This window comes from Urocampus carinirostris, chromosome 3 (assembly GCF_059441175.1).
Source record: "Urocampus carinirostris isolate Australia breed hairy pipefish chromosome 3, RoL_Ucar_1.0, whole genome shotgun sequence".
NCBI lineage: Eukaryota > Metazoa > Chordata > Actinopteri > Syngnathiformes > Syngnathidae > Urocampus > Urocampus carinirostris.
Genome location: NC_142351.1, coordinates 39,704,187 through 39,848,365, shown reverse-complemented (window position 1 = coordinate 39,848,365; position 144,179 = coordinate 39,704,187). Strand labels below are relative to the sequence as shown.

The window sequence follows — 144,179 nt, the reverse complement described above, 5'->3', positions numbered from 1 at the left end:
GTCCCCTGACCACTGCCCGCAGATAGCTGGGATAGGCTCCAGCACCCCGGCGGCCCTACTGAGGATAAGCGGTACAGATAATGGATGGATGGATGTTTTTAAGGGTACAAAACAAGACATTGAGGCTGTGTGTTGGAGGTACACACAACAACTCAAACTAAAAATAAGGCTGCAGCGATCAATTATTTGTGTGTTCAAACATCTGAAAATGTGTTTCATATAAAAATATATAGTCTGTAGAAAATCAATTGCACACAAACCAGGAAAAAAGTGAATGCAAGTTGGTTTTATTTCTATTTTGTCATTGAAATTCAAACGTGGCTTCTGTTGAATTAAACAAAGTACCATAAAACCACAGAAGATATTTAGCAAGTGTTAACTATAGGAGCACTCGTGTACTTTCCAAATAAATATTCACCCTTTATACATTTTGATCGGACCCTTTTCTACGACTTACATTTATAATTTATTTTTATTTTGTTACATATCTATTTTATTTAACATATTCAGGTCCAGTCACATTTATTTCTGTAGCCCTTAATCACTAAATGCCTCAAAGGACCTTACAGGTTACAATTACACCATCTGCTGATCTTACACAAAAAACGTAAAAACCTCAGCATGAGGAAAATAAGAAACCTTGAGAAGGGGCCTCACAAGTGGTTATCCCCCTTTCAGGATGACCAAGGCGCAATAGATTTAGCATTCGGTAATAATACACAAAGCATCAATAAAAAAAATAAAATAAAAAAACATTGGTTGTATGTAGAAATTGGTCAAGAAAGTGGATGATAGCAGAGACACATTAAGCCTGTAAATTGTCCAAAAAGTCCATGACAGCAACGACATAGCTTTCTATCTCTGCTGGCTGGTCGATCCAAACGTTGACATGCTTCAGGTCCAGATGCAGGTCCACTGACTCATCTCGATTTATCTTTCTCCCGCATATCACCACCGTGAAGCCGGAAAGGACAGAAAAAGACAAGTATGAGGTGGGCATCAATCATAAGCTATTAAATAAAAGTGGGTCTTAAGTCTAGATTTAAAACCTTCGACTGAGGTGGCAGATCTTTTCTCCATTCTACAGCACGGGGGCCCAGATGGAGAATGCTCTCAAGCCTGCTCACTTCATCTTGGCTCTTGGAGTTACAATGAGACCAGCATTTTCCGCATGCAGGCTCCGTGTTGGAACATAGGGGGAAATCAAATCGGAGAGATAAGAGGAGGCAAGTTTATGCAAAAATTTGTATGAGAGCAGGAGAACCTTAAAGTGGCATCTAAAGCGGACTGGGAGCCAGTGCAAGTTAGCTAATATAGAAGTGATATGGTAAAACTTTCTTGTCTTGGTCAAACTTTTGATGCTAGACATAGGATACCAGAAATATATGCATTACACTAATCAGGCCAAAAAGTAATAAACGCATGAATTATGATCTCAGCATTTGATTTCAACAGCATCTGGCGAATCATTTCAATATAACTATGGTGGAAAAAAGCCATTTTTTTTCTTATGGAACTGAAACGACAGATTAGAATGAAATATAACAGCTAGATTTTTGACTTAGCCAATATGGGTGATATTACATTTACCAGGGTTCATAGCAGTGTTTGAGAACAAATCACGACAATACTCTTGTTGAAAACCAATCCCATAGCTTCAGCTCTGCGACACAAAATAGGCTAGCATCTTAAGCTAAGCTAGCACCGCTAAATGTTGTGTATGGTGATGCTTGGCAGAGGTTGGTCAGATCCCCTCTGAAAGGAAATTGGACAAGCTGGCTGGAGGAGATGGAAAACTTCAATGGCTTGACTCAAGTGGCTTGAAAATATATTTTTTTCCACTCAGAATGATGCTGGAGACAACAGATGATTGTCCTTTCCTGCCAGGAAAGGGATGAGAAGTGACAGAGGGGCTTTCACCTGTGCGTCAGACGGGGGAATGAGGGCCGCCAAGGATCCTTGTCCTTCCCTGCCAGAACAGGAACAAGAGGCTACTAAGGGACCTTCTACTTACTGCCGGGACAGGGAACGGGTGCAGCAGACAGTCCTTCGCCACCGGAACAGGCGAAGGAGGCGGCCAACGGTCTTTGTCTTACCCTGCTGGAACAGGGACCAAAACAGGCCGAAGCTTCATCTCTCTGCTGGCGGGACTGTGAATGGGTGCGGTAGACGCCGATAGAACAGGCGAAGGGTGCAGCCAAGGGTCATTTTCTTCCCCATTGAAACAGGGGGCGGAAGCGGCCGAAGGACAGGGACCTTTTCCTCATTGCCGGGACAGGGCCTGACAATATTAATTGATCGATGAAACATTTTTCGGAATGAAGCTGAGTTGCCACAGCTTGAGATGTAAAAACGTACTTAATGATCTTTGAAGGATTATACCAGTTTTGTCATCATGGGGTACAACAATCAAAATTCTAGTTAAATTGTGATTCTTTGCACAGCCATAATACGAATGTTTACATTTTTTATATGTGGAATGAGATCTAGTAGGCTAATAATAGATAGCGTAAAAAGGTTCCGCAAGGTTACAGCAATTCCCCACAAGTATGAGGAGTTTGACTTGTTTGGTGCCAAATAGGCTCAGTGGAATGGAAAGGGAAAGAGGGGAGGGTAGCAATGGATTACGGGGGGCAGTTGGACAAAACAAGCTGCAGGAAATTGAAGCGGCTTTGAGTGACAAGCGAGGTGAGAGAGGTGTGACGGAAACAGCATTCAGGTCATATTGCAAACCTAGCCTGCAGACAGAGGAGCGTCACAAAAGACCAGTTGGCTATTGTGACATCATGCCCTGAAAATCCCCAGATTGCCATAAGGAACCTCAAATGTGTTTTTTCATGGAGCTTTTTGCTTTGAATGATCTGTCAACTCAAAATGCTCTTCATACCTAGTGTGTGGTCCCACTTGTGAAAATAAATCTGATTAATGTATTGTTGTGTAATCAATACATTGCTAAGTGATTAATAATTAATTTATATATATATAGAGCCCTGCTGGCAACCAGGATCCTTGCTAAGCCCACCCCCCAATGTGGATTCTTGCCCTGCTGGCAACCAGTTCAGGGTGTCCCCTGCCTAATGCCTGGAGATAGCTGAGATGGGCTCCAGCACCTCCAGCACTCCCGCGACCCTACTGAGGATATATATATATATATATATATATATATATATATATATATATGTATATATATATATATATATGTATGTATATATATATATATGTATGTATATATATCCATATCCATCCATCCATCCATTATATGTAACGCTTATCCTCAGTAGGGTCGCGGGGGTTAGATATTGGAAGTAGGGTTAGATAGATACAATCAACCACCAAAATCACAATGAACCAGCACTGGTGAGCTATTTTCAAAATTGGTTCACGGGCTTCTCAGCTGCCCTATATATACATATATATATTCACACCTTTTTACGCTATCTATTATTAGCCTACTAGATCTCATTCCACATATAAAAAATGTAAACATTCGTATTATGGCTGTGCAAAGAATCACAATTTAACTAGAATTTTGATTGTTGTACCCCATGATGACAAAACTGGTATAATCCTTCAAATATATATATATATATATAGGGCAGAAGATATATATATATATATGCGCAGTGGTTAGCGCGTGTGCGGCACAGTTCTAAGGTCTTGGGGACCTCCTGTGTGGGTTCAAATCCAGCTACCGGACTTCCTGTGCGGAGTATGTCCTCCCCGTACTTGCGTAGGTTTCCTCCACGCACTCCGGTTTCCTCCTAGGTGTGAGGGCAGCTGAGAAGCCCGTGAACCAATTTTGAAAATAGCTCACCAGTGCTGGTTCATTGTGATTTTGGTGGTTGACTGTGTCTATCTAACCCTACTTCCAATATTTGACCTTCAAATATCATAGTAACAACGTTGTATTTACATGATAAATTGTTATTTTACAAATGCATATCAAACTGGTTGCCGTTTGCGCTAAATAGTAACAAAATGTAGCGGTCACCATAAAGGAAATTGGACACCCCTAGTATAGACTGTTACAATTTGTCATTATATCATGCTTTGACAGGGGGACCCAAATGCAGGTAAGCGGTACCAAAGGCTGGGATGCATAAAAAATGGTATTTAATAACAAAATTAGGAACAAAGTGACTTACCAGTGGTCAGAAACAATTATTAAAGAATCCGAACCAAATCCTGCACTTCCAGATTTGTCCCTCTGCTGAAGCCAGTACTCATCCAGGCCCGAGAATGTGGTCAGAAAAAACAAAAACTGATCTTTTTGGTTGAAACACAGGTTCACATGTTTCCAGGGGAAAGAATACTGAACTGTATCTGATGAGCACCATACCCACTGTGAATCATGGGGGTGGAAACATGCTTTGGGGCTTTTTTCTGTAACGGGACCAGGACAACTGATCCGTGTAAATAAAGGAACAAATGAGGCCATGTATGGAGAGATTCTGAGTGAAAATCTCTTTCCATAAGCAAGGGCATTTAAGATGAGACGTGCCTGAGTCTTTCAGCATGACAATGATCCCAAGCCAGGGCAACAAGGAGTGGCTTTGTAAGGGGCCGGTCACACAGCCGTTTGCGGCTGAATCGCGGCCAGAAATTTCTGCCTGTGAGGCGGACGCTATTGGACGCTTTGAGATCGCCATACAGACGAGTTACAGCAGTGCTTTACTCGCGGTTGGAAATTCACACGCGGTTGGCCGCGCGAAAAAGTTTTGAGCTGCTCAAAACTTTGAGCACGTGTTAATCGCGGGCGGCACACAAGGTAATGACGCGGAAATGACGCGGAATGACGTGCTCTGCCCGCGGCCAGGGCGTGGTTACACATGGGTAGGACGGGAAGTTTCAGCGGGTAATCGTGGGTGGAGCATGGTAATAGCATGTTCTGCGCCTGTATCGCGGTGTTATTACGTGAAATTAGCGTGTTACGCGTGTGACGGTCAAACGCCTTTCTCCGCGTATATACAGCGCGATTTGCCGAGCACATGTCAGTTGTGCTAAGGGGTGGACATGGATCCCCGTCACCGTAATGACCTCGTCTTAATCCATTTTTATTTCTTGACATTTCTTTTCATTTCATAACAAGATAATAAAATGAAAAACTATTACAATAATAACATATTGGCTTCTTCGGTGCCATAGCTTGAAATCTTAATCTTCACGGGACAGTGTCTTGAGCGGTTATGATTTCTACAGCCCGGTGTTATGCCGAGAAATACATCCCTGCCGAGATTTGCATCCCCTCGCTACTGCAACCACTTTTACCTCGTTTTATCTCACTTTTATATCACTTTTAGGGAATGTAATGGCGAACATATAACCACAACCACTTCGTCTTGCATTTGTTGGGAATGTAATACAACTTAAACCATTCTGTCTTTGTTTTTGTTGTGAACGTAATCGAACGGTAATGCACCGTATATAAAATCCTCCCCCCCTCGCGTGAACGCGCATTCTGCTGCGCTTCCAACAAAAGCGATCGTATTCTATATAAAACGCTTATTAAAACAATAAAGCGAGCTAATTATAACAATTGGTAGATCCTAGTCTATATAACGCGTTTATTTAAACAATAAAGTGCGATCGTATTCTACAAAATGCGTTTACGCGGATGAAAAAGTCACCAACGTCAATGCACGCTTCCAACAAAAGCGATCGCAGCAGAATGCGCGTTCACGCGAGGTGGGGGGGGGGGGGGGGGGGTTGGGTCGCGTAGGAGTCGGATTTGGGCACAACACCGGCTCGGGAGCTTTTATACCCGTGGTCCACATAAGAAAATGACGCGGAAATGACGCAATGAGGAAGCGGAACAGTCGCCGGCGTCTGTTTTGCGGGCATACCACCGATGAACAGCGGGTTGGCCAATTTTGCGCATTTTCCATCACGGGCAACCACGGGCAAAAAAAAAACGCAAAATTGTGTGACCGGCCCCTAAGAAACATTTCAAGGTCCTGGAGTGGCTCAGCCAGTTTCCAGATATCAACCCCATAGAACGTCTGTGGAGGGAGTAGAAACAACAGCCCCAAAAGATCACTGCTCTAGAGATCTGCATGGAGGAATGGGCCAAAATAACAGCAACTGTGTGTGAAAAGCACACAAAACATCTTGCCCTTGTTATTGCCAGCAAAGGGTACATAACAAAGTATTGAGATGAACTTTTGGTTGACCAAAAACTTATTTTCCACCAATTAGCTCTATTCAGTTGTAGTTTGTATGTAGATATAAACATGCCCGCCCTTTAAAAGATGTTGCTGGTGGATCTGGGATTGTACATTGTGTGACAACTTTGTAATGCATTAGTCCCAACACTGTATTTATTTATTTATTTATTTATGTATTTATAGATTGATTTCAGAAGTAAAAGAGCCCGTCCTCCTTCAAAGTTTTTTCAATGAAAGAGTAATCAATCCAAAAAGAATGCTACAACACATCCAGAGCCCCCATTTTTTAGCTGGCGCTCGCCGATACTTTTTGTGTTTGCCGTCTCCCACGCTGCCATATCTGCCTTCATCCATCACAGGTTGGCCGCTGTCATCAAGATGGATTGACTCACTTTACTTCAACCCTTTGAGGAATGATACCTTCCATTGTACCAGCAATAAAGCCATCCACGAGGCTGGCGTCCAAATGAGGCTCTGAGGCCGAGTGTTATTGGGGAAGGGCAGGCAAAATGGAAATTTTGGTATTGATCCGATCCATGTAAATACACAATAGGACTGAACGAAACTGATACTCTTTTTGCTTATAAATGTAATGATCATTGAATAGCTAAAACCTTCCACACTTGAGTTGATTTATATTTTTGATATAAACAGCATAAATATTTTAGGCTCCAAAATATGTATTTTTTTCTATAAAACTATATTGCAAAGTTTAAAAGTAGTAAAAAATAATTAAAATACTTCAATTACAACTGTTTTGGGACAAAAGCCAAAAGAGTCAAAAAACAAAAAGTCATAATGTACCAAAAATACAAACACTTTATAACAATGTCAAATACACAACTAAAGCACTTTCCATTGCATAATATTTTGAAAAATAAAGTCAGCAGTGCAAATAAAGTATCAAATGTCTCTCACTGGCTCTGTTGACAAAGTGACAACAAATTTACTATTTTTTGTTCAGTTATAGTAACATTTTACAGTTTTGGTTGTAGCTTGTTGCTCTCTACAGGGTGAGCTTTTTCCAGTTGTTTATGTCAATTTCTAGTGTTGCCACAGTAGCAGGTTACTTCACCTCACAAATGACACCTGGCATTGTGCTTTTCTGTAGTTGGGGTAAAAGGTCACACTGTGCTTCCTCTTTGCTTCTGTCATTTTTAGCTTCAGGTAGGTGTGGTCGCATAGTTTTGGTCCCATTTTATCCTGGCAGGCATGATGCAACAGCCGGCCAGGTAGGGAGAGGTGTTAAAAGTGTGCTTGACATTATATTCTCAGGCATTAACTTAAAATGTGGCCGAGGGCACTGGGTGAGATAGAAGGTGGTAGCTCTCTTCTTAGAGATACTTTGAGGTAATTGATGTAGGAGGGAAGTATCGATCCCACACAATAGTATTAGTCCGACCTAAAGACCAGGTCGTAATGTCGTATCGATAATATCAATATTTGGATCCCTCCGTCCACCCTAGGGTAAAGAAGAAGAAATACTCGAAGGCTCTACATTCTGACTAAGTGCCATTTTTCTTTTCTGCCCGATGTGGTGCGTTTCATCGAGCGGCAGGTGGTCGGGTTAATTGCCCTTTGGCGCTTAAGCATCTCGCTGAGCGTTCCAGCGCCTTGGAGGAGCTCGGTGTTCGTCATTCAATCAGAGGCGCTCGGATCGGCTCGCCTATTGTTCGCCTAAACTGGCTCACTTCCCTGGGGGATTTTCACCCCCTTCTTTCTCATTTCTTTTTCTCTCTGTTCGCTAACTGTTTCACACACCTGCGTCTTTTCCCCTCTTCAATACAAGTGAGTTCTTTGTCCTGAACTCTCCTCAATTCCGTCAATGATTTCCGTTTGCCACCCTGACGATTACCTTCATCCTGTCTCCGCAGAGCCCTCTCTTCCCCTTGTCCCAAAGCTTTGCCTTCTCTTTCAAATCTCTCTTTTGGCGATGTCGATGTGATGTGAGGCCAACAAGCTACGGTTCCAAACGATCTACAAGCGGTCCTCCATTGTTACGTCCGACATTATGAATGGACTTCTTCTCCAAAAGGCTTATCGCGCGAGTCAGGCCAGCGTCCGTCCGGGAATTACCAATTGAAGGATTGAGTTAGTATATTGAGTTATTCACAACTTTACTTGACAAGAATGCCATGCAATATACATCTGAAAGCTCAATATTCATCTCAGATGGAGAATTCAACATCAAGGTTTACCACAAAGTGATCCTGGGTAACGGATCGTGGCCACAGATGTGCGTTTCATTTTCAGTGGGCCAGAACAAATTGCTGCCTTAACAAAGTGCCTTCTGCCGGTCCCGCTTGCATTAATATGGGATTGGTAAAAATGGATTGCGGCCACACGAGTGCAGTTCATTTTAGGCAGGAATACAGTAACGGCAAAAAGACTTTCCAGAAAAGACAAAAGTGTGCTTTGCTTCTCCCCACATGAAGAAATGTGTGATCTAAGTTCATGGATGGTGGCTACAACAGTGCATTTCAATTTAGGCAAGCAAGAATGGCAGACTTCCTGAAAAGTGCCTTCTGCCAGTCTCTACTTGCATCAATAAGGGATTGGGGATAATGGTACAGTTGATTTCAGGCAAAACTACAGAAAAAAAACAAAAAATAATGGACAAAAATGTGTTTGCCAATATCTGCTCGCAGCAAAATGTAATCAAGGATAATGGATCATGGCGACACATATGAAGTTCCCTTTTGGGTTGACAGAAAGCTACACTCCTGTTATTATTCCTCATCTTCAAGTTAATAACCTCTCCTTTGCCTCTTTTCTTTTACTTGTCTCGCTGCGCCCACTAAGGGGTAAGGGGTAAATTTGAAGGGAAGGGGGAGTAATCAGACAAAGCTTTAGTATAGCCCTTAATCACAGAACAGTCTCAAAGATCTAGGCCACAATAGGCTCACAGAGCCCGATTTAAAATGGTCTGCCATCTTGTGGTCTAATCCGAAACGGTTCTATCTGTAACCGTAACAAATGATTGTGAAAACTATATAGTTCATCAGCTTTAGCTATTATTAGAATATTTTTTGTGAAAACTGCAAGTTCAACCTTATGTCAAGATGTTCAACAATCTCATGACCACAGAGATGCGGGGATGAACTCTCAAAATGAATGATAAACCGGATTTTGTGCAATATGTAAATACCCTGAACTGTCGAATTGTCTGATAACAGTTGTGCAAACAATGGTCAAAATTAAAAACTGCGGCTCCATTTTCATGTGGACTTTTGCAACGCCTCGAAATGTCACTGTCATGCAATTGTCGGATTGTAGACTTCTCTATATCACAATGGCGTCCAGAATTTTCTTCCTTGAAAAAACTTTGAGAGAAAGTTCATCTACACCTTTGATTTTACATTCTCATCACCCGAAATTCAACAAACACGCAAAGGACAAGAGATGAAAACTACCGTCCTTCAAGAAATGCTAAGGAGGCCAACCCATTTCGGTGATAAGGAGACTGCGGCAAGTCTCTTTTGTCCAGCCATTGACCATAAAGTCTCCGCCTGTTCCAGACCGGCCGGTAGTATCTGCACAGTGGCATTTCTTGGCGTGGCATTTGAATGCTGTCTTTTTGATGTCTCGGCTTATGCTATCTGGCGTTTCCCTGTAACCTTTTGCTTCAAAGTGGCCTCAAGGCGCATGTCATGCCTGACGATCAAAAACCTTTCAAATTCTGTTGTGCTGTTGTCACTTTGGCTTTCTCACTCAGACATGCCAGACAGACTCGTGAGAGTGGCTGACAATCCGTACAGAGGCTTTGCCATGCCAGCTAGCGGCGGCTCATTTCAAAATCTGTGTTGGAAAGTCACATTTTTCATTGAGCAGTTTATCGGTTGGGAATGCAGCAGCTAGTGTCAAAGGCAAAAGCAAACTATAGCATGAACATTCATGTTTTAAATTGCTTGCGCGTTAAAAAAATTATAATTTTATTACATTGCTTGAGACACCTCTTCCAGAGCTTGACTTGTGTTTTGCTGTGTATGCCATTATGACAACCTTTGAAGTTAGCTCGTCCCAGCGGCGCTGTTTGCACAGTTTGTGATCGTCGCGGAGACCCATAATTTAATTAACGTCACTTGTAATCTCCTATTTACTCTTGCAATATTTTGGGTGCCTTTTTCACTCACTTGCCATTCACATTAGCCACTTCACTGTGGTCTCACCGGTAATCACTGTTGTTATCTTTAGCTGCGCCAAATATTTAAAAAAAACAACTCGCTGAGCACATCATTTGGGATATTGCCGCTTGGAAATTCCTAGTGAGCTCTCATCAGGGTGAACTTACTTTTTTAGGTGTTTTCCTCCAGCTGTTCACGTGTCACTGCCTGTTGTCATGTTTTTATACTTTTTCTTTTTTTTTTCATCATTTCAGCTACTCATAAACAGTCAGGGTAAAGGGTCTCTAGTACATCAAGGAGACACAATCGTAGAGGTGTGTGAACGCACATTACTGAGTGCCAGCATGGAGGTGGAAGATGACATTAAGCAAAGACTAGCTCACGTACGTGTTGACAACATACAATCAATTTCCTTTGGCAAAGGTTGAGTGGCTTGAGCAACGGTGAGATGACCGCAAAAATGTTTCTTTGCTCAAACTCAATAAGATTGGGAAATAGGGTTGTCAATTTTGCAAAGCTCCCAGTCCACTTAAAACCTTTTTCTGCTGTAAAAAGCAGCGACCTCTAGTGGTGAATTGTTACAACCTTTTTTGTTGAATTGGCCGTCTCCAAAACTACAATTTTGTCCTTCGTTGGCCTATGAACAAGTCCGAAAAATTCAAGAAACATTAGTTTACAGTATAAAGATAATTAGTGGTAACGAGTCGAAATATGGGCAGCACGGCGGCGCAGTGGTTAGCGCATGTGTGGCACAGTTCATGTCTTGGGAACCTCCTGCGTGGGTTCAAATCCAGCTCCAGACTTCCTGTGCGGGGTTTGTATGTTCTCCCCGTGCTTGCGTGGGTTTCCTCCGGGCATTCCGGTTTCCTCCCACATTCCAAAAACATGCATTTCAGGTGAATTGGCCGGTCCAAATTGTCCCTAGGTGTGAATGAGCGAGTGAATTGTCTGTCCTCTTGTGCCCTGCGATTGGCTGGCAACCAGTTCAGGGTGTCCCCTGCCCACTGCCCGATGATTGCTGGGATGGGCTCCAGCACCCCCGCGACCCTACTGAGAATAAGCAGTGTAGCTGATGAGACGATGATGAGTCAAAAAAATTTTACCCCCCCAAACTAGTGTCTTTGCTCAGACATTAACTGTATTTTCCGAATTTAACACAATAAGAAATATATAAGATTTAGAAATATATTTTTTATCAATTTTAACAGTGAAAATGTTTTAATTTGACAGAATCTAAAGTATTTATCAGTCTTCTGTTATGGAGGAGGGTGCTCTATCGTGAAACTGAAATTCTGAGGATTTTGAGAATGTTTTATTAAAAATACATTTATAACCAAGGGATAAATTCTATTAAAAAAGAATTGGTGATTAATTCAATGATCAATGAATCACTGATTAATTAAATATTAGTTGCACATATGTCTTAGATTTTACCCAAAAAAAACACTGAAATCATATATAGCAAAACCGAGGCCCGCGGGCCTCATCTGACCCCCGCAAGGTTTTAATCGGCCCCTGGGATGATCTTAATTAATTATTGTATTAAGCGCAAGGAATCGTTATGTATTTGTTTTCCAATGTGCTCCTCGTCCTTGCCTTTCATTGTATTGTTGTTTAGTGAATAATTTAGCCGGGGTGAAGGATATGACATTAGAGCATACCAGGTAAACTGCTGAATTTAAACCTACTAAGGCAGGATTCGTACGGGTGCTTGAAATCCTTGAAAATGCTTCAACCTTAATATTAAGACAAAAAAGTGCTTGAATTTTGAGTTAAGTGCTTATAAATTCATGAAGTTGTTGCAATGTTACTCAAAAAGTCTGCTTAAAAATTATGCAGATACTGCTCTTGCCTCTTCCCTCTTTGTTAACTGCAGCTGGCATTAGTTTGCATGGCATTGTCCTATGAAGCGTCAACGCCCATGCTCTGCGAAGAACTTCCTGCAACTGAAAATGCGAGCTACATGGTACCGTCATTTTATTCAACACTTGGAAAGAGATTTGCCAGATTTACTCAACAACAAATATATTCACAATTTACTTAAGATTTGACAATCCTATATCTTGATAAAAGATTCTAAACTTTATTTACTTCATGTTGAGGTTTTTGAGTTTTTCCTTGGCCTCATGTAGGTTTTCATGGGACAGTGTCATATTATTCTGTGGTTTGCAATAATCCGTGGTATGTGCAGCCCTTTGAGACTCTTTGTGATTAAGGGCTATACAAATAAACGTGACTTGACTTGACTTGAATAAATGATAGTAAATTGCTGTTATTTTTTCTTTGAGGGGATTTTAGCCCAATTTTGTTAGACTACATATGGTGCCTGAATAATACAAGTTGTAAAATTTAGTGCCTCCTAGTGGTACCAAAAACATTTATATTCACTAAAATAACATCAACATTGATTTGAATATTAGGTTAAAAAAATCCATTAACAATTATACCAACGTCAATTTCTGTAAAAAAAAAAAAAAAAAAAAATCATAGAGAAATGTATTGTCTTTTTACATGGTGGAATCCATATCTAAGGTTCCACCATGTTTGCCTGCTGTCTTGCTGCTTGCTGTGGCACTGGTTTTGACTTTACAATAGACAACAGTGCCATCGAGTTGTTAAATATTACACGCTGGGTCTTTACTTTTTAGTAGGTTAAACTAGGTTCACTGGACTATATAAGTCAATAAAAGAATGTTCAACATTTGATCAGTCAGTCCCTCCGCATGAAGCTAAACATTTTATTTGGCGTTCTTCTGTTTGACTTTGACACCCCTGCACCAAAGGGATGCAAATGTATTGATGGAATATATTTTTTGTACTTTAGCCTCAGTCCCGTCACAACCATCTGACTGATAAGTAACCTGTTTACGAAAAAGACATTGGAAAGGCCAAGGAAGGCATTTAGCCTAGTCAAGTCAAGTCACATATATTTACGGTAAGACCTCGGTCATCTCATCTCATTATCTGCACCGCTTATCCTTATTAGGGTCGCAAGGGGGCTGGAGCCCATCCCAGCCATCTCCTGGCAGTGGGGGGGGACACCCAGAACTGGTTGCCAGCCAATCGCAGCAGCAAATCACATTAGTTCTCGCAGCTAGCTGCGTTCTTCATCGACGCACGAGCCGAGTGATCCACCGCTAAGAGTCGTACAGCTGGGCGATTTTCCGTCCGCCCAGGACGATCGGAGACAAATTCACGACAGGGTTTTTATATGCGCTGCACCTTGGGTGCCGTTCGGTCGCTCTCGCGAGCGAGCCCCTAACCCGCGGTGCGGGTGCCTTCGGGCGCATTATGCATGACACCGACACAGTTATTGGGGTCCCGCGCACGTCCGCCGCCTTTCGCCCGCTGCGCGCGGACGGCCGCCTGTTGCCGCGCTACTGGGGTCGTCGGACGAGCAGGCTCCCCCCAGTTACGGGGGTAACCCGATCACGCCCGCCGCCTTTTCTCGCGTCGCCCCGTGTGGCGCCGCGTCTGCCGAACTCGCTCCGTCGCACAGGCTGGGGGTGACTCCCGCCCCCGGGCCCGTCCCATCCAGCCGGCCGCCTTATCCCATGTCCGCTGACGTTCCGCTGTCGTGCATGACAGCAACGACGTCCCCAGCCTGTAAACTAGTCCAGAAAGTCTATGACGGCCACGATGCAGCTTCCCATCTCTGCCAGCTGGTCAATGTAGGCTTTGACATGCTTCAAGTCAAACTCTGGTCCGGTGACTCAGCTCAAATCGTCCTTCTCCTTCGTAACACCACCAGGCAGCAGTCAGACAATACAGAATATGAGGTGGGCATCAATCATAAGCTTTGGAATAGAAGTGTGTCTTAAGCCTTGATTTAAAAACTTCCATTGATGTTGCAGATCTTATCTCCGGAGGCAGGCCATTCCATAGCACCGGGGCCCGGATGGAGAATGCTCTCAAGCCTGCAGACTTCTTGGCTCTCGGAGTCACAAGTAGACTGGCATTTTCCGAGCGGAGACTCCGTGTAGGCACATAGGGGGAAATCAAATCTGAGAGATAAGAGGGTGCAAGTCCATGCAAACATTTGTATGTTAATAAAAGAACCTTAAAGTCACATCTTAAGTGGACTGGGAGCCAGTGCAAGTTGGCCAATACAGGAGTAATATGCTCAAACTTTTTGGTCTTAGTCAAAAGTCTAGCTGCCGCATTCTGAGCCAGCTGCAAAATTTTGATGCTAGACATCGGGAGACCAGAAAGCAATACATTACAGTAATCAAGCCGAGAAGTAATAAACACATGAATTAAAACCTCTGCATCTGATTGGGAATGCATCATACAAATCTTCGCAATATTAAGGAGGTGGTAGAAAGCTATTCTAGTAATATTTTTCACGTGTGACTGAAACGACAGATTAGGATCAAATATAACACCTAGATTTTTGACCGAGTCACTATGGGTGATATTAAATTTGTCTAGGTTCAGGGCAGTGTTTGAAAACAACTCACGACAGTGAGCTGGATCAATAATCAACATTTCAGTTTCTGAAACTAATATTATACTTGCGGATAATGTCACCAAGCGGAATCATATAAATACTAAAAAGAAGGGGGCAGAGTACAGAGCCCTGTGGAACACCACAGGGGACACTAGAGTGTTTAGAGGTCAGATTGCCATATTTAACACATTGCATCCTGTCTGACAGGTAGGACCTTAACCACGAGAGTACAGTTCCTGAGATACCAATGCATTCTAGACGAACAAGTAATATGTTGCGGTCTACGGTATCAAAAGCAGCACTGACATCCAGCAGCAGTAACATTGATGAGGCACCGGAATCTATTGCTAAAAGGAGATCATTGGTTACTTTAGCCAGGGCTGTCTCAATAGAGTAATTTGCCCTAAATGCTGATTGGACAGTTTCAAAGAGGTTATTTTCTGACATGAAGTCATTTAGCTGCTGTGCAATGAACTTTCCAAGTAGTCAAGTCAAGTCAAGTCATTTTTATTTGTATAGCCCTAAATCACGAAGAGTCTGTCCTAGTTAAAAGCCTCGCTGCGGCATTTTGTACCAGCTGAAGAGACTTGATTCTAGACTTTGGGAGACCAGAGAATAGAATAGAATAGAATAGAATATACCTTTATTGTCATTGTTACAAATGGGCTAACATATTGTGACAACGAAATTGGGCATGACACTCCAGTTTTACACATAGTGAGGGTATGAGCAAGAAGATAAAGGAACAGAGAAGATAATGTTATAAAACAAGGGGAATAAGGCTATAGTTATAATTTACATGGTATTTACACAACAATGTCAGCATGTGGGATGTTACATACAGGGTTGTCGTGATAACGTTGTATCATAACGGTTGTGCAATATTGCATTTGGTGCAAAGTCATCATGGTGCAAAAATAGTCCGCATATACATTGGTGCAAGCATAGACATCATAGTGCAAAAAAAGGAAATGGTCAGACATTGTGCAATTTCAGCATTAAACGTAGTGCAGTCGACATGTGCAAGAACAAGACTTGAGTAACATTATATTTGTATGAGGTAGTGTTGGCACGAGTTTTCAGTTTTTGTGCGGTGTCTGTTGAGCAGTGAAAAAACATAGTGCAGACAGCATGTACGTGAGTACCATTTTACATACGTGTGAGGTATTTTTTTTTTTTTTTTTTTTTTTTTTTTTTTTTTTTGCAACAGTTTTCAGTTGTTTGTGCGGTGTCTGTTTAGGGTGGTAATGGCTGTGGGGAAGAAACTGTCTCTGAGTCTGTTCGTTTTTGCTTTGTGTGACCTGTAGCGCTTGCCGGAAGGCAGCAGGTCGAAGAGATGGTGGCCGGGGTGAGAAAAGTCCTTGACGATGTTTTCTGCTCTGCTGAGGTAGCGAGAGCAGGCAATGTCCTCCAGACTGGGCAGAGAGCAGCCGACGATTCTCTGGGCTGTTTTTATGATCCTCTGGAGCTTTTTCCTGTCTGCTGCTGTGCACCCCGCATACCACACCGTGATGCAGTATGTTAGGATGCTCTCCACTGTGGCTTTGTAGAAAGACACCTGCAGCTGCTGTTTTAGGTTATTTTTCCTGAGCAATCTCAGGAAGTGCAGTCGCTGCTGGGCCTTCCCTACCACCGCTCTGGTGTTTGCAGACCAGGAGAGGTCGTCGGATATGTGCACGCCCAGAAATTTGAACGAGTGGACTCTCTCTACGCAGTCTCCTTTTATGATGAGTGGTGCTGGATTCCTTCCATTCCTTCTGAAATCCAGAATCAGTTCTTTTGTTTTTGTTGTGTTCAATATGAGGTGGTTTTCCGAGCACCACGTTGAAAGTGACTCAACCTCATCCCTGTATGCCGCCTCGTCCCCTTCAGAGATGAGGCCGATCAAGGTGGTATCGTCAGCAAACTTAATAATAGTGTTTGTGGGGTGGGTCGGTGAGCAGTCGGAGCTGTAGAGGGTGAAAAGCAGGGGGCTCAGTGCACAACCTTGGGGGGAGCCAGTGTTCAGTGTTAGGGTGGGAGAGACGTGGGTACCGAGTTTCACTGACTGTGGGCGGTTGGAGAGGAAGTCCATTATCCAGTAGTGCATTACAGTAATTTTGTAAAAAATGGCAGATTTGACACTGGCCTATAATTACCTAGGCTTTCTGGGTCAAGGTTAGGTGGCTTAAGCGTGGGTTTAATGAAGGCAGACTTGAAGGCTACAGGAACAATACCCGAGGATAGCGATATATTAATAATATTTAAAACTGATGGTCCTTAGATCCCAAACAGATCCTTCACCAGTGAAGCTGGAAACGGATCAGGCAGGTAAGTAGTTTGTTTGGCCCTACTGACCATCTGTGTTAGACTATCAAGGGACAAATCATTTAAATTGGAAAATGTTTCTGAACAACCGCCGACACAGTCCTTACCTAACACCTCCAAATCTTTGATGTAGGAGGAGGTTACAGAGCGTTCATTTAAAATTTTATTCCTGATTAGTTGTATCTTTTTATTTAAAAAATCCACAAAGTCATTAGCAGAATAAGTAGAACTATTTGGGTTAAGTTGTTGTCTGGTAAGTTTCACCATTGTGTCAAATAAAAATTTTGGATTATTCTTATATTTAACAATGATCTTAGAGAAAAACGATGCTTTAGCTGAGGCAAGAGCTACTTTATATTTCAGCAAGCTGTCACACCAGGCCAGTCGGAAGACCTCGAGCTTTGTAGTGCGCCATTTTCGTTCAAGTTTCCTGAAACCTTGTTTGAGTGACCTGGTTTCTTTAGTAAACCAAGGTGTATGCTTCTTAGGTCAAAATGTATGCCTTGGGGGCACCACAGAATCAAGAACATTAACCAAAGCAGTACTAAAGTTGTTTGTAAGAGAGTCAACAGACTCTGTGTACGAAGGGAAGCCTGCAGTTACCGTAGGTAATAGTTCTTTTAAAGCTAATGCCATTGTAGGGAGGATATTGCAACTGCTAAAGCCTACATTTTCCTTATCACAATAAACATTAAACAGCACCTCACACTTAACAAGATAGTGATCGGAGATGGCATTAGGATACGGTAACACTGTAACATTTGAGGCTACTACGCCACGGGTCAGAAGAAGATCTAGAGTGTTCCCATCTTTATGAGTGGGCACATTAACTATTTGATTTAAACCAAATATATCAATCAGTGACTTAAAAGCAATTGCAAGTGAATTGGATGGGGAGTTTTTGTGAACATTAAAATCACAAATAATTAGAACATTGTCCGCATAAGTTACTAGGTCTGTTAACAGTTCAGAAAATTCATCCAAAAAATTTAAGTATGGTCCGGGTGGGCGATACACAGCAACTAAATAAATTCGTGTTGACATTAAGGACCTCATAACAAGTGCTTCAAACGTTTTAAAAACAGTAGGGGTACCAGGAGTTAATTTCAACTTACCTTCCGATATAAGAGCAACGCCTCCACCTTTTTTTGCATGGTCGTGCCAAGTGCAAACTCACAAAGTTAGGGGGAGAAGACTCATTTAACACTACAAACTCATTTGGTTTTAACCAGGTCTCACAAAGGCCAATAAGGTTAAGATTGTGTTCATTAATAAGGTAATTGACAATTAAAGCTTTGGAGGCTAGTGATCTAATATTCGGAAGGCCAAGCTTCAGCACTATGGAATGAGCTGAACACTTTCCCGAGTTTTGAACCTTAATGTCAACCTTAGTGGTTCCCTCCACAGGATTATACTGCCACTCCCGGGTCTTGTGCCTTGCATGACGCCAGATGCGGCCCGAATTCCATACCACAGGAATATTGTTGACAGGTGGAGTAGCAAGATGACTAGTGGTAGAAAATAATGTTATTTCTTCTCCCTCCTCACCTAACAAGGGAGAATCAGAGGTGAAAAGCACAGAAGAAGATGCTATAGAAGAGTACAGATCAGGGGTGTGTGGTGCAGGCAATGGAACGCTCTAAACTACAAAAACTATATGAATTGCATGAATCTAGCATAGCGCTAGTTAGCTCTAGCAATACAGACTCCACACTCGTGGTTACAGGTTCACTTATCACCTGTGACCTGGCCTGCACTAGTGTACCCTGTCATGGAGGGCTTCCGTTCCCTTTTAAAGTGAGGTTCGTCATTCTTCAGTACTCTGTATTTTTAGAAAGAGCGAGAGCACCTTGCCAGTTAGGGTGAAGGCCGTCTCTCCTCAGCAGGTCAGGTTGGCCCCAGAAAGCAGGCCAGTTATCCACATACCTAAATCCCTGCTGACTACAGAAACTTGCCAGCCACTGATTTAGCGAGACTAGTCTGCTAAACCTCTCATCATTGCCTCTCGCAGGCAAGGGGCCAGAGTCTTCTTTCTGGCGAGATTAGAGGTCCTAGCAATATTTTTCTTTGTAATCGCAGATTGCCTCATTTTAGTATCTTTAGAGCTGACGTGAATGACTATATCGGTGTTGCTAGCCCTGTCCTGGTGTCTAGATTTGAATGTCAGCTCCCTCAAATTAGCCTCAATGTCGGGTGCTCTGGCCCCAGAAATACATAATCGTGGCTGGGGTGCTAGGCTTTATGTTACGGGTGATGGAGTCACCTATAACTAGGGTGCGGGAGCCAGTAGACCGGGGTGGAGTGGGACTAGCTATGGGGCTGAACTTATTATGTGTCTGGATTGACTCACCGCAATTAGCATGCCGTTTAGGGATAATGCTAACCGGACTAGCAGGTTCGCTACAACCCACGCTAGCAGTGGTGTCCGCGGCACCTAACATTTTCCTTTTAAACTGCTCTAGCTCACGGACACGCCCCTCTAGAAGTGCTACTTGCCTACGGAAGCGGGAGTAACCTTTACAACAACCCATACCCACTTGTGAGCAGTCGGAAGCCGAACAGCGTCTTAGCAGCCGTGGGAGGGGTTGCCCTTCACCAGCGATCGGCAACAGCGCGACTGTAAAACAATTGTGCGCGGCACTTACCCTACGCCAATCGTCCGAGATAATTACCTGAAACTTTTCAGCTGTTCAAGATAAAAAATCTCAGTCCAGAACTCTGCAAAAGCAGGAATCTGAATCGATCGCGTAGTCGCGACGACATGAGCAACCCAAAAACTCCCGCCCCTCGATAACCCGAGAAAACTTACATCCAGCAGACAAACCTGACAGAGAGTCTGAGTATCTGTAATGGTGGCAGTTTCAAGATGCGCTTGAAAGGTTGTGCGATTGACTTTTGCTCGCTGGCGACTGACCGAACTTTCAGCTTTGGTGTCGGGGACAGAGATGGATTTTGCAGGTCTTCCTACAGGTAAGAACACACTTCTCCGACAAAAATTAAAGCATGCTAGCATGGGAATTCTGCTGGTAGGTTGTTAGCTTTGATGACTACTGATGGTTATTCCCATGAATGAGAAATATCAGTGTAATCCATCTGCATGGTAGACCCGCCGCGCAATAATATATGCAGCGTGACCAGACGGGCTCCGATAATGCAATGAATATCAATACGCTTTTTATCAGAATCATAATTATGTCTTCCCGACCCGTCGCGTCACCTGAGATAGGAGTGCCTTACATTTCAATGAGATCAACTGGTTCTCCGCATGAGTTGTCGGCCTTTGTGACCACGGTGTGCAGCAGCAGGGATCCAGATGTGCTGAAGCGCATACTAAGACTTTCTGGAAAAAATATCGGGCTTTGAATGATAGAGCTGAATTCCTTCACTGATTTCATCCCTCGTTTATCTCTCCCGGTATCTGAGAGAGCAGTCAATGGCATTGCCGCCTGTCCACGGACCGTTACCCCCATTGGTCAATGAGCCATCTGCATGAAGGGAGCCTCATTGATTTGCTTTTACTGCCGGAAAACATACACGCAGACATGAATTCATTGACATGATCAGCGCACAAAATCACAGAACCAGCAGTTATCATGTTGAGATTTGACAGGCAATCTGCTCAGATCATGCAAAGGTCAGAGTTTGATGGTGCAGTTGCCCTGGGCTGTTCTGATTAGCTTCCGTTTCTACAACATAGATGTAACCCGAGTTTGCCTGACACAGTGGAGGGTTTACTATGGGTGAATGGATTGATGGATAGGAGAAAAAATATAAAAAGGAGCAATGGAGTCAGGCGTAAGGTAGGCCATAGATTGTGGGAGCGAAGGAAAAGGGAGAGATGATGAGAGATAACAATAGAAAAATTATTACCAAGAGAGGGGGGATAGAGAGAGGCAGAGAGAGAAAGAGAAGGTGAGAGAGAGAGAGAGAGAGAGAGAGAGAGAGAGATTACGAGAGAAGAAGAAATGATTAAGAGAAGAGAGTGCAAGAGAAGAAGAAAGAGAGAGAATCAGAGACAGCAAGAGAAGAAGGGAGGGCAAAATAAGAGGAAAGAGCAAGAAAAGAAGGAGGGAAGAGAGAAAGAGCTAGAAAGATAATGGAATTGATGAGCGAGAGGAAAGGAAAAAAATCAAAAAGAGACAAAAAGAAAAGAAGCGAGGGAACGAGGGAGAGAGGCAGGTGGAGGGTAGGCAAGGGATAACGAAATGTTATGAAACAAATAAAACAATTAAAGAGAAGGAAATGGTAAAAGGGAGAGAGCAAGAGAAAGAAAGAAAAAGAGAGCAAAGGGGAGAGAGAGATAAAAAATGAGAGAAATAGCAGGGTGAAAATACAAGAAGGAAAGGAGGGAGCAGTAAAGCTAGAGAAAATAAAATTGTTGATCGGGGATAGAGATTGCAGCAACACAAGTAGCCTTCACTTAAGGTGGGAAGAACAGAAATAAAGAGCCGCCATGAATGACACAAATTTGCTTTTTCACACCTGTCTCAGCAATAGTCGACTGGTGATTATGGATTGCGGCCACCACAGTGCAGTTTATTTAAGGCATGTCACGCTTCAGGCAGAAAAAAAGTGCTCGACTAACCACTGCAGCAATAGTTGGCTGGGAATATTGCGTTGTGGACACGACCATGCATTTCATTTTATGCGGTTCAGAACAGCGCAACTCCTAAAAAGTGTATTCTGCCGGGTACTGCTCGCTGCAATACGTTAACGGTTATGATGGATCTCTGCCGAAAAGGTGCAGTTCATTTTAGACGGAAATACAGCAAAGGCAAAGAAAGAGATACTATGCCCGACAAAAGTGCACTCTGATGGTACTAGTTTGCAGCAATATGCGATCTGGGATAATGGATCACAGAATATTTTATGCACTGAGGTCACAAAGAACAGACTGCAAATTAGTGAAGGATATAACGTATTGCATCATTCTTTTTGGTTCATTTTGTTTTTAATATTAGACAATGGCAAAGGAAAATTTCATAGGATGCCAGTTTGTTATTTTGACTATCATGGTGCACTGTTGTTAATTGTTTTGACTATTACATCATTGTTGCTTTCGGCCAATCATGTTGCCATATTTTGATAACCACACCCTTTAGTGTGGATCTGCTATTGTAAGGTAGAATATGTCATAAAAAGAAAGGTCTCAAGGTAGGGACTCAGAACAGGTTGAAGCTCCTTTTGGAATGGTTTCCCTCACGGTACTCCTTGCATGATCAAGATCCATTTATGTCTTCTCTCTTTATTTTGAGTGTCCGCTTAAGTTTAAACCTAAAGTTAAACTTTAATAAGATAACAATAGTTATACTTGGTTTTGATTTTGTGTTTATGTATGTATTGACGGGCGGCTGGAAATCAGAAAATGCATTGTGGAAAACAATTTATTTCTCCCCATTCAAAAGCTGAAAATGTCACAAACTTTCAGCTGTGATCCTGAGCAAGTACCGTATTTTCCGCACTATAAGCCGCACCTAAAAGTCTTAATTTTTTTCAAAAGCTGACCATGCGCCTTATAATACAGTGCGCCTTATTTATGGATCAATATTAAATCGCAAACTCTTCAAACTAACTTCCAGCCGCCGACTAGATTTTCCCCCGAATGCCAAGTAGTCAGCGGTGTATGCTGGGATTTATTTACCGGCGTTTCATTGGCTAACCAATGTGTCAATCATCATTTGAATCGATCACTATTGGCTAAAGTTATTTGGAGGTCAAGGGGCGGATCCTTTTTAATCATTTACAGGCTGGCATTGGCTTAAACTGTAAAACAAAGCCTGCAATTGGCCGAAAAAGATGTGTCAATCATCAGTTGAATCGATCACTATCGGCTAAAGTTATTCGGAGGTCAAGGGGCGGATCCTTTTTATCATTTACAGGCTGGCATTGGCTGAAGCGGCAAAACAAAGCCTGCAATTGGCGGAAAAAGATGAATGCGTATAGCACGTGGTTTGACGGCATACAGAAAGCATTTTTTTACTATTCTGTATTTGTAAATATTTTATTCTCCTAGATTTACTAAACTCACGGATATAAGATGACCATGGCTGCACATTATTATTGGCTATATATTTTCCCAGTATCTTGTTTCAGACTGAACTCGATGTTTCTGTGATAAGCGGTGCAGATAATGGATGGAATGGAGTGTCTATTTTTAAATTAAACTCAATTCCAAGTGTTTATTGTCATATGCACAGTAAAGTTGCAAGCGAAAAAGAAAATAGTAACTAAGAATTGGTTGGCATTTCTTGAATCCCAAGACTTTAACCTTCCGAATGATATTTGAAACGATGCATTTGAGTGACATCGTACGGACACCGCATTCGCACGTGTCTATGACACGTATTTGCTTCTTTGCAAGATTTGGGAATGTTAAGGGGGTAATCAGTCTGACTGAATCATCTGACTGTTTTGTCGACGTTCCCATTGTAGCACCTTATAATCCGGTGCGCCTTATCTATGGAAGATATAGGACAAAAAAACTATTTTTGGGGGGTGCGCCCTATAACCCGGTGCGCCCTATAGTGCGGAAAATACGGTACCTTGACTGTATTTATAGAATGATCCATTATTAATGTAGTCAAGTGACAAGCTTCTATACTTCATCCAATTTAATGCACCCGCCTTCGAAATTCTGGCTTGGCAATGACAATTTTTGATTGATTTTTCCTGTACTTGTCACTCCCTTTCAATCACTTGTCTCTGTCTTTGACTCTCTACACTTCTAAGTCTGCTTTCGAGAACTACGATTTCTGACGGCCCCTGAAGTTGCCATCTGCACCCTGACAAAGCAAGTGATTTCATTTCTTAAGACTTGCAAATCAAACTTGGCTTTGTGACAACTAACCCCAATGCCCCCATGCACCCACCCCCCACCACCACCACCACCCCAAAGCTGCGGAACATCCACTAATTACATTTTCCATCTGTCTGTGCCCGCCATGTGTTGCACATCTGCATTGCAATAATTGCTTGGGATCCCAGTGTGCAAGTGCACGAGAGGGCCTTAAAGTGATGTTTGATGAGGCGGGGCCAATGATTGTTTGGTAGAAAGTGCTCTATGTCACATCCCCTCGGGTTTTAATTCTCTCTCTGTTTTTTTTCTGCCCAGAATAACAAAGTAGTATTATTCTCCCAGACTGGAAGAGCCAGTGTCGAGTGTTTCATCCTTTACAGCACAGAACAATGCAATTTTTTAAAAATGTTTACAATCCTTATATCAGGTCTGTTGAATTTATCTATCTATCTATCTATCTATCTATCTATCTATCTATCTATCTATCTATCTATCTATCTATCTATCTATCTATCTATCTATCTATCTATCTATCCATATATCTCTCTCGCTCTCTCTCTCTCTTTCTCTCTTTCTCTCTTTCTCTCTCTATCTATCTATCTATCTATCTACCTTGGTCATATCCCTCAAGAGGGGTGACCGACAGCAAGACAAACACATACAATAACAAGGAAAATAAAAGTGAAAAAAACAGCAAAAAAAAACACACACACACACACAAAAAAATTTTGGGACCATGGCCAACCCAATTGCCCAAACACCCAAACAAGTTAGGCACCTTGGCACCTAAGTTGGTCATCTTTTCGCCCCTCCAGATGAAATGAGACACCAGAAATGAATTCATCTCATCTCATCAGCCGTACCGCTTATCCTCATTAGGGTCGCGGGGGGGCTGGAGCCCATCCCAGCCATCTCCGGGCAGTGGGCAGGGGACACCCTGAACTGGTTGCCAGCCAATCGCAGGGCACACAGGGACAGACAACTCATTCGCTCATTCTCACCTAGGCACAATTTGGACCGGCCAATTCACCTGAAATGCATGTTTTTGGAACGTAGGAGGAAACCGGAGTGCCCGGAGGAAACCCACGCAAGCACGGGGAGAACATACAAACTCCGCACAGGAAGTCTGGAGCTGGATTTGAACCCACGACAGGTTCCCATGACATGAACTGTGCCGCACAAGCGCTAACCACTGCGCCGCCGTGCTGCCCCAGAAATGAATTAATTTACTTTACTTTCTGTATATTAAGGACAAGTCCAATTTTTTTAAAGTCAACAAAACAATTAAACGGAAAGGAAAAAGAGAAAGAAAAAGAGAAATAGTGAAAAGACAAATACAAAACAAGACCAAGACATATAAAGACAGAGAAAGAGATTGTAAGAGATAATAAGAAAGAAAATGCTAAAAAATGAAAGAAAGCAAGAAACACGTAAAAGAGAAAGATCAAGATAGTTAGACAGAAAGAAAACAGGACAAAAAGATATGTATACACTCATACACAAGGAAAATTTCGAGTAACCAATTAACCTGCCATGCATGTTTTTGAAATGTGGCAGGACACTGGAGGAAACCCACAGAGGCACAGCGAGAACATACAAACTCAGCACAGGAAGGCTGGTAGCTGGATTTGAACTCTTGACCTCAGAAATGTGCCACCACTCAGCTGCCGTGCCGCCGTTTGGCAAATTTGTTGTAACTTTTTACCTCGTTTTACCTATGTTTCTCTTAACTTTTTAAAAGTAAAATAGATAATCACCATATTTTCTATCCCCTACTATACGGCAATTCTACCTTACGGCCCCTTCTCAGAACAGATTATTGTTTTATTCCTGTTGTGTACTCTACTTTAAATGTCTGCACAAGGCCTGTTACCGGTCCACTAATAATGACAATAAAGACTCATTGAATGAAGAAGACACTCCAGAGAACCGAACAAAATAAGTGGTCGGTCAAGAGTTTGACGTGTTTAGCGGGTTCTGTGCAGGTACTCAAGCCTGCTACGAACTCCAGACAACAAATGCAGCTGCCAGCCACACCATCGGGGACTCATAATGGCCCCCATCATGTTGAGCCATTTCCACGGGCTGCCTCCTCCTATTACACTCCACGCTCGCTATAATAGAGTTGGCCCTGGCACACTCACAATAGAGGCGCCGGCCAATCTTCCAGCTATTCCCTCAGAGAAGGTCACGGGTCAACAAGGAAAATCACGTTGCCTACGTGGGACCCCCGTTGGGCCCCGTCGGGCCCCTGCCGACACCCGGAAAACACCAGCGCCCGACCAAGCGAGGACGCGTGTCAAGTGTCAACAACCTCCTCATGCTTCTTGCAGGGGTCACTAACTTGGGGCATCCCGGTGGAGGCATGTTCTGCTGGGCTGAGTTTTGATTGGGATTTGTCAACAAGAGCATGGAGGTGCTATCAAAAACAGAGTGAGGTTTACTTTGTGCTTTTTGATGGAAATCAGTTGTTGGGTTCTGGCGTGCATGCGTCCACCGGAGGGTGCCTAATCAGTTTGCAATTGTGACAGGTGTAGCCAATCACCCCACAACGGTCTCTAATTAGGATATTTTGGACAGTACTCGGCGTTGAGTAATTTGATTTGCGGTGGACCCAAATGCGGGAAGAAAGGAACATGGCAAGGTGCTAAAAAAATGCTGGTATTTAATCACACACTCATCCACAAAGGAACAAACAAATGGTAAAAACAACAGTGAAATAAAGGTGGAAGATGAAAAATCACCCAATGTTGAGTGCTGTCCAATATATCCTTATGAAGGGTAGGGACCGGTGAGGGATGATTGGACACACCTGTCCCAATTACAAAACGATTTGGCGTCCTCTGATGGACCGAGGCGCCTTAGACCCTAACCCTTGTGGACATGAAGGCATGAAATTGAAAAATATTTGCGCATACGTAGGTTCAAAAAGCTGTTTATGTACACCCTAGACAGAAGGGGGCGGGGCGACTGTTTAGCCAATCCGAATGCAGAATACAATGCACGATGAAAATCTAACCTAACTATGACACAGCAAGTAATACTATTGTAGCTCTATCAATAAGACACCGAGTTAAACCACCAAAAGAAAGGGACATGTTACCGAGGCTTTTATTTCCTTCTTCAGATTGTGAAAACTGCAACAATAAGATATATTGTGATGAGAACATGAGCTAATATGTTCGTGAAAATAGAGTGCATCAACTTTGCATCCCTCTGAACTAACACAAACTATAGTTGCCCCAACATCAGATAAATACTGTTCACAAAATATGGCATTGCCTTGTTAATACTTCAACATGGATGGAGACAGATTTGGCATCTAACCATCAGGCAAGCCATAACGTGCGTCTTGTTTACATGAAAACACCTCTACCAGAAGAAGTATTATTTTGCTTTATGTTTTAACCAAAAGCTCAAACAAATTGTTACTGAACTATTTATGTAAAACTACTTTGTAATTAAATTACAGCTGTTTTTAGCCCTGTGCAATATTTTAAAGTTGTGATATTAATCATTAAAGAAAAATAATTGTCTCATGAGCAACAGAGCTATTTGTTTTTATACATTCCTACACGTTTCAAAATAGCCAAAAAATTATTAAAATGTTTACCGAAACAACCAAAAATACCCAAAATATTAATGAAGCATGGGCAAAGATAACGATGACTATTTAAACGTGTACATCAGTGTTTTTTCAAGCAGTGTGCCGGGGCCCACTGGTGTGCCTTGAAACCTTTAAGTGTGCCGCAGGAAATTCCCCAATTTTAGGGAAAGAAATTGCTATTAGTCAGTAAATTTGCTTTCTTTCGGTGATCAGTCCGGTAACTGTAACATTCATCTTTATCAGTAGGTGGCAGCATATTTTTTATATTGTATTAGATAGATAGATAGATAGATAGATATATAGATATATAGATATATAGATAGATAGATAGATAGATAGATAGATAGATAGATAGATAGATAGATAGATAGATAGATAGATAGATAGATAGATAGATAGATAGATAGATAGATAGATAGATAGATAGATAGATAGATAGATAGATAGATAGATAGATAGATAGATAGATAGATAGATAGATAGATAGATAGATAGATAGATAGATAGATAGATAGATAGATAGATAGATAGATAGATAGATAGATAGATAGATAGATAGATAGATGGATGGATGGATGGATGGATGGATGGATGGATGGATGGATGGATGGATGGATGGATGGATGGATGGATGGATAGATAGATAGATAGATAGATAGATAGATAGATAGATAGATAGATAGATAGATAGATAGATAGATAGATAGATAGATAGATAGATAGATAGATAGATAGATAGATATACCTTATTCATCCCCGTAAGGAAATTCACACTTCCAGCAGTCTCCCTTGTTGTTTATTAACAGATTAACAGGATGCCCTCGGGGTGCTTTGTTGTAGTTTAGCCACAGCGGAGTGAATGACACTAGTCCAAAAGTTCGATGTCCCTGCGGCAGATGGAAGTCTTTGTGCTCGGGGATACACCACCTCGTGTTAGCGAGTCCTCCTCCTCTCCGCTTCCCGCAGGCTTTCGTGTCTCCTTCTAACAGCGCTGAAGCCGGGCCGCTTCGGATAGCTCCGGTCCGGGTAACTCCGGGTGGCTCCACGTTAGCGTTCGGGATGCTAGATAATAGTATTTATTAGTATTTTATTTAAAAAAAAACAATACATACACAATTATTTTTCTTGTTTAACTAAAATCTAGTTAAATTTCAGTGCAGTATTGGAATTTGTTTATCATGATTTTTATTTATATGCTAGGATTCATGGTCTACGGTTCACGGATCACAGATCCCTTAACCGCATGGGTCGTCAAGGCAACAATGAGAACGCAACTCTGGACAGCTTTCTCCATTGTTGACGGTCCCTGAATTGTTCTTGGGTAGCGGCGATGTTGGCACCAATCCATTCCTTAATGTTGTCGGGCCATGTTATTTATGGGTCTCCTCCTGCCCCCTTGGACAGGGCCCTGGAGAATTATCTTGGCCAGTCCTGATGATCTTGTGATGTGACCATACCACTAAAGTTTTCGTCAGGTATGAGCTATCTGGGTCATGATTTCTGGTACTGAGCCCTCTTCTGATATGACAGCTTCGAGTAGTTTGAATTTAGTGACAGGTTCTACCTCTCTATGATTGATGGTGATGTTTGTGGTGATACTTTAAGGATTGGTCATTGCTTTTGTTTTTTCTGTGCTCATTTCCATCCCGTACTGGGTTGATGCTTTGTCCAGGCGATCGACCACATCTCTGAGTTTCTGTTCGTCTCCTGCCAATCCGACAATATCATCAGCAAAACGAAAGTTAGTGATGTTGTGTCCCTCAATACTTACTGTACCAGCTATGCTAAGACATGATTTATGATTTAGTTTACGCATTGTCTTTTTTTTCAAAAGGTAATACTCATTGTATAACTGTCAATGTTTTTTTTAGTTTTACCAATATAATTATTTCAATGTGTGGATTGTTTTGTGACTTTTTTGGGAGCATCTTTTTGGTGTTCTGGAACAAAATTTGGCCTTCTTTGTTCTTATGAATCGAGTGGAAAAACGTCCATAAAAAAAGACGTGCCTTTGTCGGAAAAGGCACTAAATAAGGGGAGTCGTCCCTCGAATGTGTCCCACTCGAATGGGCTCAGTGAACACATCGTGTGTGGTCAAGTGTGGTTGCTTAGCAACCACCACTTTATTCTATTTAAATGCTCTCCGATTTAAAAAAAAAATGGTCGCAGCATCCTTTCAGAGAGTTTGGGGACCCGCAGCTTCGTCTTCAGAATTCAAATAAAACAATTTACTCTCACCCGGGCAGCGCCGAGCTTCCTGAGTCGGGAGCTAATTAAAGATTTAACCTCGTAAACATTTCTTATTCCCTCCCGTGCTGCTTCTTTTCCTTGAGTAGCCATTGCTTGGGAGTTCCAGCAGGGGGTGCTGAAATACTTTCAGGGTTTTTTTTACCCATTTAATTATTTTTTTATTTTTTCTTCTTAACTTTGGTGCTATTAATCAGTGCATTTCAATCTTTTATGCGCTAAAGCACTTTTTGCATTGCAATAACATAAAGGCACACTGCCCATTTAAAATCTTAAAAAAAATAATTAAAAAATGAATTCTATGTACAGCAGAGCCCCTGGATACAGCGATCCCTCCTTAAGACTCTTCCACTCTACAGTGCGGAATTGAATATTAGTTACGGCTTTTTCCCCACTATAGTGGTACCCCTACTTACGAATGTCTCTACATACGAAAGTTTTAGTTTATGAAGTACTTGAACGGGAAAATGTTGCCTCTAGTGACAAAGGCGTTTCAGAATCCAAAGTCAAAAATATAGAACAGCACGCGCTGCTATAAGCTGCTCCCAAAGTTTCCACGAACATAAACAAACTGGCTATTGCTTAAAATCTGCCTGTGCGCATGCGTTATCCCAACATGCTCTTTGTGTCACCGTCAGAGTTTTGAGAAAACGACGAGGAGTGGTTCCTGCAGGATGGTGGGGAGGAGGACGCAGCCCAAATTAAAATTATAGACATTTTAGCAAAATTCTATGAAGTCCTGGAATTTGTGGAAAGGAAATTATCGGGAATTCGTTTTTTTGACAAGTGAGGCTATAGCTCATTATGATGACGTCTGCCCCACACATCTGTCTCATGTTCTGAGGCTCTTTTATGATTTATTCCAAGAATATCATACTATAATTTTGAGGGGCTTGGAACAGATTAGCACATTTACATTCAAAATGTGTCCCTACTTACGAAGGTTTCAGGTTACGGGGCTACACCCAGAACGGATTAAATTTGTAAGTAGAGGTACCACTGTATATATTATCAACATCATGTTCCAGATTAGCTTCATTCAGTAGACCTTGTACAGTGACCCCAACTTACAACATTTTCACTTTACAGTGTGAAATAAGCAGGTTTGGGTAGTAACGGACTACATGTAACGCTGTTACGAAATTAGAATAAAAAAGTAATTGTATTCCGTTACATTTAAGAAAAAAAATGTAATCAAATTACAGGTATATTTAAAAGGATTACAATTTGATTTTAAATTATATTTACAAATACATAATACACCGATAGAGTATCCATCCATCCATTTTCCGCGCCAATTATCCTACTAGGGTTGCGGGGTGCTGGAGCCCATTCCACCCATCTTCGGGCACTCCCTGAACTGGTTGCAGGCCAGTCACAGAGCACCCAGACAGACAGCACACTCACTCATTCACATGAATTTGGACTGGACAATTTACCTGACATGCAGTTTTGCTTGTGGAAAGAACCAGGTGTGCCCGGAGGCACAGTAGACTCTGGCATACGGTTACCCTGCCTTACAATATTTACACTTGCAGCCCTTTGGACTCTGTTACTCTATGGGGGTGGTATTTTGGAGCACAGTACAAATGACCTGCTTTGTCTTAGGAGAGTTCCCACAAAATATTTTTGGGGAGAAACCTTTGACCGGGGCGTATCATTTATTGCATTGACTCAAGCATCAAAAGAAGCCTTATATCATCTCTAGCCAGCGTGCCTAATTTCCATCTAGAGGGATTCTGACCAAGTGTTTCCATGCATCACAAACCAGTAAAACACATTGAATGAATGAATGGAAACTTTATACGAACATTAAAATAAAAAAAGAACAAAAACAATAACTCAACAACAAAATAATATTACATAATATGTTCGAAAAGGGGTAGTCAGAAGCAAATGCTTATATTCCCTACCCCTTCATCTTCCCTATCAAACACACCAATTATATAACAACAATTGTAATACTATTAATAATAACTGTTATGGTATAACAACAGCACAAAAACACAAAAGTAATCATAGTTCTAGATGTACTCGTATCACTCATACCCGATTTTCTTCATCCCTGTATTCCGCCAGGAATGTTTTTTGTATTTAAATTTGAACATCGTTTGATCTTGTCTTGCAAACCGTTCCAGAGCTTGGCTCCACACACAGACACACACATACTTCTCCTGGTGGGTCTTACCTTTGGGGTCATAAATTCACTACAGCCCCTTAAGTTATAATTTCCAGCTTTTCGAATGAATAATTTATGGATGTTTTCTGGCACTATGTTTTTGTTGACCTTAAATAGCAGTTGTGCAGTGAAAAATGTTACTAAATCATCTAATTTAAATAATTTGGACTGCAGGAATAAAATATTAGTATGATCTCAAAATCCTACCCTGTGTATAGTTCTAATTGCACGTTTTTGGAGGGTAAAAAGGGGATGTAGTGAACTTTTGTAATTATTGCCACAGACTTCTGCACAATATGTTAAGTATGGCAGAACTAGAGAACAATATAATAAATACAATGCATTATAGTTTAAAATGAATTTGGCATCATAAATTATTGAAATGCTTTTAGATACTTTAGTTTGTATGTGTCTGATGTGTGTTTTCCAGCTTAATTTATTGTCTATTATAACCCCTAAAAACTTCATTTCTGATACAGCTTCGATTGCAGCACCATCCATTTTTACTTCTAAATCTTGATTTGCCTTGCGATTACCAAATAATATTACTTTGGTTTTATTCAAATTTAAAGATGATTTATTTATATCCATCCATACTTTTAGGTAAATTAATTCACGATTAATACAGGTTACCAAATCAATATAGTTATCATTTGGATAGAAAATATTAGTGTCGTCTGCAAATATTACGATTTTCAAATGTTTTGAAACATTAAAGATATCGTTAATATATAAATTAAATTACTTTGGACCCAAGATTCAACTGAACTCACTTAAAACCAAATTGAATAAGCAAAATCTTCAGCCAATGGGGTAATATTTATATATATGTATGTTCATGCAATCCGTGTAATTTGATTTTGCTAACTAGCTAAAAGTTAAATGTTTATATAAGTTTGAAAAGAAAAAGGTTTGACATCCCTTGTTCAAATCAAAATACAACCAATAAGATGTTGTGCGTTAATTACTTGAGAGCAGAAGTTTGCAAAAAGTTTTGCAGGCAGCCAAAAATAAAGCAAAACTTTGGGCGCTAACGAGTGTGTCACTTCCGAGATCCTTCTGCTGTCCCAAAATGGCAAACAACGCGGAATTCCAACACCTCGACACAAGCTTGGCGGCAGCTTGCCAATTAATAAGAATAGCATTTTTTGCCACGGTCAATAACAACAAAGAAGCTTATTCCCAAGAACACATCATGCTGTGTGTGAACATTAGCAGCAAGCATGTCACCTCTAGTCAAGTCAAGTCAAATTTATTCGTATAGCCCTTAAAAACAAAAATGTCTCAACAGACTGCACAAGATTACAATGACATCATCGCCTGATCTTAAACCAACATGCGGGCAAAGAAAAACTCAAAACCTTAGCGTGAGGAAAAAAGAAACCTTGAGAAGGTGCCTCGCAAGTGATAATCCCCCTTCCAGGATGACCAAGGTGGAATTGATTTAGCATTGGGTCACAGTACACAAACATGATAAACATGAGAACACAGCATGTTTATATCTGTTTGCAGCTGATCACGCACTGCATCTATTTTTAATGAGGTGGCATTAGGATGTTAAGACAATTTTATGGCAGAGAGAGAGTATTTGTAGAAAAAAAAAATGTTTCCAGATACAGTACAAAATACTTTGATTCGTTAAAACTGGACTGGCAACCCAAAATATTGAAGGAGCCCAAATTGAACAAAAAAACACAAAACAAAAATCAAATTTGTCTTGAGCCGCAAAAAAATTACAAGCATTCTAAAAGCTTTATAATGAATGCAACACATGCTGTATTTATTTGTTTTAGTGATATTATTATAGTAAATTTCGGCGATCAATAAATTATTTTGAACAAATAATCGTCTATCAAATTAAAGACTGGAGTTAAAATTTTTCAAACTCATCTCGTCTTTTTAGAGCACTACATCGGTTTTTAGATAATTTTATCAGGAAAACGATGAAAAAGCATTTAGTTCATGTGAAGGATGGCTACACAACAGGTTAAAGTGAATTACTTTCAGCTAACTATCAAAATGAATACGTTGAATCAGCGCATTCAGTGAAGAATGACTGAATCACGATACCTCCTCAAGTTTAACTTTATTTCATATTAATGAATTACAGTATGTTTCATTGCTTTGATAAACTTTAAGAAATACCATACATAAATCGTTTTTTTTTCTTTTAAAAAAAATAAACAACTTAATGGGCAACAAACTTGCAATAAAATGCAACATGCATTAATAAAAAAGAAATAGCAGACGTTTGAAAAGGGAAAATAAATAAGATCAAAACATTTCAAGTTTGATTTCTGTGTAAATATCAAACAAGTCAGTGCACCGGTAAAACTCGGCAGCCTCCTCTTCTCTCTCTTCGAATACCAAATCAACGCAGCCACCCGTTGCTGAGCAAAAAAACACAAATAATATCCCTAAGTTTTAAAAATACATACTGACAAAAATCAGAAACCACTTAATAAAAAGAGCTACTTTGTTACTGAAATAGGGCATATGACAAGATTTCGTTTAATGTGACTTTGGTGTTTGAATTAGGAGTATGGGTTACATAGTCGGTGCCACTTTAAAAGGGGCGCAGCCTAGGCCCTGCATAGCTCGGCTCTAAGACAGGAAACACGGGAGAGAAGGAAAAACTAGCATTGGAGAAATGCACCATAGTAGTTGAAATATAATATTTCTTCTACATGTTTTTACAGCATTGGCTACATTGAAAGTTTTTGTCATGCTTTTCCTCCGACAGAAACCATATTAATAGAAAGATGCATATTTCCCTTACCCATCAACTATCAATGTGTCAATATTTTAGGAAAAGCGCCTGGAGCGGCTCCTGTGCTGCGGGTTGACTAACCTCCCCTAAACGAATGAACAGACCTGTAAAAAGGGGTTGTTATTTTTAATGTATACAAAAGTATCTCATTGTTTAAGTATCTTTAAAAAAGTTTTCTCCTTCACTTATTTCATCTATGATATTTATTTTTGAAATGTAACCCCAGGAATAAACGAGGATTCACTGTGTATATTGATAGGGACCAGAACCCAAGCGATATGCAAAATTTAGTGAAGTAGTGCCCCGTTTTTAACAGGTGCTATGCTGGCACAGCTCGCTGTATTAGTAAACATGGGATAATGGATCGCAGCCGCATGAATGCAGCTTATTTAAGGTGGAAAGAATGTAAAAGAGCTGCCACGCATGACACAAATTTTCTGTCTTGCCCCCCCGGTGCCTCAGCAAAGGTCGACTGGGGATAATGGGTTGTGACCAAAAATTGTATTTAATTTTAGGTGGGTCACAATGGCACACTTCAGAAGCCTGACCTGGGAAAAAGCACTCTCCCCTGCTCAGCAATGATCCACCTGGGGATAATGGATCATGGCTATATTACAGCATGCCAGAAAAGCACACTTGCCGATAAAAATTCCTCTGCCAGCCCCTGCTTAAAACAATATGGGCTTTGGGCTAATGGATCACGCCACGCGATTGTAGTTCATTTTAGGCAGAAGTACAGTAATGGGAAAAAAGAGCTGCCAGGCCCAAGAAAATTAAGTTCTGCCGGTCCCAGCTTGCAGCAATATGCGATCAGGTATAATGGATTGCAGCCACATGATTGCAGTTAAATTGTTGGTGGACAGAATTGCAAAAGAGAGCCGCCTGGCCCAACAAAATTGATTCTGCCAGACACTGCTCACAGGATTAGGTCACACCTGGGATAATAAATCATGGCCACAACCACGCATTTCATTTTAGCCCGGCCAAAATGGCATGCCTCCTGACAAAAGTGCATTCTGCCGGGCCGTGCTTGAAGCAATATGGATAATGGATCATGGCTGAAGGATCGCAGTTAATTTCAGATGGAAACATAGTAACAAAAAAATAAGAGTCGCCAGGCCCGAGAAAAGTGCGCTTTCCCAGTACCAGCTTGCAGTTAAAAGCAATCGAGGATAACGGATTACAGCCGCACGAACACAGCTCACCTTTTGGTGGACAGAACAGCAAATAAAAACACTAAGGCTCGACAAAAAAGTGCTTTGCCGGCGCCAGCTCGCAGCAAAATGTGATCGGGGATAATTGATTGTGGAATATCTTTTAACCCACGACTCACTCAGGCTGCGGAGTAGCGAAAGTAGCGAGGGATTAACCACTAAAACTTATTAACATGTACAAATCTTAGGCTAAGTTTAAAAAATATATATGGGTCTGGCCTTGATGCGGCGAGAGGGGGCTTGCGTGTTCCAGTGACCCTGGAGAGCGATACCGTCGGGAGCTTGCTCCTGGTAGGGTCACCCATGGCGGGCCGGTCTCCAGGGTAGGTTCCAGACAAACAAAGACCCCAGCGTGTCGGTACACTGTGAGGTGGCAGCCCCACCAACCGACTATCCTGCGGAGGGCTAACAACTCACCCAGGAGAAACCCACTTTGTTATGAAACTGACCAGAGAAAGAAGCCGGACTGACCAACACGGTAACGGACCCCAGCCTGCCCCCGACCAACGAGTACGGATCGATCTTCGTCATAAGACCCGTGTCGCCACCTGGAATGTCCAGACACTCCTTCGCCCCGGAGCTGCCACCCTGCTGTCCCGAGAGCTCTGTCGCTATAACATCACCATGGCAGGGCTCTGTGAAGTACGATGGCAAGGCAATGGTGAAACAACAGCTGGCAACCATTGCTACATCTGGAGTGGCCCCGAGAGTCGGACCGGCCTTTATGGTGTGGCTCTTGCCATTCCAAAAGCCCTCCGGAGGTCCCTCATCAGCTGGACACCAATAAGCGACAGACTACTGTCTGCTCGATTACTCCACCATCACGGCAAGATAACAGTGATCGTCGCCTACGCCCCCACCGATGTCGCTGATGAGGATGCGAAGGACGCGTTCTTTGACCAACTCCACCAAGCTGTCAACCAAGCCCCACCACACGACGTCACCATCATCCTCACTGATGCCAACGCCACTCTATCCAGCAATGATCGGTCCCCCGGCTCACCTGTCGGCACCACCTTCGTTGACAGCACAACAAACGACAATGGCAACCGCCTCCTCCTCCTCTGCCACCAAAACAACCTTTGTGTTGCTGACACCTGGTTTCCCCGGAAATGCATCCATCATTGGACGTGGTACAGCCCAGATGGCAGAACCAGGAAGGCATTGGACCACATCCTGATATCACGACGCTGGAAGTCGTTTGTAACCAACTGCCGGGTGTTCAGAGGAGCACAGCTTGGCAACACAGACCATCGTCTGCTGGTGGCCCAGCTCAAGCTAAAGCTCCGAGCCAACCAGCACAAGACTCTGCCTCGCCCCGACTCCTCCCGACTCAGCGACCCCAACATCGCCAGAGACTTCAGTTGCTCCATCCGCCGGTCTCTTGATACCCTGGCTCCTTACAAGCTGACAGACTGGGCGGCCTTCAAGGAAAGTGTCCTCCAGTCTGCTCACAATGTCCTCGGACGCCCGCGATCCTCCCCGAGAAAGCCCTGGATATCAGAGAGGACACTAAACATCATAGACCAGCGGCGTGAGGCCCGACTCCGAGGCGACCTCACGGAGTATCGGAGACTGAATCGCCTGCGCAATGTGGCCATTGCTGAAGATAGGGAGAGGTTTTGGCAGGCAGAAGCCCAACAGCTTGAGTCCGCGGCCAACAACAACAACATGAGCCGCGTATTCAGTCTACTACGCCAAGCCCGTAGCGGCCCACACATAAAGACAGCCCTGGTAAAGGACTCAGACGGCAACCTCATCATGACAGAAGCCAACTGCCTCGAGCGCTGGAAGGAGCACTTTAGCCTCCTCTTGCAGCACAGCACCATCCCGGCTGATCCCACCCTCCTAGGGGCTGCGAGCACAGCACCTCCTAACGACACCTGCTGCACAGACCCTGTAACACCCGAGGAAGTGAGAGCTGCTCTGAAGAAGCTGAACACCAAGAAAGCCCCCGGCATCTGTGCCATTACCGGCGAGATGCTCAAGGCCGGCGGTGATGGCATGGTGGAGTGGCTAACCTGCCTATTCAACCAGGTGTGGGAATCGGAGCAGCTGCCCACCGACTGGACCAGAGGAGTCATCATGCCCTTCTGGAAATGCAAGGGCGACAGGCTTGTCTGTGGAAACCACAGAGGCATAACCTTACTCTCCATCCCGGGCAAGGTCTTTACCAGGATCTTGCTCAGCCGTGCCCTTCCAGCAATCAGAAGCTGCCGCCGTCCCCAGCAGGCTGGCTTTATGCCCAACCACTCCACAACGGACCACATCTCTGCCGTCCGTTTGCTGATAGAAAAGACCCGTGAATTCCGTAAAGATCGCCATCTATATATCGGATTCATTGATCTGAAGGCCGCCTTTGACACCGTCTGCCACTCTTCACTGTGGAACATCCTCCAAGCTCTCAGAGCACCACCCAAGATCATAGCCCTGTTCAAGCTGCTCTACAGCAACGCAGAGAGCTGTGTCCGTATCAACGGCATTGACTCCGACTGGTTTGCTATTTCCAGCGGCGTTCGCCAAGGCTGCATGGCTGCTCCCGACCTTTTTAATTGCATCATTGACCATCTGATGTTCAGGGTTAGTGAGCGCATCCCAGGAGTGTCTTTCGGCAACTACCACCTGACTGACCTGGAGTATGCTGATGACACCATCATTCTCAGCACTTCCTACAGCCAGCTGAGAGACGCTCTGGGCATTTACAGCGAAGAGGCAGCGCGGCTTGGCCTGCAAGTGAGTTGGACGAAAACCAAGTTCATGTATGTCGGTGATGGACCAGATCCACCTCCCATCCAAATTGGTAGCGACATCGTAGAGCCTGTCAAGAGCTTTGTATATCTGGGGTCCATGGTGACAGACAATGGGGACCTAAAACCAGAGATTCTCCGCAGAAGAGCCCTGGCAGCATCTGCTCTGCAGTCTCTCTGGAAACCACTCTGGCGGCACCAGACCATCGCACGCAAGACGAAGCTCCGCATTTACAACCTCGCCGTACTCCCTATCCTGCTTTATGGCTCAGAAACATGGCCCCTGAACGACACCCTGGCCACAAGAATCGACGGTTTTGATAGCAGGGCTCTCAGAACCATCGAGAACATCAGGTGGCCCCAGCGAGTCTCCAATAAAGAGCTCAGAGCCCGCACGTGCCAGCCCCAAGCATCTTCCTTGGTCGCACAACGCCGCACCCGCTGGTTTGGCCATGTCCTTCGTCTACCACCAGACCATCCGACACGAGCCATTCTCCAGTTTGACCCAAAGGCCGCAGGCTGGAGACGACCACGAGGGAAACCCCGCACTCGATGGCTCGACGTCGTTGCGGGCGACCTCCAACAACACGGAGTTGCTGTAGAGGATGCAGAACAGCTGGCACAAGACCGCCAGCATTGGAAAAACCTGGTTCATCTGGTCGGCTCAACGCACAGGGACGGGACCCCCCGACCTTCGCTGGAGCAATAAGTAAGTAAGTATATATATATATATGTGTGTGCTTTAAATACATAATTTAAAGCAAGGGTACGCAAAGTTTTTTTGCCGCATGAAGTTGAAAAATTTCGAGCTGGGCGAAAAAGGATGAACTAGTTGATTTTTTTTAATCTGCCAACAGTCTCGAATCCATCAATATCCATCCATTATCCATTATCTGCACCACTTATCCTCAGAAGGGTCGCAGGGATGCTGGAGCCCATCCCAGCTATCTTCGGGCAGTGGGCAGGGGACACTCTGAACTGGCAGTGGGCAGGGCACACAGTGACAGACAACTCACTAATTCCTCCACACATACAGTAGGGACAATTTGGACCGGCCAATTAACCTGACATGCATGTTTTTTGGAATGTGAGAAGAAACTGGAGTTCCCGGACGAAACCCACATAGGCACGGGGAGAACATGCAAACTCCGCACAGGAAGGCTGGTAGCTGGATTTGAACCCATGATATCAGAACTTTACCGCGGACGCGCTAACCGCTCAGCTGCCGTAGCGGCTATTCCATCAATACATGAAGACAAAAACATTTTGTAGAACTATCCAATTTTTATCATTTGTATTTATAAATAAATATTCACACAAACATTTAGATATACATGTTATATTTCATTTATAATTTTTTTATTATTAGATGAATCTCATCAAACGAGTTCTGAAACACAGAATTAAAGCAAAAGCACAGTTTTGCACGAAAGCAACAATGTTGTATTAGTAGTACTTTATTTATTTTACATTTATTTATTTATATATATATATCTATATATATATAGATATATATATACATACATACGAGCCAGATTTAAGAGCCTGCGTTGCCCAGCCCTGATTTAAATACTTTAATCTTGTCATTAATTTATCACACTATTTAGGAATCAAGTTTCCTAGACAATCTCAGTGATCTATTTTTAGAGCTGGTCTGCGGGCGACTGAAGTGTTCTTAAGGAGCTACCTGCGGGCACCAGGATGTTATTCCAAGTCGTAAGACATATAAATCCTTCATTTTTGACAAGAGTGGTTCCACATCTGGAGTCACTGTCTTTTTTCCTCACTGATTCCAAATCTCGTCTCATCATATCTTCCCCTGCCGGCAGTTGTGAAGTTATTAGTCCTCGGACGAGCAGAATGTGGGAGCTTCTGTTGATATTTCTGCGCTCACAGGGATTGTTTTTTTGAGATCAAGAAGCAATTTCCATGCAAATGCTATGACCCGATTTCAAGTAAGCTGACTGCCTTTGCTGCCTGCGTAGAAATGGAAACAAGGTAAAACGTCACAGATGCTCAAAATTCCTGTCTGGTGTCAAGTGAGTTCAGCCAGGAGCGCCGTCATCGTGGGCCAAGGGGGGGTGCCGATATCAAATGACCTCAAACATTTCTTTATTATACACAATAGGGTTATTCAATCAGAGTGTCACTGCACACCCGTTTACCTTGTTTAGTGTGCCCAGCAACAAAATTGTCCAATTTTACCCGAGTAATGACGACAAATTGATAATAATTGGGAAACAATGCCCTCCATTGTCGAGTATTAGTACAAATTACACATCATCAGCTTGTACCCCCTTCTCACTAGGAGCCTGATATGTTTCTTTGTGGGTAATAATGATTAATTAATTAACGTTAACTTGATTCTAGGGACCAAGCCCAAAGTAAACATTTTCATTTTTTTTTTATTTATGTATTTTTTGGTATCCATCTGTCGTTTTTTTTTTGTTTTGTTTTGTTTTTGTGAAGGGCGCAGGCTTGCTGGAGTGAGAGGGAGAGAGGAGGGGAATCCATTGTGCAGTTCCCCCAAGGTCACTGAAAACCTCCCTCATCCTGTGCACGGTGTCCCCTGCCCACTGCCCGAAGATAGCTGGGATGGGCCCCAGCACCCCAGCAAAACCGCAAATTAGTTATTTAGTGAGGGTGTACGGCGCTGAAAATGGATGGCTGCACTTAACAATGTACTTCACACTTACCTAATCACACAGACACTAAGAGGAGCCAAGAATAAAAAAGCAACAAAAAAAACAATAGTGGGTGGATCAAAAAAAATAAAGAAAAAAATGCAGCTAGAGAGATGCCCAGCCTGAACCTTGATGTAATGATTGAAATTTTAGGCCAGATTCGGCCCGAATTTTGAGTTGGGCTTGGAGTTAAGATCTCGCCTCGTCTGTGGGCTCTCTGCAGTCTCCCTGATGGTTTTAATAATGAAATAAGATCATATCATGGGCTGTAGACAACTTTCTCGTGGGACTTTGACATACACCACCCTTCAAAAGTTACAAATGTCATTATTTTTTATGGAAAAGCACAGTGTTTTTTTCAATTAATATAATGTTAAACTAATCATAAACACAGCCCATTGTAAACATAGTACATTTCTATTTTAGTTGCAAATTTCGGTTTTTAATGCAATATTTTCAGGGTGTCACTCATAGGCCCCACTCATGGTTTGAGACCACAATGCAGATATGGATTAAAGCAGTGGTCTTTATTTCGGACAAGGTTAGGCACACGTGGAGGCAGGTGTTGAGACAACAGATCTACAACACTAGAGGCAGAAGTCGTGGCCCAAAAGGCAGGCGAGGGGTCGGTGATTAAGCAGGCAGTTTAGGTGGCAGTCCAAGAATTCAGCAGCCGGTAATCGAGATCCAGACGGACAAGCAAAGGTTCGGTACACTGTGATAAACAAGACTGTAACAAGAAGGCTTAGGACGATACAATATAGCCAACGAACTAGCACCGAGCCAAGGAAACAGCGTTTAAATAGCGAAGAGATGTGAGATTGGTCGGTAATTTAGACAAGTGACACCAAGTGTGGGGTGAAATTTACAGCCATGAAGTGAGTGACCAAATAAGGTAAGGGCGATTGAGAGGAAGAGATAAAGGAAACCAGGACTATGATAGGACATAGCGAGGCCCATTTACAGCAACTGGCACTCCTTTGTTCTCATTGTACATAGTCGTTGCTCTTTGTGATCATAGGCTAATAGCACAGCTGACAACCGTTTAGCTGGTTAGTAAATATATAAAATTAACCTTCCTTTGAATTAGTCAAGTATCTGGAGCATCCCATTTGTGGGTGTGATTAAACTTTCAGAAAGTCCAAGAAAAGAGTACTTACGTGTGAAACTCGACAGTCTTTAGTTGTTTTAAGAAATGAAAGCAATTCCATGCAATAAAAAGGAAGATCTTCTACAACAGTGCGTACTACTCCCTTCAGAAAACAGCTCAAACCAGTTATAACGGAATAGAAAGAGAAGTGGGAGGTTCAATTTCACATCCAAACAAGACAGGTACATTAGAGTCTGTACTTCTAGAAATCAACGCCTAACAGGTCCTCAACTGGCATCTTTGTAAAACACCTGTTACAGATCTACAGTGAGAGGGATGTTTGGCTTTGCGCCAAAGTAACAAAGAAAAAGCCATATCTGAGACTGGCCAAAAAAGAAAGAGGTTCATATTGGCAAACGAACACAGACATTGAACAACTCATTTGTTTAACAAAATGTGACTTTTTTGACACAAAATTGTCTGGGTGACCCAAAACTTTTGAACGGTCATGTATGTGTTGTGAGATATATAAATAAAACCAAAAGGATGACTCATTCAAGCAACAGTTTCACAATGCAAAGGCCTTGCCGTTCTCACCTCCGGTCAACCGGGACTCTGGTTACCATGTGACGCTCCCCCGACCGGGACTCCAGTTACCCCGTGACCCTCCCCCGACAGGCCAATCTGTGGAACTAAAATAAGGAACGAGTTTGTAGAGCACGCAGGTCACGGCGCCGTTCTCTCGCAATCGCAAGATGAAGCGAGTCTATTCCGTGGTGTCCTCCTCGACCTCTTGACGGCACCTCGGGGATCCGCAGGATTAACCGCCGCCTCTCGGGTAAGCTGATTCATAATAAATAGCCGTTTGGATCAGAAAACAGCCGTGAGAACACATTAGCATTGAAATGAGGCGGAGATTTTGTCGAGGGGGGGGGACTTGGAGGTCAAACAGAGACAAGAGATTAATCTAGCTGCTGAGCGGGGTGGAGGGGTTGCCGGGGGGCTTGCTAATGTTAACAGAGTTCAAGTTCTTTGAGTCAAGAGCCACACAAAAACAGTCGAGTGAACCCCAGAGATAGGATGTCAGAGTGGAATAAGATTATTTTCTACCCTTCTTTATGGTATTTCCCCCCACCATACGTGTAGCACTTGTATTTACATTTATCCCTTGTGTTTCGCGGAGGGTCGCGTTCTAAAAAGGACCCGTGATAGTTAAAAAACGCATTTATCTATTACTTTATTATACATTAAAACCATAAAACAAATCCTATTTAAGGGCTCACACATTTGTTCAACAATATAAGTTTTGAGCTGTTTTTGTTTTAGAATTTATGTACCATCAAATTAAAATTTCAAAAATAGTATTAATACTGTGTTGCAGTATTAATTGGGGGAGGCAGTGTCTCACGAGGTAGAACGCTCGTCTTGGGATCAAGAGATCGCAGTTCGAATCCCGGCTCCTTCGTGTTACATGTTGAAGTGTCCTTGGGTAAGACACTGAACCCCTAATGCCCCCAATAAGCAGGTTAGCGCCTTACATGGCTGCACGGCCGCTATTGGGAAATGTGAAGCACACTGTAAAGCGCTTTGGGAAGTCTTGACTTGAAAAGCGCTATAAAAATGCAAATAATTTCATTTCATATTGCACTACCGTGTTGAACATGATTTTAGGATACTATCCTTTATATGATATTTTGTCACCATCACATGGATGTTGTAGAGAAAAATATGTAAAAATACTTTTATCTTCCTTTGGCATGTAGAGAAGCTTTGTTGGTGATAGAAAGCATCCTCCTCTGCCTTTTGGTGCTCGTCTCGGCCCGGCGCGTACAAAATGTAGATACATCTATGACGGCAATGATATTGACGCACAGGTAGACACAGGCAGAAAAGAGGCGGGTCGCCTGATTAGCCAATCAGAATTCCAAACAAAACAATAAAAATCCGCAAAACAGTAAAACTTACAAAAGTAAACCAGGATGCAGCGAGGGATTACTGTATTAGGAAAAAGGATTTCCATGAGCTGACTGCAGTTACTGCAGATTTCTGAAAGAAGGCGCCAACTATTCACTCTGTAAAATTAACGATCAGTCTCATAATTTTGAAGAGGATACAGTTTTTGTTTTCATGGATTTGACAACAAATTTGATTAAAGCTCACAGGCACACACACACACACACACACACACTCACACATTCACACACTCACACACACACTAATTGATAAAAACATTTTAAGAAACACCAGCATTTAATCAAAACTAGCAAAAAAGGCACCACTCTCCATACAATATCAAAATCTTATTAACTAGCATGCCCAAAGATTAAATAAATTAAAACTTTGTTATGTTCATTCTATGTAGGGTTAGGGCTTTAACTTGTGAGTCTGCTATTAGTTGACATATCGTAAAATTTTGGTCTGCTATTGTTTAGTGTCACAGAATCATGAAATGCAGATATTCTATCACATGAACTATTTCCCACAATGCCCCCCCTCTCTCTTTCTCTTCATTTGGTTCAGAATCCTGTGCTTTGTAAAAAGGCTTTCATGAGTTGGCAATACAATAATGTATATTTTGTACTGTATTTATTCACTATGTGGCCCAAGGCAATGATACTAAAGGAGAATAGAAAACATGAAAACCATGGAAACAAAGTTTGGGATTATCAAGAAATACAAATAATGATTAGTTACCCTTGCTAAATTGCAAGGCCCTTACCAATCGAAGCTCATGTATATTATTTTAAATAAGGAGCCAATTCAAGCAACGTCTTCTAAGGACATGACAATCATCGAAAGTTAGTATTCTTCCTTGTGGATTTTTAACACTTGGTTTAAATTGCACGATACAAGTCAGCGCCCAGTTGTCAAATTAAACATTGTCCCTTCAAATTGTCAGTCTTGTTATGTTTTTGTAACCTTGCATAAGAAGTGTCAATTTGTTTTAGGATTTTTGATCAGTTAAAATGTTAAAATTTCTTTCCAGGATCGTTATTTCTCGCAGTGTTATTTTGAATGAAATCCTTGTATCACCATTTTTTGATTTTTTTTATAAATGTGTCCAATTTCTGTATTCTAATTTCGTTATTTTGTTTTTCAATGTTTATGGATCAAAATGAATATGATAAAATAAAATAAAAAAATGTTCGTCATGCACAACCAAAACGTTTCGTAGTCCCATTATTTCTCCACAGGTGGTTTCATAAACATTAAGTTTAAAATCGAAAAACACAGAATGGATTACAAATGCATTACTCTTACCTTTTCATATGTACAGTTCATGTATAGTTATATTTAAGAAGCTTTTGCACAAAAAAAGCGTCTTGAGTGTTTGTAAGGTTCATTGAGACATTTTAGACGAAAAGTACCAAAAAGAAGAAGAAGGCACAGACACTTAATTATTTTCCAGCTGGGAGAAAGCTGGGACAACTGAAACTGGGAGCTTGCTCGTCAGCTTTCCATGTCCTTCAATTTTCCAAAAGATTGTATTTCACTCTGAAGGCCCCTAGTTACATCTGTGTCTCCTAGATAAGGCAGGGTACTAAAGCAGAGACACAGTTAACTTGTCTTATCTCGGCTAACATGAGAAGACTGTTTACAAAACAACCCTACTTTATTATTAGACCTTAATGTAACATACATGTATAAGATGTTTTATGAATGTATATAATAAGTAAATGTGGGATGATACGGGTCAGGTGTATCGACATTTCGTTCTGTGTACATTGTTACAAAGAATGACAATACAAGTAAATTATTTATTTTTATTTATTATTAAATGATAATTATTCTTTTTTTTTTTTTAATCACGACGAAGCAGAACAGACGAGCAGCAGTACTTCCCTTTGACCACGAAGAGGCGCCAAAGTAAGATAAACTTGTTGACAGAATTTGCACCCGTTGCACTGTAGATCATACGCAATCTCATAATAAACTCTTACTCTAACGCACGTATAATGAAACAAAGTTGAAAGTGTGAATCTTTTTTGAAAATCAGACTGTTGATTGTTGAAACGTGATTGGTCTTAATTGAGAGTTCAAAATGTTGGAACAAGACCAGCAAATGCTTAGCAACAGAAAATTAAATCTGCAAAACATCTAAATGAGCTTAATAATTATTTTTTATAAAAAATATACAGTGTAAGAACGTCAACAAAGTAGTTCTCTAAAACAGCCACAAGATGGAAGCAACTTCAGACAATGGATTAAAAATAAAACTTACGTCATCACGTTCGTGATGACGCATGACGTACCCGGAAGTAAACATGGAAGTGTTTGACGAACATCCCAACGAGTCAGACTTCGTTAAAAGCCCTAAGAGATTTAAAACGCTGACGATTTATTCAAATGGCGAACAAATGGGCTTTTAGTTAGTCATGTCTGCAACTTACCCCACGCCGCTTTACGATCACGCCGCTCGAGGAGATTTCAGCGAAGTTTACGAGCCATCGGAGGATTCTTTCTTGCTCATTGACGCGCTGGAAAAGGATGCTCAAGAGCTCCAGAAAATGAGGTAAGGTGTAATTTACTATGAGGTGACATGCAAAACCGTATTTGAGTTAGGCAGCAAACTCTGGTACTCGACCTTAATCCGTTTGGGATTGGTACTTGGAACACCAAATTCTTCATGTACCAAAACATGTTTTCCAGTCTAAGGTAATACTATACGTTCGCTTCTCGGCCTTTTGGCTAAGATCAAGTGTAGTAAACCCCATCTGTTCTTAATACCATGAGTGGTTAAGTGGTTGCACTCTACTGGTGGTCACCGTTGGACGCATCAGGTTAGCGCTGATTAATGCTAGCTCAGCCTTGATTTTTGCATTCCGGAGATGGAATAAGAGCTTGCTCTGTCCACACCACGCATCGGCCCGGTATTGCAGTACCTCCGGGAACGGTGCATTCGCAATGATCGCAACAAGGCTTTAGGGCTAGGACCTTAGCTTAGCCGTTTGGCTGAGAGTAAGTGTCCCGGCTCCTAGGCTTTGTAGCATAAAATGAACTGACCGATAATGGATAATGAATAACGAAGATAGATCAATAACCCTTAACCCCCCCCCCCCCCTTTCAAAATACCGAACCTCAAAATATTAATGAAACGTGTACCACGATTACCTCATTTATTGCCCATGATCCACTGTCTTATCTGTTTTGTACAGCAAAACACCGATTTTTTTAAGTTGTTATAAACATAAAATCAAATTTAAACATTTTTTAAACATTCTTTATTTTTGTACAGTTTTTTTTTCTTTTTTTTGACAAACGACAGAATTTTATTTTTTAAATTTTTACTTTTATCCAAAAAAGACACCAGTCTGAATTATTTCAACCCAGTATTTGGGGTTTGAAATAAATAACGTTTTTTTTCTTAAGGTCTAAAGGTTTTCGGGTGTCATTTTGCATGAAACAAGCACTTTTTGCTTTTAATTTGAAAATGTCAACTTAATGAATCAAGGTGGTTTGTAACAAAGTGACAAACCCATGTAACGTGAAAAGTCTTATCCCTTCACAATACATGGGTCTTATCTTACCCAAAGTTGTTTTTATCTTTCTCATATAAAGTGATAGATACCTCAGTACTTGACCCTAATCCGTTGGGGAGCGGTCTTCAAACACAGAATTGTTCGAGTACCAAAACATTTTTTCCCATAAAAAGTAATCCTATTTTTTTTCTCAATATGTATCTACGTATTCCCAAAATACTAACAAAATCTGTACCTAAAATATTTCAAATATTAATAACATTTGTACCAAACAACAGGAATTATCGCAGGTTGAATCTTTATGATCTACAACTTAATACAGTGATACCTTAATTTACGAATTTAATTTATTCTGGAAGTAGATTTGTAAACTGAAACATTTGTATGTAGAGATGCCTTTTGAATGCAAATGCACTAATCTGTTTCAAGCCCCGCAAAAGTATGGGATTTTTTTTAATCAATCAAAAAATAGTACCAGAACATTAAACAAATACATGTTAAAGTTAGATTAGCACACAATAAACATAAAACGAAAAGCACATGATGTTAAAAAAATAGTAATAATAAAGGAAATGATCAAAATATTCATGTATATTTTAACTTTAACTGGGGAACACACCGAGTTGCCTGGTGTAAAAAGACCACAAAGGGGACACAAAGAGCATGTTGGGATTCACGCATATGCACCGTGTTGCTAGATAGAACTCTGGGAGTGGCAAATGGCAGTACATACTGTACTGTATTGTTCATTTTGTATCCTGAAACGGCTTTGTAACCAGAGGCAATATTTTCCCGTCCAGGTACTTTGTAACCTGAAACTCTGTTTGTAGAGATATTTGTAAGTAGGGGTACCACTGTAGGGATAAAGATATTGAAAATAGGTTGCCCGACTGGCCATAGGTCTGGGGACAACACTTTGGGATCGCGTCGTATGAGCTGGATCAAGTGACTGGGAATAGGGAGGTCTGGGCGAATACCAATTTATTCGAATACAGAGTCCTTCGAGTGCCGAGGTTTGACTGTATAACAAATCACTGCTCTTTGAGCAGGCCTTGTGTGTGCGTGGAGGTCGGGAGTGGTTCTGGAGTGGTCTCAGCATTCCTGGCATCCCTGCTAGGACCTTCCACGATGCATTTGTGAGTTGATCATCATCTTCATCTCTTCCGAACGCCTCCTTTCGAATCAAAATTGTGCTTAAACAGTTGCACGGACGTGAACTCTGCAGCGGCTTTGTGCACCGCCGAGACGGCATCACGCAACAGCGTGTCGCTTGAGCCCATCGTCACCGATCTGGTTAGCATTTACTGCTTTTCAAGGGATAGTTATTTAGCGCATTCCAGTGTTTAAAATCACCTTAAAAAAGCAATGTTGATTTGAATACTGAGCAAAAATATATGAACTATATCATCCATTATCTGCACCGCTTTCCTCAGTAGGGTCGCCAGGGGGCTGGAGCCTATCTCAGTTGGCTTCGGGAAGTGGGCAGGGGACACCCTGAACTGGTTGCCAGCAGGGCACACCGAGACAGACAACTCACTCGCTTATTCACACCTAGGGACAAATGGGACTGGCCAATTAACCTGACATGAATGTTTTTCGAGTGTGGGAGAAAACTGGAGTCCCCAGAGAAACCAATGCAAGCATAGGGAGAACAAGCAAATTCCGCACAGGAAGGCTGGTAGCTGGATTATAACCCATGACCTCAGAACTGTGGCACGGACGCACTAATCACTCAGCTGGCGTGCCACCCGAACTATCATATACACATTTTCTAAAATACTCATAGGTCGAGAAATTTTGTACTTAGTTCGAATACCGTAAGTTCCACCTAAAATACGCTGCTATAACTGTCACCAAAAATCTCACTAAGTCTGGGCAAAAAAATAATAATTAAGTTTTGGTCTCAGTGAGTCTCCATAGTTTGTATTCTTCCTTGTACTCGTTTTTGTTTGTACTACCTCAGAAGTGGACTTACTGCAGTATGCGGGCCACATGTCTTTTGAATCCAGCCTGCCAAATGTTGAAAATGTCAAGTCAAGTCACATTTATTTATATAGCCCTTAATCACAAAAATGTCTCTAAGGACTGCACAGGATTACAATTTCAAAATTGCACAATTACCTGATCCTAAACCCGCATGCGGGCAAGGAACAACTCAAAAACCTCAGTGTGAGGAAAAAAGCGAAACCTTGAGAAAGGACCTCACACGTGGTAATCCCCCTTCCAGGATGAATTACAATTAGCATTACTGTACACAGAATGGTAAACGTTAGGTAAGATGGAACAATAATATGTATGAAAAGTTGAAAAAAACAAGTATTTCCAATGAAAATGTGTTGATTTGGTGCCATTCTTATCCCCAGTTTCCCCAACGTCAAAAAAGGACATATTTCTTGCTTGTTTTCATCATGTATTTTATTTTCAAGATATTTATCACATTTAATGAAAACAACAACAAAAACACAGCGCAAACTGTGTTGCATTTGGAGTTTTTCAAAGCATAGTACCAAATTTAGTGCTTTAAAAAGCGACATAGTATATCATTTTGTTTTTAAGAGACATTTGAATAAATGGTCTATTTAAAGACAAACAAGCACTAAATTAAGAAAAAAAAAAGAAAAAAAAAAAAAATATATATATATATATATATATATATATATATATATATATATATAATGCACTTGTAAATGTGTGCATGTTTGTTTATTCATAAATTCATTTTTAATTGATTTTTGCACGAGAGGGTTTCTTCTTCGGAGAGGGGACGTGATAGAAAATAATTGAGAAGCACTGCAATACATCCATTGGTCAAATAATACACACTGTTCCTTTAAATTTCACTCATGGGTTGCCCTTTTTTACCTCCCTTTCTTTAACAGGTGCAAAGCCTTCTGAACAGGCTGAGAGGACAAGTGGACGTTCTTCTGTTCAACCCTCCGTATGTGGTTACGCCATCCAGTGAGGTATTAAAGCCTCTTCAGTTCAAAGATAATCCAGGTAGGGGAGAACCTGAGTGTTTATTTTTTGTCAAGGTGGGAAGCACTGGAATCGAAGCTGCCTGGGCCGGCGGGAAGCGAGGCCGTGAGGTGACGGATAGATTTCTTCCCATTGTATCTCAGTTGCTGTCCAGTGGCGGATTGTTCTATTTAGTCACTATTGTGGAGAACAATCCAGGTTGGTTGGATTTGAAATACATTTAAAATGATTTATTTGATGGCTACAGTGTTTTTGTTTTTCAAGCCAAGCCACACTGGGTAGGTTTACAGGCAGGGAATAATCACCTTGCGTGATACATATTTGCTCCCCGCAATGGTCGATTGGGAATAAAGGATCGGGACCAAAACAGTGCTGTTCATTTTAGGCGGGTAACATTGGAATGCCTTAGCGGCGGGAACCACAAAAAAAAAAAATGTGTTTTACCAGCCACTTCTCTTGGCAATAGTCGACAATGGATCTCAGCTTCAACTATGAATTTAATTTCAGGAAGGCCAGAACAGCACTCCTCTCAACAAAATTGCTTTCTGCTGGTCCCTGCTCGCAGCAATATGAGATTGGGGATAATGGATCACAGCCACATTAGTGCAGTTAAGTTTTTGGTGTACAGAATGTCAAAAAAGGCCACCAGACTCAACAAAAATGCACTTTGCAGCAATATGTGATCGGATATAGTGGATCGCAGATTATTTTTTAACCTGCTATGCCCTCAGGCCACGAAATACAAAGTGAGAAGTAGCTACAGATTACTGTATTTCTTTTGGTCTGTCTTTATACGAGTGAGATTAAACTGTAATTTGGTAATCACTAATTATAGTACAAACATTTCATTGAACATGTCTAGTCAATCATTTGAAATCCCAAATTTCATTGTTTCTCTTTCTCCCCCCAGAGGAAATCATCCATGTATTGAGCGAATATGGCCTCCAGGGGAAAGTACACCTGTCCACCAGAGCTGGAAATGAGAGGCTGACGGTCCTGCGCTTCCATCGGCACAAAAATACGTGAACTTGCTTGGTCAACCTGAAAACTGCATCTTTGGATTCATTATGACAAGAGAACACAAGAAAGAAACTTTCTGTTCATCCAAACACATACAAAAACATTCCATTCAAAGGGGCCTTTACCATGAAGAAATATTATTGTTATGGCCAGAACTTTGTTGTCTAAGTAATTCCAATATTGAATCAGTTTGCAAATTCAAAAAGTGTGTACTTTCAACCCTAAAAACTCAAAATTTTAAAATAACAAGTTTTGATAAAAATTAATAGACTGATCCAAGACTTGGGTTGACCCAACGTCCTGTGTTTTGTGTCATGTTTTTTTGTGTAGGAGCTTTTATTTCCACTGTAAAATATTTCTACTTTTAGAGTGTTATAACTTAAAAGGGTAAAAAAAAAATGGAGGAGGCAATCGAAGTACCCGCTTAAGGGATTCCCGAATTCTAAAACATACAAAATGTGAGAAAATAGTACACGTTTTTTTGCTTATCTATATATGTCGTTTGATATATTTCAATTATTCTCCAAGATAATGCATTTTGAAGACAGTCTGTCTCGTCTTTTATTTCCTGAGCTCTGACGTCATGTGAAGTACATCAGCTAAAGTACAGGGAGGCTGGTAGCTGAATTTGATCCCATGGCCTCAGAACTGTGCCGCAGACTCGCTAACAACTCCACCAACGGGCTGCCCGCTACAGGGAGTGCAGAATTATTAGGCAAGTTGTATTTTTGAGGATTAATTTTATTATTGAACAACAACCATGTTCTTAATGAACCCAAAAGTCTCATTAATATCAAAGCTGAATATTTTGGAAGTTGGAGTGGGGCTTTTTTAGTTTTAGCTATTTTAGGAGGATATCTGTGTGTGCAGGTGACTATTACTGTGCATAATTATTAGGCAACTTAACAAAAAACAAATGTATACCCATTTCAATTATTTATTTTCATCAGGGAAACCAATATAACAGCTCAACATTCACAAATATAAATTTCTGACATTCAAAAACAAAACAAAAACAAATCAGTGACCAATATAGCCACCTTTCTTTGCAAGGACACTCAAAAGCCTGCCATCCATGGATTCTGTCAGTGCTTTGATCTGTTCACGATCAACATTGCGTGCAGCAGCAACCACAGCCTCCCAGACACTGTTCAGAGAGGTGTACTGTTTTCCCTCCTTGTAAATCTCACATTTGATGAGGGACCACAGGTTCTCTATGGGGTTCGGATCAGGTGAACAAGGAGGCCATGTCATTAGTTTTTCTTCTTTTAGACCCTTTCTTGCCAGCCACGCTGTGGAGTACTTGGATGCGTGTGATGGAGCGTTGTCCTGCATGAAAATCATGTTTTTCTTGAAGGATGCGGACTTCTTCCTGTACCACTGCTTGAAGAAGGTGTCTTCCAGAAACTGGCAGTAGGACTGGGAGTTGAGCTTGAGTCCATCCTCAACCCGAAAAGGCCCCACAAGCTCATCTTTGATGATACCAGCCCATATCAGTACCCCACCTCCACCTTGCTGGCGTCTGAGGCGGACTGGAGCTCTCTGCCCTTTACCGATCCAGCCACGGGCCCATGCATCTGGCCCATCAAGACTCACTCTCATTTCATCAGTCCATAAAACCTTAGAAAAATCCGTCTTGAGATTTTTCTTGGCCCAGTCTTGACGTTTCAGCTTGTGTGTCTTGTTCAGTGGTGGTCGTTTTTCAGCCTTTCTTGCCTTGGCCATGTCTCTGAGTATTGCACACCTTGTGCTTTTGGGCACTCCAGTGATGTTGCAGCTCTGAAATATGGCAAAACTGGTGGCATCTTGGCAGCTGTACGCTTGACTTTTCTCAGTTCACGGGCAGTTATTTTGCGCCTTGGTTTTTCTACACGCTTCTTGCGACCCTGTTGACTATTTTGAATGTAACGCTTGATTGTTCGATGATCACGCTTCAGAAGCTTGGCAATTTTAAGAGTGCTGCATCCCTCTGCAAGATATCTCACTATTTTTGACTTTTCAGAGCCTGTCAAGTCCCTCTTCTGACCCATTTTGCCAAAGGAAAGGAAGTTGCCTAATAATTATGCACACCTGATATAGGGTGTTGATGTCATTAGACCACACCCCTTCTCATTACAGAGATGCACATCACCTGATATGCTTAATTGGTAGTAGGCTTTCGAGCCTATACAGCTTGGAGTAAGACAACATGCATAAAGAGGATGATGTGGTCAAAATACTCATTTGCCTAATAATTCTGCACTCCCTGTATTTGGACAATATTATATTAATTGCAAGACAAGTTGCTGAAAAACAGAGGAAATGTCACAATCACATACCTAAAATGAGGCAAAGTAAAAAAAAAAGGGGGGGGGGGAACGCAAGCTGTACACGACAGCAGGTAAACTTACGCTTTGACGATCAACTTAAAACCTCCAGAAGTCCCCCAGCGAGGAGCACTACTTGTTCTGTGCCTAATTGGGGGGAAAAAAAAAATTTACACTCCCCTTAAGCTACTGGTAATGTGCTTTTATCAGATGGGTACATAGTTGTAGAATTTTGCCTTTCGCCGTTGTTGTAGGGTTAGAGTTTTGTTGGATTAGGGTATTAGGGTTCTGGTTGCTTTGACAAAAACCTCTAAAGATTTGTCTCTGAATCGAATCTAGAATCTCATGAGTATAATACAGGCATTTTAGCATTGAAGCTAGCTACTAATCAGCAAGGAACCTACTCTCCCCACAGTGTTGTTCATTTTAGGATTACGGTTTAGGTTGAATTCACACTTAGGGTTATGGCTGATACAATGTATATGTATCAGTACAGGTAGCTCGAACAGTAAGGTAAATGTATTACATTTACAGAGTTGTAGGTTCAATCCCCAATTAAGACCATACAAATTATAGGATTAGGGTTTTTGTTGGAGAAACTAGCGCCAACGAAAAGAAAAACATTAGAATTTGTACTGCCTTATCTAGGGATTCAACACAATCCAATGAGTGTGACTCAGACATTTAAGAAACTAACACTAACCCTAGCTTCAACCAAAACAACTTTAGAATCCTATGTGTGGAAGACATGCATTTTACCTGTTGAGATACCTGTGGTCCTCGTTGCTCAAAACCTTAACCATAGCTCCTCCAGCCAGATAAACAGGAATTTGAAAAATGTACACGAGAAGCCGCTTGTCAAATATTTCATTGATCCCTTTTAGAATCTCAAAAGTAGCAATAATATATTCATCAAAGCGCTCATGACCATTTGACAAACATTGCCATAGTGATAGAACACATGGCCTGAGAGCCATACATTTTTTACATGAATTGTTATAAAAAGACTTAAAATAAAATTACAATATAGCCTAGATTTTGAATTTTAATTCAAGATAAATAAAATAATGCAAAACATCCAAAGAATTGATTAAAAAAAAAACATTAATTTTTCAAATTATAGACAGTAAAGGGGAAGGTGTAACACTGGGAATAATATTAGCCTGGTTCAGGAGCAGGCTAGCTGTAGGGAATACATCACAGTAACCAAGCCAGGCTACATTTAACCAGCTTTCATGCAACCAAAGTGAGGCTAGATTCAGGAAAAATAAACAAATCTAGGCTTAATGCCTTGTCTTACTTTTGTGCAATACACCCAAAGCGTTAGGTCATGCAACCAAATATTAGATTGCCATATCCTACTTTTTGTAGGAAATACAAAAGTTTTAGGTTCATACAGTCAACACAGGACATTGATTTTTTTTTAACACAACCCTGAACTATTTGACCAATTGCACAGCTTTTTGAGCGTGACTGTTATGAATACTGGGTCTTGCTTGTTTGCGGAGAATCTACTGCATCTACTGGTAACTTGTTTGGCATGTAACAATAAGAAAATCAAAAAACCCGAGATATTCTGATAAGTCACATTTTACTGCTTTTATTTTGAACAACACTGTGGTATTTGTGTGACTGTGAATGAAAACAGAGAATTTTCCAAAAAGAAATGTTTAATATTCTTGATTTACATCTGGTCAGATTAAGTTCAACTTTCATGCAAATTAATGTTTACATTTTATTCAAAGACGCTGCTTTGCTACAGTATCAAACTACATGTTTCCTTGCTCTACTATATTACGATAATGTACTACAGCTGAGGACTGGATTTCAGAACAACACGTCCGTCATCCCCCAGATGGACGGCCCCACTGGCCACCAGCTCCATAGCAGCGGGATAGGCCCTGTGCTCGGCCTCCAGGATTCTTCGGGACAGACTTTCCTCCGTGTCGCCGTTCAACACGGGGACTGCCTCCTGCACAATGATTGCCCCCGCGTCTACCTCCTCCTGGTAAAACAATGGATACATTTAACATGCAGGCAATAATCCGATTGGAAACGGACTATCGCCAGTATTCCAATTGTGTCTTAAATCTGAAAAGGCTCTGCAAACTCGCTTATAAAATAGCTGTGTGTATTTCTCCAGGACATTTCGATTTCATTTTCTGTGAAAATACCACAAATATCTATAAAGTGGATGCTAAAATTGTATCTGTCCTCATAGAGTGTAAGTCTATGCTTCTGACAAGATGCACCAATAAAAAAAACACGTTTGGAGTGCAGAAGCTAGGTACTGTTATATTATTGAAATGTGTCACTGCCTATAATTAGTTGTGATATCAGCCTGTTCTTTCTGATTTGAGAGGTCAATAAAACATCAATCGATTGCATAGTCATTTTTAACTTCTCAATGTCCTTAGTTGTAATTAAATAACTTCATACCTCAGTTGTGATTCAAATGTATCCATTATTTTAATCATCCTCTCATTTGTGGCCAGAATTGGCCTTGAGCATTATGTCAGTAGATGCTGTATCCTGTTTGGATGAAGGCTTCCTGTGCACGTTGTTTTGTTTCATTTTGTGAGAAATTTCATCTTCTGTTTCCCTTTTAGTCTGTGCTAATTGGAACTATAAGCCGCAACTTTTCTCCCTAGCTTTAAACCCTGTGGCTTATGCAAAAAATGTAACTGATCTATGCATTTTTTCTAACGGCCGCCAGGGGAGCCCAAGCAGTAAAGGGAAGAAGCACTACAGTACTGTCCTGTACTCGGGAGAAAAAGGTGCACACAATACAAAATCAAACTTACAGCATTGTCCGGATATTTTTTGACGTCCCGAAAAAAAAATTCGTGTCCACCGTTTTGCCGTAACTCAAAAGTTTGTAAGTAGGGGAGCGTCTGTATTACCGATCGAATTATTGCCTGCATGATAACGTAGTCGATGGCAAGTTCATGTTTTGTCTCGGTTTTGGTCGCCCTATTACCAAAAACGACCCACTTACTGCCACAAAATGAACGGTGCATCCGCTGACCCGCACGCCAGCCTGTAGAGCTTGCTTTTGGGCGTTCACGCCTTTGAAAGACGGCAGCAGGGAAGGATGGATGTTCAAAAGCTTACCTAAAATAAAACCACGATTAAAAGTTTGAAAACCTTCAAGATGGTGATGAACTAAACATCATCCTACTATTCCACTTCTTGACAAAATATCCTGTGAGGATGCGCATGAAGCCAGCCAGGCACACCAACTCTACGCCAAATTCTTCCAGAACGCGGTCAATGGTGCCGTCGAACTCTGCTCGGCTCCCGTACAGTTTGTGATCCACAACCTGGTTGAAATCGGGCACGATACAAATCTCAAATGTTAAACAATGGCTGATTTCATTAAAAATTAGGACCTATGTCATCTGTTCTTTTTGTATGTTACAGTAGACTTCTAGGATATGGCGATCCCACCTAACATTGTTTGTACATTACGGTGTGAAATAAAATGTATTTTTGGCCCCTCTTTACAGCAAAACCCCAACAATTAGGACACCAACAACAAATTATTTTCCGGGTCCAAAAACGCACCAAATTCAAACTTTGCAGTGTTTGTGCGTATGACGAGTGACATCATTTTGTGCCTGTCTGCTATTTACTACTGGTTTGTGTTCCAACATCACTAAAATGCCATTATGCTATTGGCAAAACTACCTCTACATTGCCTTTTTCATGTGCTCCGAAAATAATTTGAGTTACTTAAATACTGTATTTTTTTAGCTGTATTTATTTGCTATGGGTACAAGGTGATGATAAAAAGAAAAGCAAAAACATGATAACGAGAAATTTGCGAGTATCAAGGAACAGGAGGAAGGCAAACACTGTTACTCCAATTAAAGCAAGGAAATCTTCTAAGGGCATGACAATCCTTGCAAGTGGACATTTTAATATCAGTTTCATTTTAAATTTGCTGTGCGCTCCACCCCTCTGCATCTACCCGCTACTCCACTAGATCAGCTCAATTCAGGTCACCACAAAGTTAAACAAATCGTCATTGTTCTTTTACATCTATGTTTATAATAGTATATTTATCATATGCACACATAGGAAGTAATAACTATGTACAATTTTGCGGTTTTAATTGAAGCTAATAACCAGATTTTTATCCCCCGCTATACGGCAATTTCACCTTGTGATCTCCACTTCAGAAGGGAGTCTACTGTATTTCTTTTTCATTTTAGTACCTTTTGAATCTGTATACAGGCTTTAATGTTGGGTAATTTGACAATACGTTCACAAAGTTGTTTTTATTGTTTTTAGGTGAAGTCATTAGCAATGGTAATTAATGTTATTTTGCATCCTACTATATATTCCTTTGTTTTACTACCTACTTTGTTTCCCCAATTAGAACAATAAAAATGATACTTGAAATTAGCTGAAGTTAAATGAAATGTCATCTTTCCTATCCATGTATATTATGTTATTTTAGCACATGCAGGCGTTGCACGCTCAAGTATTACTTACTAGATGCTATTAAGTTATCTTAATGTTTTTTTCAGGGTAGGGAGATTTCAGAAGGCATTAGCTAATTACCATAGGTATCTATCCCCCGGCTATACAGTAATTTCACTTTGTGATCCGCACCTAAGAGAGGATTAATATTGCATACCGGGAGCTACAGTAATTGTAATCATTTCGTCAGAGAATTACCCGTGTCTGGATGCCCGCCAACGCAGCTCTCTTGAGACCCTGGACGCCAGGCTTGTTGGAGATGACAACCACGATCTCCGCGCAACTTGATGGGCGCTTGGCCTGCTCGATCAGTGCCTGGAGGTTGGTACCTGGTTCGAAATCAGAACAATGATTTGTCACCTTTATAAACCAAGTTTGTGAAAAAAAATATCCAAACCTGATCCAGAGATGAGAACCCCAACTTTGGTCCGTCTGTGAGGTAAGGTGCTGTCGCCGAGGCCATTTTTAGAGGCTGGACCGGTGTTGAGAAGGCTGTGTTTGAGGTTGCGGACCAGAACGGATTCAGCGCCTGCAGGGCCCGATTTCGGTTTTAGCCTATGATGCAAGCGAGGTTGCAGACGTTCGCCTACTCACCAGGCGTCTTGTGTGCAAGTGCTCCAACGATCCAGGCCTCCTCGTGGGCTTGGACCTGACGCAGGACCCTCTGAGCGTCCACTGGGGCCACCACCAGAACCGCGCCCAGGCCACAATTGAAGGTGCGGCTCATTTCCAGGTCGCTCAGGCCTCCCTCTTTTTGCAGCCAGGAAAATACAGGGGGGATGCTCCAGCGAGACGCATCTGAGACGGGAATGCAGCAAACTCCTTTTTCAGTGTCAATTTTGTTTTGGGAATCGGGAAATGCATAAAGAAAGGTCTGTTCTTTCATTGAAATACATTTTTCTGACCCAATCCATGTTTTGGTAATCATGAGTTGGTTTGGGTGAAATTAGATCCATTTCACTGCCAAAGGGTCTCCCTGCCAATCAAATTTTGAATTTTCAAAGAATGCTATTTTCCAAACTTGTAAATTGTACATGATTTTGATGTAACTAGTATGCACGTCATATTTAGAAGGACAGTGGGCATTATTTGACCACTAAATGCTGCTGTATTGTGTTGTGCAACTGAAAAACGAGTGCTAAAAACCAAAGGAAAGAATACTAACACCTAACCACACAATTTTCCCATTTTTTTCCCCCAGCCTTTTTTAAGTTATATCAGCTCATGTTATGTAAAATAAATGCTAATAACCTAAAATAGAATAAATAAATAAAAAATACGCCTCAAAAAGTCTGATGACTAGAGTTCTCGTCTAAGAGCAAATATTACAAGACGGGAATTTACGTCAGTGGTAAAGAAAAAGCTCATCATATTTTACTTCAGTGGATAAATTGTGGGCCTCACCTAAATCGACAGCGAGCTCCTGTGGCAGAACCCGAGGGATGTTTTCTAGAAGTCCTCCCCCAGTGATGTGAGCGTATGCTTTGACAGCGCCGCTACGCAGAATTGGAAGCAGCAGACGACTGTAGATTTTGGTCGGTGTTAGCAAAACCTCACCTGAAGACAACCACCAAGTCCTGAGAGTTAGATTCGAGCCATTGAATGCACTTGTATTCAAAAAGACTAAAGCTTTGGTTTTCATGAGCAAACCATCTCAACCTTCAATGGGGTGGCAGTTTTGTGTTAAAGTTGTTTTTTTTTTTGCATTTTTCTTGGCCAAATATTCTCTACGGATGCATATTCTGCAGTGCACCTATAGGCCTCCAGGGGCGTCACAGGACACTTCAGGACATCATATTTACAGTATTTATCAAGGATAATTAATATATATTTGAGTTTGAAATATGACTTATTGCATGTAAAGGCTACAAAACCACATAAAAACAGTAGACTCCCCAGGGCAGGGATTAGTAGGTATTCCAAACCTATATAGAATAGAATAGAATAGAATAGAATATGCGTTTATTGTCATTGTTACAACATGGGATATGCTGTGACAACGAAATTGGATGACTCCAGGTCCACATTTACAGTGAGGATAAGGAAATAAAGAGATAAAGGAACAAAGAACTAACTAACTGTCTATAAAAAAAGTATTATGTATAAGATAGATAGACAGATACTTTATTCATCCCCACAGGGAAATTTACACTTCCAGCAGCATCCCTGCGCTGGAGAACAAAACAATAAAAAGCAAAAAGAATACAATACACAAATAACAAAAGTGACGTGTTGATACCCAATGTAGGGTGTTATATAAAGTATCTAGATAGTGCTACACAGAATACACACTGCAATAAAAATACGGTAATATGCAATGTGGGGGTGTGGTTTAATGTGGGCCTTTAGTCTGCCGGGTGGAGTTAAAGATCCTCATGGCATGAGGAAGAAAAGATCTCCTCAGTCTGTCGGTGGTACAAGACTGACAGCAGTGTCACTGAAAAATATAATATAATGTATATATATATATATATAACTGCCCTGCGATTGGCCGGCAACCAGTTCAGGGTGTCCCCTGCCCACTGCCCGATGATTGCTGGGATGGGCTCCAGTACCCCGCGACCCTACTGAAGATAAGCAGTGTAGCTAATGAGATGAGGTGTATATATAATATAAATAAACAAACGTGTAAAGGAAAGTCCAATTTTATTCATCTATGGTGTGACGTGAAAAAACTGGTCATGTGGAGTAGCGGGTGCATGCAGATGGAAGACTAAAAAGGAAACCGATTTTGAAACTTCACTTGCGATGATTGGAAGGCTCTTAAAGGAATTCCTAGTTTTAATCGCTTCCTTATTTTTATCCAGAGTCTCAATCATTGATGGGTTACAGCAATGAAACTTAGCGAGGGTAGCCATTTGTGTGCCTTATTTGCATTCATTGATGATTGCAAGCTTTGTTTTTATGGTTATGTTTTTCTTGCTCCCTCCGGCATCAATGCAAATCTTGGGACCCATACGGAATCAAGACAATACAAAAAACATGGGTACAAGGTGATGATAAAGAGAAAAGCAAAAATACAAATCGTAACCCTAAGCGGACGAGATTCTGCACTGACTAGAGAGAGAAAAGAATAGTGGGAAGTAGTTCAGTTCATATATCTGTATTTTCATAATGCCGGGGAGCAATCCAATAGCAGAACAGCATTTTATTTGCATTGACCAATACCAAATAAGCCTATTGTAGACGTAATTAACTGCAAGATTGAATTTGTTAAGTTGTTGGGCACGCAAAATAATTTGTTCTTGATGTCATAAAGTGGGGAATAAGGCTGTAAAGAAGGGCCGAAATAGCATAATTCCACGCCCTAAAGTGAAAATGTTACAAAGCAAAGTCACTGGGGGTGTACTGTGCTAAATGTATCCATCCATTTATTTAATGTTGACAATGAGATTAGACAATATATATATATATATATATATATATATATGTTATATAAAATCATTTACCAAGGGTCTGCCCAGGATTCCCAAAAGGCGCCTGGGAGCTGTAGCTAAGGCCAGCTCGCCCCAAGACCTTGCGGACCAGGCTGAAGCCGTTGCTATGGATACCAGAAGACGCCACGCCAATCAACAGGTCTCCCTCGGTGATGTCCGCCAGGCGAGGGAGCATTGCCCCCCGCTCCACGGCTCCCACGCAGAAACCAGCCAGGTCGTAGTCCCCCGCCGCGTACACGCCAGGCATTTCTGCCGTCTCACCGCCTGGGGAAGGAAGACAGTAAAATACAGCAGCACATTTCCTAAAACTTTTTGGCTTGCTTACCGAGCAGAGCGCAGCCTGCCATTTGGCAAGCTTTGGCGATACCCGCCACCACCGTGGAGGCCACGTCCACGTCTAGTCGACCGCATGCGAAATAGTCGAGGAAGAAGAGTGGCTCGGCGCCCTGAGCTAGCACGTCGTTCACACACATGGCCACCAGGTCTTGACCAAGGCTGCCGTGCTGCCCGCACGCCTGAGCAATCTAGAGGAGGCGGAGACGGGTAATTCGATCAAATGTATCGCATATTTATCATATAAGATAAATCAATCAAAATCTCCACAAACCTTCTTTTCCAGACTACAAAACCCCACATTGTCCAGGAATTAAAAACTGTGCCTTATAAACCGGAGCGCCGTATATGTGAATGAAATTGGAAAGTTTATTAAATCATGCTGCTTACGTTAACAGTTCTGCCTTTGACAAAAGGTCTTTCGAGTGCCCTCTGGTTAACATGTTACAGGAGATGTGCGGAATTTATTTGCAATTGCCTTCATCTGGCTTGTAACATCAATGCAGTCTCTGTCAAGCTCCTTCATAATGCAGGTGCAAGGGCATTCATTTCTCAGACCTGCTCGAATAGAAAAATGTTTTCAACGTTCTAGGAGTTTGGGTTTACGTTGAGACTGTAATTGAAGAAGGCCTCTTCTTACTTTCAACATTTTCAATGCACGCTAAGACAGCATCACTATGCGAAAAACACAATGGAACAGTACTATAGCAATGGCTATACAGGCGATAAGAAATGTGGCACACCAGCCAACAAAAGCAAAATGCTGATTGTCAGTAGCAATGCTCGCCGATGGTGTCAGGTGTGCACAGGGATTGAGATGGGCAAGCTTACTGTCATTGATAGTTATGTGTGAATTAAACTATGTTCTGCATAACACACATACCCATTCATATACGTTGTTATCCGGATTGTAATGTGTACTCAAAAACTTTTAAAAATGCACCTTTATAATGCATTGCGCCTTATATACAGGAAAATAGGACACTAAAGTTAGAAAGACAAACACAATGGATTTCTACTACATAGAGCAGGGGTCAGCAACCTTTTCGGGGCAGAGTGCCACTTTCAAATTTCCTTGTAAATCAGTGTGCCACACCAAGATTAATGACTCGTACAACATTTTTTTAATATCCAACAGAGCAGTCATTTTACACTAGTCCAAATATACAACATGGATAGACATTTTTTCAACCCTTTTTGAACCAAGGTACACTTTTATTTATAAAAAATTTCCGTGGCACACCGTCCGTCAAAAATGTTTGAAAATGAAGTTATGTCAAATATTTCACTGCACTACCTCATAAGCAGATAATTAGTATACAAAAAGAAAATAATACTTAATATAAAAAATAATGATGTGCTTCATGTTTTTATTTTTTACAGTACAATCTTAAACCGCTTTGTTAAACAAATTAAGTTATTAATTGTACTGTGCTACCTCAAGAGCAGGTAATTAGTACATAAAAAGTATATAAAAATCTACTGCCACCTACTGATATGGGTGACTATTACAGTTCCTTTCTAAAGAGTGCAAAAATACTGAATAATGGCCTACATTTTTGGAAAAATAAAATTCCAGCGGCACACTGGTATAACTGACCTATTTATCTTCCACTATTCTTGTTCATCAATTAACTAAAATATGAGTGTGAACAACATGTGGAAAGGCCTGTATCCATTCTGACTTCAACTTTTTACCACAAGAATTAACCACAATCAACCATTCTTCATCAACAATGAACTACAATCAAAAAACAAGTGCTATGGACAGCTAACATACCATTTCACCAATGATATCTTGTTGCAGAAAATATCCAAACTTGAAATAACAGCAGCAATGCAGAAGGCACGCACGCGCGCGCACACACACACACGCTTCTTTAAAATATTCGCCATCAGTAAATGGTTTTCCGTGATTTGCTATTCAGTGAGCAATTGGTTAGATAGCTTCAGTGGTGGTGTTTTAAGCAGCGACAAAGGTTTTTAGTGTCTATGTTTGCCGTATCTGGATACAGCGCGTTTTAATGTCTCCGCTTTGAATTCATGTTCCGTCTTGTAATGGGCATAATGCACAAAACAGCACGGTCATTTTTTTGCACAAACCCCTAGTCATCTGTCCACGCTGGCTGGAGAGAGCGCGATCTTTTCGATCGAGGAGCAGTCATGATTCGTTCGTTGGCTGTCTCACTCTCGCGCACGCTCTCTCTCGCGCGCTCGCGCTCTCTCTCTTCCCCCCCAGGTGCCACTGCTGGCACACGTGCCACAGGTTGCCGACCCCTGACATAGAGCAACTATGAAATAATCATTTGATTTTAGTGGTGATGCCATCTTTCATAAAAATCATGGTACAAGTTTTTTTTCCCATTCCTTTCAGTACAACCCTAGCGCTTACATTAGTTTTAAATTCATGTGCCTTATATATTTAAAAATATCTCGACGAATACAATGTTGGATGGTGCGCCTTATTCTTCAGATCTTCAATACAGTACACATTGAACGCCAACACTTTCTCACGGTGTTCTCTGCCTTACAACACTCCCAAAAGGCACAATGCACTAACATGTTTATGTGCACTCTACAGTTGTGAGAATACTAAATCCCACCTTAAGTTTGGTCCCAACTCCATCTGTTCCAGAAACCAGAATGGGGTCAATAAACCCTGCAGCTTTAAGGTCAAAGAGTCCAGCAAAACCTCCAAGCTCAGCGTTGCATCCTGACGAGCAGAAGACATTCTAAATTTCACGCAAATGCTTTCTTCTCAGATGCTAAAATTACCGGGACGGGAAGTTGCTCTGGCCAGAGGCTTAATCAAATCCACAAGTTTGTTGCCGGCAGCAATATCCACACCACTGTCTTTATAAGTCAGGCCTCTGTCAGACACATGCTTATATCACTGTTGTTGTTTGTTATTACAGAAACAAGTTTAACAAATACAAATTAATAAAAAATGAAACAGACACAGGAATTTCCTCCAAAGTATGTTTATTTAAAAAACAGATGAGTTATGAAAATGGAATGGAAGCGCTTTCAAACACACCTGCGTTGCTTGAAATGTGCAATGGCCTTGTGGCCGATATCGCGGCGGTATACAGCGCCGGGAAAGCCGACGCCCGCCACGCCCTGATTGGCCGCCTGCAGCGCCGCCTCCAGAGACGGACGGACCGCCGTGACGGTCAGGACTCGGCCTCCGCTGGAGACAACTTGCTTGTCCTTCAGCGCTGTACCGGCATGGAACACCTGGATGCCCGTCTCCTCCACCTGGGACAGACCTGCAAAAACATTTAGCAGAAACAAATAAAGGGAATGTACTAGGCCTATTGAAATATTTACATATTTGTACATTTCCTTTTGGTTTTCCTCTTTCGAGCTTCCTTATGCCACTTACCATTCTCGTAAAATTCACTTAAATTCGCAATCCAAGATGTACCCAAAGTAAATTGAATGCGGTTCTTGAAACGTTTGAAGAATACGGATGGTTTTGGTCTCTTTAGAAAGGCAACACTCTGAAGTTATTTATTGATAGTGCTACTAACATTGAGTAATCGAAGAAGAATAGAAGGTTTTTAATCCGGCATGAATTTTTTTGCAAATAAAACGCCGCAGATGAGCGTAGGATGGGCATCTTAGCTGGACAACAGGTGGGGCAATAGCTTGAAGCCTTACTTGTCAAATTAGATCACAATCTGAAAAACTAAAAACTGTATTTTAGACATTTTTCTAACGGTAAGACTAGGCCAGGCATGTCTAAAGTCCGGCATGGGGGCCGATTTAGGCCGTGATCAAATTTTTACTGGCCCAAGGAGTCAGTCATAAAATTAATAATATGTGGCCCCGCCTCCGTTAGCCGCAGTATAAAATAGGTTTGTACAAAAAGTATATGTATATAACCACTGATGATGGCAGTAGCCCTTTGACCACCATGCCCTTGGCTTTCTGTGAGAATTTTAGCTCACCCCATTTACACCATTAAGTTGACAGGCAGGGCAGCCGCTTCCAGGACAAGTGGAAATTGGAGTATTTTTCACCGAAAGCTGAAGCAACTGTGTCCGTCTAATTTGAGACTGTGGCTGTTTTAAAAAAAAATAATCAAGATGCACTGACAGACAAAACATGCAGTCTACAAAAAGCTAACTGGAAAGAGACGTCGTGAAAAGACAAAGAAACTGGAAGCTCTTTTAACGGCACAACACCGCTTTATCACAAAAATGCTATCAAGACAAACTACAGAGTTACGACGCTCATCGCCAAGCACAGCAAACCTTTCGTGGAAGGCAAATTTAATAAAGGCTGTTTAAAGAATGCCAGGCTGAATAGTCAGCCCACGCACATTTTCAGCTTACCAAATCTGTCTCGCTTTCTAAAAAGTTTCGACACCCCTGGACTAAGCATTTCCAAAAGTGGCCATTTAGAGACGGCCAGATGACAGCCCTAAAAACTTTGCATTCTTGTAATTTACTTTTGCCAAATTTTAGACATTGTGAAAAAGTTGTAAATGTTTGACTTTATTCCCGAAGTATACAATCGTGCATAAAAACGGATCACGGGTTGCATTTGCTCACGATTATCACTGATTTGATAACAGCTGGCAAACTTGCGTAAAATTATGTTCGGTATTTTATTGGCTAAAAAATGTGTCAATCCGAATTTAATCTGTCACTATTTGCTAGATATTATTAAATATTATTATGACCTTTTTTTTCCCTTAGTACAGGCCCTCATGGGTTGTCACAAAAGTTCAGAGGCTAATGTATGTGTTAATCCAGATATATATGTCCATCCATTATCTGCACCGCTTATCCTCAGTAGGGTCGCGGGGGTGCTGGATCCCATCCAGCTATCTTCGGGCAGTGGGCAGGGGACACCCTGAACTGGTTGCCAGCGAGTCGCAGGTCACATAGAGACAGACAACTCACTCGCTCATTCACACCTAGGGACAATTTGAACCGGCCAATTAACCTAACATGCATGTTTTTGGAATGTGGAAGGAAACTGGAGTACCCGGAAGAAACCCACCCAAAAAACACGCGCACACGCACACACACGTATGTATAACTGCCCCCAGCCACTTACCAGTGAGGACAACTCCTTTGCTGTAGGCGCCAGGGTAACCTGCGCTCGCCATCACCACGGTGACGGCAGATTTGTCATGGTGCCACTCAGGGGTGATGGAGGCCAGTTTGCTCTTCATGGTGTTCAAAATGACCTCATACAAGTCGCTCTTCAGCAAGGGGAGCAAGACCTGGCACTCAGGGTCTCCGAAGCGACAGTTGAACTCCAGAACTTTGAGTCCTTGTGGGGTCAACATCAGCCCAGCGTACAGAACTCCTGCAGAATCACGAGAAAATGATGTCCGTGTCCACAAACTGGTAAGAAAACAGTCACCCACCGACATAAGGAGTTCCCTCTTGCTTCATCCCGTCTACGGTCTTCTGAAGGACAGATTCTCGGATCTGCACCATGAGTTCATCACTCACCTGCGCCGCAGGATGGATTATTGCAGAAAAAAAGTCAAGTTCCATTTTAAACACATCTTAGGTTAATAAAGTTTCACATTTGGGAAATGTCAAATTTACTGTAATCCCACGCTACTCAACGCTTTGCTGCCTCAGTCCATCGTGGGTTACAACATATTCCGCGCTCGATTATCCTCGATCGTTTAATGCAGCAGGGCACACTGTGGTTGATGTTTTTGGCTGTGATTTCACTCTAAAATGAACATCACCCACAAGGCCGCAATCCATTATGCCCTGTCAGCTATTGCTAAGCGCAGGAGACCAGCAGCTAGCTCTTTTTTTGCCGCCGTTTCGGCCTAAAGTGAACAGCACCCGTGCGGCTGCAATCCATTAACCCTGGTCTATTCTTGCTGTGAACGGGCACCGGCTGAGTATGTAAAAAATGTAGGGGCTATTATGCGGATTTTTGCAAGGGGTTTGGCCGCCTATTAACTGCGATAAACAGTAAAGTTTATCAAACATTTAGAATAACAAAATTGTCTCATATTTTTAGTTAGTAATTAGATATAACATAATTTTAGGAGGAGCGGTACGGCAGCTGAATGGCTAGCGCGTCCGCGGCACAGTTCAGAGGTCAAGGGTCCAAATCCAGGTTCAGAGTTTTGAATGTTCTTTCCGTGCTTGCGTGGGTTTCATACGCCACACCGGTTTCCAAAGACATGCATGTCAGGTTAATTGGCCGGTACAAATTGTCCCTTGGTGTGAATGAGTGGATGAAATGTTTGTCTCTGTGTGCCCTGCAACTGGCTGGCAACCAGTTCAGGGTGTCCCCTTCCCACTGCCTAAAGAGTGCTGGGGATGGGCTCCAGCACATAATGAGGATAAATGGTGCAGATGATAGATGGATGGATAATTTTAGGATAGGCAATTAAGTAAATTGAGATTATTTTTTCTAAGGAGCATATTAGTCCTTTCTTACAGGACCTCTAACACATGCCAGAGGTCAGATGCACCCAACATACCACACTATGATGTCAGATACCAGCAGCATGTGGGTTTGTTTCAAATCAAATGACCCAGTCTTGTTTGGTATATATCTCTAATTTGGGAGGGTCGTTTTAACTAAATGACAAACCTTTGGTGGTGTTGAAATATTGGCGAGTCATTTCCCACTCATTGATCCATGTGCTCATTTTATTTAATATTTTTTGTATTTGAGGGCTGCGATTGGGCATTTTGTGTGTCGTCTATGCAACATTGTCTTACAAATGACCCAATTAATGTACAGTGGGGCAAATAAGTATTTGGTCAACAACTGATTGTGCAAGTTCCCCAACTTGAAAATATTTGAGAGGCCCAAAATTGTCAACAAGGGTAAACCTCAACCGTGAGAGAATGTGGAAAATAACAGAAACACACATTGTTTGATTTCTAAAGAATGCATTTGCAAATCATGGTGGGAAACAAGTTATGTTCAATAGCAAAAGTTCCTCTCATTACTTTGTTATGAATTTGTTAGCAATAGCAGAGGCCGAACTTTTTCTGTAACTCTTCACACGCTTTTCACACACTGTTGCTGGTATTTTGGCCCATTCCTACATGCTCATCTCCTCTACAGCAGTGATGGTTTGGGGCTGTTGTTGGACAACACGGACTTTCAACTCCCTACACAGATTTTCTATGAGGTTAAGACCTGGAGACTGGCTAGGCCACTCCAGGACCTTGAAATGCTTTTTACAAAGCCATTCCTGTGTTGCCTTAAGTGTGTCTGGCATCATTGTCATGCTGGAAGACTCAGCCACGTCTTATCTTCAATGCCTGTGCTGATGGATTTTTACTCATTCTTTCCTTTACACATATCAGTCGACCTGGACCCTTTGCAGAAAAACAGCCACACCCGATGCTTCACAGTGGGTAATGTGTTCTTCAGTATTCTTTCTCTTCCAAACATGAGAACCTGTGTTTCTAGCTTAACGTTCTGTTTTGGATTCATCTCCCCATTAAACATTCTCATAGTCCTCTTCTGGATCATTTAAATCTTCTCTAGCGAACCACAGACGGGCCTGGACATGTACTGGCTTTAGCATTGGGGGGACATGACAGGATTTGAGTCCCCGGCTGAGCATTGTGTTACTGATAGAAGCCTTTGTTACTGTGTGCTCCCAGCTCTAGGTAGGTCATTCACTAGATACTCTTGTGTGGTTCTAGGATTTTTGCTCACGGTTATAGTTATTATTTTGACCCCACGGGTAAGATCTTGCATAGAGCCCTATATTGAGGGAGATTTTCAGTTGTCTTGTTTGTCTTTACCTTTTATTAACAATTGCTTCCACAGTTGATTAATTTACATGATTGTTTTACCTATTGCAGATTCCGTTTCCCTAGCCTGGTGCAGGTATACAATTTTGTCTCTGGTGTCTTGACAGCTCTTTGATCTTGGCCATAGTGGAGTTTGGAGTTGTCTTGTATACCGATAAGGGGTTAAAACAGGTGCCATTAATACAGGTGATGAGTGGCGCCTCAATAGAAGAAGTTAGACCTCTGACAGCCAGAATTCTTGCTTATTTGTAGGTGACCAAATACTGATCTTCCGCTCTAATTTGGAAATAAATTCCTTAAAAATCAAACAAAAGGAGTGTGTTTTTCCCCACATTCTGTCTCTCATGGTTGAGGTTTATCACATTGACAAATACAAGTCTCTCGAATTTGAAGTAGAAGAACCTGCACAATTTGTGGGTGACTAAATACTTATTACATACTGTATCAGTTCACTCCTGACCAAAATAGTGTGTATAGGGCTTTTTACGTGGGAAAATCACATATTGGGGGATTTGGAAATGCTTAGGTTTACAATATACAAGTGACAAAAATGAAAGATCATAAATACCTGAGGGGTAGGGCAGTAAGCTCCCATGCCACCTGTGTTTGGCCCCCGATCACCATCTTGCAGACGTTTATGATCCTGTGCCGGCGGCATCGGTGACACATAGGAACCGTCGGTAAAGCACAGACACTGCAAAGAAAGAGGGGGAAATCGCTTCAAATACACATTTTGGGGAAAGAGGATGGCGTTGTTACTCTTGGTCAGAGTTTGAAATTATTAAATCTTGAAACCAAGTAAAATCTGCAAAGTAAAAAACGTTCCAATCTGTCCTTTTAATGTTTTAACATTTTAAGTAAGACACAAGGCACAAAACAAAGGTAAAAAAACTTATATCAACAGAAAAAGAGAAATGAAAATATATGGAATTTTTGCACCACAAATAAGAACCAGAGCCAACATAAAACATTTTATCTACCAGAAAGGCCTAAAACTAGCAACAACAAAATGAAAATCAATGTATTTGTTCGTGATATAAGCAATATATCCATTTAATGCAGGTGAATAAAATAATGCTTGAAAATGACCAATTGCGCAAAACCTTTGAGGACTGCTGCTTCTTTCTACTTTAGTGTCCAAAAACTCACAGATACTTCCTCTCCTTGGAGAAGCTCCTCCACCACCACCGTGTCACCAGCAGCCCCAAATGCTCGGTCCTAAGATGCATTCAAAGTCAAAATAAGGATAAAATCGAATCAAAGTTTCTCCTGGCAACTCACTTTCATGATGTCCATCACAGCCCGACAGGCTTCTTCTTGGTCTTGGGCCACGATAACTCCTTTGCCTGCTGCCAGGCCACTTGCTTTCACAACCAGAGCTGGAAAGTCAGCCCTGGGACACCCAAATAGATAAATGAATGATGTAAGGAATGGGTACGAAAATAATCTGAACCAACGTTCGTATGTAGCGGCAGGCCTCCTCTGCATCGGTGAAGGATTGATAGCGAGCTGTGGGGATGCCGTGGCGCTCCATGAAGGCCTTGGAAAAGCTCTTGCTGGCCTCGAGCTGGGCCGCTTTGGCTGAAGGGCCGAAACACGACACTCCCGCCGCCGTCAGGTCGTCCACGATCCCTGAGTGGGTAGGACGGTGAGTTTAAGAGGACAAAGGACGCAGAAAGGGGAGGGGACCAGAGGTAAGATCAGGCCTAAAACATCCAGCCTGACCCAGGCCCGCAGGTATCAAAGCCCAACCCATGCCCAAACCCGAGCAATTTACTTGATTTGCAAGGCCGAGCCTGAAGAAAACCAGAAAGTTGGTATTTTACTTGTGGTGATTCGGGTGGAGAAGTGATTAATAATAACGAATTAAAGCCAGTCTTTTGTAACAAAATATAAGTTAAACAAGACCCTTTGTATTTCTGTTTTCATTATTGACAGATTTTTTTGTGAGAGTTGACAGGAACATTTCAAGTCCGTCCGTCATTTTGATGGGTTGAAATATGGTCCGTAAACAACAGTAGCAGTACGTTCTTAATAATCGAGCACAGCACTTTAAGAGAAAGGGGCAGAGACAGAAGAACAATGATGGGTGGATAATAGAGCCCAGTCCACTTTTTAGGTCCAATCCAGGGCGAAAATCAAGTCGGGCTTGGACTTGGGTTTCAGAGCTTACCTTTAGAAGGGATTTACCTGCTGCCAGCGGAACCTCAGGTCCGACCACTACCAGACCCACGTGATGGTCTTTGCAATATTGAGCCAAGATGGCATGGTTGTTGATCGACACTTCTGCGGTGAGAAAAAGCTTCCCGTAAGTTGCAATTACAGCAGACAGAAAAAAATTCAGTGTCATCAGAAAAGCCTAGAAAACCATCAGCTGGTCTCTGTCCAGTTCAAGGGACATTGTCGGATTGGAATACCGCACCAGAGCGAAAAAAATCTTAAAGCACTCTGTTCAACCGGGCCACTACCTCCTTTACCTGCTGCCATTTTCTTCTCCAAGGGCATCACCACCCTAAACAAGCGCACAAAACTGTGAAATTAAAAAAAAAATCTATTAAACATATTTTATATTAAACATATTTTATATTAAATATATATATATATATATATATATATATATATATATATAAGTTTGTATTTTACTTGTGACGACTCGGGTGGTGGTGAAGTGAAAATCTATTAAACATATTTTATATTAAACATATTTTATATTAATAATAATAATAATAATAATTTCCTTGTATTGTCATTCTGTGTAACAATGTACACAGAACGAAATGTCGATTGCATCTGACCCGTTGCCGATGCAGCCGCAGCCAACAGAGGGCGCCGCCGACCACTTTTTAAGTCTTAGGAATGACTCGGCCGGGGCGCGAACCACCGACCTCCCAGTCTCAAAGCGGGCGCCTTACCATCTGGGCTATATATATATATATATATATACCGTATTTTCCGCACTATAAGGCGCACCGGGTTATAGGGCGCACCCCGAAAAAATAGTTTTTGGTCCTATTTTTGACATGTATAAGACGCACCGGATTATAAGGCGCTACAATGGGAACGTGGACAAAACAGTCAGATAGTTCAGTCCAACTTATTACCCCCTTAACATTCCGAAAGCTTGCAAAGACGCAAATACGTGTCGAGAACACGTGCGAATGCGGTGTCCGTAAGATGTCACTCAAATGCATCGTTCCATGATTCGAAGGTTAAAGTCTTGGGATTCAAGAAATGATAACCATTCCTTCGTATCTATTTTCTTTTTCGCTCGCAACTTTACTGTGCATATGACAATAAACACTTGGAATTGAGTTTAATTTAAAAATAGACACTCCATTCCATCCATTATCTGCACCGCTTATCACAGAAACATCGAGTTCAGTCTGAAACAAGACAATATAAAACCGGGAATAGCTCACCGAAGTCATTGTGTTCATAATAATGTGCAGGCAATGTCCTCTTATATCCGTGAGGGTAGTAAATCCAGGAGAATACAATATTTACAAATACAGAATAGAAAAAAATGCTTTCTCTATGCCATCGGCCACATGCTATACGCATTCATCTTTTTCGGCCAATTGCAGGCTTTGTTTCGCTGTTCAAGCCAATGGCAGCCTACACATTATAAAAAGGATCCGCCTCTTGACCTCCGAATAACTTTAGCCAATAGTGATCGATTCAACTGATGATTGACACATCTTTTTCGGCCAATTGCAGGCTTTGTTTGCCGTTTGAGCCAATGGCAGTCTGTAAATGATAAAAAGGATCCGCCTCTTGACCTCCGAATAACTTTAGCCAATAGTGATCGATTCAACTGATGATTGACACATCTTTTTCGGCCAATTGCAGGCTTTGTTTGCCGTTTGAGCCAATGGCAGTCTGTAAATGATAAGAAGGATCCGCCTCTTGACCTCCGAATAACTTTAGCCAATAGTGATCGATTCAACTGATGATTGACACATTGGTTAGCCAATGAAACGCCGGTAAATAAATCCTACCATCCACCGCGTACTACTTGGCGTTCGGGGGAAAATCGAGTCGGCGGCTGCAAGTTAGTTGGAAAACTTAATGTTGATCCATAAATAAGGCGCATTGTATTATAAGGCGCATGGTCAGCTTTTGAAAAAAATAAATGCTTTTAGGTGCGCCTTATAGTGCGGAAAATACGGTATATATATTTATATATATAAGTTTGTATTTTACTTGTGACGACTCGGGTGGTGGTGAAGTGATGCGCAACCTTTAAGTGGTGGGAAGTAGTTATTTTTTTTAGCGAATCGCCTCATTCAGCTCGGCTCCCAAACGGCACTCAAGATTTTTTTTGTTGCTTTCACGGATATACTATTAATAAAAATGTATTGTTATGCATAAAATGAGGCAGCACGGCGGCGCAGTGGTTAGCGCGTGTGCGGCATAGTTCTGAGGTCGTGGGAACCTCCTGAGTGGGTTCAAATCCAGCTCCCGGCCTTACTGTGCGGAGTTTGTATGTTCTCCCCGTGCTTGCGTGGGTTTCCTCCGGGCACTCCGGTTCCTCCCACATTCCAAAAACATGCATTTCAGGTGAATTGGCCGTTCCAAATTGTCCCTAGGTGTGACTGAGCGAGTGAGTTGTCTGTCCCCTGTGCCCTGTGATTGGCTGGCAACCAGTCCAGGGTGTCCCCTGCCCACTGCCCGATGATTGTTGGGATGGGCTCCAGCATCCCCGCGACCCTACTGAGGATAAGCGGTGCAGCTGATGAGATGAGATGCATGAAATGAATTATACTACTATATTATACTAGCCTTTATTTTTTCACACTACAGTGAACTGTTAACTAATTTTAACTTTTTTTATATTGTGCATCTTTAAAGTCAAGCAACACAGAATCCCTGAAAAACAGACTACACAACCGAATAAAATTAGAAATATTAAGACTTGGCAGCACAACAGCGAAGCGGTTAGCGCGTGTGCGGCACAGTTCTGAGGTCATGAGATCGAACCTCCTGTGTAGAGTTTGCATGTTCTCCCCGTGCTTGTGTGGGTTTTCTCCGGGCACTCCGGTTTCCTCCCGGCACTCCGGTTTCCTCCCACATTCCAAAAAGATGCATGTTAGGTTTATTGGCCGGTCAAAATTGTCCCTAGGTGTGAATGAGCGAGTGAATTGTCTGTCCCTGTGTAACCTGCGACTGGCTGGCAACCGGTTCAGGGTGTCCCCTGCCCACTGCCCGGAGATGGCTGGGATGGGCTCCAGCACCCCCGCGACCCTATGGGGGATAAGCAGTGCAGATAATGGATGGATGGATATTAACACTTAAATGCTATGAAAAAGAACATTTGCAAGAACACACGTACAATACAGGAACTTTAAACTACAATTCAATTTAACTTCTAACTAATGTTGACTGAAAAAACACAGAAAATCTGAAAAAGATGCAGAAATATAAATTAAAATATGATTTAGATTTTTTTGTCAGTGATAGACCATACAGTATGTTTCGGAGCCATTAATATAACTAATATTAGTCCAAATAAAGATCGTTTTCCCACTTTGCCTTTTTAAAATGTTCTTTTTGTCCTCCGTATTGGAATTCTATCTTTCTGTGCTCAAAGTGTTCCTGCTGAACTACCTCCCACAGTGTCTTTCTCTTCATTCAGTTAATCATCTACTATTCTTCAAAAAAACTTTGCGACCAAGTAATACAAGGCTGTATTTTATGTACTGTAGCGATTCCCTGAGGGCCTAAGGTTTGAAGTGATGCTATAGGGAGAAGCAAAATGAAAACCATGTAAACATCATTCCATCCATTAACTGCGCTTATCCTCACTAGGGTCACGAGGGGTGCTGGAGCCTACCCCAGCTGTCTTCAGGCAGGCGACATCCCGAACTGGTTGAGACAGACGAGTTACACGCTCATTCACACCTAGGGACAATTTGGACTGGCCAATTAACGTGGCATGGATGGTTTTGGAATGAGGGACGAAACTTGAGTGCCCGGAGGAAACCCAAGCAAGGACGAACATGCAAACTCCACATCGTGGGCTGCGCACTAACCACCCAGCCGCCGTGCCGACCACCATGGAAACAAAAAAATCTAGGGGCATGACAATCCCAGCAACGGAAGTTTAAAATTCCATTTTTATTCTAACCCGGTGTTTTCTCTGACCGCTGAACTCACCTGTTACTCCACTGGACCAGCTCAATGCACGTCACAACAAAGGTAAATACAATTTTATTTTTGCTTTCCATGAGTATTTATTTATACTTCTATTAAATCATGTACTTATATATTCCACATACTTTTTGTAATTTATATGTTTTTATTTGAGGTAAGGAATGCATTAGCCACCATTTAGCATAGGTGTCTACCCTCCACTTAACCGCAATTTCAATTTGCGATCCGCAATCCAAGACGGATTAATGACGTATCCTGGGGGTCGACTATATAACACAACGCATGACGAACGTGAAGCAAAACCCTTTTTACCTGAATTGCAAATTTTTCCGCAGCTGACGGTCCCGGCGTTTCCGGGCGCCACCAGGACCTGCTGGACATGCGGCGACTGGGCTAGCTTCCACGCCAGGGCGTGCTCGCGCCCTCCTCCGCCCACCACCAGCACCCGTTCAGCCATGGCTCCTGACAAATGGAAAAAAGGACCTTTATCAACTCTGAGACGTCTCATTGAACTAAATGTCGAGCGGAGACAAAGCGCTGACCTTTTCATATAATTGCCTTCTTATATTATGTTGCATTGACTATGGTTCCGATTAGGCAGATTAAATCAGAAACAAAGCTTCCCCTCGTTGGGATTTCAACGACTAGTTGACGTTTGAGAAAACTCGATAATAACAATAGTAATTGCCACCAGACACGTTTTCTCTCACAGATTGAAGTCTCCAAAATGGTGCAACCTAAGGACAACTGAGGTGCTTGCAGACCTGTTGTAGAAACAGCTCACCAGTACTAGGTCATTGTAATTTTTTTTTAATAAAATTATTTTGTTGGGGTTGAATGAGTCTATTCAACCCTATTTACAATATTTAACCCGGTAATAACACAATAACGACATGGTAATAAAATAATTATTTTAGAAATATTTATAACTTGACGCCCTTTGTGATAATTAGAGATAGAAGTTTTCATTCATTCATTCATTCAAAAAAAAAAAAAAAAAAAAAAAAAAAAAAAACAGCTCCCATCTTGAAAAATGTTGGAGACTAACATGATTACCATATTTTTCTGACTATAAGTCACAGATTTTTTCATAGTTTGACCGAGGGTACGACTCGTGTAAAATTATTAACACATCATTTCATGTTATTTTCAAAGGCTCGAGTTGATAAATTACCGACAATTTTGAATTTATCTATAAAAAAAAAAAAAAAAAAAAAAAAAAGCGGAAAAGAACAAAAAATGGCTCAGAAAAGAAACCGATATTGTGCCGATTACAAGCTGCAAAACGTGAAATACACACCCAAAAACGGTAATTGATGCAGGAGTGACGATTAGTTTGACGTAAGCAATGTGGAAGAGGAAGTGGCGCATCGCCTATCTCCAGAGTTGGGAGAGTTGTTCAAAAATGACACAGTGGATGAAGATTTTATTGGATTTTGAGATGTGGAGGGAAACTTGGTACGCATAACTCTTAACCCCTTAACAATCCTGTAAAGTTCACCTTAAATCCCAATCAAGACGTAGCCAGAGTAAATAGAATTCTGAACTTGAACCGTTTGGAGAATATGGACGGTCTCTTTTGAAAGGTAACACATTGAAATTTTGACCCAAACTGAAATAATCACTGCAAGGGCAACTAACATTGAGTAATCTTTACGAGAGAACGTGATTAACCCTTTTCTGTGCTGATTTGATTGATCGAACTTTTATTTTATTAGGCGATTACACAAAATTGGTGAGGACAAAACAATAATTGCAAGATATTGGTGGTAGACGTCACCTCCATCCATGGAAAATCTCTGCTTTTCGGCACATTTTGCTGAAAAAAAGTCAAGCGTGATTGGTGTGTGATTTCTTGAAGTGACAGCTTAATTTATTTGGCTTGGTGCTGTCTGCTGCCAACATTTTTAACATAGCAAGCACGCCAGTGTTGTGCCAAAAAAATGCACCCTCACGTGAGTGAGTGCAGTAAAGCCTACGTGCACTTCACCAAACTTCCTCGTCTTAGCTTTGAAGTTTAGGAGAAAACCGCTCGTTTATCTCTTTACCCAGTTTCTCTCAGCCTGTCACCTCATCAGTGTTAAATATTTTTCATGGGGTCACTTGAGGGTCCGCTCTACATTGTGTCAACATATACTCAATGCTCTTAGCACTGTCTGAAACTCATGACAAAAAGTTACCGGATACCAGGGCAGACAACTCTGAAAAGTTGCCATCCCAGTCATAAAATTGCCTGCCCCATTTTTCACAACTTGAAACACAATAAGACGACTAATCGCAAAAAAACCTGTTGTTGCAAAGTATTAAGGAATGATAATCAGAATATAAAACAGAACACTTCAAAATTAAGTTTATACTTATAACATTCATTGCATGTATATGACATCGCTGTTTTCTATCTGCCATTAGTATGTACCTGTATTTACTAATCTTCATCCATGCAATGTTTGCGTTGCGTCGCATGCTTTTAATGTACATTTACGTTTTGTAGCATCATAAATTTTGTGAGCTTCTTCTGGGGATGAGGTTTTGGCTTGATTCCTAACCACTTATCCATTTTTCTTGTGTTCTCTGTGCGTCTACTTCTGAAAATGATATGCAAAAGCGCGACCTTATAACGCTTGGGAAAGTCCGGAAGCACAGTTATATTGCAGGCTTATGATTGGCTGCCGAGTATGCAAATTGCCAAAGGAACAGAAATCCTGAAATTTCCATAACCGAACGAAGACATCAAAATCGGAATAAAGCAAACGTTTGATTTAAAACAAATTAAAAAATAAAAATATTTTTTATTTATTGAAAAGGTTGTCAACCACCCGGGCAGAGACGTGTAAGTTGTACGCCCGACGCAAAAGATGCACGCACAGGGCGTCTGGGCAGACGTTATTTCAGACACTGCTCTTAGTCTGTGCAATATGCTATATGGAGGTGAAATGTAGACTAAACTCTCTGCCAAAAGAGAGACACTACTCCCCTAGTGTAGTGGAGGTGCAATAGCACTTGATTCTGGGGAAAAAAAAGGTCCCCGATGTCAGACACGCCCGCCTTGATGGAAACTTGCCCCCCCCCCTTAGTTAAGAACCACTGTATTACAGGAATAAAAAATGTTACATTGATTATGTAATCGCTAGTCTCTAAAAATTAACTGTTTTGTTTAAAGATATAGGTCTCTACTTGACAGAGCCTTATTGGTTTTAGGTAGGGCATTTTTGTTTACTTTCTGTACAATCTGCATTACGCTCAATGAAATGTAGTATTATTGTACCAGTTCTATTGTGTTTGATATCGTCATTTGCCAAAATAATTAACCGATTATCCCACCAATTGCTTCAATAGTCGCTGGCTAGTCGACTTAAAATAGTCTTCAGTGACAGCTTTACTTGTCAGCATGCATACCTAACATTTTACTTTTTTTTGCGTCCATGCGCCGATCATTTGGTAAAGAACAAAGGGCCACCAGTCACAAAGATCAGGACCCTCGTGACATTTGCTCGCCACCATGTGATCTCATCAACAGAACGCTCCGATTAGGCTGATGCAATTTGTCTTTCTTGTCTCGTGTGCGCCGGTCATACGTGTATAGTGTGCCAACGTGGCCCAATTAACATGAAAATAAATTTAAGAAATGGCGAGGTTGAAGTTTAAAAGGTCTACGGCTCATGCAGTCAAAAGTTTGTTTTTCCTGCCAATGTAGATGGCAAAACTCAAAATGTTGTTTTTTTGTCAATTGTTTAGCTGTTGAGAGGAACTGATTGAAATCTTAAATTTCCGCAAGAATGTAACAGAGTTCAGTCCTGTACAAATTACAATATACGGGATTGTCTCAGAAAAGAAGAATATTGTGATAAAGTTTTTCCGTAAACCAATTAAAAAATGCATTCACAACAGATCAAATGAAATATTGCGAGTCTTATTGTTTGAATATAGCTGATTAAAGCCCAGACTCAAATATTCAATCCCAAAATATAAGAGCAGCAATGTCCTAAGTCCAACCCGCCAGTTACGGCCCGTGATCAAATTTTTACTTGCCCGCCGCCTCTGTCATGAAATTAATAATATGTGGCCTGCCGTATAGAAAAAAAAATAACCATGTCACTAGATGACGGCAGTAGCCCTTTGGCCACCTTGCCTTTGGCTTTCCGTGAGAATTTTCGACATGGCAATGGTAAATGAAAAAAGGGAAAAGTAGTTGTGAGAGTCACCCCTTCCAGGACAAGTGCAAGTTGGAGTATTTTTTTCACAGAAATCCGAAACAACTGCCTAATTTGCCAAGAGACTGTGTCTGTTTTCAAAGAATACAACATTAATAGGCACGACGAAACATGCAGACTACAAAAGGCTCACTCGAAATGAATGCTGTGAAAAGGTTAAGCAACTGGAAGCCGTTTTAACGGCACAGCAGCCGTTTTTCACGAGACCTTGCTACAAAGGCGAGTTACGAGAGTGCCTAACACTTCAAACTATTCATGGAGGGTGAATTTATTAAAGACTGTTCAAAGAATACCAGGCTGAATAGTCAGCCCTCACACATTTTTAGCTTACTGAATCCAGACAGCTTTCTGAAAAGTTTGGACACCCCTGTATTCGAGTATCAGGAAAAACGATATTTGTAAGCTGTAAGCTATAATCGGGAAAATATTAAAAAGATTGCAATATTTCATTGATTTTTAACAAATCCAGAACTTAAGACATTTTGCTTTTTGTGATTGCATGACAGAAAATAAAGAACTTCATCACAAAATTCTCATTTCCTGAAAAGGTCCTCTACAAAGAAAGATCCTATTTTTCATTCAAGAGGTTATAGAACGTTTTATTTTATCACAATACACTGGAAACAATTGCAGGCTATTGAGACATGCATGAAAAGTAATCGAAACTTTTTTAAAAGGACAGTGCCGATCACCAAGAGCCTTCTCGGGTTATAAAAAAAAAATGCATTTTGGAGAGAAAAAACAACAACAACATTGATGATACAGTCCCTTTAAAGAGACAGTGTGTAATACTTAGAGCCTCCTTGGAGGTACAGAAAAACTATTCAGGTATCTTTTTTAATTTGAACACTAGTCAAAATATATGAACTATCATACCAATAGTAATTGTTATTTAAAAATTAGGTTGAGAAATCTGTATTTCTTTCAAATAGTGGAATCCCTACCTAGACGTCGCTGCCATGTTTGTCTGTCATCTTGTTGCTAGACTGTGCTCTGTGGCACTGTTTTTTCATTTGCATAAGACAATACCGTACCATCTATTGGTCAAATAGTACACACTAAGGCTATAAGAAATGCAGCCTTTTGTTGTAGTCGCAAAATGATCAGCAAAAATAAATAAATACATACATTTTATTCTGTTTTTAAAATGAAAATGGAGCAGTTTGATGACTTTAAGTCTCAATATTTGTCTTCTTCCTTGTGTATTTTAGGACTCATTTTCGGTTGCAGAGCATAATAGAGCGAGATTTCTTTGGAAACTATTACACTGTCCCTTTAAGAAACGCAGCTTTTCGGTATAAACAGTTGCAAAAGACTGGGCAAAGAGATTGGAGAAAATTGGTCGATTTCGGTCAGTTTTGAGTTCTCCATAGCACTCGTTTGCACTACACAACGGAGAAATATCTAGTGGTCAAATAATACAGCTTTTAAGTATGAACAGTAAAATAAGAAATACACACGATGGTTCTTCGAAATTCGTGTTGAAACGAGCGATCCAAAGAGGATAAGTTAAAAAAGTACTCTAATTTTGCTTGAGTTCACAAAAGAACTTGCATTAATGCACTTTTCGATATTTTGTGAAAAAAAAACTACTTAGCTTAAATTAACCAACTAAAGAAGAACGGAGATCAACGAAAAACGTATTGAAATAATACATCTCAAAAATTAAATTCCAAACATCACACGTCGACAAGACAAAGCAATCGATCATAATTTTAACAAAATCGTCACACTAATAAAACTAGAATACATTTATTGATTTAATTTGCACTCAGTGCGTGTAAAATTGAAAAAGAGCGAGCTAGTTGTCACATTCCACAATCGCAACCACACCGACCTGAGACTTTTTAACCAAGCGGGAATTAGCCAGAGCTCGGTTGGGGTGAGGACGCGTCTTCTTGGCTTGCAGTCTGCAGAATGAACTTCTTCGAGTGGACCTGGCGTGGGCTGCACACGCAAAAAAACACGCACACCCACAGAATTCCAATCAACACACACATCTTAAGAGACGAGAGCAAACCACGTGGATCACGTTTATAGCAAGGATGCGCTAAGACGTGCTAAAAGCTAGCACAAGTCAAAACAACTCTCAGAGATAACTTACAACGTTGAATAAAAAAACTCAAAAACAAGTTTTAAATTACATTTACTTTACCTACAAATGGTTTCCGCATCTTACCTTCGTCAGACTGACGTTAAAGTTGTCCAACTTCCTCGGGGTGGAAAATCCGATTGCATCATGGGAATTGTAGTTCCAGGCGATGAGCAAGATGTTGCGTCTCTAATTTGTCGCCCGCGGGCACTATAGTGCCCCCTCAAGACAGCTCAGGTGCCCACAGACGGGTTCTGAAAATAGCTCACCTCTCCTGTCTCATTGTGATTCTCAGTTTACTAAGTCTATTATCCCTACCTCCAATTATTAACCTGGCAATGGCATAGTAAGAGCTACAGTTATTTTAGAAATGCTTACGAAACAGGGAGCGCATTCGCAATGGTCGCAGCAAGGCTTTAAGGCAGGGGTCGGGAACCTTTTTGACTCAAAGAGCCATAAAAGCAAAAAATATTAATTTTATTTTGGGAAAGAGCCACACCATATATTATGAGACAAATTTACAAAATTGCTAAACCTGCACCCCAGACAAAAGCTTAGTCTTCAGCACATTTATTTTTGATGATTTGATAAAAATTATGAAAAGAGAATAATGCCAGAGCCCCTGTCCCAAAATCAACAAACATACCACTTTAAAATTGTCTCTTTCTTGCAATTACTCAAGATCGGTTAAACTCCTTTTGACCCTTTTTTCATACATATTGGTTTCAAAACCAGATGCAAGTTGTTATTGTGTAAAAACGTCGCAACATTCTGCAAATAGGGAGCCTGATGAGCTCACTTTTGGCGCCGATGGCGTAGGGCGAGAGATGGGAGGGAGTGCTTGCGCTTTTTGCATGGCTCCACCCATCCCTCCCACTCACCCAATCAAAAGACTAAGTTCTCTTCCGGTGTTTTGGCGTATTTACAGTGTGTTCTGTGGATTCATCATAAGGTATCTGAACACTGAACACGGATTATATAGTGAACTTTTATATAAAGGATTCTTTAGCGTTGTACAGCCAAAACGAGTTTTTTTTTCCCCTTTTTTGTGTGACACCTTGACTGTAAATTGTAGTGAAAAACGTGCCCTATATTTATTGCGAAGTAACGCCGTATTACCTAGCTCTGGATTGGCTTTGCGTGTAGAAATTTTGCATGCAATCAAATTTGTCTCTGAGCCATAGATATTCATACAAAGAGCCATATATGGCTCGCGAGCCATAGGTTCCCGACCCCTGCTTTAAGGCTAGGACCTTAGCTTGGCCTTTTGGCTGAGAGTAAGTGTCCCGGCTCCTAGGCTTTGTAGCGTATTATGAACTGACCGATAACGGATAATGGATAATGAATAAAGAAGATAGATCAATAACCCTTAAACCCCCCCCCCCTTTTTTTTCGCTGTTTAGTAATAAAATGTAGTAGACAGACACATATGTATCGTTTTTTAATGCCTAAGAATAAAGATAAGGGAAGTATCTTTTTTTCAATTGTTTTATTGAATTCCACGTGGCATAATTTGGAAACAGTCAATGCGTCTATCAGATTCAGCATATTATATATATATATATATATATATATATATATATATATATATATATATATATATATATATATATATATATATATATATATATATATATAGATATGTGTGTGTGTGTGTGTGTGTGTGTGTGTGTGTGTGTGTGTGTGTAACGGGTGTAATAATAACTTGTTTTATTGAAATTCCTGCTGAAATATGTGTATAGTTTTTGGTAAGTGTCCTGCAATGATGAGTCCAACAGTGCCACCTGCTGGTATAGGTAGGGTTTGTTTTGGCTTTTGACATGTGACCGGAATGCGGGTTTTTTTTTGGCAGTCTACAGAGCGAGCTGCCAACGGTAAGACACATCTTTTGGTGCTCCACAAAAAAAGTTAATTTTAAACATTATAACCCCAGCTGACAAATCTCTTAACATGCACAGTAATGTGATTGATGTTGTCAAGCTGTTTGGATTTATTTTCGTTTTGTTTCTGTTGTGCTAAAATGTTAATTCCCCTTATAGAAATTAAAGAGATCAAAGCCAGCAGAGAAGCTAATGTTGTGACTCATTTCATCTGAAGGTAAATTGTATCAGTTTTTATACTCATTATTGTTATTATTTCTATTTTCTCATATATATAAAAAGAAGGATGTTGGTTACAATTCAGACTAAAGAAAAATATGTTGAATTCATTGTAAACGTTAACAAACCACTATACGATCTCTTGTTAAAAGTATATTGTTAAAATGGATGTAAAATGTATTGTGATATTCTAAAATGTATTTTATGTAAATTGAAAAGAAAGCTCTTTGATATGCTTTTGGGCAGTCTACAGAGCGAGCTGCCAACGAGATCAAAGCCAGTAGAGAAGCTAATGTTGTGACTCATTTCATCTGCAGAAACTGTAATAAGTCCAGCGTGAATGTGGATCTTTGGTGGGACAGGTACACCGCGGTTACACACATACATATTTATATTATATACACATATATATATATATACTGTATATATATATATATATGTTGTCTGTCTGTATGTGCCCTGCGACTGGCTCGCAACCAGTTCCGGGTGTCCCCTGCCCACTGCCCGAAGATAGCTGGGTTGGGTTCCAGTACCCCCGCGACCCTACTGAGGATATCCGGTGAAGATAATGGATGGATGGATGGATATATATATATATATATATATATATATATATATATCAATATCAATGTATTTTGTCAAGTCATGTTTGAAACCAGGTGACACTACTTGAACGTCATGTTTTAGGAACGCATGGCTAATTTGTAAGATTGAGGCTCTTTTCTTCCACTGATGGCACTAGAAAGATAAAAACCAAACCATAGACCCCCAGGTTATGGTGGCATTTGCATTCAAAAGTGTGGAGTAAGCATTTTTTCTGCCCCTCACGAACACTTTTCCCAACTATACAACATCAACAAAATGTATTTATTTGGATGAAAATCTCTTGTTCTTTGTATAGACTTATCGTGTTGGCGATACAAAATTGAATTTTGTACCGTATTTGTTTGCAGTGGGTCTCAAGGCTTGCAGTCACACAAAAGGGAGAAGCAAAAACATGATAACCATAGAAACTAAACTTATAACTTAAATTATTGGAGGGACAGTTTGTAATATTTAGTGCCTCCAACTATGAGTCCCCCCGGATGACCGAGCTTCTCACTCTATCTATAAGGGAGAGGCCAGCCACCCCTCTGGAGGACACTCATTTCAGCCACTTGTAACCGGAATCTTACTTTTTCAGTTATGATCCACAGTTTAGGAACGAAGTTTGACCGGTAAATCGATAGCTTTTTCTTTCGGCTCAGCTCCTTCTTCACCACGACCTACCGGTACATGTTTCGTCGTGCCTATTAATGTTGTATTCTTTGAAAACAGCCACAGTCTCTTGGCAAATTAGGCAGTTGTTTCGGATTTCTGTGAAAAAAATACTCCAGCTTGCACTTGTCCTGGAAGGGGTGACTCTCACAACTTCTTTTCCCTTTTTTCATTTGCAGACACTGCACCAATCTGCCGATCTCCTACCCTTGGTCAAGAACAACAGCCCGAGATACCTACTACCACGAGACACTCTCCCACTTGGGGCATGATCCCATCCCCAAACTGGAAAGAGCATGCCACCCTTTTCTGGCTGAGAACCATGGTTTGGACTTGGCGGTGCTGATCTTTATCCCTTCTGCTTTACACTCGGCTGCAAACCGCTTCAGTGAGGGCTGAACAACTTGGCTTGAGGAAGCCAAGTTTTAAAATCAGTTTAATTTCATTCCACTGTCGCCGTCTTCTGACCTTTCAGCATTCACTGGTTACTCCACTTGATCACACCAAAGGTTAATAAAATTTCCGTTTTTCTTTAATTATATATTCATTTACAACGTTAATCATACGCATGTATATCACAGTAAACAGTATTTACAATGTACTATTTTTATATTTGAATCTGGGGTACCAGGGTTCGGAGTTAATTACTATAAGCTGCTATCCCTCACTATACGGCAATTTCACTTTACAATCCTCACCTCAGAACGGATTGATGTTGCATCCTGGGGGGCCATACTGTGCAAGTAATTCAATTCAAATTTTCCTTTCCTTTACAAATTTACCCTGCCAATTCATAACGTGTTCAAGAAATAAAGAATTTCTGCGCTGTTAATCTTCAACATATGTAAATATAATATTATATTGTAAAAAAACACAAATATAGCTCAATGAGTCAGCAAGCTCAACAAGTTCCTCTCCTTTCTGTTCTTTTTCCTCAGTAACGCCTGCTTGGCCATCTTGTGGTCTTGCATTTCTTTCTCACGGAAGGCAAATGCGATGCAGAATTTTCTCAGAAAACATCCAAGTCATAGCCGCCACCTCCCATTTTTTTCAGGCTCTCGGCTCGGTGCCAGCGCAGGGTCTGAGTTGAGGCCGCATTAAGGCGGTGTGTGCTCAGTAGTGCCCCCTCTGGTTGTTCCTGGACATGGTGAGCGGTAACGAGACGGATGAAAGCGAGGACACTTCCCAGTAGAGGGACCGAGACAGGAAAAGCTGGTAGAGGATCACCATAGAGATGGATTGACACAGAATCACACCAATGGTGACCACCTGTAGGGAGAGCAAAACAAATGTTGTTTTTTTCGTACCACGAATTCTCCTGCAATACAAATAATTGGTTGTTTCAAACCAAAATGTCCAATCCCCTCTCAAATAAAACAGTTTTGTTCCGGTTTTCTGTGGCGTTCTAACTTAAGAACCTTGTCTTTACTTCAAAATGGTAAAATCAAAATCCGAGCATCAGTAAGTAAAACACTTTAAAACTCCTTCCCTGGTTTTAAAACTTTCTTAGAAAATCTAATACAACTTAAACTAAATGCCTTTAAATCTGTAAGCTAGTTCATAACTAAATTTTGAAACCCTAACCTTTATTTAAACCACTACTTTGAAACGCTAGCACTCTCTGAAAGCCTACTTCAAAACCTTTACTCAGAATTTATATTTGTTTGAAACTCCAGTTTGAAACCATACCCCTAAAAAGAATATTTTTGAAATCATAAAAACACTTTGAAGCCCTATTTTAATCCCTAGCCCAACATTCAAACTTTACTTTGTAACCTCCAAAACTTTTTTCGATCCCTCGCACTCTCTAAACCCTACACTTTGAAATATAAAACCTACTTTGAAACCCCACTTAGTATTTATGATCCTTGCTTGAAACTTCACTTTAAAACCCGGCACCTAGTTTGAAAATCTCAAAATCACTTTGAACCCCTATTTCGAACCCCTTATCCAAGATTCAAAGCATACTGAAAATAGTTTCAAACCTTACTTTGTAACTGGAAACTACGTCAAAACCCCAATCAAAAGTCATAATCCTTGTTTGAAAATCCATTTGAAGCCCTGGTTGAAAATATTTAAAACCATTTTAAGTCAAGTCAAGTCAAGTCAACAGTTTGAACCTTTGTTTAAACCAAAACACTATATTCCAAGCCTACTTTGCAGCTCTGACCCTAAATTCAAAGTAATTAAGAAAAAGTTAGATACCATACCACATAAATTTGAATACAAATTCAGGCTTTTGTGCTAAAGATGGACTCCTTTTGGGTGATACTTTCCCTCTTTACCTACCCCCAACCCCCTAGACAATGTCAAAAAGGTGGCAAACCTTTTCCCTTTGATGCTCATTAAAAACAGCCGATGTGAGGACGAGGACAGGATGACAGAGAAACCATAAGAAGCATCCCTGCAGAGAAAAGTTAAAAATTAACAACTGTTGGATAGGTACACTGGAAATGTGTTTGAACCTTGGCGAAGCAGAGGTAAAAGTCTCTTTTGAAGGTGCTCCTTTCAGTTGAGACGATCTGGTAGAGGACAGACGCCAGTAACAGGGCTAGCGTTACTCTCAGGGCGATGAGAAGAAAGCCAGCAAGATTCCGATGGCCGCTATGGTGGCGTTCTGATTCAGAGTACTGCTCCCACAGTTGAAGCCCGCCCTGGAAGAAAACGGCATAAGACTCTTTGTGTTGGGCCCCCGGGGGCAGTTGGTATACCTGCATGACGACACAGCAGACACCGACAGCCTTGGATGCCGTGGACTGCTCCCATTGCAGCGGCCTGGACTGCGGTTTCCGACTTTGGCTCAGGGACCAGCTCACGCACAGGCTCAGTAATGTGTACAGCATCAACGCTTGGGCTGCCATGGCCCAGACTGGAACAAAAAATGTGAGGGATGGCATTAGCGGCTAACGGTAATGATCAAGAAGCTAGCATCAAAAGCTAGTTTCTCAGACGTAATGGTTAGCATTAATGGCTATCGTCAACGAACAAGGAGGTAGTGTCACAGAGCCAAAGGCCATCATTAGTGGCTAACAACCACAAAGGCAGCAGCTAGAGTCAAACACGCAGCAGCTAGCATTAGAGTATTATATCACCTACCAGGAAGCTAATATCAGGAACTAGAGTCACAGAGCCAATGGCTAGCATTAGTAACTAAAGTCATAAACCTGGAAGATAGCTATAACAACTAGAGACCCAATATACAGCATTAGTGGCTATCAGCACCTGCCATCAACTTCAGTAGCTAGCATCACAGACCCAAAGGCTAGCAATAGTACCTAAAGTAATAAACTGGAAGATAGCATCAGCAGCTATCATTTCAGACACAATGGCTAGCGTTACTGGCTAACATCACTGACCAGAAAGCTGGCATTAGCAGCTAGCAGGAGAGACACAATGGCAAGTATTACTAGCTAACATCACTGATTAGGAAGATAGCATCAGCAGCCCTAGCCTAATTCAGTTCAGTTTCATTTAATGGCACCACATTCTTATAATGAGATTCTCATGGGTCCATTTGAATCCAACTGATGTGTTGGGAGTCATGAGGTGACCAAAGCCCCCAATTCCAACCTCTAATGCTGAGCGCCAAGCAGGGAAGAAATGGGTACCAATGTTGTAAGTCTTAGGTATGACCCGGCTGAGGGTCAAACGAGTAACCTCCCAGTGCCGGGGCTGGCGCCCTACCTGCAAGGCCACTGAGCTACCACTAGAAGCTAACAACACTGACAGGAAGCTAGCATCAGAAACTAGTGTCACAGACCCAATGGCTACCATTAGTAGCTAATATCACAGACCAGGAAGATAGCACCAGTAGCTAGCTTTACAGACCTAATAACTAGAATTAATGGCTAACATTTTACGAGAAAATATAAGTCAAAAATACCTATAAGAAAAAAGACAAATTCCCTCCAGGCAGAAAAATATTCTGAAGTATTATTTTCTTATTTTACTGTAAAATATAACGTAAAATAAAAAATAGAACCTAAAATAGAAATTAAACAAACTGAATGATTTTTCATTTATATTTTAAATTGAAAATAACCCTTAAATAAACATTTAACATTTTTGTTTTTGCAAGGTAGCATTAGGAGAAAGGTTATTTTCTTTCCAAAGGGAAAAAAGTTATGAAATACATTGTGCTATGCCCATCATCAGTGGAATTCCAATGCCGTCTCTGGAGTACCTGCGTGGCACAAAGAAGAAATGCTTTACGTCAACCACAAGTATTGCAGGGGTATTAGACCCCTAAACTAGTTTATTGATTCAAACTTCTTGATGCCTTCTCTTACCTGACAAAATGGACATAGTAGCAAAGAGCATAGCAGCCCTGCAAGGCCAAACTTGCGGTCAACACCTTCAAAACTGTGTGCATGGGACCACCTTTCCTCAGTGCCTGGTAGAGCGGTTTCACATAGATGCAAGAAGCTACAAAGTAAGCCAGGAGCAGCAGGAAGTAAAAGGTTTGGAGACCTAGGGAAGGAACAACACCAAATACAACTTTTTTTGGAATACGCATAACGGGGTACAAAGGGAGAACTGACCTGCTTCCTCGGCACTAAAATGCTCTAAGGGGTTTCCTGCAGAATCAGCATTGAGAAGACGGACTGTAAACCTGAGGTCACGGTAGGAAGGAATCACAGTATCCTCCTGGAGAAAATTCATAAAAACACATAGAAAAAGGTACTGTAGTCCATGGCTACTTTGTGCTTTATAGTTGGCGACCGCCGTTAAAATCCTTTAAAAATATAAAAAAGATTAAACAACAATGAAAGCTTCGTTGCCTGTGCACTGGATGCACGAGTGCGGTGCATTTTTTTCGGTATGAGCTAAATTCTTGGGGCTGGCATAGTGCATTTTTGTTCGGGCTTGGCGCTTCTTTTTTGTCGTTTTGTCCACCAAAATGTGTACTCCAATCTTGCGGCTGCATAATTGATAAACGCCAACATTTTATGATATATAATTTAAAATTGAAATGTAACATTTCATTCGAATTGTTAATCATCAAATATTCATTACGCCCTAAGTAAAATGTCATATTATTTTAAAAATGTATATATAACTGTAATAGTAACAGCTTTCCTTTACAAAACATGGAGGTCTCCGATTTGTTACCGCGCTGCATGGGCGACGTTAATATTCATGCTAACATGCTGCATTTGAAAACTAGCAGGCAGTGTTTCCTGACAAATGCAAAGCACTGAATCCACTTTCTCATGATCGAACAGTACTACTTTTGCACAGTACATTTAATTTAAAGATTGCACTGTAAAAAAAAAAAAAAAATAAAGCACATCATTCATTTTTATTTTAAGTATTATTTTCTTTTTATATACTAATTATCTGCTTTTGAGGTAGTACAGTGAAATATTTGACATAACTTAATTTTTAAACATTTTCAATGGACGGTGTACCCTTGGAACTTTCTAATAAATAAAAGTGTACCTTGGTTTGGAAAACACTGCTCTAGCTTATGAATGACCTATATTTCATGTTGGCGATATCTATGTATTGAAACATCCATAGCAGCATGGTCATCCTGGAGGATTACCTCATGTGCGGTCCCTTCTGTAGGTTTCTTTTTGAGTTCTTCCTTGCCCTCAAGTAGGTTTTAGATCAGGGGATGTTGTAATAATAGTCTGTAGTTTGCAATGATCTGAAGTCTGTGTGCCCCTTTGAGACTCCTTGTGATTAAGGGCTATACAAATAAACATAACTTGACTTGACTTAATAGTTATAACTTCACTAAATAAAAATTGGAAGGCTCCAATTCATTACTGCACTGCATGAGCAACATTGATATTCATGCTGACATGCTTCATTTGACTTTAACATGGCAGCACTAAATGCAAATTCCCGTGATCGACCAGTACTATGGATAATTCATAACTGAGATCATGAGCATTCCTGCTCTAAAGGTTACCTGGCATGTGTATCGATCTGCGTAGAACGCACTCCACACCGTCGGGGACGGGTGCCGAGGAATCGTTTGGTTGTGCTCTTCTTTAACGAGGGAAACTACAACAAAAGAAGCAAAAACTAGGTTAAATCCAAGGCCTCTTTATGGTCTCAGTCGTCGTGTACACCAGGGATGGCCAATCCGGTCCTCGAGAGCCGCACGTCCCGCATGTCTTCGAGGTTTTTCTCCTCCAACTCAGGTGCTGAAAATGTTCAGCTTGTAAGCAAGTTGTGTGTGAGCTTGATAATGATCCAAGTGATTGGAATCACCCGTATTGGAGCAAGGAAACTCTAAATACATGTTCTCGAGAACCTAGTTGCCTCCCCCCAAGTGTATACATTCAAACTTCTTACCGATGAACTGTGCACTGGCCAGCCTTTCAGAGCAGCTAAGGTTGTTCCAGTCTTCGTCCACATTTGGATAAAGGAGCAGTCGAGACCCTTTCTCTGCAGCTAGAGAAGGCGTCTCCAGTTGGCAGACCAGTAGACCATTGGCACCTATGAACAGTCAAACGGGACTTAAACCTCTCCTGGTCTGCTGAGACTAGAACTCTGGTAGGGAAGCCTCAGCGGTGACTCCACTTCCTGAGAATGCTCAGGAATAACAAACTGGAACGGCATTCTAGCATAAAAAAATCACGGTATGGTATGGTGGTTGCACAGCAGCAGACGGGAGAACATTACAGAGGGTCATCAACACAGCCCAGAAGTAGCAGCTCTCTGCCCAGTCTGGAGAACATTTTTAAGGATTCCTCTCACTGCGACCACCTCCTTGTTTACCTGCTGCAGGTCCCTTTAAGCAAGGAATAACAGGCTCGGAGACAGTTTCTTCCCCAGGGCCATCACCACCCTAAACACGCACACAAGACTGAGAAAGAACATTTCTTCATTTTCTATTACCTTTTATTTTAGCACAAGGTTACTTCTAATGTAATTTTACTAGTGTTTCGTTGCACGAATTAGACTTACAAACTGGGCCGATCTACAAGGACTACCTTGAAAAAATTTGCTTTTATTAATGTTTTTTTAATTTCCTATTAATCCTGAAGTTTCATGTTTAATCTTGCTGTAAACATTGTAATATATGGTTTTCAATGCCAATAAACAATAATTGGGTGGAGATAAAAGGGGGATATTTTTTCTTCTTTTGAGTAGCAATTTGTTGCCTAAAAAGTGCTATACAAATAAATTTGAACTGATTTATTGATCATCTTGGGTTATCATTGACCACAAAGACAATTCTATTGTACATAAAATATGTTCTCCTTAACAATAATTACATAATTTGAATGCAATTATTAATTTCAAATTTAGAAAAAAAAGTTGAGAAAAATACTGTGCAGTATTGATCCGAATTGTCGGCAGAAAATAACAATAAACGTCTTATCTTGTTTCAGGACTTAAGTGATGAATAAAAAAAATAAAAGAATTGTCTTTATTGCCATTGATTAAACAATGTAGTGAACATTGTCTACAATGAGATTAGACGTGACACTCCAGCATTAACATGTAAAAAAGACTCAAATGAGAAAAATAAGTGTTGGGATAAATAGTTAATATTTAAAAGGTATTAATTGTTGACTGGCCTAAGTTATACGATCATCAAAAACACTGAGCCAGAATTAGTATAATTTAGTAATAAAACATCTTCTATACAAAGTTATGATTTTTCACAGTTAAGAGAGCTTGTTTAGGTTGGTGATGGCCCTGGAAAGGAAACTGTCTCTGAGCCTGTTAATCGTTTTTTAAGGGCTCAGGAGCATCTGTCGGGGGGGCAGCAGGTAAAAGACGTGGTGGCCAGGGTGAGAATAGACCTTAATAAGTGCAAGCCTGCAATTTCCTCCAGACTGAACAGAGAGCAACCCATGATGTTTTGGCCTGAGTTGATGACCCTGTGTATATCTACATATCAAGATAATTAATTTAGAATAGGGCCTGCATTTATTTAATAAAATATTTAACTTCAATGTTAGGAAAAAGCTGAGGGGAAAACAGCAATGGTGATCCTTTCAGCAGAAAAGATGAAAAAAAAACTGTACAGTATTACCTTGATACATGAATTTAGTGATGAACTGTCCTCTATGTTGTCTTGCTTCTTCAGTCTTAAAAAGTCCCGATACAGTTTTGCCGACAGCCTGAGAAGATAATAGAGCTGTAGCTAAGAGTAAACTTAATACAAACGCCATTTTAAAGAGATAAATCTTAATCGTTTTAAGCCAATAACGTTAGCTCATCACTTCATTCAGCCACGAATTCAGGGGACGTTCCTTACGCGTCAAGCTAGGCGTAATGATACTAGTAAAGCGGAAGTTGAAAATGTATGTCTTTATCACCTTCAAATTGCTCCACTGAGAGTTTTTGTTGAGGTGATTAAAATTGTGAAATAATAAAATATGTGATGTTGCAGTTACACTTGCGGGCTTTATGTTGCAAACAAGCACAGACAGCATCCAATGTCCTTAAAACGACATTTATTTTGACACCAAACTACGAACGCTACATTTCTTTTCTTGCTATTTCGTTTGACTTCAAGGCGTCATTTTAACCAATGGGTACTGTCATTAAAATGAGTGAACCAGAAATGGACTAATCACTATTAAGCCTCTGGGCTGTCTGAAAATCTTAACCAATCATAGAGCTGAGTGTGGGCGAACATAGGTTACAAATGGTCCCTCCCATGTTCAACGTGTCAACACTACCGCAAATCGACGCAAACTGGCGCAAAAACATGTCCGCAACCCTGAAGCGTTCTAGTCGCGTCATCACGTTAGATTTTTTTTTTGCACGAAATCAACATTATTAAACTTGTTGCGTGAAACGATTACGTCATCGATGCTGATAGGAGACTCTATGGAGTGGACCAATGGACTTTGTCAGAACAGTTTTGGTGACTGGGGGGTCTGGTTTTATGTGAGTGACGTCATCACAGTTAATGCACTAACAATAAATGACATGCATGCACATTGTTCATTATTTTTTCTTCTTTTCTTCATCTGTGCCAACAGTGGCTCGCACCTTGTGTGTTCCCTCGTTAAAAGACATCCCGAGTGGAAGATCTATAACTTGGACAATGTAAGCTTTCTAAAAGGCTTAAAATCGGATTCAAATACAGTATACTTATAAAAGCCGCACATATTAGCACAAAGTGATATCAATTTAATTTATTTTCAGTTAGATCACTGCTGCAGTCCGAGGAGTCTGGAGAGCGTTAAAAACAGAGCTAACTACACTTTCATCAAGGTGAGTACAGTACCCAAAACCTTGCTTCCTTAACTCAGTCTGTGCAATACCTCGCACTCCATTCCACCAACTGCAGCCACATCACAACCCAAGTACCTAAAGCTTTCAACTTCTTCCAGCACCTGTCAATGCAACCTGATTTCTAACGTCATGCCCACTCCATCACGTGAACACTTCATCACCTTACTCTTCCCAACATTGACACATAACTTACGCCTATCACATACTCTTCCAAACTCTTGCTGTCGGTCACCCCTCTTGAGGGATATGACCAAGGTAGATAGATAGATAGAGTACAGTACAGTACAGTAGATCACCTGGGATACGACAATTATCCGTTCTGAATTGGGGATCGCAGCGAAATTGCCATATAGCGGGGGATAGAAACATCTAGTAATTAGTAATGGCCTTTCAAACCCACGGTACTGTTTTAATAATGAAATGTGTCATTGATGATATTTAGTAACGATGATGCGATTTCTTCATTTATAACCTCTTAATTATTTAAATCATTTTAACTTAACTTTATTTAGTTTTAATTATGTAACTTGTTCATTTATTCAGTTGTGATTATTATTATTCCTTTATCTCAGTTGTGTTTTATTTTCTAGCCTTAAGCGCCATTACATCAGTACTTGTTATAACCGGTTTGGATAAAGGCTCGTTGTGCAGTGGAAATTTCCCCCAAGGGTTTTCGGATCGATTCAAATATTGATATTATCGATACTTAGCAAGTTCTTTGATCAGATTGATACCCTTTTCCTGGGATCAATCTTTCACCTTTGGCTTTGGAGCCTAGCCTTAGGCTGGGAATGAGAGACAATTGACGCTTTTGTTTTGAAACCGTTGCAATCCATCCATCCGTCATTAATTGCTGTTAAAATTGTCCATACCTCACATTGTTTATTTGCTGTTAATAGTGTCAATAAAATTGTTCAAACCAAAAACCGATTATCCTCAGTAGAGTCACGGGGGTGCTGGAGCCCATCCCAGCTATCTTTGGGTAGTGGGCAGGGGACACCCTGAACTGTTTGCCAGCCAATCGCAGGGCACACAGGGACAAACAACTCATTCGCTCCCAGGGACAATTTGGACCGGCCAATTAACCCGACAAGCATGTTTTTGGAATGTGGGAGGAAACCGGAGTGCCCCAAGGAAACCTACGCAAGCACGAGGAGAACAGGCAAACTCCACATAGGGGGTTTGATCTCACAACCTCAGAACTGTGCCGCACACGCGTTAACCACTGCGCCGCCGTGCTGCCCCACAGTTGCAATCAATTTTGTAAAAATTGTTTACACAGTTAAAGTTTGCGTTGTAGCCATTTCATTAAAAATCCAACATTTCAGTGCATTCAATTTTTGGGCTGTGTTTATCGTATTTATAAACTAACTAAAGGGGGAGGGATTAGATTATTCAATGTTGACATTTGCAAGCAATAAGTATCGGTGTAAGAGTGGTTTTGATTTATACCTCTGTATTTACTTATAGCCGATCGATAACAAAATTCCCACTATCGCCCACCTCTGTTCCACTGCAAAATTGGTTTTGTTTCAGCTTGAGGACTGCCCTGACTTGACTTAAGCCACATCAGTCTTTGTACTCATGAACTGTTTACAGCCATTGCCTGCGATCCATTTGTGCTCAGAATATTCTGCAAATAAAACATTTAAAAGGTCTGATTATCCTGCCAGCCTTTTTTTTTGGGGGGGGGGGATAACCTACCTTTTGGCTCCTCGAAATCAAACAAATATGTGGAGGAAAAAAAATGATTTACAACAGTACACCAGATATTCCGTTAAAATAACAAAAAAGTACTGTACTACTGATGTGACATCTACATGCGTGTTTAAATACCATTGGGATTATAAATGTAAAGGAAAAATGAAGTTGTAGTTACAATTGGTGTGCCAGGATTTGAACTGGTCAAGTTGAGTAGCAGGTGGATGCAGAGAGGGGAGATGGTGAAAAAAAAATCTGATTTAAAAACTTCCTCTGGCAAGGATAGTCATGCCCTTCAATTTCCTTGTTTTAAACGCCTCCTTATTTCTAATGATATTCCAGATCATCCATTTGTTCTGGCCATCAACTTAGAAACGGTAGCGATTTGTGTGCCTTCTTCATATTCCTTGATAATCACTAGCTTTGTTTCCATGATTATCGTTCTTTTGCTTCACTGAAAGCCATGGGAGTGGGGCCATAGCCAACAAATATAGTAAAAAAGGATAGTTTTATTTCACCAACACATGAAACACACATGATTTTGAACTCAATGAAGAGGAAAGGCATTGTGGGAGGAAAGTGAGCCAATAGGGATTTAATATTTTCATGATGCTGTGACGTCAACCAACAGAAGACAGCCATCTTATAGACATGACTTGGCATACAATATTGTATCTTTGACTCGCAAAGTCATTACAAAGAACGCAAAACACACAAATGCATTGCGGGAGGTAGTTCAGCCAATACCATAATGCAGACTAATAGCAGACCAGCACCTTATATGTCAGCTAATATGCAAAGTTTAGATTTCTTAAGACTTTGGGTATTGCATAATAATTTATTGTGGATGTCATATAGAGGGGAAGATGTTGAAAGAACATCTTATTGCACACCGTAAAGTAAAAACGTTGTAAGGCATGGACGCTATATCCCCGGGTTCTTCTGTCTTGTGTAAAGAGGGCATTCACATTTGCGGAATTTTGCCTGACGATGTATTTATGCAACAGGGCGATATATGCGACTCTCAGCTGGTGACCAACATCTTCGACACAAAAAACGTGGATGTCATCTTTCACTTGGCTGCAAAAACGCACGTCGGTGAGTAGCAGCTCACATTTTGGCCGCTAAGATATGAGATTTTGTTTGAAATGATTCATTTGGGATTCTCTTCAGACGCGTCTTTCCAAAATCCGGCCGCTTTTCAGCATGTTAACATTCACGGAACTCAAGTTTTGCTGGCGGCTGCTAGTCAGACCCGCCACCGACCGCAGCGATTCATTTTTGTCAGCACCGATGAAGTGTACGGATCTAGCCTGGATGAGGTTTGGCCTGTTTATTTTACGAAACAGGGTTCAAAATGTTTACACACAGTAGCTCCGAACCAATATCCCTGGTCGACTATTTCTGAAGAGCGCGATTCTTCTGTTTGGGCCACAGATGCAAGCCTTAAATGAACTGCAGTGTTTTGGCTGCAAACCATTATCCCCAGTCAGGCGGGTGCCGACAGAGTGCTTTTTCGTCCGATGTAGCAGCTCTCTTACCATTATGTCCACTCCACTCATGTAGTCACTATCCATTATCCCCAATTCCATATTGCTGTAAGTGGGGACTGATAGGTGTTTTTGTCAGAAGGCTTGCCATTTTCGTCCACCTATAAATTAAATGGATAGTTGTGAGGGCAATCCATTATTCGCAGTCGACTATTGCTGCAAGCAGGAGCCGACAGAGCCTATCTTTGTCGGTTCTGGTGGCTCTTTTTTGCCATTTTGTCCCATGAATGTAATTTGCTCTTGTGTGGCCACTTTCGATTATCCCTAATCTCATATTTCAACGATCAGGCCAACATTAAATGAACTGTTTTAGCTGCCATCCATTATCCATGATCGATTATTGCTTAGAGCAGGGGCCGACGGAGTGCTTTTTTTGTTCAGTTTGGTCCGCTGTAGCCTGCTCTTGTGACCAGCCTAAAACTAACTTCTTGACAGAGATCCATTATCCTCAGTTAAATATTGCTGCCAGAGGGTGCTGAGATATGTAATTTCTGTCAAAAGTGGCGGTTCTTTTTTTACTGTTCTTCCGTAACTTAAATGAAGAACATTGAGTGTTAAATGAAAAGCCGTGATGAATTATCCCCACTCCACTATTGCTGAGAAAAGGGACTGAATAAAAAAAATTGGCCATGCGTGGCTGTGTTTTTTCCCAATTTTGCCTAAAATGAAATGCACTGTTTTGGCAGCGATCCATTATCCCTGGACAACCATTGCTACGACCGGGGGCCGGCATAGCTCATGATAAATATGGAAGACTACTTTGTGGATTGTTTTCATAACGCAATCGGGGTTCTGGTCCCCATAAACTGTGATAAACGAGAATACAGTGATAAGGAGTTTACCAAAACCATCTGTGTGAAAATAACATGTTAATAATTTCACACATAAGATACTCCAGAGTATAAGTCGCAAACCCGACCTATCTATAAAAAATGTGATTTATTGTCCAGAAAATGCGGTACTTCTTTTTTCACTTGTGTTGTACGTATTAAAAAGCATTTGGTCAAGGGTGTGTACACTTTTTCTATCCACCTCACAACTAATAGATGTCAGACTCAGTGGTTTTGTGGTTTGAGTTTGACAGGTGTTTGATGAGAACAGTCCCGTGAGGCCTTCCAACCCTTATTCGGCCTCCAAAGTAGCCGCAGAGCACCTCGTCTGGTTGTACTGGAAAAAATATCAGGTCAGTCAAAAGGTTTTTAGATACTAGGGTTTAGGTTATATGAACCTCGTTTTACTCTTTTCAGCTTCCTGTGATCATCACCAGAAGCAACAACATTTATGGCCCCCAACAATACACAGAAAAGGTACATAGGTACTCAAGTAACAGAGTAGTGATTTTTTTTTTTAATTTTATTTTGCAAAAAAAAATATATTTTCTTACACTCACAGGTCATTCCCAAGTTTCTTACCCTCTTGCAAAGGAGCAAGAAATGGTAGGTTTTTTATTTTGGGAGGGTCGCCCTGGAAGCATCTTGACTGCTCTGTGTTTGCATTGCAGCACCATTCAGGGAACAATCCCCAAATCTCGCCACTTCCTTTTCGTGGATGATGCGGTAAAGGCCTTCCTGCTTTTACTGGAGAAAGGCGTTGTGGGAGAAGTCTACAACATCGGGTCAAATTGTGAGATTGCCATCGTGGAACTGGCCAGGGAGCTTGTCAAGATGGTAAGTTAATATGGAAGATCCAAAGGTAAGAGTAGAAGCAGGCGATACGGGAAAAGTAGAGAGCAGGCCCCCGGGATATGACATTATCCTTAATTACCTAATTCCTTCAGAACCCTCTGTACCTTAGATAAAACATTAAGACAACAAAATGGAATATTGTAAGGCTTACTTATGTGAAATATATGTGCACATGATTAAACAACTTTATAAACAGACTTAGGGAGTTACAGAGAACAAGTAACGGCGTTGCATAAATAGGATACAAAAAATGTAATTGTATTTTGTCAGTTACAGAAAAAATAAAATCAAATTACAGGTGTATTTAGTTAAAATAAGGATTATATTTTATTAAAAAGTCTATTTACAAATACATAATGCATCGAAAAACAAATTGTGTCTATCATAATTTAAATCACTGACACTAGAGAGAAATGAGGCTTATAACAAGACCATTGTCGGGAATAATGTGGTTATAAATAACGCCGTTATATTTTCGGTAACTGGGTAATCTGACTATTTTAGCTTCAGCTACCGATGGTCAAAAGCAGTGGGCTTGAATAGAAGACAGTTCACATTTCCAACTAGATGCGACCTGTTACCATCTTATGCACAATGTGTCCCGCATGTGCAGAAGAGGAAACGTGACTCCACACGCAATGCGCTGAGTGTTTGCGGAAGTACTCATGGATGCTAATGGCGAAGCGTATCCAACAATTTGAAAGTTATTGTGCTTCCGGTGGCTGAACAGAGTCGTCCCTCCAAATATTAAATTCAAATTCCCGCTTTTCCTCCATTGAATGCATTCCGTGTTTTCGCCTGCCATGGTTGTTTTTTTCGCCACTTTGTCCCGCCTATCAATGATGTGCAGGTTGCATGAACGTGTCTCATCCGTTCACACAGAAGTCACATTCCAAAATGTCAGATATGTATTGAATTTAGGACAACATATGAAGGTGGCCTGGGTCTGGTGTGAAATAAAGTGGATATGTGCAGTTCAGACACACTTTAACAGATTGGATACAGGTTGCGTTAGTGCAATAGAATCAGATTGCTTTACAATATTGTTTTATAGTTGAGTTTTGTTGTGAACAAATTATTTGAAGTACAGTAAGATATGTCTACTTGACCATTTGTGAGAGTTAGATTTAATTTATTAAACTCATGTTTTTTGTTGTTGTACTTCAGGTCTGATACTGGTGAGGTGCATTAAATATTACAAGGTTCTAAAACACAACTACCAGTCTGCTCTTCTCTATTCAACCGATTCGGATACTGCTCAGAAAATCTTTTAACATACGTTTAAAGTAACAGAAATCGTTACCTTCCCTGGTAACTAGGTACTTTTACTATAGAGTAATTCAGTCACTAACTCAGGTCCTTTTTGGAAGAAGGAGTAACTATAGATATTTTATTAAAGTAATGTGCCCAACACTGCACACGGCGCGCAAGCACATCGTAGTAAGGCTTCAAGTTCTGTAGCGCTGAGTTTACATATTGCATGATAATAACACTGTGTTGCAGATAAAAGCACTTTTCGTTTTGTCTATATTTTATTTGTCCGTCAATGTTGCATTTACCTTACTTAATTGGGGCGAGCCCGCAGTTTTGTAAGGCAGGGGCCAAAAAATACTTATTCCACACATTTAAGTAAACTAGTTGAAGCTTAGGCGGGGATGCCCTGTCCCAAGGATCCACTGTATCCACACAAAAAAGCAGCACATTCACAATTTCATGTACCGTATTTTCCGCACTATAAGGCGCACCTGAAAGCCTTTATTTTTTTTTAAAAACTGACCATGCGCCTTATAATACAGTGCGCCTTATATATGGATCAATATTAAGTCGCAAGGTTTCGCAACAAAGGCACACAGCCGCCGACTAGATTTTTCCTCGTAGGCGATGTGGTCCGCGGTGTATGCTGGGATACATATGCCGGCGTTTCATTTCCCAGCCAATGTGTCAATCATCATTTGTATCAATCACTATTGGCTAAAGTTATTCGGAGGTAAAGGGGGCAGATTCTTTTTATCATTGACAGGCTGGCATAGGCTAAAGGGGCAAAACAAAGCCTGCAATTGGCCGAAAAAGATGAATGTGAATAGCAAGTTTGGTTGTCTACGGCATAGAGCACATATGTCAGAGTCAAGGCCCGCGGGCCACATTAGGCCCGCGAGAGGGTTTTACCTGGCCCGCGTGACGATATCAATATATTATTAGATCCGGCCCGCAGGCCGCTGCAAGCCAGCAGCCCGCAGTACGCACGAATACTACATTTCCCACAATGCAACGGGGACGCGCCAAGCAGGAGCACAGCGGGAGGCGGTTTAATTTATTCAGCAGCCTTCATTAGCATAACAGCAAAAATTATCTTACAGATACCCATCAACAATGGCTAAACGGAAGGTGGACACTGAAAACCGGGGCTTTCAAACAAGGTGGGAGTTGGAGTACATGTTCACGGAGGTAGCTGGAAAACCTGTGTGTCTGCTATGTGGAGAAAGTGTGGCGGTGATGAAAGAGTATAATATGAGACGGCATCATGAAACAAAACACACGGACAAAACCAAGATTCTGGACATAGAACAAAGGCTACAGAAGGTCGAGGAATTCAAACGAGGTCTCAAATCTCGACAGGGTCTGTTCAGAAAAGCCCAGTCACAAAGCGAGGCTGCTGTCAAGGCCAGTTTTATTTTAGCAGAGGAGATCGCCAAATCAGCCCGGCCATTTACAGAGGGGGATATCATCAAAAACTGTATGCTTAAAGTCTGTGCCGAACTTTGCCCAGGCAAAAGACAACTTTTTTTCAAACATCAGCCTGAGCAGAAATACCATTGCTGATCGCGTAGACCTGTTGTCTAACAATCTAAAAGAGCAGCTTGTTACAAAGGGGAAAGATTTCATCGCATATTCCCTGGCTGTGGACGAGAGCACAGAGATTTCTGACATTGCCCAGTTGTCAGTTTTCATCCGCGGAGTGGACTCCAGCCTCAACGTGACAGAGGAGTTGTTAGCGCTACGTCCTATGCACGGCACAACTACTGGACATGATTTGTATGAAGAGGTCTCAAGATGTGTAAACGAGATGGAGCTGTCTTGGGAAAAACTCGTGAGTCTGACAACAGACGGAGCACCTGCGATGTGCCGACACAGGAGTGGACTGGTGGCAAAGATACGGGAGAAGATGCAGAAGGAAAACGTCACACGTGAGCTGACAGCTTATCACTGTATCATAGACCAAGAGTCCTTGTGTGGTAAAGCCTTGAAAATGAAAGATGTAATGAGCACCATCACATGCGCAGTTAACTTTATCAGAGCCAAAGGGTTAAATCACCGCCAGTTTAAGTCATTTCTGTGCGAGTTAGAAACAGAGCATGGTGATTTGCCCTATCACACTGAGGTCCGGTGGCTAAGCTAGGGAAAGGTGCTGCGCAGGTGTTTCGAGCTTCGTGAGGAGATTTGTTTGTTCTTGGACAGCAAAGGGAAAGACACAACACAACTCCGAGACAAAAGGTTTTTGTGTGAAATGGCTTTTCTGTGTGACATTACGAGTCACCTGAACGCAATGAACCTGCAGCTGCAGGGTCGGGCTCAGGTCCGTCACGCCATCGACCCACTGCAATTTGCTTACCAGGAGAAGGTGGGAGTGGAGGATGCTATAGTATACATGTTACACCGATCCCTCTCTCACCTGGATAGGGCGAAGAGGGCTGTGAGGATTACATTTTTGGACTTCTCCAGTGCCTTCAATACCATACAGCCTCTGCTACTGAGTAGGAAACTGACAGAGATGGGAGTTAGCTCACACCTTGTAGAATGGATTACTGACTACCTGACAGGCAGACCCCAGTATGTGAAACAGGGGGGCTGTACATCGGACACTGTGGTTAGCAGCACAGGATCTCCGCAGGGGACCGTTCTCTCTCCGTTCCTATTCACTCTATATACATCGGACTTTAAGTACAACTCTGAGTCCTGCCATGTGCAAAAGTTTGCCGACGACACTGCGATCGTGGGATGTATCAGAAACGGGCAGGAGGAGGAGTACAGGAAATTGATTCAGGACTTTGTCCGATGGAGCGACGCAAACCACCTGCACCTAAACACCACCAAGACCAGAGAGATGGTGGTGGACTTCAGGAGAACCAGAACTCACCCGGTTCCTGTAACCATCAAGGGAGAATGTGTAGAATTTGTCCAGACCTACAAATACCTGGGTGTGCAGCTGGACAACAAACTGGACTGGACTGCCAACACAGAAGCTCTATGTAGGAAAGGGCAAAGCCGACTTTACTTCCTCAGAAGGCTGGCCTCCTTCAACATCTGCAAAAAGCTCCTGAAAATATTCTACGAGACAGTAGTGGCAAGCGCCCTCTTCTATGCGGCAGCGTGTTGGGGAGGCAGCGTCAAGAAGAAGGATGCCTCTCGTCTCAATAAACTGGTTAGGAAAGCGAGCTCTGTTGTGGGCAAAGAGCTGGACAGCCTAACAACAGTAGCTGAGAGACGAGCACTGAAAAAGCTGAGGTCAATCATGGACAATCCATCGCATCCACTACACAGCATTATCTCCAGACAGAAGAGCAGTTTCAGCGACAGACTGCTGTCACTGTCTTGTACTACAGACAGACTAAAGAGATCTTTTCTTCCTCATGCCATGAGGCTCTTTAACTCCACCCGGCAGAGTAAAGGCCCACATTAAACCACACCACCTACATTGGATATTACCGAATCTTACTGCAATATGTATTCTGTGTAGCACTATTTAGTTACTCTATATAACACGCTACAGTGGGCATTTGCACGTCACACTGGGTATTTGTATATTGCATTCTTTTGGCTTTATTATTGTACTGTTCGCAGCTCAGGGATGCTGCTGGAAATGTGAATTTCCCTTAGATAGATAGATAGATAGATACTTTTCATCCCCTATCTCTGAAATGTACACTACAGTGAAAGCATGTCAAGCCAAACTGACTCTGTGGGAGGCACAAATGCGGAAAGATAACTTGAGTCACTTTCCTAGCTGTCAGACCATGAAAGATGAGCTATCTACCAGTGTTTTCCCGAGCGCAGTTTGCTGATAAAATTATTATACTCGCTGCTGACTTTCGACACCGATTTGCTGACTTTGAAGCACAAAAAAGCAGGTTTGCACTGCTCAGCAATCCATTTGCCGTTGATGTGGAAAGCTCACCGCCAAACCTCCAAATGGAGTTGATTGAGCTACAATGCGATGATGCGCTGAAGGCAAAATACGTAGCAGTGGGTGCTGAGGAGTTTGCGCGCTTCCTCCCCGACAAAATGCCCCAGCTGCGCACCCAGGCTGCTCAAACATTGTCTATGTTTGGCAGCACATACCTGTGTGAACAATTGTTTTCCTTAATGAAACTGAACAAAACATCACACAGAAGTCGACTTACTGCTGAACACCTTCACTCAGTTCTGAGGATTTCCTCAGCTCAGAGCCTGACCCCGAACATTGATGAACTTGTGCAAAAGATGAAGCACTGCCAAGTATCAGCGTCAGCCTCAAACAAGTAATGTAGTGTTGTAGTAATACAGTAATGTATGTAAATACAGTAATAATACAGTAATGTTTCCTGTGCAATTACACATTTGAAGTTTTTACTCCGTTCAAGTTTAAAAGTTAAATATGCACATAAAGAAGGTCTTGTTTTTGGTTGTTTCCCTCGGGAATTTTAAAGCTTTATTGTCTATGTTGACTATGTTGTTTTTGTTTGCCGACTCCGTTCCTGGGAGTGTCTCTTGTTTTTCGGCTTTTCACGGAAAATAGATCTTGATGTGGACAACAGTCTTTTGATAAAATTGTCTCCTATTTAGCAGAGAAAATGACTTTTGATTGTTATTATTTGTTAATCAGTAATTCCTTTTTTCACACTTACCCAGAGAAAGCACAGAAAGGAAAGTCAATGTACATTTGAGCAGGACAGATGAGGTCCAGTGTGTTGATTGCTATTGTTTTTAAGTAACAAGAGATTTTTGCACTTTATTTTATTGTATTTCGAGGCAATATTTCTTTTTAATAATTTCAGATGATTGAATGATAGAAAATTGTTATGAGTTGTTGTTATGAGATATGTTATGAGTTTTTTTATATAAAGGACATTTGTATTTTGTGCCTGCTGAAATTAAAAATGACTGACAGAGTCATAAAAAAATATTGCTTTATTTATCCAATCATATTGTAATATATTTGTTATGTTTTCAGTAGGTTAAATCTTGGTTTCAGTAAAGATTGGACAGTCCGGCCCTCGGCTTGTAGCCAAATGTTTTATTTGGCCCTCCGTCCATTTGACTTTGACACCCCTGGAATAGAGTAAACATGATTTACCATTCTGTATTTGTAAATATTTTACTCTCCTGGCTTTACTACACTCACGGATATAAGAGGACCATGGTTGCACATTATTATTGAACGCAAGGACTTCGGTGAGCTACTTCGGCTATATATTTTCCCAGTATCTTGTTTCAGAGATGTTTCTGTGATTGGTCTTTTTTTAAATTAAACTCAATTCCAAGTGTTTATTGTCATATGCACAGTAAAGTTGCGAGCGAAAAAGAAAATAGAAACTAAGGAATGGTTGGCATTTCTTGAATCCCAAGACTTTAACCTTCCGAATGATATTTGGAACGATGCATTTGAGTGACATCGTACGGACACCGCATCCGCACATGTCTACGACACGTATTTGCTTCTTTGCAAGCTTTCGGAATGTTAAGGGGGTAATAAGTTTGAACTATCTGACTTCTGTCCACGTTCCCATTGTAGCGCCTTATTATCCGGTGCGCCTTATGTATGGAAGATATAGGACCAAAAACTATTTTTGGGGGGTGTGCCCGATAACCAGGTGCGCCCTATAGTGCGGAAAATACGGTAAACACTGAAAGTGAAAAATTATTACTTTGCTGACCATTTTCCTTCCATGTTACATGAAAAGAAAACACTCAACAAGTTTGTCATGTTTATTTTTATAGTCCTTAAACACAAAGAGTCAAAGGGCTGCACAGACCACAGATTATTGCAAACCACAGACTATTACACCATCCCCTGATCTAAAACCTACATGAAGGCAAGGAAAAACCTCAACATGAGGAAAATTAAGAAACCTTGAGAAGGGACTGCATATGAGGTAATCCCCCTTTCAGGATGACCAGGCTGCAACGGATGTTGCCATAGCAAATACACAGATATTGTCAACATGAAATATAGGTCATTCATAATCTATAGAATAGAAGTGTGTTTTAAGCTTAGATCTAAACATTTCCACTAAGGTTTCAGATTGAATCTCAGGGGGAAGAGCATTCCACAGCACTGGGGCCGGAATGGAGAACCCTTACATTTAGCAAATGTATCTACTTTCTGAATAGTTTCATTATTTCTTTTCACACTGCATGTATAAATATTGGGCATTAATGTAAGACACTAACTAGTATTAGTGGCGAGTCACCGCACCCACAATGTTAGCAGTGTTTATTACTCTAGCATCAGATGTTAAATAAGCATCAACAGCTAAGGTGAAACTAGCCACCGTAGCAAAAATATGTGCTAAATGTAGACCAGTGAAGAGAATTCATCTTTCAATTTTTTGAGATCGCATTTTAGTTACTCTTTCACAGTCTAAATTGTTATATCGCCCTGCCTCAGGTGCAGAATGTTCCAGATACGGAGTTGAACGACTGGCTTGAGTATGTGTCGGACAGGTAAGACTATTTGAACTCATGAATCCATGAACTGACTGTTTTGAGTTATCAGTGTTTGTAGTGATGAGATTATGAAAATAGCTTTAAAAAATAATGTCCAAAATACGATTGCTTGGAAATTGTTATTCTGCGCCAACTTTCGATCGTTGTGTCGCTACCGGATTGTGCCACCTCAGACCTTTTAATTCCTTAACCGATTGCCTTGCAAAACATAAAACAGATTACAGTAGAACCCCGAGTTAGGGATCACAAAATGAAATTGCTGTGTAGCAGGGGATAGAAACTTAAATAGCCAATGCGTTCACTTGGGAGGTAGTTCATATTAGCATTTCCATGATGCGCAACAGAAAGCAATTGCAGACCGGCATTTTACAGAATATGACTAATAGTAGAAAGGCATTTTGGTCTATGGGCACCCAAAATCATTTGATAAATAGGGCTTAAAGAGGGGCCCCAAGCACCTTTTATCCCACACTATAAAGTGAATATGTGGCAAGGTTGGGTCGCCGTGTATCTGGAATCTATTGTGGCTTAATTGGTTGATTTGTTCTAGGAAGGTGCCTGTCCTTCCATTTTTCTGCTTGTGGCTCTTGAAAACCTAGCATTACAGTAACCCCAATTTTGGTGTGCAGGCCGAAAGTAGACATCCGCTACCCTATCAAATGCGAGAAGCTGCAGCAATTGGGCTGGAAGGCCGAGGTCTCCTGGCCTGAAGGAATCAAACGCACAGGTAAAACGGAGCACACAAGGGGAAGACTAGACCCACATCAGAGTCGGCCATTTACACTCATCTTTACCAGTGTTTTTTTTTTTTTTTTTTAGTCAAATGGTATCAGGAACACCCGGACTTTTGGTTGGATGCACCAGATGGGCAAAAGAAAAATTCCAAACCTGCGGGCAGAGTCGTCATTGCCACCGGTTATGCGAGCGAGACCAAAGCAGACTGTGAAATCAACTTGAACGCACTTTATGGCACACCCAATTGCCTTTTATAGTCAACCCCGCTCCAAAACAATCCCTGAACGGTGTCAACCTTTTTTCATTTATTTACAGGGCCTTTAAATTCGGTAGAATGAGTGTGTCCATTTGTTCGGGATTTTTTTCTTGTTGCTTGCCAATTTCTAGAACCCCACTGAGGGGTGTTAAGCACTGGAAAATTGTACTACCTCCCCAGGATACGACAATCCATTCTGAAGTGGAGATTGTAAGGTGAAATTGCTGTATGGCAGGGGACAGAAACCAGATTAAACATAATAGTATGTAGTAAGTACTACCCTCTGCAACATTCGTATGTGATTAAATAACATATACACAGTGGTACCTCTACTTACGAATCCGTGCAGGGAGTAGGTTTGTAACCTGAAACATTTGTAAGTAGACACCTTTTCAATAAAAATGCGCTAAGCCATTCCAAGGCCCGCAAAAGGATTTATTTTTTTTAAATAAACCAGAAAAGGGCATCGGAACATGAAACAAATACATATTAAAATTAAATTACCGCACAACATTTAACGAAAGCCACATAATGCAATTAAATTACCTTTTAACTGATCCAATGACGTCTGCTTTTGACAATCAGTTGTAAATGTGCAGGGCAGACATAGTAAGCCTTGTCCAATTTTCTGCATGTCTTTTGTGGAGTCCAATGTGAATGATAGCTCTTTGTAACAATACCATACAGTAGACTGTTTAGAGAGCAGGAAGGGGACACCATGGCCATGCTGGGATTCACGCATACACACCGGTTGCCAGGTAGAACTCTGGAAGCAGTGAATGGCAGCGCGTAATGTACTGCATTTTTTTACTTTGTATCCTGAAACGCCTTTAAAATCAGAGGCAATATTTTCCCGTTGAAATACTTTGTAACCAGAAACTTTGGTAGAGATTTTTAAGTAGAGGTACCACTTTATACTGGAAAATACATTGGATACAATTGGAAATGCATTGTTAGAATTAAATAATAGTGCATTCAGTAACTGCTATGCCTTTGAGTAACAGTGGTCTTCTAAGTGCCCTCTTGTTTGTGGCTCAAAGGAAACAAAAGTGCATAACCTTCATATGCTAATTCCTCTTTTGTTGTTGCTTTGGGCAATAATTGTAACCATGTTAGAATGAATTAAGTTTTGTGATGAAACCAGATGTCATAATCAGGGATCAGAATGGAGATTTTCATTTTCAGCTGAAATAGCCAGGGTCCAGGAATAAAGCAGGGCGGAGCCCCCCCAACCGATAAAATGTACATTTCAACATTACTCAAAGTAGACAGTGGCGTTATTTGTATTGATTCCTTCACAGATTTTACTTCTGTATCACTTTGATTTTTAAAAATGTTTTCCTGTTGTTGCTTTTTTGGTATTTCAGCCAGGAGTTAAATATTTTGTTTTGAACAGACAATTTTCATTTTGGCACATCCCTCGCATTTCTGACCGAAATGAAAAAAAACTCACCTCTAAAATAAGAAAACTGTTTCATTTTGCAAATCCAAACCTTTAATTGTGGTAAAAACACAATGGATGCACAGTATTCTTTTTACTTATTGTGGTGCTCCTTTTCGTGCACTTCTCCTAAACTAATACATAAAGCAAATACTAACTAGCAGGCCGGTAGCGCAATGTCCCCCCGCTGAACAGTCGGGCCAGTCAAAATATCAGATAAGCCTTCTTGCACTGGGTAGCCAACATTGATTTAATTTTAAGTTGCCGAGTGTAATACACAATGTTTTTATTGTTGCCAAGACAGCTAAATCTGCACGTTTTATTTTTGTCCTGCACAGATTTCCCTTTCCCATTAGCACAATTTGGAAGATTAAAGCCTTCATAACTCAGAACTTCGGGCAAACGACTGGCCGGACGCTCAGCGGCGAGCGCTAGAGCCTGAAAATATGCGGACCACAACAACATAGCAATAGAACCACAGTTACATCTGTGTTATACTTTGAACATCCCCACTTGATAGACAATCACACAAAGGGTATCAACGGGAAGGAAAAAAAAGTGTCAAAAACAAATGAACAACAACCAAAAAAACTTGACTTGGAGCGAATCTTGGACACGTTTGTACTGCGTGTTTGGTTTTTTCTTCTTTTTCATTTCTTTTTTTCTACAAAACGTTTTTTGGAGTCTTACAATTTAATACAAACCTTGGCATATTTCAGTGGATTTGTCTCAAATTATAATTTTGGGGGGCCAATCGGGGGGCTTCTTGTGTCGTAATTGGCGCCGGGACCCATCGCTACAAAACAGGTTTGTGGATCGGATACGGAGTCCAATGAGACTTAAGGTAATCAATCGCTTTCTCTACGTACGTCACTTTCGCTGTAACGAGGGAGGTCGTAGAATTTGGTCAAATTCCGCCGTCACGCCTCGCGACGTACTCTGAGAAACCCGACTGCGCCGTTATTTAAAAAGCTCACACTACCCCAGAAAAATAGAAATTTTGCACTCATACCAATGACATTCAACATTCATGTGCCAGTGTTTTTGTTCACTGTCTTTTGGTCAAGTCACTTTTTATTTTTGTAACGTTTGCACTAGGCTTATAAAAATAAATATTTCTCAAACATGCTTGATAAATTACACAAACTAGCGAAAGTAGACGCGAGAACTTTGGGTGCAAACAGCTGGATCTTGCCGTGGTTCTGAACTACAACTCAAACCGGTCCCTGCAGAGATTCACATCTGTAACGGCGGGTTTTTTATCCCGTCCACACATTCACGCAACACACACAAATGCTTCTTACATCACTACGGAAGAGTCGTTCGGAGGACCTGTGCTACAGATTTGTTAAAAACGAAATAGGATTTTTAGTCTTTCTACAAACAGAAGGCCTGCTGGCCGCAGCAAAGGGAGCATAGCACCATAAAATTTGTTCCCCTTAACAATTCCTAGCCTTACCACATGAGCTCTCAATTCTCTACCGCGGTGGAGCCGTCAATATAAACAAGTCCACAGTAACAATATGTAACCAATAGCAGTTTAGTTAGGACTATCTGTCTTAAGGCATCAGAAGGTAAATGATTCGTGCGTGTCGTACCACCGGGTGGCAGCGACAAAGCCGGAAAAGCAAAACAAAACACAGCTATGCCTGAAACTGCAATCAGTGCTTTGAGTTAAATGCTAAAAAAAAAAAAGCAGGCGAACCTGCTTGGTAACTCAACAAGTTAGAATTGAGACTTTTTACCAGCAGCTAATACGGTACGAGGCTTCGCACGGCTTTAGAAGAATTTCAAGGCACCAAGCACATCAGTGTTCATGAGAGCAAAGTGCATGCAGACTACAAAAACACATCAGCTCGACAAGCTGTTAAATCGAGGTGGACCCAAACCTAGGGGGCGAGGGAAGAGACGAAAATAGCGATTGTTGACAATTAACTCCTTAACCGATTGTCATTTGCAAGCCGACCATCAGCTGAGCAACACTTCTGTCAAAGAAAATTGAATGTGACCTCACAAAAAAACAACCTGCTCGCAACCTCCCAGTGTATCGCAGATCCAAATAACACACATCAGAAAGAAATTAAATTTTTTAAAAATGACCGTAAACTAAAAAACTGCACGCCTAAATTGCTTGACCAAAAAAAATACAACAACACTTGCATATGTCCAATTCTCCGCTTGAATAAAATCTACCGGAATCAAATTTGTCCACCGCCAGGTGAACGAGCACAGAATAATCGCCCGACAAATCTTCAAACTATTTACATGTTATCTACACTTGAATTTCTTGTCAATAAAATCAATCTACATCGACTTTTGCAAAGACGTGAGCCTGTTCCGCAGCTGGGCCTTGTGCAAATGTTTGCCGTGTCGGCAAATTTCCGAACTATGTTTTACTCCCATTTTGAGTTTTTGTTGCATTGCTGAGGAAAAAAAAAACAGCCCCGATGTATGCATTCATCCCCGACAACAACTAATGCAAAACCACTCAGAGGACTGGAATGAAATATATTTCTTTTTTTTTTTAAAGAGAAAAGTATTTATGTGACTCTCCAGGATAGAGTGAGCAGGGAATTTTGGATCTCAGTCTTTCTGTTCATGGTTCCCATTAAAAGACTTGTTGGACGAAAAAAATAAAGGTTTCAAAATTTGAGGGTGGAGTCAAGATTCAAGGGGCACAAGTCGCCAGGAGTTGGTAGGACACAAACAGGCACTGATGGATGGACTTTAGCGATACTTGGGCAGTAGTCAAGTCGTGCTTATTTGTATTGTATGGGGGAAAAGTGAATACGAAAAGACACTTGACTCGTTCACTACTATAGCTTCATTTTCTGGTATGTAGGCTGTGATTAATTTCAATGTGTAGGTGTGTGAATTTGCACCAATTAGGCTAGGTTCACACTGCAAATACTGTTCTTTTCCTTGTAATCGTTCTTATTCCACACTATATGTGATCTGGCTGTTCAGCCCCGCCCCAAAAAATCCAAACTGGTTTGCTTTTCTCCTGCAGTGTGAATTGAACTCATAAGTTCCATTCAGTGTCCCGGTTAGTGAAATACCAACTTTTGGCAGCACCGCACAGAAGTTTTTGACTTCAAGCCGATTTCTAGAAGCACAAAGCCACGAAAAAAGTCGCCATGCTTTTAAGAACCGGAGCAGACGAGGAACCGCGCTAGCAATTCCTTGTGGCAGTTTAACAAAGTTTAGTTCCGTTTAGTTTTGCCAAGGTTTGATTTAGTTCAAGTCGAGCTTGTTTCCTTCCAGAGAGAAAATCAAGATAAGTAACCCATACATGAAGACGTTAAATGTTTTTTTACAGAACAGAAGGGAAAAAAGTCAATGCTTGAATTCTTGAAGGCACAGTACAAAAACAAAATATTAATATTTGACTTTATTTTTGCCAGGTGAACACAATTCCTATGATCGTGTTAGCTGAAAATGCTGGCTTTCAAATTTTCATCCAATATTTTTATGGGTCCCCCTCGGACATCTTTGAGACATCAGCATAGCTAAATTACAATTAAAATAAAAGGTTTCATAAAAAGAAAACATCTATGGCCTCTGTTCTAGTCGGAAGCCTCAGCCAGATCCTATGTCTGAATCTGTTCCATTTCTCAGTAGTCTTTTGTTTTCCTTGACTTGAATGGTGGACACTAAATGAAACATAACTACATGTGATTGGGGAGGGGCCCACTGGACGCCTGCTTTTTCGAGGCAAAAGAAAATAATACATATGCCAAAATTCGACCGTGAAAATGGACACAGAGAAAGCATTCCGTCGTAAAATGACAAAATGATAGGATCCCTTTGCCGTGTGGTCTGTTATGAGATTTCACCATGAAAGAAATGTCGATAACGCTCTCCGGGGATGTCGTGGGGTTGCTGTATAATGAGTATAGTTTTACTTGCATGCACAATAAGTTCTAAATGTTGACTAGGATGGCAGATGGGATGAAGACAACAGAGATGCGAAAGGAAGACGGCTTAGAGGGAAGGGGAGAAAATGCGCGTGTGACAGAAAGAACATTTAGTTTAGTTGCCCCACCAGTCAACTTGAGAGTGCGAGTAGTTGCCGCCGTAGCCGTCGCTTGTGTAGAAGGTTCCGAAGCCACCTTTGGAGAGGACGGAGGCAATGTTTTACCAGCCACTACAATAATTCTAGCGCTCCGCAATTGATGTCCCACAATAAGATCTCACAATATTTTAACCCAAATTGATTTTATTCATTAACCGTTTCACCTGATGAACAACCCGATTAGGTGTAATTGTTAATTATGCATTTTGCAGACCAATCAGCATAGTTGAAAAACAGACAGGAAAATTATACGATTTACTACACTTTCGAATGAGATCTTAAAATTCGCACTCCTACCTCCTGCAAAGCCACGGGCTCCACCGTGTCCTGCCTGATTCCGAACACCACGCCCTCCAAAACCTCCGGCGTTGCCTCCGGCGGCCGTCTGACGATAGTCACGTGCTCCAAAGCCACCAGCGAACCTGCGAAAGCGATAAAAAGGTAATTCAACCAAAATATGAATTCTTCTTAAAATAATGAGACAAAATCACAGTTGACATTGACTGTTACAAACGTCACATTTTTAATTTAGGAAGGCTGGCAGTGACGGAGTTAGAGAAGAGTGCATTTTCTGACCTCTTAGACCGCCCCCTGTTGCTGCTCTTATGCTGGTGCTCATAAGCCAAGCTCTCAAGCCAGGATGGAACTTCTTGTTTTGCTTCTACTAGGATGTCCAGCAGGTCTTTAGTGATGTTGCCATTCTTGTCGTTGAAGAACGATGTGGCCAGTCCTGATAGATAATAAGTATATTCTAAATAGTTTTGCTAGGGTAGTTTGAGGTTAAAAATACTGATTAAAGAACGAGCGTTGGCAGTGGCCCTTCGAGATTGTTTTAGTTAAATTTGTCCGTACTTTACCAATGTGTTAGTAAAGAGGAAAACCGATATTTAAAAAAGAAAAAGAAAATGAAGGAAGTATTAGCTAATTTTAAGTGGTTTTTATTTAAATTATAAGAAATAACATTGAAACTTTTGTAGAAAGACACTCCCAAAAAACCTGTCCTGGTCCATTGGCACATCATTTTGCTTGTTTTTGAGGGGGAACAAAATCTGAAAATAATTTTCTATGAGAAAAGTTTAAAAATGTAGTCAAATAAGATCTATAATGTAGCCAGATCGCAAAATGTAGTAAAACAAGTGCTCATATTCATAAAATCAGAATGTTGTCATATTTTACTCGGATAGAAGCCATTTATTTCTAATAAAATATCTAATGTTTTACATTAATGTGCATAAAGTAAACACCTTGCAAAGCTGCTTAAAATGCAAGAGTGTTATTGTTCCACAACTTCATTAATAAATGTATTCTCATTTATATAGCTGAAATGGATGTTCTTTTTAATACAGCACTTCTGCCAAAGGTGGATCACAAAACAAAGAGGAAAAAAACTGTTTCCAACGTGATCAACCAAATACTGGAGTAAAAAAAGCGAATGGACTAACTATTTACACCCCTCTGCCAAGAGAAAATCTTACCAAGGTTTCCTACTCGTCCTGTGCGTCCGATACGATGGACATACTCCTCAATGTCACTGGGCAGGTCAAAGTTAATTACGTGCTTCACGTTGGAGATGTCAAGACCACGAGCTGCCACCTGAGTGTTAAAATTTTTTAAAGACATGTGGCAGGTGCGTCTCACTGTGCATTTTGCTGAATTGAGTTCTACTGACAGCTGTAGCCACCAGGATAGGGCATTTCCCAGATCGGAACTGGCTCAGGGCCTCCTCTCGGTCTCTTTGAGAACGATCTCCATGTATGCTGGTGCAGGCGTAACCCTCTCGGTACAGAAAGTCCTCCAAAGCGTCCGCCCCCTTTTTGGTCTCCACAAACACCAGAGTCAGCGAGTCTTTGCCTAGTCGACCAACAATAAACAAACACCTAAAAGTTAACTCACAGGAATGAACTTTCAAAATGCAGGTGAGAGTTGAATTTTAACATCATTTAATGAAGCTTTGTCCAATTACTACAGAGCTTATTTTTGGTGATGATAATAAAAAAACATGCAAAGCATAAGGTATGGATAAAAACAAACAGAAATATATAAATAATAAATTCCAATAAAAGCTATGAATAACGAGTAAAAGCAACGTTTTGAACAGGTGACTTTTGGAATTGAAATTATTGGTATGTTCAATGACAGGTCTGACTCATGCCGGGATGTACGGAACCAATGACAAACACAAAAATATGAACTGCAAGCATGTAGAAAAACTTGCAGTGACAAAAATAATTCAAACGTTGTGAATAGGAATTTTCTCCATTTAAGAGCTTACCAGGCTTCTCCATGTTCTCTCCAGCATTGTCCTGCACTTCGCTGGGGATGACTTGGGATAAAACCACACCAAACCAACTATCAACAAACTACCACACTGGCCTTCAAGCGAGTACAGGAACCACGATGTGTTTTGTGCTGTTGTGTTTATGTGGAACGATACCACCAAGAGATAACGCCGACGATTGATCCTGACTAATGCTGCACGATTGAAAAAAATATATCTATTTCGATTTTTCAGACCAGTAATGCAATTTATGGATTTTAAAATGAAAGTGCATTTTCTGTGCAAGTCTTGTTTTTTTTGTTTGTACTTAACCCTGGAACGACCAAGCAGTTCATACACTCTTCCATGAGTGGGGTCGATAATTAGTGGGGGGAAAAATAAAAATACTAAGGGAATCGTGTCATACACATATTTTATGAGGAATACCTGGAATCTGACAGCATTTCAACTTTTTAATTTTTAAAGATTTTTAAGAATAAATCCATGGGATTGTTTTTGATCCCACTTACTCAACCAAGGCTTAATAATAGTGACAGGCTTTAACTCTCCTGCCATCAGACTGTTTAGAAGCATAGAGGTGTCTGCATGATGTCACCAGTCTTTTAGGAGTCTCCAAACGGCCACTTTTGAAATATGCCTCGACATTCCCTTTGAAAAATGTGTAAAATCCTAATGTTTTTTCAGATTTTGGTCAAATTTGACCCGGGACCAGATAAGGCTTCATGCATTTGTCCTATGTGTTTTCCAGCCAAGATGCCCATGCTACACTCTTCTGCAGGCATGAGATTGCAAAAAAAAAAAAAAAAAAAAAAAAAAAAAAAAAAAAAAAAAAAAAAAAAAAAACAGGCGAGAATAAAAAAAAAAAAAAACAACCTACGATTTAAGTGAAGTTCCAATTTAGATTGTTCATGTTAAAGCACTTGGAGTGATTATTGTAGTTTGGGACAAGACCTGTGTTAGCTTTCAAAAGAGACCAACGTCTTGGATTAGGATTTTAGGTGAATTCTACAGGATTATAAATACAGTGGAACCTCGGTTTTCGAACGCCTCTCAGTTCGAACAAATCGGTTCTCGACCAAAAATTGAGAAATTCTTGCTTCGCTTTTCGTTCAAAAAAATCGGAGTTCGAACGCCGGTACGCTAGGGGCGATGCTGAGCGGCGTACGAGTGTAGATTGCCCCCACCCCTCGTGAAGAACTGTTGTCACGGCAACGCGCACTCCTCTGCTTTCGTTTTTCAAAAGCGGTGAAGGGAGTGTTTTAACTCCTAATTACGCCTCGGAAGAAGGTTGGTGCAAGCAGCAAAGTTGCTACAGGTGAAAAAAGAGTAGTAGTGTGTACAACTATTGCATTTAAGAAAGAAATAATAGCAAAATATGAAGAAGGTGTGCGAGTTTCCCCCCTTTCAGGAATACAGCATGGCTTCTGCAGACAACCGCCAAGGTAAGAAATCCTACTCATAATTCTTTTCTTTATCCTTTAACCGCTCACCACTTGTTGTGGAGACCCGGGTGCTAAATGACGTGTAAACGACCTGATTTTTTTTATTTTTACACGTTCGTGTTAGCGTGGTTTTTGTGGTTTGAACAAATTTATTGACACTAAAAACAGAAAACAATCATGAAAATCTCAACAGCAATTAAGCACATTCACAATATTATATTCCAATATTACGTTTTTAACAGCAAACACAAAGTGAGGTTTGAACAAGTGTTAGCGTAATCTTTCGTACGGAAGATTACGCTAACGTGAACGTAAGATTAGCCTGGGTTAGCTTCATGTTTACTTTCGTGGTAAACATTTAGGGTGTTGGTACGGATTAAAAAATTTTTACATTACTTTTAATGGGAAAAATGACTTCGGTGATCGTACAAATCGGTTTTCGTACAAAGAAATGGAACGGATTATGGTCGAGAACCGAGGTTCCACTGTAGGTGAAATTAAACCACGCCCCCTTCTGGGTAGCTTTGTTAGGGTTTGGTGTCCATAAATCCTTGGAAAAAAACGCAGTGTTATGCGATTACACATGCGCACTACGTCACATCGCAATGTTGAATAGATTTCGGTAAATCGTGCAGCCCTAGTCCAGACCGTCTCTCACCTGTAGCACTGAGCAGATCCAGGAGAAAAGACCTCTTGTCGCTCTCCTCCACCCAGACCACCTTCTGGGTGATGTTCTCGGAAGTGGAGCCCACTCTACCCACTGCCAGGAAAATATAGTCATCCAGAAAATCCCTGGCAAGTATCTGCAAGGGAAGCACGAGTGGCCAGTATTGATCCGATTAGATTTCTTCAACCCGAGTAAGGGCATCGAGACCAGAAATTGACGGACACACCTGAATTTCTTTGGGAAAGGTGGCGCTGAACATCATGGTTTGCCGGCTGCCTTTGGGTGGCATTGTGTCCTGTTCGACAATGCGCCGGATCTGAGGCTCAAAGCCCATGTCCAGCATTCGATCAGCTTCATCCAAGACCAAGTACCTGAGTTTTAGAAAATTTGATTCAAGATGTGAGATCCTCATACACAAGAAAATTCAAAATTCGAAAAAAAAGCCTGTTGTGTAGTAAACAATTACTGAACAAGAAACTTGCACATTAGAATTGAAACTATTGTGAGAGTTTGTTGTCCTGCTGAAATTTCTTCTATATTTTCAATTGATATAGGTTTTAATCACAATACTGAAAAATGTCGACTGCTGCTTTACATTTGCAAACCACTACTACCTCACTAACTACAGGTAACATCCGACTAAGAACCGGCATCGGTTTCGACCTGTTGTTCGTGCATTTGTTGCAATGGCGCCATCTGCTGCCGAGACAGTATTTAGTTATTGTACAGATTGTAGTGGTAGATTGCCGGGCCTGCTAGATACCAAAATTGATGGCACGTTACCCGGCTGCTACACGCTTGTGTTGCCAGATTTTGAATTTTAAAAATTGAGCATTCGCTAGCTGTGGTCATAAATTCAGGAAGAAATAAGCCTTTAAGTGGTATGTGACCTGTAATCTACTTCATCTACAGTCCATATCTTACTTGCAGTAATCTAGTCCAATCTTGCCCCTCTCCATCATGTCCACCAGCCTCCCAGGGGTGGCCACCAGCAGGTGACATCCTCTCTCCAAGTCTCGAATCTGCTGGCCAATATCTGCTCCACCGTACACCACACAGGGACGCACTCTGGAGCGGTATGAAAACTGCAACACAAGAATAATACATTTTATTTGTAAAGAGAGCTAAGCCCACCTTAACACAAAAAAAGAACACAAGGAAAAACAAGTAGAGTAGTCTTGAAAAAAAAAAGGATTTCAAACCAAAATTATAAAGCAATTAAATTGACATTTGTAGTACTTAATGATATTGACTCACCTTCCTGGCTTCATCATATATCTGGAGTGCCAACTCACGAGTTGGTGCCAGGACCAGAGAAAGCGGGTACTGTTTACGACGGCCATATTTTCCGTTGTCCTGTAAGATGTGTAAAAAATACAGTATGAAAAAAAAACATCTCAGAAGAAGTACACTAACATATGTGTCACAGAACAATATCAGATACAGTGTAAACAAGACACTAACCATCAGAAAATTGTTTACATAGCATTGAAGAACAATGTATAAAAGGCAAGGAAACTTCATACATTTTTGCATATCGCAGGGATTCTGGTCGCCATTAAATCTGATAAACAAGGAATTATAGTATTTGGTCGTGGTTTGGTGATTAGCTTCAGAGTGTCACTTTCGGATTTATTACATGTACTATTTTATAACAAATATTTCAACAGTTACACAAAGTCCCAAAATTAAGCGTTTCCTAAAAAGCTCTAACAATATACCGTTCTTTTCAAACATTCGTTTATTTCAATCAGATTAAGCAAAGAGAGTGCCCCCTTGTATATAGATTTGTATAGCCGATCTAAAAAAGGTTTCACATTTCGACTTCTAGTGATCTTGTTGCTTATTTTGTTGTCATGTTTTCTGGATATTTTGGTACATGAGAAAGTAAAACAAATTGAGCTTGAAGACGATGAAAGCCTGCCCAACTTAAATAGCCATGACAACACAACTCACGACAAATGGTGCCCGAGGCAGTTGAATAACAGGTTGACGAGCAACTTTTTTTAATATAAGCCAAGATGCTGCTCCAGACTCATCCTCGCTGTTTTGATATCAATTCCAAATGTTTCAGTTTAAAGTCCAAATAAACTGAGTGGCTTTCTTTTGGAAGTGACAATAAATTCCACACCTGCCCAGAGGCTTTAGCCGCATTAATAGCGTCTCCTGGTCCCTCGGCGTAGATCTGGCTGAGAATTGGCAGCAGGAACGCGGCTGTCTTTCCAGAACCTAAAGACAAAAACGTGACAAAATTCCTGGCGTCTTTCTTAATCTGTATCTCAAGACCTTAAAGTCATTCAGCATGTCATACCAGTTTGTGCGCAGGCCATAAGGTCACGCTTTGACTTGACAATCGGAATGGCGTATTTCTGGACAGGGGTCGGTCGAGTATAGCGGCTCAAAGCAATGTTGCCCATGATGATCTCACCCATGTCTATGTCCTGGAACTATACGTGAGGACAGCAGTGTTAATTTAATATCATAGCTAAAAAAAAAAAAAATTAAAAACAACACAGACTGTCCATTCTGACTCACACTCTCAATGTGGTGAGGGCAGTTCTGTCCAGTAGCCTCAACGGGAATGTCATCATATTTTTCAAAATTAATTCCAGTGTTGCTGGCGGAGAACAATTCGCTATAAGGCAGAACAGCAACCACGTAAATTTAGAGATTCTTTTTTTTTTTCCAAAAATAATGAACGAATGGCCTTTATTGTCATTGTACAAGTATAACGGAATTGGAGGGCTTCGCCTCCAGGTGCAAGTATAACTAATTAAAAAGATAAACATCTTCAAATATTAAAAAAATCGTTCAAAACAATGATAATATGTGCTTATTCACAGTGGCTGCTGTACAAAAAAATGAGATGATGCTCTTTTACGTTTATTAAGCATATTGTATACTCTCACTCCTGAACTGAAATGTTGGGATATTTTCACAGTTGTATGGTTGTCGAAAATAAACACCAGCCATATTGCCATGCAGTATTCAAAAATAATTCTTATTTGTCATGGCATATTATCGATACTACAGTTCATGCACTGCAGCATGCCGTCTCAGGTAAACAAACCAGATAACACAATACAGTCATAAAAGGAACCAAACTAAAATAAAATAGGCATTACTTGGGAGTGTTACATTCACACACAGCAGCTATGAATATGGCGGCAAAAATAAATGATTCTCAATGTATAAGAAAACAAAGTTGTTTTAATAGAATTTATTTGAGTATACCAGGGGCCGGGAACCTTTTTGACCCAAAGAGCCATAAAAGCAAAAAAATAATTTAAAAAGTAATTGAGAGAGCTACATCATATATTTTCAGACAAAATTGAAAAAACTGCCAAACACGCTCTCTAGACAAAAGCTAATTCTTCAGCACATTTGATTTCACTGTGTCATTTGATGATTCAATCAAATGTATGAAATGATACTAATGCCAAATCCTGTTTCCCAAATCAATGTAAATATGCCATTTACAATTTGTCTTCGACCTTCAGTTAAGAGTGTTGAGGCAATTTTTTTCCATGAAATTTGTCATTTCAAAACAATGTGCATGCAAAGTTCTTTTGTAAAAATGTCACAAATTACTGCAAAAGATAAGCATATCGTCATATTCACTTTCGGTGTGGACTGCACTGAGCGAGAGTGCGAGAAGGAAGTGCCTTGCGCTGTGTGCAGGAATCCGCCCACCTGTACTGCTCACCCAATCAAAGTCGTTTGCCATTGTTTTTATTCATCAGTTGAAATGGTTGAAAGTTGCTTCGGTTTTATATGGACCAAAGTCGAGATGAAATCATTTGACTTTGGAACGCCATAGAGAGATGTGCAATAGTTACATTTTACTTCTGAGCCATATGTACTCATGAAAAGAGCCATAGGTTCCCTACCCCTGGAGTATACCATGCATACACGGAACTACACTACCCCTAAGAGACCAACATGCGCAAAAACAGCAATATCAATTTCTCTTCGTAAATTGTCTCCCTGTGCTTGTGTGCGTTTCCTCCAGGCGCTCCGGTTTCCTCCCACATTCCAAAAACACGCATGTCACGTTAATTGTCCGTTCCAAATTGTCCCTAGGTGTGAATGAGCAAGTGAGTTTTCTGTCTCTGTGCGGCTCGAGACTGGCTGGCAACCAATTCAGGGTGTGCCCTGCCCACACCGCGTCGAGGACAGCTGGTATGGGTTCCAGCACCACCGGTGACCCTACTGAGGATAGGGGTGCAGATAATGGATAGATTTTGTAGAATTTATTTTACTATATGAGGTTTTTGGTGTCATTTAAGGTCACATTTGAGAATATATTACTTTTTCTTTCACGTCTTCATATTTTACATTTTCTGCCAATGTGAATTTTTACAAAAACAAAAAACTTCACCAGTGTCAAAAATGTTTTATTGGGTACTGAATAGTTTACTGGGTAAGTTGAAAATTTTAATGTCTATAACTGCATAGTTTAACAAGTTTTTTTTTTTGCAGGCTACTGCCTATTCCAAGGCGGCGAATGGTTAATGTTTCAACCTGACAAGAATTTAAATGCTGGACTCATTGCAGTGACAAATTTCACATATATTGGTTTAAAGAAGACGATGCAAAATGTTAAGAAACTGTATTAAAAGAGCTTGCGCATTTCATTTAAGACACTTCAGTAAAACTTACTGCTCAAGTCGTTCATTGAGGGGCGTTGGTTTGGACCAGTCTCCGTCTGTGCAGGCCTCCTCCACCCAACGGCTGTTTCCTCCTCCGCCACTATTGTATCCACCATGGTCAAACCTAGGGACAAAAAGATAAGCTAGCAAATGTATCAATGTTGGCTGTAAATAGAAATCAGAAAACCTTCCGCTCGTCTTACCGTCCACGATTTGCATTGCTTCGGTCATTGAAGAATGCAGACTTCCCTCTGTTGTTTCCGAAACTGCTGTAGGCGTCCTTGGAAGCATTCCAGCCGCCAACGTCTGGCGAGGTCACAGAACAGCAGAAGAAAAGTGCGTCAAGTTTCCTCAACCAAGCTAGATAATATTAATCCAGTAGACCCGCAGGACCAGACATTAATCCATTTGGGAGTTGGAATTGCAAAGTCAAATTGCCTATGGTAATGCGTGGTAAATGCGGACTGAACCCTCTTGTACCCCAGAGAAAAACATTAAAACTACCAAACAGCAAGCAGTACTACTTAATGTGAACATATATGAATATTATTAAATATAATTACAGATAAATGTGCCTGTAAAAGATAAATTACATTTTATTTACTGTTGATGTGCTTGACTAGAGCTGGTTGGTTGGAATTGCGGGTGTATGTGTAAAGGGCAAAGAGAAAATGACGAAAGATTTAAAATTAAATTGATTTTTAATCTTCCACTTGCGAAAATTGCCATGCTATTAGAAAACTTGGTTGCTCTAACATTTTTATTGGCTTTTTTAAAATAACAGTCCTGACCCTCGATGGGTTATGGGCATGCAAGTGAGCGATGGTAGCGATTTGTGTGCCTTCTTTGTCATTCTTAATATCACAAGGCTCGATTTCATGGTTATCATGTCGTAACTAATTCCCTTACCACCACCAGCAAATATAGGACAAAAAATTTGTATCACCGACTTGCGAGATTTTACCAAGCACATGAGAATTTAAATTGATTGCAGAAAAGGGATGGCATTGTGCAAGGGAGAACAGCTAATTGGTGCTGTGATGCAAACCAATAGCAAACCCGGACCAATAGGAGAGAGGCATCTTAGAAATATAATCTACATGCACACAAACACCACAAAGTGTTTTTGTAAGTATCTGGACACGCACATTTTGATTGATGATGATTGTTGATGATGTAATATAGTGGGGACAATGTAATAAAGAAGGGCTGAAAAAATATTAAGCCACATCGCAAACTAAAAATCAGGCTGGGTCACCGTACTCCGAGGGTCTACTGTGCATAGTTAACCAGGGTCAGCACCTTTATTCTCGTACAAGCCGAAGCCCATGGGCTGAGCGGGGTTGATAGGATTGAAGGTTCCGCCTCTGTTGGTGCGATAGCCGCCTCCGCCCATTGCCCCTCGGCCGCGCTCCATGCGAGGCGGCCCTCGGTTGTAAGTGTTTCCGCCAGTCATACGGTTGTCGTGGTAGCCGTTGACAAAGTTTCCGCGGGCCGCATCCCAACCGACTAGAACGAAAGAAGTGACTCAGTAACTGATGATCAACATTCTGGCGTTGAAAATGCACGGCATCTTACAGGCGGCGGCAGGAGCAATGGTGTAGCCTGCCCTGGCAGCAAACACATTTCCTCCTGAAACGACAACAGTCAATAACCAATGCCATTACCTGCTTCAAATGCAACTAAACGCAAAAATAAGACACATGGCCAATATATATAAAATGCAGTGAAGTGAATGCAGCAAGTTAGCTTTCCCAAATGTAGCATTCAGATTCTCGTGGGCCTCTAAGATTCAGAAAAAAAGTATTTTGCAGGAAGAAGCACTAAATTGATGCTCCTCACCATTTTTAGGACCATCTTTGTTCCGTAAATGTGGAGGAATGTATCTTCCTGCAGACACGAGAGAGACATCAGCCTCATTCTAATAATCAGTAAATAAGGGTGGTACATTCAAGCAAAAACTAAAAAAAGCATGCTCAAACCAACAAATGGTGATGGCGGTAAGCTTTATATGACACCCAGCAGATGCCTTGACCTCTTCTAGGAGTTGCCAACTTGATCAGCAGGGGTTGAGATCCCCGACTGATCTTATAAGGTAAAACATGCAAGTACACAGTGAAAGCTTACTGTTAGTGCCACCGCCTTGTCCGTCTGCCACATTCAAGTCTAGGACAGCAAGCTGTGAACAGAAACAAACAAAAAAATAGACATATTTAACGAAATTTACTCAATGTTGATAACAGAACCAGTGTGTTCTACTACTATAAATGTTTAAATAAAAACAATTTGCTGACTATGTTCTTCCAGCTTCACTCAAAATAATTCTTGTACTATGCAAAGATATAATTTAAAATTAGCAATACCATCTGCAAGTGGAACCGGAAAGTTTTAGTTGGAAAATGACTTTTTGCCATCGGTTTTTGAACTGGTGTGAAAATCAAGCAATTTGTGTAACTCAACATCCCATGCACCACCCATTTGGTTAAATATTTGTCGCATGCAGCACATAACTAACCTAAGTACTGCCTTAAAATGTATACAGTAGAGGCCTGGGATACGGAAACCATGCCTTACCATGTTTTTACAGGACGGTGCGGAAAAAGATGTTTCAGCCCCGCTTTATGACATTTACACCACTATACAGCATAATAAAAATGTGTTCCCAGAACATATAAAATTCAAACTTTGCAGTGCTTGTGCGTATGCAGAATTAGAACTGTTAGATACCCTTCTGCTATTGGTCGCTCCCATACAATGCTGGTCTGGTGTTGGTTTTTATCACAGTATGATTGTTGGCTAAATTACCTCCCACAATGCCTTTCCCTTAATTCGGTTCAGAATTTAGAGTGCTTTTTAAAGACTTTGTCCTTGGACAAGACACTGAATCCCTAATGGCCCCAATAAGTAGGTAGGCGGCTTGCATGGTTGCATGGCCGCTATTGGTGTGTGAGTGTGTGTGTGAATGGGTAAGTGTAAGGCACATTGTAAAGCGCTTTGGGAGGTCTTCATAGACTTGAAAAACGCAATGTAAAATCAAACCATTTACCATTTACTTTGCAGGTCAGTAAGAAAATACTGTATTTTTTGTATTATATTTAATAGCTATCGGTTCTGTGGCTAGCAGTGATGCTAACTGGGGAAGCAAAAAAATGATGACTATGGACTTGCGATTACCAAGAAATACAAAAAGGCACACAAACTGCTACGCTTGCCAAGTAACAAATCGAGAATAAAGATTATTAATAAGGTGGCAGTATATGCAAGAAAATCTTCCAAGGACTTGACAAACCAAGAGTAAGTCGCTGTCGCACTCTGGGTTCAGGAAGCCTTTTGATCCAGAGAGCCATAAAATATTTGAAGACATTTTTGGAGAGCCACACCATATATTTTTAGACAAATTTACACAACACCACCCAACCTTCTCTCCAGACTAAAGCCAATTCTTCACCGCATTTCATTTCACCGTGTGAACATCTGATCATAATGCCAGAGCTCGAGTCCCATAAAAATACTATACCACTTAATATGTGTCTCCTCACTTAGTTACTCGAGAGTGTAAAGGCTTATTTTGACCGTCATTTTTGTCCTAAATATTGGTTCCAAAACAAGGTGCAAGCAATGTTATTTCGTAAAAATGTCACGAAATACTGCAAACAAGAAGGGTATAGTCGTATTTACCTTCGGCACAGACTACACTGAGCGAGAGGACAAAAGAAGAGTATTGCACTGTGCGCAGAGATCCGCCCAGTGTTGCTTTCCTAGCGTTTCCAAGTGTTAGGTTTTTTCAGCGGATTTTTATCGTAAAGTTCCTCAACAGTGAACATACATAGAATAATGAGCTTCCATTCAAAGGATTTCTTACCGACCTAGTGCCAAAACTGAGTCATTTGGTGTGACACCCTGACTGTAAACTACAGTTGGAAAAAGTGCCGTATATACACTGGACTAGGCCAAATACTTACTTAGAGTTGCTCCGGCTTTACATGTACAGAAATTTGGATCATACCACCCAACTTAGGATCTCCACTTAGACATGTGCTATGATCATTTTTTTTATTTTCTCTGAGACATATGTACTCATGAAAGAGTCCTGTATGGCTATAATGTTTAGTTCTGCAATACCAGGGATGCATGCCAACGCATACCTGTCAACCTGTACGGTATTGCCGTACAAAGTACGATTTCTATGCATTTTAAGACGAGTACGACGTACAAGGAAATCTGTACGGAAAAACGCAAATTTGTCAATGATGGGTACCATCCGATATACACTGACTATCACGAAACGGCAAATCAATCAAGTCAAAGGAGTTCGCCTCGGAAGCCTCTATCTTGGTATCGGTTGTTTTCATTGCAATTGAAGCGAGTGGTTTGATGCTACTGCACGCATGCGTCTGCCGCCTGGGGATTTCCCATCATGCATCATTCCAATATATATATATATATATATATATATATATATATATATATATATATTAGATATATATGGTGTACGATTATTTTGTATTTTGTAGGGGAAAACACGACAGTTTGTACGGGCATGGAGCCGTGGAGGTTGACAGGTATGCCAACGTCCCACGACGATCTGTAAAATGGGAAATCCAAAAGTAAATTTTAAAATATGGAGAAAACAGAAGCCATGAAAGAAAAAAATACATTAAAATCAAATGGGGAAATCAAAGTTAATAGCAAGAATATCGATATGTAATCATGCTAGGAATGCAATCGTAGAACGAGTAGTGCAAAATAATTATAAGAACCGCAGCTCCTGCAGGCCCAAAATGTGCGGTATTTAGAGACCACTGCGTGGGCTTAAAATTCCGCATTAAATCCTTCAACAAACCGTCTTACAGTGCAACTGGTAGCATGCATAAGAATCAAATAATTACCGCATTTTTTTTAGAATCGCATTTGATTAAATAAGCAGCACGATGACTGTATAAGCGAAATGTCTGCTTAACCAAGCGCAGTAGCGACAGACTGGTGCGTTTTTTTCATACGTCGGTAATGACGCAGAACAATCGAACATTCTCTACAAGCGTAAACTGTACAACTGCTCGTTGGATTAGACAGCCAAATGTGTGTGATGCAGAATTGTAAGCGTGCCAACTACTGTCTGATAGCTTTAGCGCACCTCCATTTTATCTCTGCAAACAAACGCAGCCGAGATAAAAGCGAAGGTTGCGTTTCATATGCTCACCGGTTGGCACCGACGGAGGCCACCGTTATTCGCCAACCATTTGTCTGCGCCAAGTAGCATTTTAAAAGCACTTTAGGGAAAAGACACCAGGCGACAAATGTGATTAAAGTAATGATAAATGTGATAAAATGCGTCATTGCTCAACGTTGAAAATGTTAACGAGGTTATTACTCGGTGCTGGATTTGAATGAAGCGCACCTAGGGCTAGCACATTAGCATCCAGCTAGCGACTGTTAGCCCGTAAGCTAACATCATTCTAAGACCTTTCTTCCTCAATTGAGCATGACGCCACAAGCCAACACAATATAATGTTCTTACCTGTTGTTCTAGACCGTGGACATTCTCGACGGACACATGACTCATCACTATGGAATATGGGGGAAAAATGTTGACGTTGAGAAAAGGACCTCTTTGTTTGCCGGGGGTTCAGGGTAGTGTTATCGCCCCTTTGTCGCGAGGCTGGCCGCGACAAAAGAGTTTTTTTTACACGTTGACTATCTGACACTTTTGCACAAAAATAACGACAACGTTTAGTCAAAAAAATCCAAAAACGGTTGTCACCGAAGTGGTACTTGAAGCAGACCCAGCTGGTGTCGATTTGTTCTACAGCTGGGGACGAATACGTGTGAAGATAGCAAGCGTGAACGAAATGGATGAAGAAAACATCCGGTGACGCTGGAAAATAAAAGTGAGTACATTCTCCTCGAACGTTTAATAAAACAAAGAAGACGGACGTAAATTAAGAAAACACTGAAATTTTAAACGTCTTTAATGCCCGATTTACTTTTTTTCTATCTCATTACATGTTTGTTCCGGAGTTCCACGTCTAATCTTGCTGTAATGTAAACAATGTTCACTCTGTTGTTGTCAATGACAAAGTGACAATAAAATACAACTCTCATTTTAATCATCGTAAATAATATAATTGTGTTTGTTTTGATCAAATAATCCGGATATGTGTTGCTTTCCACGTAAAATTAAATCCTAATACATTCACATTCACAATACTGTATTATTATAAGCAAGACGCATATTGTATGTATGTATACGTTAGAAAATGAACATCCGCTGAAAGTTGAGCGTAAATCAATAAATGCTACAATTCAGAATTTATTTCATGCTTGTTATACCTTATTTTTCTTTTAAATGTATTTTTTGCATGTTTATCCTAGATTGTTGTTGATAGATAGATAGATAGATAGATAGATAGATAGATACTTTATTCATCCCCGCAGGGAAATTCACAATTGTTGTAATGCTACCTGTGGTGTTCCGCAGGTTTCAGTAGTTGGCCCCCTTCTTTTCAGCATTTACATGCTTCCATTAGGCGATATTATTCGCAAGTATAATATCAGTTTCTATTGCTATGCAGATGACACTCAACTATATCTTCCGATGGAGGAATCTGTCACACTAAACTTTGGAAATTTGGAGGCCTGTCCCACTGAGATAAAAGAAAGGATGTCACTTAACTTCTTGCGCCTTAACTCTGAAAAGACTGAAATGTTAGTTATTGGTCCATCTAAATGCCATGACTTGTTCTCAAAAACTGCTCCGAACATTGACAAATGTAATATCACCAAGAGTGACTCAGTCAAAAATGTAGGTGTCATATTTGTCATTTCAAACGTTAAGAATATTATCAGAACAGCTTTTTTCCAATCTTCGCAACATTGCTAGAATCCGCCCTATGCTGTCTCAGTCGGATGCGGGGATTATAATTCAGGCGTTTGTTACCTCCCGTCTCGATTACTGTAATGGACTACTCTCCGCTCTCCCGAAGTCCAAAATCAAGAGCCTTCAGCTAGTACAAAATCCTGCAACGAGGCTTTTAACTAAGACAAAAAAGTTTGATCACATTTCCCCGATTTTAGCTAACCTTCATTGGCTCCCTGTTAGCTTAAGATGTGATTTTAAGGTTCTGTTAGTAGTAAACAAAATCATGCATGGACTTGCTCCCTCATATATTTCAGATTTAATTTTCCCCTATGTTCCGGTCCGGAACCTTCGCTCTGAAAATGCTGGTCTACAGGTGATCCCAAGAGCTAAGAAGAGATCCGGAGGTTCGAGAGGGTTCTCCATTCGGGCCCCAGTGCTGTGGAATGCTTTTCCCCCTGAGATTCGATCTGCAACTTCAGTGGAAATGTTTAAATCTAAGCTTAAAACACACTTCTATTCCATGAATAACCTACATTTTCTGTTGCTAATATCTGTATATTATTTGCCGTCATTTAGGTTTAAGATTAAGGGATAGTGTCATAATAGTCTGAGGTTTGCAATAATCTGTGTTCTGTGCAGCCCTTTGAGACTCTTTGTGATTAAGGGCTATACAAATAAACATGACTTGACTTGATTTCACTTGTAAACAATGTCGACTACGTTGTTATTGATAAATAATAATAAATAATAAAATACAATTCAAATGTAATCGTCGTAAAAATATTTTGTTTGAATTTAGATCAAATACCACAGATATGTGATGCTGTTGATGTAAAATTAAATCATATTCACAATATCGTTATATTCAAGCCACACATATCTTTGTGCTGGAAGGAATATGTATTAAAGCCCCCGTGTGTAATATTTGACTACTAGATGGCAATGTATTGTCTGATGCGAACAAAAACCAGTGCCACAGAGCAGAGCGTAGTAGCAAGTTCCCATACAAACATGACGACTACCTTAGGTAGGAATTCCACTATGAAAAAGAAATACAAATTTCACGACCTACAAATAAAATTATAATTGGTATGCTAATTCTGGTATTTTTGACTTGTATTCAAATAAATGTCTTGTATTTAAACTAAATTAAAGGTTTTTTTTACCACTAGGAGGCACTACATTTAAGTTTAAGTAAGCGTGCGAGAACAAATTAGGAAAATAAAACATCCAGTGACGTTAGTGTGTTTCTTTCAACGTAAAAATAAAATTGTAATTAATTCCCATTCAAAATATTGTGATGTTCATGTTACGTTTCTATTTACAGAACCTTTTCAGAAAAATGGAATACGTGTTGTTATAAAGTCCTTAATTTTCTGTTATGCAAATAGACGATGTATTTCTTTCTAGATTAATAAACCCACAAATCAACTGAAATATTGCAAATCGTATCCTTTTAATATTACCAATTAATGCAAAAACTGCCTAATCCAAAATATATGAATATCATAGAGAACTATAAAAGTAGGCCGTTTTTGAGATTTTGTCTTGAAAAATGTGTGCCTTGGCTCAAAAATACGTATACGTAAAATGATGCAAAGGGTGAAAAACCCGCAACAAAACGCTAGATGGGGCTATACGTCCTCACAACACACAAGCACTTTCCCTCATTCATAGTTTTCAAAAATCTTAGGTTTATTACTTAAAGTGAATTTGTGTATTATTTAGCCTCTTTGAGTGGTAAAAAAAACATATTGATCAAAAAAACAACAACACCGGATTAAGAACTAATTAAAAAAAATCACGAACTATATAGACGTCTATTTTTTATACACGGAGCAAGACATTTGTATTAATTTTACACAACACGAGGCTCATCAAAAGGGAGTGGGCATAATCGTCCGACATCTTGCAGCTAAGGGTACAAAAAAAAACTTCGTAAAAGGCTGTGATCAAGAAATGAGAAGAAAAAATATGTGATTTACTCACTTTGAGCTTTATATAGTGTTCTTCATTGTGTTCTATAGCACTTGTTTTCAGTTACATTACACAATACAGCGACCTGTAGTGGTCACATTTTTACAAAGTTTCCTTCAATGATTGACCTATTTGTATCCCAAAAAAGGCTTTGACAAAAAATGAGAAAATAAATTGGGTGGTTTTGAAAGTTTGAGTCTCCGTAGTTTGTAATCTTCCTTGTGCCTTGGGGCACTCATAACACAATACAGCACCATCTAGTGGTCAAATATTACACCGTGTCCCTTTAAGATTGAACTATTTCTATTCCAAAAAAGGCTTTGGCAAAAAAAAAAGAGGAAAACAATGGTAAAGTTTGGTCACTTTAAGTCCCTGTAGTTTGTAATCTTCCTTGTTGTTATTTGTTGTTTTGTGCAATGCGCAATACAGCAACCTGTAGTGGTCAAATATTGCATAGTGTCCCTTTAACCGTGCACATTTTGATATAACAATGCAGGAGTTGTATCACATTAATACTCTCAGTGCATCGTACAATCCCAGTCGTTCTTTGTAGTATTAGATAGATAGATAGATAGATAGATACTTTGTTCATCCCCGAAGGGAAATTCACATTTCCAGCAGCATCCCTGAGCTGAGAACAATCGAGAACAATCGAAAATAACACGGGAGCTGCTGGAGTGGCTGCCATTCGTGACGGCGCCGGAAGAAAAGATTCAATTTGAATCATTTACAAACAAACAAACAATTGAATCATGTACAAACAAACAAACAAAATATTCATGTTTCAATAAGTGGAGTGTTAATAAAATATTATTACAATTCGAAAATACTACAACCAAACATAACAATATCTGAAATGAAATATTATCTCATTACAGTGTCCATCAAACCCGGGCATTAAAATGTCAGTGAAGGCGGGTTTTGCTGTGGAAACACTCACATTGGATCTCATTAGCCTTTAAAAATGCAACCGGGTCATTGGTGTCACTGTAACTGACAATTATCATAACTCAATGGGGTCTTTCCAGTATAATGTGGAGTAATATGTAAAGTAATCTACCACAGATGGGGGCAGAAAATAAAATAAATGATCCCCCTGCCCCCATCGCAACCCTGCAGATAGGAGCACAATAAAAATGTGGGCTCGTGATCCATCTTCCTTACATACAAACTCCAGCATGGAGCGAAAGGGAAACGATTGTGCAAACAGTCACTGGCGTTGGCAGATGGCGGAATGAATGAAAGGCAGATGGAAAAATCACTTCCAACATGTTTATCGCTGTCAAGAATTTGTTGAGGTGGGATTTTGGGTTAACGAAGAACATAAAAACGGTTTTGCCGAGTGCAAAGTTTAATTCATGAATCTTTGATCCAGTTATTTGGCCCGAGAAATCACGTGGCAAGTTGTAGTCCTTTAAAAAAAAAAAATGTAGACTGAAGTGGGACGGGTGATGGACGTATAGCTGTTACTATGGTTACAGCTGTGTCTTGAAATTCTGGGAAGAAAACTGTGTGTCTGCAAGGGAAGTGACAGTAAGAACACAAAGTGGCTGAGAAACCGGAGGAGGGCATTAAACTGTGACCTCAGCAAACACACTCGTCTGAATCAAAAAGACACTAATTACGTTTACATGCGTTGTGCGATCAGAAGTCAGATTTTTGGGAATCGTTTACAAGCATAAAAACAAACGAATAACACCCGTATAGAACATGGAAACGATTTGTCGACAAAACTCGAAAATAGTCGACAATGAATTCCTTTCATGACATTGTTGACATTTTTCGCCAGACGTGTTTCCGAGGCGTCTTACTTGATTATAATCTCTGCTGAGAATCGCCACGCGCAATAGCGTTTATGTCTCGAGCGGTTACACACAGAAATGATAGCTTCAATATCAAGTAGGTGTAGAAAAACCTCTAGAGTTTGGGAGCATTTTAGCCTGGATTCCTTGCCCTCATGTAGGTTTTAGATCAGGGGATGGTTTAATAATAGTCTGTAGTTTGCAATACTATGTGGTCTGTGCAGCCCTTTGAGACTCCTTGTGATTAAGGACTCTAAAATAAACATGACTTAACTAGCTGCAAAATTTGCAAAACAGACCTTGCATATCATGGCAGTACCTCTGTGATGCATAAACATTTTAAGAGAAAGTATGTCTCACGAAACGGAGTCAGACTCACCTCTGAAAGATTAAAGTAACATTCAATTCAATTCGTATACGGTTCCAATGGCATGCATTGTAAACTGTATACGCGTGCATTTCAATATAAAAGAGAGCTTGAGCCGTGCCTTACAAAGGTATTTGAAATTAAATCCACGCAGTCCAAAGTAAGTTGTTAAAATGTTAAAAATGACAAACGTCAGTTTTGAAAACTGTTTGATTTCAAACTGTTGAGAATAGTTAGGTTCTTGTGTTACAGACTTTGCAGTGGACCACCACATGTCCTACACAAAATGCCAATGATGTTGCAAAAAAATAAAAACACTCTACTGCTAACTTGGTGGCATCAATTTCCAACAAATACAAAGCACAATTTCCCGTGATCTACCAATACTACTTCTGCGATCCACTAGTAGATCACGGTAGACGTAATGAGAACCCCTGCTGGAAAGGGAATACTGACGATAGTCAATTTCCAATTGGATTGCCTACATCTAAACCTAGTTTGCTCTTATGTATGTCGTACAGGAAGATACATTTTTTGTCTTAACAATTGCACTAGCCATCATGTAGATGTAAAAGTGTCATCATCTAGCGTTTAAAAGGAATTAGACCTTGAAGCAAACCTCCATCTGCGGGATCCGTTAAATTCTTATTTTGCCTGAAGACATGCACACACGCAAAAGTGCTGACACTTGTTTCTGAGTCAGCAACTTTTGCAGGGAAATCTTGTCAGATGCACGACAGGGAATACGGTGCCCGTCTCATTTTCTCCCTCCATTCCTCAGTTTGAAGGAACTAGAGTAGTATCATGTAAACGCTGTGTTGTGCAAAAAATATGGTCTGCAATATACTGACAAAATTGTTTTCTGACAGTTTCGTCTTAGAGCAATATGAGATTGGGGATAATGGATCGGGGCTGCACGAGTGCACTTTATTTTTGATGAAAATAAGAGCAAAAGGGTCACCAGGCCCCAAAAAAGTACACTCTGCCGGTTTTGACTCTCAGCAGTATGCAACTGAAGATAATGGATTGCTTCTGCATGGATGTAGTTAATTTTAGGCAGAAAGAATGGAAAAAAAGAGCTGCCACTCATAATACAATTTTGCTCACTCCAGCTCCACTCTCAGCTATAGTTAACCAGGGATAACAGATCTCAGCCACACAGTGCACTTCGTTGAAGGCAAAAATAATGGTAAGAAAAAGGCCCGGGAAGAGTACACTCTGCCGGTCCCCTCTCTTCACAATATGTGACTGATAATGGTTAATTGATTGTGGATAGTATGGGTGCTGTATATTTCAGGCATAAAGAATAGACAAGATTATCAAAACACACATTTTCTCACTTGGCCCTTGATCTGAGCAATAGTTACCTAGGGATAATGGATCGCGTTTGCAAGAGTGCACTTCATTCTAAGGGAAAATAACGGAAAAAAAGACGCCAGGCCCCACAAAAGCGCACTCTCAGAAATTTGCGATGGGGCATAATCAAATGGAGCTGCACGAGTGCACTTCATTTTAGTCAAAAATAATCAGCGACATAAAAACAATACAAAAAACAACCAAAACATCATTGCATTGTTGAGGAATATATTCCATGTTCTAGTGATTCTTCAAAATCCAGTCTTTTTGTCCAGATGTCCATAAATCGGCTCTCCTGTATCTTATTCTATATGTGGTCTTTTCCATTACAAATATTTCCTCCTCAGTACACACCTACTGCTTCACGATGGGGAGGTCTTGTTTGTGCCATAATCTTGTCGTTACAGTACCTTTTTGCTAACTGTCAGTAAACCAGGTACTTATCCTTTCTCTGTAATATTTCTTTTGTTAGATGGTCTATATAGAAAACCTTGAATGTTTTAGGTATACCAGATCCCAATAGTATCTTTAAAACGATCATTTTTCCCAGTAAAAAATAAATGCATGTGGTCAAAGTCATGTTATTTTAAAAAAACATTCTGCTGCTCTATGTGTTAATTGCACACTTCCAGCTGACAATGAGTGATAGATGATCATTTGAATATTTATTTTGGACATGAACTAAACTGTAATTGACTATCTGGCTTGTAACTGGAAATCAGGAGAAGATTCATCTTGAAAAAAAAAAAAAACATGTTATCTTGGTTTTGAAAAATCTGGTCACCACCTTTTTGCTCTCCATGTCTCGGCTTCTTGGTTTTCTCTTGGGTCAAATTCTAACAATGAGCAGTGCTGCCTGCAGCCATATTTCCAATTAATTTTTCCGCTGTGCGTGTTACTGCGGGATTTTATTCCTGTCTGCCAACAGCTCTGCCCGCTTTTTACACCTCAGACTCTTTTAGAATACTTTCAGTTTCGTTGTCCTGACCAGACAGTCCGACAACCTATTTCCAGTCTCGGCCTCTAGAAACACTTTTAAAAAAATAATATTCGGGTATCATGTGGAGGTGATGGCATGGTCTGGTCAGGCAGAATATTGTAACCCTTCACTGATTCGCGCGCCGTAAATTCCAGCCTTAGTGCACCGTGGGCTAAAAATATCTCTTGACCCATTATTCCCGATGGCATATTGCTGCCACCCGGGCCTGGCAGACCGTATTTTGGTTGGAGCTGGCAGCTCTTATTTGCCGTTCAGTCCGCCAAAAAGTGAACTGCACCAATGCAGCTGTAATCCATTATCCAGATCGCATGATGCTGCGAGTGGTGACTAAAAGAGCTCACCTTTTTTCGGGCCCGGTGATTCTTTTATGCCGTCATTGTATTTCAACTTAAAATTAACTGTACTCGTATGGCTCTGATCCATTATCCCCAGTCCCATCATGCTGCAAGCGGGCACCGGCAGAAGGCCTTTTTTTCAGTTTTGGCCGCTAAAGCATGCAATTATGGTTTTAGCCATGATTCGTTATCTCAGTCGAATATTGCTGAGAGTAGGGGCACGGATTCACTCATGACATATGAGTGATTCCAGTGCCCTTTAACAGCGACAAACAAGGGTTTGAAATTATATTTTGAATTATATTAGTAAATGTTTAGCTTGTCAAGTCAAGTCATTTTTATTTGTATAGCCTTTAATCACAAATAGTCTCAAAGGGCTTCACAAGTTATTACATATAAGAAGTTTAGGTTATTCATATGCTATAGAGTAGAAGTGAGTTTTAAGCTTAGACTTAAACATTGTCCTGTCACTTTGTATTTTTTTATTTGAATATAATTTTATAATACTTACTTCTCAAAAACTTTTTTTTCCAGTTGTCTAAATAAGTGTGTTTTTCTGTCAAGTCACGTTTATTTGTATAGCCCTTAATCACAAAGAGTGTCAAAGGGCTGCACAGACCACAGACTTTTTCGCAAACTGCAAACTACACCATCCCCTGATCTAAAACCTACATGAGGGCAAGTAACAACTCAAAATCCTAAACATGAGGAAAATGAAGAAATTTTGTCATTTTTTATTTTTTTATTTCATTTTAAATTACATTTCTAATCCTAATTTGTTCCTTCATTTTGGCATTTTTGGTCCTCAAGGGTATACTTATTATTTGAGATGGGTATTTTATCACAACTCAAAACAGAGTCAAATTAAGCGATAACCAACATTCCAGATGAAATAAGTGCTGGGCATTTAATTAAATAAATGTGTTAATTCGCCATTTTTAAAAAAGTCAACAAAATTTGCTACATAGTGAAATTGAGGGTTAGCAGTGAATAGTTGAATTTAAATTACCGTACTTCAAACTGATGCCCCACGGTGGAGAGGTTCAGGGTTTAAGTCCAGCTATCGCAGCCTCACCGTGTGGAGTTTGCATGTTCTACCCGTGCCTGCGTGGGTTTCCTCCGGGCACTCTGGTTTCCTCCCACATTCCAAAAACATGCATGTCAGGTTAATTGGCCAATCCAAATAGTCCCTATGTGTGAATGAATGAGTGGTCTGTCTCTATGTGTTCTGCGACTCACTGACAACCTGTTCAGAGTGTCCCCTGCCCGCTGCCTGAAGATAGCCTACTGAGGATAAGCGGTGCAGATAACGGATGGATGGATTGTTTCTAACTAGGCGATTCTGGCATTTAAGCAAGCCAGAAGTATTTTTTAAGTTTATATGGTTTTTAGCTTATTTCTATTCATATTGATTTAAAATCAAATATTCTTGTCTGAACATATCTATATATACATATTGTAATGATCATTATGTGATATTTCCTAAGTCACTATGTGCAACAAATATTCTAAAGGCCATGTACACAACAACCACCAGCAGGAGAAAAAACATAAAGCATGGTGGGTCAATGTTCAGCATCTTGGATTTCTTAGGAGGATGAAACAAAGAATATGACGGGAAAAAACAAGGCTCATACTCATTTCAGGCAAGGAAAGTGAACGGCTAGTTCTCTCACTACGATTCTATTTTCGATTTCTGCACGGAATAGTTGAAGCAAATTTTTATTTTCAGCTGGCTTGTTGCAAACGCAGGAGAAATTCAGGACATTTAGAAGATCTGGTGAAAACCAAAACAAGCTGTTATTTACTTGGCAACTCGAGCTTGCATCCGTTTCTCATAATCAGGAGCTCGACCTCCATCGCAGAATTTAGAGTCTGAAAGAACAAGACGACTTTCATTCGTCCTCCGCTTTAAGGTTGTGTCGGAATTCACATTGTTGATGTTTGCCGAGAGTTTGTAATAGAAGGACGCATTTTTATTGGGCCCGGGGTCTGCCGTTTGATGTTGACGAGTTCCCTGGCTGACGTTCTTCGCCGGCAGAGTTTATGCGACCGTGAAATTCGCTGATTGATATCGTGCCGGCCGCATGAGCACAAACATGGCCTGCCACTTTGGAGATGACTTGACCCACATTTCGAGTTTTCGGACGAGGTCAACGCCAAAGGACAGGTTCTCGCATTGTTGATTTGCGAGCGTGAGGCCAACGGAGGTCTGCCAATCTCACTTTTTTTTAACAACCGAACAACGAAGGATGACACTTTTGAAATATGGGTGGAATCAGCCTGTTTAAATCTTTTAGTATTTTTAAAACTCTCTTTCCCTAAATAAAGGACAGGCTTAAATGTAATGAAAAACTAGATACTGAAAAAATAAGGAATTTAAAACAAAAATGTGAACAACAATGCATCGGAACTACTCCACTGCCTTGAAATGGTTAAGTACATTTGAATCCCAGCGCCGCTCCTGCCCTCTTCTCAGCTCCTCTTTGTCTCGGCAAGTGTCACTTGCGGCATAGCAGCAGAGTCTGTAGAGGTTCTGGTGTGTTACAGTGAGATTATGTTATACTTATGTTGAGCAAGTATTTTACCACCCAATACTATGTAGTAGTAGTTTGGATGTACGGACTGGGATGTCCTGCTAGGGTCCAGCAGTGGGGACATTGAGGAGATGGCAAACTGCACTACTGACTACATTAAGTTCTGCATGGACAATGTTGTTCCTATAAAGACTGTACGCTGCTATGCCAACAACAAGCCCTGGATCACGAGCGACATCAAGTGCCTTCTGAACCAAAAGAAGAGGGCCTTTAAAAATGGTGATCATCAGGAGCTAAAACGAGTACAGAAGGAGCTCAAAGTCCAGCTCCGGAAAGGGAAGGAGCAGTACAGGAGGAAGTTGGAGAAAAAGCTGCAGAACAACAACATGAAGGAGGTGTGGGAAGGGATGAAAACAATTACTGGCTGCAGCACCAAGCAGGGTGTGGCTGTGGATATAGATGTGGGGCGAGTCAACCAGTTGAACAACTTTTTCAACAGGTTTGACCACTCCGCCTCATCCTCACCCCTGAGTAATGCAGCTGTCCTTCCCCCTCCCCCTCTGGACACTAGCATGGAAGACATCCCCCCACTAAAAATAACTTCAGCCCAGGTGTGTGGAGAGCTGAGAAGGCTACGAACCAGCAAGGCAGCTGGTCCGGATGGAGTATCCCCCCCGACTGCTGAAAGCCTGTGCGTCTGAGCTGGGAGACCCTCTACAGCGCATCTTCAACCTGAGCCTTGAACAGGGGAGGGTCCCTCAGCTGTGGAAAACATCCTGCATCATCCCAGTCCCAAAGAAATCAAGACCTGAGGAACTCAACGACTTCAGGCCGGTCGCCCTGACATCACATGTGATGAAGACCATGGAGCGGCTGCTGCTGCACCACCTGAGGCTACAAGTCCGTCACGCCATCGACCCACTGCAATTTGCTTACCAGGAGAAGGTGGGAGTGGAGGATGCTATAGTATACATGTTACACCGATCCCTCTCTCACCTGGATAGGGCAAAGAGGGCTGTGAGGATTACATTTTTGGACTTCTCCAGTGCCTTCAATACCATACAGCCTCTGCTACTGAGTAGGAAACTGACAGAGATGGGAGTTAGCTCACACCTTGTAGAATGGATTACTGACTACCTGACAGGCAGACCCCAGTATGTGAAACAGGGGGGCTGTACATCGGACACTGTGGTTAGCAGCACAGGATCTCCGCAGGGGACCGTTCTCTCTCTGTTCCTATTCACTCTATATACATCGGACTTTAAGTACAACTCTGAGTCCTGCCATGTGCAAAAGTTTGCCGACGACACTGCGATCGTGGGATGTATCAGAAACGGGCAGGAGGAGGAATACAGGAAATTGATTCAGGACTTTGTCCGATGGAGCGACGCAAACCACCTGCACCTAAACACCACCAAGACCAGAGAGATGGTGGTGGACTTCAGGAGAACCAGAACTCACCCGGTTCCTGTAACCATCAAGGGAGAATGTGTAGAATTTGTCCAGACCTACAAATACCTGGGTGTGCAGCTGGACAGCAAACTGGACTGGACTGCCAACACAGAAGCTCTATGTAGGAAAGGGCAAAGCCGACTTTACTTCCTCAGAAGGCTGGCCTCCTTCAACATCTGCAAAAAGCTCCTGAAAATATTCTATGAGACAGTAGTGGCAAGCGCCCTCTTCTATGCGGCAGCGTGTTGGGGAGGCAGCGTCAAGAAGAAGGATGCCTCTCGTCTCAATAAACTGGCTAGGAAAGCGAGCTCTGTTGTGGGCAAAGAGCTGGACAGCCTAACAACAGTAGCTGAGAGACGGGCACTGAAAAAGCTGCGGTCAATCATGGACAATCCATCGCATCCACTACACAGCATTATCTCCAGACAGAAGAGCAGTTTCAGCGACAGACTGCTGTCACTGTCTTGTACTACGGACAGACTGAAGAGATCTTTTCTTCCTCATGCCATGAGGCTCTTTAACTCCACCCGGCAGAGTAAAGGCCCACATTAAACCACACCACCTACATTGGATATTACCGAATCTTACTGCAATATGTATTCTGTGTAGCACTATTTAGTTACTCTATATAACACGCTACAGTGGGCATTTGCACGTCACACTGGGTATTTGTATATTGCATTCTTTTGGCTTTATTATTGTACTGTTCGCAGCTCAGGGATGCTGCTGGAAATGTGAATTTCCCTTAGGGGATGAATAAAGTATCTATCTATCTATCTATCTACTATGACCTTGTTACCATCAGCAGATATAATTCCTCATTTTAGCTGCATTGAATTGAATGCATTAATGCAAAATCCTTTTAAGTGAAATACACAAAAAAAAAACCAACCAGACATTCTGGTTGCTCACCATACCCAAAGCTCTGAACCGAAAAAATTAGAAGTAGACCCCCGGGATACAGAATCCTCGCCTTGGAGTTTTTACTTTAATACAATGTTTTTTTTTATCTCGCCTTGCGGCATTTTCACCACCATATGACACAAACGAGAAATTATTTTGCAGTTACCGTATTTCTCTAAGATGCCTGTCTGCGATTGGGCAACGTCATATAAAATTCTGGTCTACTTTTGATTTGTGTCCCTGCATCATAAAAAGGCCAATGTGCTAACTACCTCCCCCAATGCCTTTCTCTTTTATGAATTCATAATCTCGTGTGCTCCATAAAGATTCAGTGAATTGGCGATACAATACTGTATTTTCTGTAATATATTCACCATGGTTCCTAAAGCTTGCAGTAATGCTAAAGAGAGAAGCAAAAACATGCTAAGCATGTAAAATAAGCTTGCAATTATGAAGAACTATGATTCAATTTGGCTACCTTGCAATAATAATTTGCATAAGACCCCTCAGGATACGGTGTCCTCAGCTTACCTCAATGACGTTTTCGATACCTATTTACAGCGTTCTCCCAACTATACGTCAAACGTAAAAAATTTGACCTACAGTATGTTCTTATGTACGAGTTAGATCTCCAAGTTGGCCGTCTACAATTGGACGGCATAATATAAAATGTTCTTCTGGTTTGGGAGAAGCGAAAACTTGATAACCATGTAAATACAAGAAAGACACAAAAATGGCTACCCTCGATAAGTTGCATGGCTGTAACCGATTGACAATCAGGACAATAGTTCAAAACAAGGAAGTGATTAAAGCAAGGAAATCTTCTCGCGGCATGTCAGTCTTTGCATCCACTTGCTGCTCCACTCAACCAAAATAAATCCTGTCACACCAAGGGTGAATACATTTATTTTTTTCTTTACATGTTTATTTATCTATTTATCCATCCATCCATTATCTGCACTGCTTATCCTCAGTAGGGTTGCGGGGGTGCTGGAGCCCATCCCAGCTATCTTCGGGAAGTGGACACCCTGAACTAGTTGCCAGCTAGTCGCAGTTTATCTATTTAATGTCATGTAATCAATTAATTAATTGAATGTAATTCAAATCTGAAAATCTGAGATTGTACCCCAGGACAGGGAAGATGCTAACATCATTGTCCTCTACAGGCAGAAAAAGTAGACTGTGGAAATAGTGGCGGCATATCCGTCCTCTCCGCAGCAGTACATGGAGAGGCTGATGGAGTACATCTTACCTGAAACGCAGTGTGGTTCCCGAAAATCCAGAGCCACCACTGACATGATCTTTGTTATCTCTCATTTTAAATATTGTTTCTCTCTAGTTTTGTAATGTATTTTGGTATGATATCAATACACACAAACAAAAATGCTGATTCTCATTGGTTTTTTAATTTTTCCGGCTTGCTGTTTGAGAAAGATATTTTGGTAAAATAGGAAGGGGAAAAAAGGGGCGACACAGTGTCTGGGTGGTTGACACGTTGCCCCACGGCGAAGAGGTTCAGGATTCAAGTCCAGCTACCGCAACTTCCCCGTGTGGAGTTTGCGTGTTCTCCCCGTGCCTGCGTGGGTTTCCTCCCACATTCCGAAAACATGCATGTCAGGTTAATTGGCACGTCCAAATTGTCCCTCGGTGTGAATGAGCAAGTAAGTTGTCTGTCTCCGTGTACCCTGCGATTGGCTGGCAACCAGTTCAGGGTGTCCCCTGCCCGAAGATAGCTGGGAAGGGCTCCAGCACCCCCGTGACCCCACTGAGGATAAGCAGTGCAGAAAATGGATGGATGGAAGGTGGAATAAAAAAAGGGCAAAATGATCTACTACTTTCGTTTTATTACGTGTTGTTAATTTGTAGTATTATTTTCATATTTTACTCAAAACTTTTTGGGGAGTGTTAATATTTCTCGTTTTATAAGCATTATAAAAAAAGAAAATGCATTAGAGAACCGCCGTCTTATATTTGTTGTGTCAAATACTGCTGGCGTTTCCCTAAACCTGCGATCATATGCATTTTACAAATTTTAACTGTAATTGAATTCATCATCTCGGGAAGTTAATGGTATGAGAGCAAATTAAAAAGTCCGATTGTGGTTTCTATTTGTGAAAGTTAAAAAACCAATCTCGAGTAAGTTTAGATGTTTACCCTCAGACATAGACTCGCTGTTCAACAAGATT

The 144,179-nt window shown here is 41.0% G+C and overlaps 5 protein-coding genes and 3 pseudogenes across 9 annotated transcripts; 3 read left to right on the top strand and 5 right to left on the bottom strand.

The window, feature by feature from the left end:
- Window positions 1–1,916: 1,916 nt before the first annotated feature.
- LOC148369689 (uncharacterized) lies at window positions 1,917–18,089 on the bottom strand (annotated as a pseudogene).
- On the bottom strand, window positions 13,290–13,434 carry LOC148369690 (5.8S ribosomal RNA; annotated as a pseudogene).
- Window positions 18,090–46,620: 28,531 nt separating the features above from the next.
- hemk2 (HemK methyltransferase 2, ETF1 glutamine and histone H4 lysine) lies at window positions 46,621–58,160 on the top strand. 2 transcript variants are annotated; one of them, XM_088331817.1, is made up of 6 exons: window positions 46,621–46,892; window positions 48,909–48,995; window positions 49,062–49,152; window positions 50,739–50,822; window positions 50,892–51,033; window positions 51,746–58,158. In XM_088331817.1, the coding sequence occupies exons 1-6, from the start codon at window positions 46,756–46,758 to the stop codon at window positions 51,859–51,861; spliced, it is 657 nt and encodes a 218-aa protein (XP_088187943.1). In that variant the 5' UTR covers window positions 46,621–46,755; the 3' UTR covers window positions 51,862–58,158. The 2 variants fall into 2 exon arrangements, with proteins under 2 accessions (XP_088187943.1, XP_088187944.1); XM_088331818.1 differs by lacking the exon at window positions 48,909–48,995 and having other exon boundaries at window positions 51,746–58,160.
- Window positions 47,049–47,284, top strand: LOC148369688 (U2 spliceosomal RNA; annotated as a pseudogene).
- gart (phosphoribosylglycinamide formyltransferase) lies at window positions 55,742–82,935 on the bottom strand. 2 transcript variants are annotated; one of them, XM_088331811.1, is made up of 22 exons: window positions 82,735–82,935; window positions 82,393–82,502; window positions 76,657–76,806; window positions 72,382–72,477; window positions 71,649–71,823; window positions 71,473–71,584; window positions 71,341–71,409; window positions 70,760–70,885; window positions 67,806–67,893; window positions 67,490–67,744; window positions 65,457–65,688; window positions 65,195–65,289; window positions 65,023–65,132; window positions 62,412–62,610; window positions 62,099–62,350; window positions 60,054–60,206; window positions 59,244–59,447; window positions 59,047–59,178; window positions 58,848–58,978; window positions 57,343–57,484; window positions 57,160–57,275; window positions 55,742–56,166 (listed from the first exon to the last, which is right to left on the bottom strand). In XM_088331811.1, exons 3-22 carry the CDS (start codon window positions 76,799–76,801, stop codon window positions 55,969–55,971), a joined length of 3,030 nt encoding a protein of 1,009 aa, XP_088187937.1. In that variant the 5' UTR covers window positions 76,802–76,806; window positions 82,393–82,502; window positions 82,735–82,935; the 3' UTR covers window positions 55,742–55,968. The 2 variants fall into 2 exon arrangements, with proteins under 2 accessions (XP_088187937.1, XP_088187938.1); XM_088331812.1 differs by having other exon boundaries at window positions 82,711–82,741.
- Window positions 82,936–86,513: 3,578 nt separating this feature from the next.
- gpr180 (G protein-coupled receptor 180) lies at window positions 86,514–94,249 on the bottom strand. Its single transcript, XM_088329998.1, has 10 exons — window positions 94,006–94,249; window positions 92,313–92,456; window positions 91,924–92,018; window positions 90,545–90,650; window positions 90,293–90,473; window positions 90,137–90,186; window positions 88,715–88,872; window positions 88,469–88,657; window positions 88,330–88,407; window positions 86,514–87,272 (listed from the first exon to the last, which is right to left on the bottom strand). Exons 1-10 carry the CDS (start codon window positions 94,142–94,144, stop codon window positions 87,117–87,119), a joined length of 1,296 nt encoding a protein of 431 aa, XP_088186124.1. The 5' UTR covers window positions 94,145–94,249; the 3' UTR covers window positions 86,514–87,116.
- A 420-nt stretch (window positions 94,250–94,669) lies between these two features.
- tgds (TDP-glucose 4,6-dehydratase) lies at window positions 94,670–111,624 on the top strand. The gene is made up of 12 exons (XM_088331806.1): window positions 94,670–94,868; window positions 94,964–95,030; window positions 95,130–95,198; window positions 97,928–98,018; window positions 98,094–98,242; window positions 99,555–99,653; window positions 99,718–99,777; window positions 99,863–99,906; window positions 99,972–100,137; window positions 107,801–107,856; window positions 108,489–108,586; window positions 108,679–111,624. The coding sequence occupies exons 1-12, from the start codon at window positions 94,822–94,824 to the stop codon at window positions 108,849–108,851; spliced, it is 1,119 nt and encodes a 372-aa protein (XP_088187932.1). The 5' UTR covers window positions 94,670–94,821; the 3' UTR covers window positions 108,852–111,624.
- Window positions 110,323–129,247, bottom strand: LOC148369683 (putative ATP-dependent RNA helicase an3). Of its 3 annotated transcripts, XM_088331803.1 has the most exons (20): window positions 128,924–129,247; window positions 125,533–125,584; window positions 125,248–125,295; window positions 124,984–125,037; window positions 124,708–124,914; window positions 123,609–123,711; window positions 123,416–123,529; window positions 121,289–121,388; window positions 121,065–121,200; window positions 120,885–120,982; window positions 120,011–120,109; window positions 119,678–119,838; window positions 118,980–119,124; window positions 118,745–118,889; window positions 116,639–116,689; window positions 116,036–116,217; window positions 115,842–115,959; window positions 114,943–115,096; window positions 114,664–114,788; window positions 110,323–114,403 (listed from the first exon to the last, which is right to left on the bottom strand). In XM_088331803.1, exons 1-20 carry the CDS (start codon window positions 128,966–128,968, stop codon window positions 114,324–114,326), a joined length of 2,217 nt encoding a protein of 738 aa, XP_088187929.1. In that variant the 5' UTR covers window positions 128,969–129,247; the 3' UTR covers window positions 110,323–114,323. The 3 variants fall into 3 exon arrangements, with proteins under 3 accessions (XP_088187929.1, XP_088187930.1, XP_088187931.1); XM_088331804.1 differs by lacking the exon at window positions 125,248–125,295; XM_088331805.1 differs by lacking the exon at window positions 116,639–116,689 and having other exon boundaries at window positions 128,924–129,246.
- Between the last annotated feature and the right edge of the window lie 14,932 nt (window positions 129,248–144,179).

Bases quoted from the DNA above. Each gene is read 5' to 3' on its own strand.
- hemk2 (XM_088331817.1), top strand. From the start codon at position 46,756: ATGTCTGCAACTTACCCCACGCCGCTTTACGATCACGCCGCTCGAGGA. The intron at 46,893-48,908 runs GTAAGGTGTAAT...CTCTTTGAGCAG, and splicing joins CAAGAGCTCCAGAAAATGAG to GCCTTGTGTGTGCGTGGAGG. The intron at 51,034-51,745 runs GTTGGTTGGATT...TTCTCCCCCCAG, and splicing joins TATTGTGGAGAACAATCCAG to AGGAAATCATCCATGTATTG.
- gart (XM_088331811.1), bottom strand. From the start codon at position 76,801: ATGGCTGAACGGGTGCTGGTGGTGGGCGGAGGAGGGCGCGAGCACGCC. The intron at 59,448-60,053 runs GTGAGGCCCACA...TTCCCGTCTCAG, and splicing joins GGAGCTCGCTGTCGATTTAG to ATGCGTCTCGCTGGAGCATC. The intron at 57,485-58,847 runs GTAATTCTCTGA...GATTTCAACCAG, and splicing joins TGGCGGGCATCCAGACACGG to GTTGTGGATCACAAACTGTA.
- gpr180 (XM_088329998.1), bottom strand. From the start codon at position 94,144: ATGGCGTTTGTATTAAGTTTACTCTTAGCTACAGCTCTATTATCTTCT. The intron at 92,457-94,005 runs GTAATACTGTAC...GACTGTTCATAG, and splicing joins CACTAAATTCATGTATCAAG to GTGCCAATGGTCTACTGGTC. The intron at 88,408-88,468 runs GTTCAAACACAT...TTTTCTCTGCAG, and splicing joins TTTACCTCTGCTTCGCCAAG to GGATGCTTCTTATGGTTTCT.
- tgds (XM_088331806.1), top strand. From the start codon at position 94,822: ATGGACTTTGTCAGAACAGTTTTGGTGACTGGGGGGTCTGGTTTTAT. The intron at 98,243-99,554 runs GTTTGGCCTGTT...TGAGTTTGACAG, and splicing joins ACGGATCTAGCCTGGATGAG to GTGTTTGATGAGAACAGTCC. The intron at 99,654-99,717 runs GTCAGTCAAAAG...TACTCTTTTCAG, and splicing joins TGTACTGGAAAAAATATCAG to CTTCCTGTGATCATCACCAG.
- LOC148369683 (XM_088331803.1), bottom strand. From the start codon at position 128,968: ATGAGTCATGTGTCCGTCGAGAATGTCCACGGTCTAGAACAACAG. The intron at 124,915-124,983 runs GTAAGATGCCGT...CTTTCGTTCTAG, and splicing joins CATTGCTCCTGCCGCCGCCT to TCGGTTGGGATGCGGCCCGC. The intron at 120,110-120,884 runs GTGTGGAATTTA...CACATCTTACAG, and splicing joins CGGCTAAAGCCTCTGGGCAG to GACAACGGAAAATATGGCCG.